The sequence below is a fragment of the Podarcis pityusensis genome (genome assembly GCF_964106645.2).
Source record: "Podarcis pityusensis genome assembly, chromosome: 9".
In the NCBI taxonomy this organism is placed as follows: Eukaryota; Metazoa; Chordata; class Lepidosauria; order Squamata; family Lacertidae; genus Podarcis; species Podarcis pityusensis.
The window spans coordinates 36319247-36463425 of record NC_138034.1 but is presented as its reverse complement, the minus strand read 5'-3'; the positions used below and the strand labels follow the sequence as shown (position 1 = coordinate 36463425).

Below are 144179 nucleotides of genomic sequence, written 5' to 3'. Positions count from 1 at the left end.
AAGGGACCCTTGGGAGCATTGTTCAGGGCATTTAGTGGCTCCCACCATATTATGCCTGCAACTGGGAACTGTAGAAATGGGGCAGTGTTGTGTAAATAAAAGGCATGTGAAGTAGTTACAGCTTAATCCAGGAATGGAAAATACGCTCGCAAAAGGAAGGTAAGAGCAGAAGGGTTGTAACAGCTAACTAACAGCTGTCAAACCCTCGGGTGCTTTTCAGCCTTCAGCAGAGCTCTCACTTCTTAAAGTTATGCCACCCCCAAATTCAAACTCCTTCTGCCCTCCCTCTGGAACCAATGTACATTTGGGGAAACATTTTTGCAGGTGAATTTACCTAGTCCAAATTTGCTTAGGAAATGAAAAATATCAGGTAAGCTAAATTAATAGTTTGAAACGGCTTTTCTCATTACATATGGTGTTAAGTTAGCAATTTTTTTTTGGGGGGGGGGAAGGAACATGCCACAGAATATTGAATGTGGCATGCAAATAACATGCCTGCCTTATGATTGTATCAAGAAGACTGAAAGTTAAGGTTTCTTTTTAAGGCGTACTTGAAATTGGAAAAAGTTCCCATTTTGGAACCAGCAAAAGGGTTCTGTCTGCTACGTGGACCCCAGCAAAGTGTTCTTCTTCTCTTGGGGTTCTGTCTGCCCATTGCAGCATTCTGTGAATTCCACTTCCATCCAGGGTTAACAAGCCTATCAAGTGTCATAGGCAGAAGTGTGGACCCACTCCAAAATATAGTCCTTTCTGTTCGTATTCAAATATCTGGGGAAATGTAAAGGAGTATTCTGAACAAGGGCCCTGACATGGGAGTAAACTTGCTCCTGGGCTCTAATGACTTCACATTATTGGTGGTGAATGGTTTTTGCCCCTTCCCAGCAGTCTTGCCTATCATAGACCATGGACCTTATTCTTTGGGGGAGGACTGAAATTATTCATCAAATGGTAAAGCAGACCTTAGCACCTTTGCCAACACCAAAATAATCAAGATTCAACCTTATAAACAGAATGTTATTATGTAAACTTAAATCTCTTCAGTCTTAAAGCAGGAAGTTATGTAAATATTTTGCTCTTAGCATATATGTAGGGATACAATCTGAATTAATGCAATTAATTTGCAGTGCAAGGTGGGAGCCTCAGTCTAAGTATATTTGTAGAACAGAAATATGTACTGGTAGATGTAATTCCATATTTGAGGGATAACTGTACAAATTGTCAATTCACAGGAGTTTAATAAATGCATCTGACCCAATCAGGCACATTAGGTAGGGGGCGAGCCCAATATGTTCCTGCAATAGAAAATAGACTTCTGTGTGGCTGAAATGTAGCCTACTATACAACGATAGACGGGACATGGGTGGCACTGTGGGTTAATCTACAGAGCCTAGGACTTGCCGATCAGAAGGTTGGCAGTTCGAATCCCCGCAACGGGGTGAGCTCCCGTTGCTCGGTCCCTGCTCCTGCCAACCTAGCAGTTAGAAAGCACGCCAAAGTGCAAGTAGATAAATAGGTACCGCTCCGGCGGGAAGGTAAACAGTGTTTCCGTGCGCTGCTCTGGTTCGCCAGAAGCGGCTTAGTCATGCTGGCCACATGACCCGGAAGCTGTACGCCGGCTCCTTCAGCCAATAAAGCGAGATGAGCGCCGCAACCCCAGAGTCAGCCACGACTGGACCTAATGGTCAGGGGTCCCTTTACCTTTACCTTATACAACGATAAGAACCACTGACCTACTTGTTTTTGCCTCTGCTACCCTTCCCCATTCACTAAGATTTTGTGCCTCTCTATCCCTCTGCAGCCTCTGGAAGATTGTCCATGAGAAAATGCAGTCCTTAGGATGAAAAACATTTGTTCTTCTGCGTTCCATTGACAATGGAGAAATGAAGAAGAGTCCTTATGTTACCAAAGACTCACTTTGATCTTACATGATTCTCCTTAACAGCAGTATCATTGCCTTTGGGATAACTTTTTTTAAAAAAAACAATGCAGCACAAAACTGCTTTGCCAATATCCTCATTTGACTCAAATGAGTCCTTGTAGCATTGAATATATTGAACACAATCCCACAGGAAAATCCAGTTGGAGATTGTTGTCATCTAGGTAAGAGTGCCATAGGGGTAACATCTGTTTGCAATCATCTTCCCTGGAAATTAGGAACAGAATGTGCCAGCTGTTGGGGATCCAGCACAGCGACTAGCTTGGGGCACTACAGATCTCGATGGTGTGGTCCCTTCTCAGCACACCTGCAGCATGTAATAACGGCATCAAATATTATGGATGAAATATGGATTCCTTTGAAATTGTGGTTAAAGCTCTTATCAGCTCCAGCGGAGCCAGGGCTTCACCCCAAGAGTGTTGTGGGAGTGTCAAGCTGAGTTTCAGGATACGCTGATATAATGAGCCTTTTGTTTACAAAGCATGGGGTGAGTTGCCCTGAGCTAGGAACCAGCTTGACAGAAGCTGTGAAATTGTCTACCCACATCAGAGGAAAGGAATTGGCATTAAGCAGGAAGTGCTGCAAGGCTCAAAGCACGGGCATGAAAAATTATACGGCAAACCAAAGATATGCTGCCAACTGCATAAGCCCCTGGAAGAGCTCCCACAGAAACCTCCCTCAGGTTATCAGGAAGCCGAAAACCACAAAACTCTCGGGAATCTAATCTGTCACCAGCCAGATTGCCAAACTGCTGATGCCCTGAAATTTATCTAGGTGAGCAACATTTCCATGGTACTGAATAACCATGAAGAGAAGAAGCAAAAGGAAAGAGGACACAATTGATGGCTGAGGAACGCAAAGGCAAATGTCTAAAAAAACTGGACAAAACCCATGTTTTTCTCCATCAAAGCTATCTGTGCACTTCTTAGGAGCTTGATATTTTAGTACCACAGTGTATCCATTGCATATGGCTGCTCTGGTACACTTTTCCGTGTTAGCCTGATCACCTAACTCTGAAGGTCAACACATCTCATAAAAGCCAGCGCCTGTTCTGCATTCAGATTAGCTCTTTCAATAAATCACAGAGGTGGGCTAAAGGAGACTCGTTAAATAGTCCCAATCTTTAGCTCATATGTCAAAGCTCTGCCTCCCCAATTGCCACATCTCCTCTAGCCCATCTAAATTCCTGATATCCATCACAATACAATAACCCTGCCTATTAAGTTCCAGAACATGAAGGGTTTTTCTCCCCTCACTGGTCTAAAGTACAGTGGCTTTCTTCTAAAAGGCTTTGTGATGTCGTTGCTGGCACAAAGTAGGGGGGTTATAGGGGGGTTTGCTAGGCTGGCTCCAGATGCACGGGTGCTCTTGGAAAAGTGATTTCTGGTGTGCTCCCTTGAACATTCTTGGGCATGCCCTGGCTTAGATAGTACTACCTGTAAACTGGCTGTTACCATTTCAATGCCTCTAAATTAGGATGCCTCTAGGACCATAGTCTTCAGCCCTTTCAGACCTGGGACCCACTGTTATCCAAACCAGCATATGTTTGCATGGTTGAAATGATGCTGTTGCCACCCAACTTGGATCATGCCTTAACCCAGTAATGGCTCTCAAACTACCTGTTGAAGATCAGTGATCCAGGCCATTGTGGGGGAAGTGACAGCCGCTGGACCCAGCCACCTTCAGCAGTGGGACTTGCCTCAACATTGTGGCCTCAACAGCTGCCTGGCAACAAGTCTCTGTTTTAAACTTTGCAATAGCTATAAGCTCACTCGGTGGTCTTGGGCAAACCGCTTTCCTTTGGTGCCATTGATCTCTCCCCAATCTGCACAATGGGACAAAAGTTCTTGCCAACCTTACAGGAATTCTGGAAGCATTATGAGCAGCATGATCCTATGCATGCTTACCCCGAAGTCAGCCCCAATGAATTTAATGGCACTTTCTCTCAAGCAAATGTACACGAGACTGTGCTGTGAGCTCATTAATGTACTGCACTTTGAAGCACTATAGAAATAGTAAATATTATCATTATTACTGGTAGCAGTTGAACCAGACTGACAAACCCCTTCCCATAATCTTTTCCTCTTTCATGTTTTCCTGCTTTACAGTGTAGTTTAATTTGCTTTCTTTAATTCCCAGATAGCAACGTCATGTGGCACCTAACTTAAAGATATCAAAAGGGATTTGCAATCTTAAACTATTAAAATGCTGCAACTGCATTAATTTTTGTTTAAACAATGACTTTCCATAGATATTGCACATACTAGGGAAGATGTTTATTCAGCAAAAGCTATCTCTGCATTAACACAGGAACAAAACCTTGGGCTGCTTATCCCCATAGAAATAAATCACACATTCTTTGCTTTAGAGGGTTTACTCGTATTCATCTTTCAGATTTTGAGTCAGTGGCACAGTTTCATAAATAAAAGGAAAAAGTTGCTTCTGGTATTATGCAATCCAAAACCCTTTAACTCAGAAATGTGACTTATGTGCCAAAACATTTTCTTTTTTTACTTCAGGTAGCTGCTGCTTATTACAAAACCATTTTCTTGCACTCTGAGGTTTTTAAAAAAAAACAAAACAATGTTACCAATATTTGATTGAAGATAACCAGTTGGGCATCTGGAAGACATGAAATCTAAAAAATCCATTCCAATACCCATTTCAGACTGGTCCCAATGATATTCTCCTTCAAAAATAATAAGGCAGGGATGAGGAAACCTGTGGCTGTCCAGAGCTTGCTACGCCATAATTCCCATCTTCCCTGATGACTGGCCATGCTGGATGGGGCTGGTGGGACTGCAGCAGCTTAGGGTTATGGGTTCCCCATCCCTGTTAACACAACTATAAGCAGTTTCAGGCAGCTTCTTAACATGTAGCTGATGTATGGGCATTCTATTTACATCTCAGGACAGTAACTTGAAATATATATAATCACTAGTCTGCATATTTGACTTCTGGTTTTTCCGCCTTCCACTTCGGGTATGCCTTGCGGAGTCTCCGTGGCAAAAGCAGCTGCTGGAGGGTGATTTAGGGGGCAACACGGAGGCTACGTGACCCTCCAAAGGCTCTGGGGGTGACCCAGAACCGAACTTATCCTGCAGCATCAAAAAGGGGACCTCCGGACTCATGTCTTCAACAAGAGGTGAGACAACGGAATATACCCAGACGCAAGGAGGTGAACAACCCTCGGCAGCAAGCTTAAAGAGGCTATCAGAGAGGTTATTCATCCAAATCAGGTTTCTCCCAGGCAGACAAATTTCAGGGAATACTAGAAATATTATTGACATCTTAGAATATTTAGAAGCCAAAAGTGCCAAAAAGGCAGCCTTATTACTACAGCCATACCTCATGTTACGTTTGCTTCATGTTATGTTTTTTCAGGTTGCGTCCCGTGGCCCAGAAGTACCGGAAAGGGTTCCTTCCGGGTTTTGTCAATTGTGCTTTGCGCGTGCGCACAAGCGCCAAATCACACCGCGCACCTGCGCAGATATGGCACTTCAGGTTGCGGGCTTTTCAGGTTGCGAATGGGCCTCCGGAATGGATCCCGTTCGCAACCAGAGGTACCACTGTACTCGATGCTGAAAAGGCATTTGATAATGTCTTGTGGTTCTACATGAAAAAACCAGTTATAAATAATAGAATTAGGAATACAATTTAGGAAGGGGATAGAGGCAATATAGAAACAACAGATAGTGAGACTTTTAATAAATGGCAATCTTACTGATAACATATCCATTACAAAAGGGACTAGACAGGGATGCCCTCTGTCACCCCTGTTATTCATACTAGCTCTACAACCACTCCTACAGAATATCAGAAAGGATGAAAATATAAGGGGATAAAGATTGGGGAGAAATCCTATAAAGCTAGAGCATTTGCCAATGATTTGATTGTAATGCAAGACCCGAAACAAAGTATACCAGCTGCTATAGATTCAATTAGAAAATATGGAAAAATAATGGGGCTGAAAATAAACTATCAAAAACCAAAATTACTGATTAAATATCTAACACAGGAGGAGAAAAAAGAACTGCGAGAAAAAACAGGTCTGGAAATTAAAAATAAGGTCAAATATTTAGGGATTTGGATTTCAAATAAAAGTATAAACTTATATGAGGACAATTACACCAAAGCATGGAAAGACATAAAAATATATATGGAAATTTGGACTAAACTCCACCTCTCCCTTTGGGGATGAGTCTCGGTAATGAAAATGAACATTCTTCCCAAAATGGTTTTCTTATTTCAAACGATAACAATTCTGGGAGGAATGAAATGTTTTAAGGAATGGGAAAACGATATAGCTAGATTTGTGTGGAATGGGAAGAAACTGAGAATCAAGCACCAGTTACTAATAGACAAAAAGGAAAGAGGAGGCTTTGCGTTGCCAGATCTGGAATTATATCACGTGGCTGCAGGATTGGTCTGGATAAAAGAATGGATCACATTAAAAGATACGGATGTACTAGACCTTGAAGCCATGATAATTGGTACGGATGGCACACCTATTTAATATACGAAAAAGTGAAGGTCCATAGGGGGTTCTTGAGCCACATGATAAGAAAATCACTATACAAGAGATGGATTAAATAAAAAGGATTACTCGAACCAAAGATACCCCTGTGAACATCACCTACAGAAGCTATGGCAGTAAAAAAAGAAATATGAAAGGAGAGTGGCCTACGTACTGATTAATTTAAGAAATAGATAAGGACAAGCCAACTCTGAAAAAATATTCTGAAATTAAAAGTCACGTATCGGATTGGTTACAATATTTCCAGGTTAAATCAAAGATTGGCCATAGACATAAAAGAAGGAATTGCAAAAGAAACATCCAAATTTGAAAGAGATTTAATCTTTAACAAAGGAAAACATATTTCATGAATTTATGATTACCTTCTAGAATGGGAGTAAAAGAGGAACAAGTTAAAGCAGTTATGGTAAGATGGGCGCAGGACTTTGGATACAACATATATATGGAACAATGGGAAAGATTGTGGAGCGTAGATATTGTATTTACAGCATGTTATAACCTGAGGGAAAACACCATGAAGATGTTATAGAGATGGCACCACACCCCTTTAAAACTTGCTAAAACGTATAAAGGAAGGTCACCAACTTGTTGGAGATGTAAAAAGGATGTTGGGTCATACTATCACATGTGGTGGACTTGTGCAGTTATTGGTGAATACTGGAATAATATCTACAACAATTGAAGAAATTATTCAAACTTACCTTTAAAAACCCCCAGAGATTTTTCTTTTAGGTATACTACCATTAGAAAATAAAAAATATATAAGACCAATGTTCATGTATGCAATTACAGCAGCGAGAATTCTTGTGGTGAGGAATTGGAAAAGTGAAATACTACCAATGATAACAGATTGGCAGATACTTATGATAGAATATTTACAACTAGCAAAACTGATGGGAAAAGTTAGAGGAGTCTCAAATCAGAAAATACAAGGAGAATGGAGAATATTTAAGGATCACTTAAGGCTATATTGTACTAATCCTACCATATTAGCAGAACTTGAATGATACTTGTAAATGAAAACAGGTAACAATTTTTTTTTCACTAGATGGAAATGATATAAAAGAATATAAAACTGTGCGAAAAAATAATGAAAGTACAAACAGTATAATGAGAATGATAGGAAGTTTTACATCCAGAATTTTTATTTAAGTGTTATTATAGAGGATATGGTTCTTTTCTGCACATAGCATTTTCTTTCTTTCTTTCTTTCTTTATTATTTTCTTTCTTATTTTCTTCTTTTTTGGCTTCTTCTTTCTTTACTTTTCATCACTTCTGTTGTAATGATTTTGTATATTTTTGCATATGTTTGTATTTTAAATCAATAAAGAATATTTAACACAAAAAAATCACTAGTCTGCATATTTTACCAGTTTTCAGTAATGTAAGCAAAACTTATCCTATGGACCTCAACAGAAAAGCATATACAGGCAGAGAGGTAGCAGCTTGGTCTTCAGTTGTCAATCAAGAAGACTCAGGCCAGCCTGTGGCTTTTTATAGAGTCAGACAAAAACCAGTTGGCCTCTTGTGTCACCTGAGAGGGAGCACTGATGCCTACATTTGCCTCCCTCATCCTTCCACACCCTGGTACCCTCCAGAAGTTGTTGGTCTACAGCTCCCATCATCCCTGACCATTATCCATGCTAGCTGGGACTACTACATTTGGAAGGTCATAGGTTTGCCATCCTTCCCCATCTAGCTGACAGGAGCCAAATTTGACAGGTGGATGGGGCAACCCAGCTCTCAATCACTTGATGTCACAATGATGTCAGGTAACCCTTTTTTGCTTGCATGGTTTGAAATCAAACTGAGTGGGGAAATGCACAACCCACAAGGCACCTTTAAAATCTTTCTCTAAGACTGATGGCAAAGAGTTCTAAAAAACTAGCCATGAGATGATATAGGACACCTGCAGTTCATAGTCAAAAATCCCAGAGGGCATGCAAATCTTACACAGCTCTTTAGAACCTAGCCACCTGGTGAATAAATTCAGATGCCATACTGTGCTATCATTTACATGAACCTGAGCATTGGATTTGTATACTCTCTTCACCATTCATCCTACGGTGTGGCCACAACGAGGATCCTGGCAGCATGTTTTAACACCAGCAATGGTGTAATGTTTTGTGCATATATACTGGAGTGGTAAACTATGGTTTATTGACAAGCTAGGATCATAAACCGTAGTTTAGACCAGTGTTTTTCAACCACTGTTCCGCGGCACACTAGTGTGCCGCGAGATATTGCCTGGTGTGCCATGGGAAAAATTGAAAAATTCGAAAGATTAAAAAAAAAATAATTCAAATTTTCACCCACTATGCGGGCGCCGGACTGTGTCCTGGGTATGGGGGGGGTTTACCCCACCCTCGGCCAGCAGGGGCGCCGATTGGCGCTCCTCAGGGGGACACCCTCCACTTTTCTGATGTCCGGGCTGTGATTGGTCCAGACTCCAGCCTGGACCTATCACAGTAGGACATCATCTTCCGACTTCCTTCCCGCCCGAGCACAGTGTGCACAGCAGCGGAGAGAAGAAGACGTCACGACTCGAGTCAACAGGAGGACCGGAGAAGTTGTCATTTTATTTCTCTTCAGTCTCCACTGAATGCCTTGACAGGGTTAGGGACCCTTATAGCTCAGCATCAGTTGATGGAAAGGACATGACTTTACAGGAGCAGGAGGAACTAACTGAACTGAGACAAAATCGTGGTTTCAAGCTAAGATTTGCTGATCTACCTTTGGACAGTTTTTGGTTGGATACTGCCAAGGAGTTCCCCCTTCTGGCAAACAAAGCTATTTTGACATTGCTCCCATTTTCCACTACATATCTGTGTGAGATGAGCTTTTCAAGCATGATTGCTATAAAAACTAAATACAGAGAGAGACTGAGAGCTGTTGACGAAGAGCTACGTGTGTGTCTTTCTTCGATTCCAGCCAGAATATCAGCTTTGTGTTCAGCCAAACAGGCCCAGGTTGCGCACTGAATAAAGTATTTTATAATTTTTCATATTTCTGTTTACTTACTATTTCATAATAAAGTAATTATAAAATACTTTCTTTGTGTTTATTTGATTCCTATTCAAGAGAATTACTTTATATATAGTCAATATAGGCACAGAGTTAAATTTTTTAACATTTTCTAATGGTGGTGTGCCTCGTGATTTTTTTCATGAAACAAGTGTGCCTTTGCCCAAAAAAGGTTGAAAAACACTGGTTTAGACTAACCAAAATGTGTCCTTATTAGACCTAATGATATTACATGATTGATTATTTCATCCACAGCTTATTTTATTTTTGAACATCCCAGAATGACAAAACATCTTGGGCATTCTGAGAAAACAAAATGGTATCTCCTATAAGATGGCTGCTGAAATCCATAGCTATGAGAAAAGGCAAGCTCCCCCCGCCATTCATACTTTTACTCATGGCTTTAGTCTTGTACCATAGTAAAATTGAACTTAATGGGACTCATGTAGTTCAATTTTCCATTTGTTATTAAATTAATACCCTCAATAAATATTTTTTTTATGTGGGAATGGCAGTATAGGCAATGAATGACTTAATATGGAAGAAATGGAAAATTATCATGTCAAAAAAACGTGAGTTTTAAATCGAGTTCTTTCTTTCTTTTGCAAACTGAGTCCTTGGAACCTTCACCACTATGGCTGGTGAGAGCAAAGGATATTGTCTGAACTCTTTGCAGCATCTTTCATTGCTTGCTTGTTTGGAGAGCACAATGGATTCCACAGGAGAACTATTATCCCTACAGTGAAAAGCTGACACCTCTGCTAGACTATGGAAGGAAAAAGAATGCTGTGCATTGGCCATTTTTATCTATGTCGGTAGCAACATACAATTCCAGGGAACCCCATTAAAATCTGCTGACATTATTTTGTTTGTGGGACTGCAGCCAAAGGAAAAGTACAACAGGGTGTGAATATTTTAAAGCAAGAAAAGAAAGAACTATAAGAAACTGCAGACAGACAGCTGTGTTGTGGTCTCCAGCTGCCTGTTAGTGGTCCTTTCCCAGAAACAAACACCTGGTGAGACCCGATAGAAAATCAGTCTAATATTTTGTGTAGCTTAGTAGCAGGAAAACTGCAAGGTGTTTCAAATTGCTACACCCCTCACAAAAAGAGTTTTTCCATTGGTGCTTACCTCCACCATATCGCTTTCTATGGTCTCCAGATTTTCCTATGAAAGAAAGCCAAATGATTTTTCATTTCATTTATTAGCTGGAAAGAATTTGACAGAAAACGAAATACCAGCATAAAATAGATTTCCAGTCAGTTTTCTGGCTGCCTTCTGTAAAAGTGGGAAGCAAAACCATACATGATCTATATGATCTATACTGTATATATTAGATAGACAAAAAACCTTATGCTACAAGTCTCAAATTGGTTGATCAGGTTTTGCATACTACGGTATATTGTTTCACCCCAATTAGCAACAAGGAATGTTCATTTATCGCAGCTTTGTAAAACCATGGAAGACTCAGATTTTGTGATGTTGCATTATCTCATGGTTGGCAGGGGGCGGGGGCTTAGGAATACTCCTACAAAGGGAAAGTCACAACTTTCAGGGTCCAATTTTATGCAACCCCAATGGAAACAGTGAGCACAGACTACAAATTTCTCCAGCACAAGCCTGAAGGAAATGAAGAAGAGCTGTTCAAGAACATGAAGAAGGAAACTGTCCTCCAATGGCAAGAACTGAACAGTGCAATCATGAGAAGTATGCTGGATAGAATTCAGTAGGCCTTATCCCCAGGAAAGCAGGCCAAGACCGCTGCCTAAATCTCCCTGGTTTCAATGGAGCCTGGGAAGTGTTAGGCCACCGTGCTTTGGATTGTGCAAAGTCACCATACAGTCTTCTCAAACACCCAGTCAAAGGTTGCTGCCAAACATTGTCCAATTCACTAGTCGACCCAAAATATTTTAACCATGTAAACAGGGGCGTATATAACAAACAATGTTCAGCAGTTCAAAACCAAGTTAAGTGAATAATGTGCACAGGAAAAATGGTTATGTCTTAGTCACAGGTGGGGAATCTCAGTTCCAGGCACAGACTGTGACCACCCAGGCCTCTCTTTCTAGCTCTACCCCCAGGGCACATGCATCTCAAGCCCTGCTTTGAACAGTGGATGTTTTTGCCTGGCTGGAATGTGTCCTTGAGCTTTGATGGTGCCTCTTGCTCCTCCAATGTGTTTATACACACTAGTCTACTATGCAAATGTAACATTTGCATTCATAGGTGCGCTCACTTTAGCCTCTGGCCCTGCCTGCCGTTGTGAAGTGGCTGCCTAGAAGGGAATGTGGTTCAGGCTGCAAAAGGTTCTCCACTCTGGTCTAAGCTGATTATCTGTTAGTGCTGAAGGCGATGTAAGGAACTTGTGCCACCTTAAAGGCAACCAGCACTGTAAGAGCAGGGACACCAAGCCTGCATTCTTCCATGCAGGATGCAGGGGCTTCCAAATGTAATATGGAAATATGCTTGAGGATGTGGTTTTACAGCACTGGGAGGATCAAGAGAAGGCAGCCAGCATTTTTCAACTTTCACCTATACAAGTCAGACTTCTCTGTTACTCTATTTCCATATCTGCATGAGTCATTTTTAACCTCAAAAGCTGCTGTGAATTCATAAATAGGCCCAGGGACATTAGAGGCAGTCTATTATCAGTGTTTTATTCTTGTCATAGCAATGCAGAAATGGCAAATATGTGGTTCTCTCTCTCTTCCATGTGAGGATCACGGCGTTTGCCTGTTTCTTTCTTGGCTCTGTCTGCTCTGTTGTGTCTTGATATCTGAGGCAAAGGCATAGTCTATATTTCCAGTTACTTAGGGCTCGAAACAACTAGCCACTGTTTTGACTCATCAGGGCTGCAGCAAGACATTTTAAGTAGGCCTCAAAGCTGCTAAACATTTATGTGTGGTTTTCAAAGGAAATGGCCCAACAGCTGCATGGTGAATGATGTACACAGCAGAAACCCAAACCTCAGGAGTCTTTTAGGGGTGTGGTTGGTAAGGCATCCAAGTGCAATTTTTACGCTTACAGATGAGAGACGCATAAAGCCAAAATCTTTATCTAGGCTTCTAATGTATGGGTTGTGCAGATGAAAAGAGACACCACCTGCAACAACTGTTCCTGGTCCCAAAAGGGAATTGACCAGACAGAGCCACGTCCTGGCTCGTTTTTCTAAAGAGGGCAGCAGAGAATTTTCTCATAGTTTGAATACAATTGCTTCAGCAGCAATCCCAGAAGGACAAACACTTTGGCTGTAGAGTAAGGAGCGCGAGAATGAAAGGAGTGAAAGGGCTGGTTTGTACCAAAGCAGCAGCAATGACCGACTGTTGTAAAATCATACCGCATGACTTTCAAGCACCATTTTTATAAGCTGTATCAAAAGCCAATTGTTTAAGCAAAAAGACCTGTTGCATAACCCATCCAGGTGCTAAAAGACTTAGACGTGAGTTTGCCTAAAGCAATCTGTGTTATGCATTTTGAGGTGATGCAAACCCTATTCAGAAAATTCTCATCCACACATAGGACTAATAACAAATAGGCAAAGTGGGGTCATAGCTCCTGGTTCCGGCCCCACACCTTTTGTGCCTCTCTGGGCCCACACCCAATGTCCATGCATGGACAGTGGACATCTGAAGGGGGTGCCTACAAGCATTTATTTGAACTCACACAGATGCTTGCTTGGCATACAGAAAGCCTGGTTGTGACCATGTGGAGCTGAATGCAAGCTATGTCCCTCTATGGACATTCTCAATTCAGCACATGGATACCAGGGAGAAGCTTTCAGGGCCTGGAATAGCAGTTGTGGTGCCAGAAGGTCATGTGGACCAATTTTAGCCCTGGCAATCATCTCACACAACATCTTCCTATCTGATTGGATATCTCAAAGAGAAACAAGTGGGTAGCGGATAACAAAGATGTCCATACTGGTTTCTCTCAGTTTCTGATTTTTCCAGTCTTAAATTTGGTTCTCTACGTGTCCAGTTTGTGACTTTGGGGGGGGGGGATTTCCTCACAAAAAATCATCAGCATTCTAGCATAAATCTCTTCCAATATATACATTTTATATACATTTTCCTAACAGACATATTTTTGCCAAGCAATTTCACTCAACATAATGCATTTTTGTATGCTTTTTCACTACTGTATGCTTTCATACGCACACTTTACCCTAGTATATGGATTTTTTTATTGCTTGGCTGAAGAATTGCATTTCCAAATCTGGGGAAGTGTGGATTTTGAAGAATAGTTTTGTTTTGATCCTTGTATTGTTTCAGAAAGTGCAGATTTGGTAACTTCATCGTTAAATGCAAACTTTATTGAATTTCTCCCCTTGCCCTGTATGGCCCTGAGGCATTTCCTATCTTCAGGTATATCCTTGAACATGCACAGGATGGGGTGGGCACACACACAATTCCCCCCCCCCCAACATCCCTGAGGGCACCAGCTGCTATTGGGATGTTTGTGCAATTAGCACAAAAGTCTGGAGGTAGTTTTAAGTATGTTTGAGTGAGCATGGGTGGGAAGACAGTCAGTTGAATGCACTTAAGAAGACAATCACCTTCCTCAGGTGTCACAATGGGCAAGTGCATCTGGATGTTAACCAGAAGGTTGGTAGTTCGAGCCCACCCAGGGATGAATGTGGGCGGGATTCCTGCATTGCAGGGAGTTGGACTAGATGACCCTTAGGATCCCTTCCAACTCTTTTATTCTATGATCTAAGTAGCCAGTGTACATGGTCATGTTGGAGGTGGAGTTTATGTTTGTTTTATTGCCCAAATACCTGACCACAGCCATTGCTTTAATTGGATCCTGATTAGAACTTCTTCCATGACCTCCTGATAACCAGAAGCTATTCACTCAGAAGAAACGGTTGCCACCATAGTCTCTCCCTCAATCTACCAGGTTCTCTTAGTTCCAGCTGGTTGGGAAGGTTTGGGGAAGAGGATGAGAGGGAACGTGCTCTTCTTCCCATTCTACACAAAACCACCAACAGCTTTCATACATTCTAGAATTGCACATTCCCTGTACCCCGTTTCCTCTATGGAACTTGGGCTCATTTACATAATTTGGAATCTTTAAAGTTAACAAATTCAGTGTCGTCCTAGAGCATTAGCGTTTGACATTTCTCAAATGGAGATGAAAAATATTTTAACTCTATGCCTTGGTTTCTGGTTTGCCGTGGTCATGCCTTTCTCTTGAATGACCATTTATTTTGGTTGGACTCATTGCATGCCTTTGCATTTAAGCAGTCAAGGAATTCCAAACATTTATCATTCAGAGTGGTGCCTGGCTCTCATCTCAGTTGTGTGGCACACAGCTTTTAACCCTATGGTAACTAATTGGACAAGGCTAGAATTGATTTCAAATTTTAGCTCCTTAAGTGATTCTGAGAGTTGGATATTCCCCATTAACCTCCATTGAGGAATAGTTATCACAGAGGCATCACTCATGCCTGGCATATAATTCCACAGAGGTGCTCCTCATTAAACACATTTAAAAAATAATAATAAAAAATACCAATACATGCCTGCCATACCAAACAATATTCACAAGAGTACTGTTAAGGTGTGTGTTTGGGAAAGTATCTAATCTCCCCAGAGCTATTTTTCTAGAAAAAGAGATGCTGGAATTCAACTTAAATACCTCCCTTGTTTTCTTTTAATGGCAATTGTACTCACCTGAGGTGCCAGAACTGAGTTCCAGTGAGTTCCAGCTGAAAAAAGCCCTGAATCTCCCCATGTCAACATCCTTACCACCCACCCAAGGAAGTCAGAGAGAAGACAGTTACACAATAAGAAATCTTCAGGCTTAAACTGCCTGAAATGTCATGAGATTTTGAATTTGCCACAGAGCCACCTGAGCTTTAGAGCAAGAGGTGGGAACAGGAACAATAAAAGGATGTTTTTTCATCTAATCAAGTCAGTTGGGGCAGACTGGAAGTGCAACACACACTCACTTGACCCCTTGGCCATAGGCCACCCCACTTGGTCTATCAGCCACCACTGGAAGGGATCCATGCCTCCGTGTAACAACTGTTTTGCAGAGGCATCAATCCCAGTTCAGATTTCAACTCACAAAATGGCTTTCATCAAGCTACTCTCTTTCAGCCTTGGTCTCCGTTGTCCCTACCACCATCACAACTGACTTAGCTTACAGAGTTGTTTTAAGGATTGCAGGTAGATAACGCATGTGCAGCGTTCTGAACACTTGGGAACACTAATGACTATAACACACTAGTGAAAATGCATGTAGAGCATGTTCTTACAATTAAGCATGGCTTGTTGGATACCAGTCACCACTTTCCACCACTTTCCATCCATCCCTTTTGCAAATCAAAAGTGCAAGCCTAAAGGAAGACTTGAAGACTGTGTATAATTCATACATGCATTAACTGCAATCTAATATTGTGTGGAAAGGACCTGCACTATTCTACCAACATACCCACAAATGCTTAGCTCAAGGTTAATTGCAATTTCATAGTACAATGGATGGTGCATTAATCAGCAATCCTTCACTGGCGCCAGCAGAATTGTTCTAATCTGCATCAACCAAATCTGTTCTTAAAGATCTCATAGCTAATACTCTTTTTGTTTTAAAGCTTGGAGAATTTAAAACCTTCAAGTGGAAGACAACTTGGAACTGCTTCAAAAAGCGAGAGAGAGAGGCGGGGGGAGAGAGAAGCAAATTACAAATGATGGCTAATTTTAATTGGCTGCATAAAGCATTTGAGATCTCTGCCATCAAACACTAAAAACATTCATTTTATATGAAAGCACTCTGTGGGGGCGGTTACATCCCTGTAAAAGTGTGGATTCTAAATATCCATTTACTTGTAGTACACAGAAGGTGCAAAATGAAACTGCTGCTTATGTGAAGTGGCTAATTTGAAATCTAATCCAGCATTTCTTAAATGGTTTGATCTTGCGGCCCTTGCTTAGGAACACCTGCAGTTTATGTCATGCAACCCCCATCCCCATTCAGAACAATCTGTAAAATTGTTATAGTGTAGTCCAGTACCATGTCACATTGTGGCAGTACCTTTGATCTCTGCCCTTGGGAAAGATTTCTTCATGTGGGCAGCAGCAGCAGCAGCTGTAAATACAACAGTTAATACTATTGAGGTATTGAATTTCCCATCTATTTTGCAGGCTGAAGTCAGAAGGCTGAACTGCATTTCCCATACCGCTTGCTTTCAAGTTTCTGAAGTTTGAAGATAATCTAGTAAATGGATGGTTTTAAGATTTTTTTTCTTTTCCTCCAGTGGTGCTACAAAGCAGGGAAAGCCCTCCTGGTTCTTTTTTTAGAGCTAGGGAAATAAACTGAGGCAATAAATCATTATCTTCCTATAGATTTTGACATTTTGATCCTTGTCTTGGTCGACTGAGAATTCACAGCTTTTCATCTTCAGCTTATCTGGAAGCAACCTGTGGTCTAAAGTTTTAAGACCAGTCAGTGTTCTGTGCAAGGCTTATCCAGTCTTATCCCTTCTGTCCAGGACGCTTTGGGCAAACTTGTATACAAGAAACCAGAATCAAATACTCTACATGGTTCTGAATTGGCTATTTCATTCTTAATAGCGCATCCTCACCATACTGAATCTGCCCCGTATTGGATCATTACTACCTACATGTCTCCATCCAATTTGGATTTCCATTCTCATAGCACCCATCAGCAAGTAGTCCCATATTGAAAACACAGTCACTATGCTGCAATGTTTGTGCTGGCCTACTGGGGTCCCTGTTATGTGAGCACAAAGGGTATTGCTTTAGGCTGACCTCTTTTGGGGGGCAATTAGGATCCTGGACTATGGAAGCCTGCTTCAAGTAGGTTGTTTGGAGGATTCCTGTGAGACCTTCCTGTCCATTCAGTAAACCTGAAGGAAGGTGGGATCATGTGGGCTGACAATGTATCCCTCCCTCCCCCCCCCCCCGCTAATAGGCCCACTGATTATGTTACCCATTCTTTATTTATTGTAAAAGGGATCCTGCAAACATACAACTGCTTTATGTAGGGTTTCTCCATGCCACCAGGACTCTGGTTCCAATTGTGTACATGAACCATATATACAAATGGGGACCATTTCACATCCAAGTTGTCTGTGCAAACTGGTGACACAGGTGGTTAAAAATCGATGTAGGTGAGCATAGCCTTCAGGTGCCATTTTGCTTCTCCCTCAGGGCTTTTACTTGTTTGCTGATCACATGGAGAGGGGCCTCCAGTACAGATCTCTATGGTTAATATAAACAGGTAAAAATCAATTACATGGCATTAAATTGACTCCAGATGATGTTCAGAACTTTGTCCTTACACCACTTTGCAAGACTTTACATTTCTTGGAGGGTGTGTGTGGGGAAAACTCCAGGTACTAGAAAAAAGGTTTATTCCAAACCTAATCCATTTCAGGGGAGCAAAACCCTTCAGGAGCACTATCAATATATTATAAATAGGAGGTAGGATAGAGGTCACATCCACACAATACATTTGAAACACTTAGACCACTTTAAGAATAATGGAATTGTAGAGTTGGAAGGGACCAGCAGTAACGTGCATGTTACTCAATTGCATGTTAACCATGTCATAGAGAGATTCATGCTGAAAAAGCTTGCATTTCACAATAGAATTCATCACGTCACACACTGCCATAAACACACTTCTTCTGCACAGAGATCTGTTTGTTCAGAAAATAGTATCATAACCAGCAGACCTTAGCTGCCAGTTAGTTGCTTGAAACATGATGTAGGAAATGGTCATGTTAGAAGCAACTCTAGCACAGCAACACAATAAAGGAAGAAAAAGCAATGCTGTTCTCTTTTGTTAGCAACAGAAAATAGTTTGGGTTTGAATGATGTACAACAATGGTGTGTTAATTATTATAAGTGCCTGTATTGCTTCAGTAGATGCATAGTCAAAAGAAAAGAAAGTTTGACGACAGCGATATTTTTAGAATAGTTTGTGAGCAACTGCCAACTTCTGAGGCATTGTGGCCTCTCAGAACCTGCCTGAATGAATACATGCATAGTTTTGAAGTCTAGACTTTGCATTTTATAAAAAACAACACCAGCAAATTTCAGGCACCCATTTATTATCAGCTTTCTAGTTATAGCTTTTTGTTCTACACGGGCATATTATATGGCATGGCTCCTTTGATATAAAACTGTTTGTTTACAAAGTGCTTCTGCCATCTTTGGCTAAGCAACAAAGAGTGCATTTCTGAGATGAAATCTGCCTTCATCTGAAACATGCCCCTTCAGTTCTTACTGATGCTTTCATCTAAGAACCTCTCTTTTTCCTTCTTTCAATTCTGAAATAAATACAAGCTAATCAAAATTTGCATTACTACCCTGTTTTAACCCCTGAGCGCCTATGAAGTAGAATATTTGTGAGAGTCATGCACATGCATAATTGAGCACCAAACTCAAAAAAAACCCCAACAAAACAGTTTTTGTAAAACTGGAGATAAACCTAGTATCTCATTTCTAAGACCCAGGTTAGCACCAGTGTTGGAAGTAATCCTCTCACTTACTCCTTCCATATGTTCTCAGGTTTCATCCATTACCAGAACAGTGTGGAAAACTAGGTGTCCCCCTTTAAATTTAAATTTTAAAGCTGTATTTTAATTGAGCATCACATTTTAATTAATTTGTTGCAGTTTTTTATTGTTTTATTATGTAAGTTTAATGTTCGTTTGGTTTTGGGAGCTACCAGGGAAGTCTAGTTATGGGGCTGCTATATAAAGACAGTTAAAAATAAACAAATTCTGTAGAAAAGATGCTCTTGTGTCACTGACATAATATAAGAACTGGTCAGCAGCCATAAACTATTCAGGAGAACCCTGGATATCATTGTAATTATGCAACTACTGTAGAGGTTTGACATCAGGTTTGCTGTTTTCAGTGACATGTCCTGTATCAATCGCCTTCCCCGCCTCTTATAATCTTGACATTGCATATTTGAATATTACCTACAGCCCACATTACCGTATTTCTTATCGCCCCACTTCTCCCTGTTTCCATCAGGATTTTATCTGTCATAAAATATGGCAGGGCGCCACACTTCCAACATGTTTCCCGTGAGATTGAGTTATTGGCCATTGATTTGTTTGGCAGGGATGAGTAAATTTCCTGTTCTGCTCATTCCTTGTTCATAGGCATATCCCGACCCACTACAGTGTATGTAGATTTGGCCCCCTGAAGACACAAACATACAAGCACAGCCACTCACAACTCTACTGACCCAGCCAAACCCACCTCACAGGAAGGAAAATGTACACAGCACTGAGCTCAAACCCCCCAAGTGTTCCTATTTTCTGGGGATGTCACTGATTTAGAGAAGCCATCCCGGTTTCTGATTTAATTCTGGTATGTCCCATTTTTCCTTAGGGTGCCTTTATTGTCATTGGAGAAATGTTGGAGGGTATGGAGTTATCTGAGCCCTGAGCTGTTTGAAGGCAATCCTGTATAGGGAAGTTTTTTAAAAAATAAATAAATGTTTTATTATGTTTTTTATATATGTTGGAAGCTGGGGCAACCTGGTAAGATGTGTGGGGTATAAACAGCAAAATTATCATTATGGAATGGGATGTCCCTATTTTCATCAAAGAAATGTTAGAGGATATGTGGGCTCCTAGTTGGAAACATAAGAATCAAATATATGTAACACAGCACATAGTTAAAACAAATATTTTATTTCCACAAGAGGCAGCTATGGCCACCAACTCGGATGGCTTTAAAAGAGGTTTAAACAAATTCATGCAGTGTAAGGCTATCAATGGCTACTAACCATAATGGCTATACTCTGCCTCCACGTTCAGAGGCAGATGCTTCATAACACTAGTTGTTGGAAACAGTAGGAAGGGAAAGTACTGTTGCCCTCAGGTCCTGCTTGTGGGCATCTAACTGGCCACATTGAGAAGAGGATCCTGAAATAGATGGGCCGTGGGCCAGATTCAGCAGGACTTCTTATACAATGTCAATCAGAGATAATGTAAAGCAAAACAGAAAAGCAGCCTCCTTGTTTTAATTGCGGCATTTCAATATATTTACAGCAAAGTAGTGGCTTAGTCCTGCTGGCCACATGACCCGGAAGCTGTACGCCGGCTTCCTCGGCCAATAAAGCGAGATGAGCGCCGCAACCCCAGAGTTGGTCACGACTGGACCTAATGGTCAGGGGTCCCTTTACCTTTATCTATCAAAACCAAACAAAAGGTTTGTCAACTGTGATGAACCACAAGCAAGAAAAAAACCCTCTTAAGTATGTGCAGCTTCACAATGTTGATGTCTGAAATGCAAACTCTTGGCCTAGCCTACTTTAACAGGGTTGTTGTGAAGACAAAAGAGAGAAGGGGAAGACCATGTGCACAGCTTGGGTTCCTGGGATGAAAATTAAGATACAAATATACAACAAAAAGCATCGACTATGTGCATTTTCACAACTCTCAGCAGCAGCACACACACACACACACACATTTGATAAGCAAAAAAAAAAAAAAAAAAAAAAATCCTTATGTTAAAGTAGGTAAAGGGACCCCTGACCATTAGGTGCAGTCATGACCAACTCTGGGGTTGCGGCGCTCATCTCACTTTATTGGCCGAGGGAGCCGGCATATAGCTTCTGGGTCATGTGGCCAGCATGACTAAGCCACTTCTGGCAAACCAGAGCAGTGCACGGAAACGGCGTTTACCTTCTCGCCGGAGTGGCACCTATTTATCTACTTGCACTTTGACGTGCTTTCAAACTGCTAGGTTGGCAGGAGCAGAGACCAGGAAATGGGAGCTCACCCCATCACGGGGATTTGAACCGCCGACCTTCTGATCGGCAAGTCCTAGGCTCTGTGGTTTAACCCACTGCGCCACCCGTGTCCCTGTTAGAGTCAATAGGAATTTTCACTTGCTGCAGCTGAAAGTTGTCTAATTATTTTATGGTTATATTTAATTATTCATCTTGTGTTTCACATTTTGTTTTATAGTTACTGTATATTAATAACATAGCAGCCCGGTGATGACAAGGAGACTAGTAGTGGCTATGCAGGGGACATTTTAAATCAAACCAATCAGATGCCTATGGGAAGCAGGCAAGCTGTATTTGAGTGCCACAGCACTCACCGTACCTGGGTTTCCCAGAAACTGGTATTCAGAGTCATATTGTCTCTGAAAGTAGAGGGAGAATGTAGCCTTTATGGCTAGTGGCCACTGATAGCCCTATCCTCCATGAATTAGCCTAATCTGCTTTTTAAAGTTATCTAATTTGGTGACCATCATTACATTACATGAGAGTAAATCCCACAATTTATAGAATCTTTATAGTGTTTAGTAACTTACCTTATGGAAGGCATCCTTCTTATAGGAGTCGTAGCCCAGGACTTTAGGCCTGCATGATATTTCACTTTAATGTTTATACATTTGTGTGTAGCAGCATTTGGGATTGTTAATCTGAAATGAATGTTTAAAACAACCCTACAGCATAGATTCCACTCACAGTTACCTTGTATTTTTCTCCCCCCCCCCCCCAGTTTCCCGAAGACCTTGCATCATTAGTTGAAGATGTCGCGATCTTCCTGGGTCAATGTTGATTGAATTTATTACCAAAATATATACACCCAAGAATGTCATTTCAGTAAGCTAGCTTTGTTGCCTGTAATTTAGCTTTAGTTAAAAGCAGGGAAGACATTCCAATCATTCCATTTTAAAAAAATAATAATTACTTAAATCTTGCCCAGGAGCAACTTTCAAGTGGAAGTAGCTGTTGTTTTATAATTGATGTGTAAAATTCAAAGGGAGAAGTAAACTGTACCTTCCTTCTGCTGAGATCAGCTTACTATCACTTTCTATGAGAACTGCCTTCAAAACATTATATTATCCCTCCAAGAACTCTAGCATACAGACGGTCAACTGGAAAACAGAACTGATTTTAATATTGTACTTTTATATTAGAGGGACGTGGGTGGTGCTGTGGTCTAAACCACAGAGCCTAGCACTTGCTGATCAGAAGGTCCGTGGTTCGAATCCCCGCAACAGGGTGAGCTCCCTTTGTTCAGTCCCAGCTCCTGCCCACCTAGCAGTTTGAAAGCACGTCAAAGTGCAAGTAGATAAATAGGTACCGCTCCGGCAGGAAGGTAAACAGCATTTCCATGTGCTGCTCCGGTTTGCCAGAAGTGGCTTAGTCATGCTGGCCACATGACCCAGAAGCTTTCTGCGGACAAACACCAGCTCCCTCGGCCTATAGAGCGAGATGAGTGCGCAACTCCAGAGTCGTCCGCAACTGGACCTAACGGCCAGGGGTACCTTTTCCTTTTCCTTTTATATTGTTGCAACCTACTCAGGGACCTTATGATGTGGGTAAGACATCTAATAAACAGCAAACAGGGGGAATTCTACCCAAGGTGGGTGCACCCTATGAAAAAAGGCAATGCATCCTAGATCCATGTAAAGTTGCAGAAAATTCTGGGGCACAACCTCCATTTGTGGCAAAAGCTGAAAAAATGCACTGAAGTGACCAGCAAGAACCAACATGCACAAACATTTCTAGGAAAGTCATTCAACCAGCAGTCTATCATTCCCTCTAGCACATTTCTGGTAAGTAATTCACAAGGAGAAGATGCAGGGGAATATTTGTAATGCCAGTAGTTTCAGATTCTCTTTTGCTTCTAGTGATTTGAGAGTCTATAAAAAGTTTCAGTTCATTATATGATTCCAGTGTGTAATCGGACTTGCACACATTGAGTACATGACATTTATCCAATTCTGTTTCTTCATGAGTATGATCATGATCATCATCACATCTTTATGCTTTGTTGAAACACCACACAAAAAGAATACTCTTATTGCTGATAGTACAATCATATCAAAAACTGCTGCTTTTTGCCATTTTCTTAAGGTAATTGCCCAACCCTGGAATGAAAATTTGAACCATGGAGAATTCCTAATGGATTAATTTTCCTTCAGAAATACAGTCATAGAGATGGAGGGGAGCTCAAAGACCATCTAGTCCTATTTCCAAAAAACTGACTGCTACTATATTGCCAACAAGCAGCCATCCAGCCTTCTTCTAAAAACCTGCAATGAAAGTGAATTTGCCACCTCTTGTTCCAAAGTTGAATAGCTCATACTATTAGGATGTTCTCCCTAAGGCTTAGATGAAACCACCTCATAATTTAAACCCATGTGGTTCAGGTCTTATTCTCTGGAACTACATGAAGTAAACCTAATCCTATATCTAATCCCTTCCATCACATATAGTGTTTAAATATGGCTATTTGAATTAATTTAAGGTGACTAATATTTTGTTCAAGAAGAACCCCGCAAAACTCCTTCAACATTTCCTCCTATGACCTGGCTAGCAGACCCCTCATCATTGCTGACACTACCCTCCGCCCATGTTACAGTTTGTTCAGATCTGGGGGGAGATATTCCAGATGAGATCTGACCAGGTAAATAAAGCCAGAATTGTTAACATTTTAACAATCAATCAATCAATCAATCAATCAATCAATCAATCTTTATTTTGGTCAAAGACCAGACAGCAAAGTTAACAACATATGCCCTATCCACATGAAGAAGCAGATGCAAGTACAGTCGTACCTTGGTTTTAGTTCTGGACATTTTGGCTCCCAAATGCTGCAAACCCGGAAGTAACTGTTCTGGTTTGAGAACTATTTTTGGAAGCCACACGTCCGACGGGGCTTCTGCAGCTTCCGATTGGCTGCAGGAGCTTCCTGTAGCCAATCAGAAGTTGTGCTTTGATTTCCGAACGTTTTGGAAGTCAAATGGACTTCCGGAATGGATTCTGTTCATCTTCCAAGGTATGACTGTACTCTAAAATCTGGAGAGAAATGCAAACATGCTCTCCCTTCTGCTTACGTAACTTGATACAGTATACACTGCTAGAGATAAGTGCATTTCTAAACAAGGCGAAATATCTTTAGCGGATATTTTAACATGCCTTTCAGAACTTTTGTTGAAGCATGAATGCTATTCGAATGGAATGAGGATGAAACACATTAGAAGAGATGGCTGGCCACAGCCGTTGACCATCCATCATGGCTTTACAGTAATTTCTCCCCCTCCCTTTTGTTTCACAAGCTATTTTACTTTTCACAATATATATTTTGTTATAAAGAGAAGCAACATAGGTGGGGTTTGACAGATCAAAGCCATGCCCAAACCTTGAGTTAATGCTTGTTGGATTTATGGATTTGCTTTGGTAATCTTTACTTTCTAGGCCAAAAAAAGCGACCAGGTGTTGTAAGAACTATATCGTTTATAGCAATTAGATTACAGGTGGTTTTTCATTGTTCATTCTTCACTAATAATCACCAAGAGATATAATACATTGAAAGACAGAATGACTTTCTTTGACTGTGATCTTAAGCACACGTACTTAAAAGTCAATTCCATGGAAACAAATGGGATTTACTGCCAATTAAGAATCAAGGTAGCAGCTGTAATCTTCAAACCATTTACCCAAGGTAGCCCCATTAAATTAACCCAGAGTAAATGGTTTCAGGACAACAGCTCTGAGCAAGTCCCAAATTAATGGGCTCTTAGCTGAGACTACAGGCTAGGAAATATTTTTGAGACAACCAGTGTTTGTAGTGTTTGTAACAAAATATAATATTACTTTAGTTCATGTTATATGTTAGATATAGCCATGTACTCTGGCTTAATTTAATGGGGCCACGTTGAAGTTTACAGCTGTTATCTTGAAGCATCCCTGTTTTTCCAATACTCTTGTAGAGTGTACATATTATTGTACCTAATAATACAGCACGCTCTACAGCTTTCTCACACTCATGACATTTGCAGGTGATGAACCTGAAGAGACTATTTAGTCTTTCTTCAGGGAATGGAACTGAAATTGCTTCAGGCACTAAGAATGCAGTGGTGGCAGCAAGGCAAATGGTGGTGGCCTTCCAGATGTTGTTGAACTTCCATCATCCCCAATCATTGGCCATGCAGCCTGGGGCTGGTGGGAGTTGACAACATCTAGAGTGCCACAGATTTCCCATCCTGACAGCTGAAAGTTGCCCATCGTACCCTTTTTGCACACTGTGGACCTTTACGCTCATCACCTGCAGTGATCAACTTTCATCTTAACAGTATACCCAAGCGTGGTGTTTCAGTGTCCTTCTTTCCCTCCAAGGTAAATTCCTGATACAAATAACACCTTAGTCTTCATGGGATCTTTTCTAGCCTGGTTTGTGTTAATCCTAATTAGCTCTTCTGCCCTTCCAGCCTTCTCTTCCCCTGGTAATCCACACCTCCCTTCTGTCTCTGTTATTTTTAATTTTTATTATGTTTCACTTAAGGGAATGTACAGCCTTGTAGCCTCCCCAAAGCCTCTACTTAGGAAAGCATTTTATGGCATAAGGTTCCAGCGATGTGCAGCATTCCACAGGTCCCCGTGTAACTATCACAAACAACTAAGCCAATCTATCAGCATATTCCCTTGAAGAATCATTTCCCCCTCTTTTCTTTAGGAGAAGTAATATCTGCAGTTTGGTTTTCTCTTTCGTACTCTGTTTTTGTCTCTCTAATTCCCCGAGTAAGGTAGCCATATGTGATGAAGGGGCGGGTGAAATGAGCTCCTGGGTTCCCTTAGTGTTCAAAAAATCAATTTAATAAGCGGCTTTCTAAGTAGAAAATGCACCAAATATTAAACTGATAAGAACAGTTCAATTAAGAAAAGTGTTTCATGTTACAAGTTTACAAAACGCCCATGCAGCAGTAGCTACAATTACATATAAAGCAACAATTGCAGACTTTGATCATTATAGATCAGAGTCTTAGTTCCATGTACAGATACACCATAAACTACAAGCATGAATTTGTAAGCCCAAGTCCAGGCTCGGAGAAGAAGAAAACCAGCAGGACCCGAAGCTCAAGTATTCTAACATACTGTAAAATATGAATGTAGACAAATAATATTCAACCAGAACGCTAGGCATGCTCATTTTAGGTTAAAAAGAAAATGCTCCCTAATTCTATTACAATGTCAACAGTAGTAATATTAGGAAAACAGAAAGGCTTTTTACTCCACACAACTCTGGCCTAGTTTATCATGGGTGCTTTGGGACTGGACCCTTGACGTGAACTTTTACATCACTCCAAAAGTCAAGCAGCCCAAGCTAATCCATGTAGGCTTCAGTTAAGCTCTGTTACAAAACCGATATCCATTGGCCCAGAAAACTCATACGCTATCTTATCTCCAGTGCTGATTAATATCTACATGAAGCCACTGGGAGCAGTCATTAAGAGTTTGGAGGCAAGCTGCCATCAGGATTCTGATGACACTCAGTTCTCTTTCTCCATAACTTCTGAATCAGGAGAGGCTGTGCAGTCCCTGGGCCATAGCTTGGATGCAGTGGTGAGATGGATGAGGAAAAACAAGCTGAGCTTGAATCCTGGAAAGACAGCGACACTGTGGGTGAGTAATTCCCCTGTCCAAGAAATTGGTCAACTGCCTACCCTGAAAGGGGCTGCACTCCCCCTAAGGGACAAGGTTTGCAGTGTGCTGGTGTTTCTGTATCCAGCTCTGACACTGGAGCCTTAGATAACCTCAGTGGCTAGACATGCTTTTGACCAACAGCAATTGGTTTGACAGGTATGGCAATTACTGAACCAGGAAAGCTTGGCCGCAGTAGTTCATGCATTGGTTTCCTCAAGACTGGATTAGTACAATGTGCTCTATGTGGAGCTTCCCTTGCATTGGATCTGGAAGTTGCAGTTAGTACTGAAGGCTGCAGCATGATTGCTGACAGGACTGAGGCCTGTGCTCAAGAGATATGCACTGGCTGCCGATCGCCGATCTTTACCATGCCAAGTCCAAGGCATTACTATTAGTATATAAAGTCCTTAACAACGGGGCCAGTTTACCTACAAGATTTCCCACATATATGCCCACTTGACTGCTTTGATTGGCAAAGTGGATGCAGGTGCCACAAAATACCCATTCTGCATTTGTAAGAACTCAATCTTTTAGCATGGCAGCACCTTCACTTTGGAACTCCCCAACTATTGAAATTATACAGACACCTTTGCTACACTCTTTGCAATGCAAGTGTTTAGACATACCTACACAGATGTCATTGGGTTGTTGTTTTTATTTTGGTTATATATATTGTAGTTTTTATGTTGATCTTTTCTGTGAACCACCCTGAGACTTCCTGGTATAGGGTGGTATATAAATTCAATGATGATGATGATGATTTTAAAAAATAATGGAAATGTTTAATGTTCTTAGTCTATTGTTATTTTAACTTTTTCAAAATCTCATTGTTGTTAATATTTATTATTTCTTATTTGATTGCTTTATTGTTTTTGTAAAACGCTTGAGGATTTTTGCAATCAAGTGGTGTATTTCATGAAATAAATGAATAAAACATACATTGATAAATACTGTTTTTATGACGCATTAATGGTCGGGGTCCCTTTACCTTTACTTAAAGGTACATTAAATCAATGCAATTGTGTCATTGATCTTCATGAACCATAGATTTTGCTCATGACAAACTGGATTATCCTACTGTACATCAAATCATTCTTCCAATGATCATTTCTGTGAGTAGCATGTTGATAATTATGAAAATTCAGCTAACTGGTTACCATTTCCCAAACCATCATAAGCTCCAACTCCTGACTTCTGAATGAAAACCAAAAGACTAAGTGTGCAATCCTTACCCTTTAAAGTAAATAAAAATCCAATTGATTAACACTGTTTTGAATTGCACCCTATATTTTCTTTGTTTTCTGTGTTCTCATTTTCCATTTCGGAGCAGAATTGCATGGAAGTCATTGGCAACAGTTCAAATACTATCTTTCCTTCTAGAAACCTGAGCCAGGTTGAAAAATAAAGGTGTGATTTCACAAAGGATTATTTTTCTAGGCACAGGTCTTTTACTATCATGTGGCCGCCCTGTAATCTCACATTCTTATCTTTAAGTTTTAACTCTAGAGTAATGATTAACAAAGCAGATACACAGAACAGAAGGATATTGCAAGCAAAACTGAAGAAAACCCTTCTGCAGCTATCAGATCACAAATATTACCAGGTAACTGAATACTCAAATTCTGTCGTCGCCCCCCTCCCCAGTTAAGGAACAAAAAAGAAAGAAAATAATTTCCAGTACTAATTCATAACCCCTTTAAAGTTTATTTATTTCATGGCATACAGCTGCAAATTCATTTTAGGCAAGTAAATAATATTCAAGAGTGTGCAGATCATTTGCAACATTGTTGACCGATTCAAAAAGTTGTTCTTACCTGATAACTGTTCTAAGAGCTTTCTCTTGCAATTCTGCATTCACTGGCTGTTAAGCTTATGTATTGCTAATGTAGATAATTGATTTACATTTGAGCAATTCCCCCCACCCCCCAAAAAAAATTTCAAATAAAGCTAAGTACTATGATGCTAAATATGTTGTGTCATGAACTGGCAGCACAACAGGGAGGAGGAAGAGGTTCCCGGTGAGGGGTGTAGCTAGGACTGGGAAACACCAGAGCAAGCAGGGGATGGCAAAGGAAAGACTCATGGGGTGATGGATGTTGGCAAGGGGATGGAGGTCAGTGCACAGGAACCAGAGAAGCAGGACCCATCAGCAGAACCAGTGGCATCCCTGTCCCCACAGCGGACTCTGAGGTGTAGGGAGCAGCGAGAGTGGCACTCTAGGAGCCTGAGGCAGGCATAGGTCCACAGTCCAGCTCTCTAGCTAGCCAGGTGGACCTCGCTAGCTCTAGGAGGAGAGGTGTGATTCCTCAGCTGGAGGAGGCTTGGAACAGGTGAGGGTCACATATCTCATCAAGCCCAGATGCTGGAATCCCCAAGGCAAGGTACAAAAGGGAAGCAGAGCTGAAGTGTTGTGTTAATGGACTTTGGCTTGGATGCTCCTGGACCTCTAAGGGATTAGGTTTGGCTCTATACTGTATCTGCTGAACTTCTGACTTGGCTACTTGGATTGACCATGGACTGTGTTTCCTGACCTCTGGACTTTGCTTGTGTGGCTTGACCCAAACACTTGGACTTTTGTCTTGACATACTGACTTGCTGCTAGGTAGGCCAGGGAATCAGGACATGCTGCTTTACACCGTACCATGTTTTGCACACATGCTGATACTCAATCCTGAATACGTAATTGGCAAGTTTTTGAAATCTGCTTCCTAAAAAAGTGGAATAAGCAGCATTTAATTACTGGACTGCTTTAACTACTCTCCTGAGAAATGCAGTATGGAATATTTTGATACAGTTAAGTTTTACTGCCTTTCATAAACAACAGATACAGTGCAAGAATAATTGTTTCTTTCTCATTTTTGTAGTTTTCTCAAACCATGGGAAAAGCTGTATGCTGTGGCCTTCATGATTATGGAACGAAAGGGAGGGCACAAGTACAAGGACAATAAGAGATGAGACCTCAAAGATAAGCTAAAAATGTAGATGTTCTCAAGGGAAAAATGTTTAATCCATTCAAAGGGTATATAAAGTTGTCTTCTATGCTATCTTGGAGATCACAAAGTAGCATTTTTAGAAGAAATAATCTCATTTTAGAACTCCACTCTTCTTTTCACAATGACATTCCCAAAGAAGTCTATCAACTTTACTAAATAGATAGGGCACTTGAATAAATTGTTAATTACCAAATGTGAAATTGTGATGATGCTGCAGAAATGTTTCACTGTATTGCAGGCGGTTATATCAGTGCAGGTCTTCAAAACTGCAGACAAATCTTTTGCAGATCCTGTAGAATTGGTACATTTGCATGCATCACTTCTTAGCAGCATTTAATACCTAAAGATCATTTTTAAAAGAATCTTTAATACTTAACTGCCATTCACTTTTTAAAATATATATTCAAAATGAATGGGTACAAGTCTAGCTCCAGTGAAGAAAGTAAAACTGAACTGCTCCCTTCATTTTAATGCCTTTAAGCAAGGTGTGGATTTAAGTTCTCTGAATCCTATACAAGTCTACTCAGAAGTAAAACTCATTAAATTACATGGAATTTACCCTTAGGTAAACGTGTGCTCAGGATTTTAACCAAGTATTTAACCAATATAAATATCACTGTAGCTTAATGTTTTGGGAATGAAAGCAGTAAACCTTCCTGAACACATTGGTACTTGCTTTCACGTAAACATGCAATTGATTGTACTGTAATTGTGCCTTCATATAATCTGTCTATGATGGTTTGCACAATCATATTTTGATAATTGGCATAGGTTTTGAAGATAGGAATGCTGAAATCCCACTGTGATGGCCATGCATTCATCTTGGTGCAGAAAACAGAGCAACAAAAATCTCCTACACATATTTCAAAACATTTCAGTATCATATTTCTCCATATCAGCTGGTTTGTTACTCATCAATTCTGGGAATAGTTTCCCATGATATTTTAAAGCTAAATCATATATATTACTTGCATATTGACACTGGGATGATTTAAATTATCAAACAATTCATCACAGGCCACTGGAACAATGAAAGCACAACTCGTCAATCCTAAACAACACATCATTAATGGGAACAGCATCTGGACCACATCTTTCTTTTTTCTTTAAAATAACCCTCCAAACTCCACTGGCATTACTAACATGTGCTCCAGATTTCTGATTTGGGTGAATTCTACGTTTTGACAAAGGCACCTTATAGCTGCATGGAGATGTAAATATATTGAACCAAAAGCCCAATGTTGATCAGCATTCATCCTTTTTTTGGACAAATGTTCAGCCCTCCTAAAATAATGAGTACAGAACGAAAAAGAGTGAAAATACTGAGGTCTCCAGAACATATCAAGAAAAGAATGACTACCAGATTCTAGCTAATTCTAATACAAAACATCACTCAGAGAGGAAGGCTAGATATGTGATTACCACAAAGACCAAATAACCTGCACTCCACACAGTTAGCATCTGAACACAGGAACTCTTTTCACTTCTTGGGTTGCATTTCAATATGGGCAACTTTCTAGGGGTAATAAGCCAGGAGTGTGGGTGAATACTTCGTATAAGTATAGGGAATGGCTAAAATTTACTGCATGAAACCCTTTTATTCCATCAGCTTTGGGGGGAAACTTTTTTTTTTTTTTATTAAGCTGAAGCCCATGGAGCAAAGGGCCAAAGTCCATGCCTCTTTCCAAGCCAGATATATTTTGTCACCAGCAAAAAGGTAAGCAGGAAAATAGAACTCATTACACAACAATATCATGCATGGAGACTGGGGGGAGGTGGCTTTGTATGCACCCTAAAAAGTCAAACATTTAAGGGCCCAAAACTGTAGAATACTAAAGATTTCTACTTGATGTTTTGTCTTCTTGAAAAGTTTTAATTTCACAGAGGCTAAAATTAAGCTGCAACAATAAACTATAGAAGCAGCAGCAGCAACAACAACAACAACCTTCTGTATGTTTCCATTTAGGAATTTGTACCATTGGTAAATATCTAAATGAGTACTTTGTATAAGTACAGGGAATGGGTGAAATCTGTGGCATAAACTCCTTTGCATTCAATCAACTTTGGAAACAACATTATTTTAAGCTGAAGGCTCACCTAGCACATGGAGCAAAAGCAAATGTTTGTGCAGTTATGAAGATTCTAAGAGTACCATGCTATGTCTTAATTTTGTAATGCTAATCTGATACCCATTTATTAGTACAGCATTAGCCAATGTGATGCCCTTCATATCTTGTTGGACTACAACTCCCATCAGACTCTGCTAGCATGGCCAATGATCAGGAAAGATGGAGGTAGCACACTGGGGCTGCCACTGTATTAGGCCACACTTCCATGAGAACCATACAATGCTGTTCTGTTCCTACAATGTTACTCCGATATCCATTTTTATTCTTTAACAAGCATATGGAAGTTCAGAAGATTGGACTGTTAGATAGTTTTTAAATGCCATATAGGGATATGAGAAGTATTTCTTCTGTCTCCCAATGAGCACCATTACTTTGTAGAATCATTAAATACATAAAACAATACACAAAAACACAGAACACTGGACGGTATTAAAGCATTTTACAAGCAAAATATTTTACTGCTTTTTCCTAGTTGGGCAAAGGGTGGGATAAATGTGCTGGTTTACATAAAGACTGTACATCAGCAAAACCACATTTTATCAAAACTGTACTTTACATCATTAAGATATTGGAAGCCCACTGCCCTTTACAAGGAAATAACTGGCATTCTTAACATAAAAAAACCCTTACACCTGCAGCAATAAATATGTGCGACTTGTTCATGACCCCATTTTATTATGTATGCAAGAACACACTGAAATGACAGCAGTGGTGGTGCTCTTGTCAAGATCTTTCACCTTCTAATTTAACAGTGAAGTGTTTACTAAGAAGTAAGTGGTCCCATTGAACTGGACATCACTCTGAATATATCTGTTTAGGGCCTCTCAGTTTTGGATTTATGACTGTTTTGAAGAAACCCACATTGTGATCCATCACTAGTACGTGTAAAAAGGATATTTATGCATAAATTATTGCATCAGAATGCGTGTTCGAATGCACAAAAATATCCAATCCATTGAAAATAATGCAGTATGGACAGGGAACATCTGCCTTATGATGCTTATCAGAATTATGCCACTTGCCCCTGATGCAAAATGTGATATGTATGTATGTGCAACCTTGTTTCTGTGCACATACCTCCTTATTTGGATTGAGGCACTAGGTTATGATGAAGAGAGTTTTAACAGCTAATATATTTACTTTTTTTATCCCAGCATCATGGCGCTAGTAACACACACCTGTAAATTCAGACTAACCTGTCTTGTTTATCTTTTTACGTGCAAATGCACCTTTTAGCTCCTTGCTCTGCAGAAACAGAATTCTATCTTCCTTCCCCCTTTCTATAACTCTGATTCCAAAGCCTTACAAAATGAAAAAGCAGTTTATCTAGGCTGCAATAATAATAAAAAAAGAATATTAAATACCTTTGGCAAAAAATAGATATATTTAACAAGATTAGAAAAGCAAATAGTTATGCTGTCAAAAAGAGTATAAAAATGTACACAATAAAAAATATAAACAAACGCAATACTTGCAGGTCATAGTGAGAAGGATAAAGGCACTTCTTGGTTTCTGACCCTTTCCTCTTTTCTCACATATACTGACCATTCAGGTTTTCTAAACAACAGACACTTTACTGGAAGAAACCAAGAGAATGTGTCCAGTCTTTTCGACTTGCATCAGTGAAAAATTGAGTTTAACTCAGAGTAAGACAGTCTGTAGGACAATTAACACTTTGATTTGAAATGTACAGGAGTTGCTGAGCCGAGTTAAGAGAGATTCCAGATGTTCTGAACTGTAAGCCAGAAGTAAGAGACTTGCAGAAGCAAGACCACCAGGAGAGTCCAGGCCTTGCCTAAGCACTGTCTTTTCCTATACTTCTAAAACTTAAACGTTTTAAATTCAATACGAGTAAGAGAGATGATATTATATCTATATATCTATATCTCTATATAGATATAAATATAGCTATAGACATAGGTATAGAATTGGGGTAGGAGAGAAATCCCTCAATGAAGCCTTCTGTTCATCCTTAGTAGTGGGCCTTCAGGTAACTGCTGTTATATGGCATACATCTCAGTTTGATTTCTTCTTCTTTTTTCTCCCCCAGAACTGTCAGTCCTGAACACTGAAGATTCTCAAAAGCAGACAACTGAGATTACAGAAGGAGATTAATGCACAAGCCCCAGAAGAGAATCAGCCACTGAGTGAACGTGCTGTAAAAGAAGCACACTAAGTTCCTTTTATCCTTCTGTATTCCCTTTACATACACAGTCACACTCCTCGTGATGGTCCAAAGGTACATCTGTCAAAGATTTATGCAATCCTTTTACGCCGCTCCTGGGCTTCAGCTGCAGGACCTGCAAAAGGAGGGTTCAATATAATCTTTTAAAAATCCATCAAGTTCCTTCATTGTCAGAAAGAATCTATTCCTTATTAGTAAACTGGAAGCCATCAGTGCATAACTGACAAACTCATGCTGCCTGCACAAACTCATGCTGCAACCATTACATGGTGTGTCACCTATGGGTGTTTAACAGGCTGCTTCTAAAGGTGAGAATGTCTCTTGTTCACAGAAACGGGTCTGCTGAATGCTTCTGGTATATGTCACATTCCCCAAACAGTGAGGCTTCTTCACTGCTTCTTGCAGTTCTCTATCAAAGCCAAAAATTACAATACAGTGGCACCTCCGGTTACGAACTTAATTCATTCCGGAGGTCTGTTCTTAAGCCGAAACCATTCTTAATATGAGGCACACTTTCGCTAATGGGGCCTCCTGCTGATGCCACGCCACCAGCGCGTGACTTCCGCTTGGATCCCGGGGCAAAGTTCGCAACTAGGGGCAACTACTTCTGGGTTAGCGGAGGTCGTTACCCGAAACATTCGTAAGGAGGAAGGTATGTAACCCGAGGTTCCACTGGAGCTGTGTAAGGCACAGTTCTTATCCACACAAGTCTGCAAAAGCTTCATCGATGCCATCTTAATATGGAAACAACCTACAAGCTTAAGCTTAACCTGAAGTTAAGCACGATGCGACCATGCGATATCCACCAAGGCCCATGGCCCAGCAGGAGGTGTTAGGTGTTACCACTGCTGCTGTTTGCTGTTGCCACATGTTTACACATCCACCCTCTGCACACCTAGAAGGAATGTGCAAATGAGCAGTGACAACAGCAAGGATGAACAGCAACAGTAGTCACCACCACTTACTTTCTGGCTATCTTCCTAGCAAGCAAACAGCATCAAATGAGATGAGGAGTATGAAAGCGCACTAAAGTAGAAGGGTACATGTTGACAATATCTTGCCTAAAGGTCATGAAAAAATGGAGATGACACTGGCTTAATACCACAGCTGTGCTGAGAGGTCTTTTTTTATAACCTCTCGGAAGAGTTGTTTGTGGCTTGAAATCTCAGCTGCTGCAATGTAAACATTTGTCCTAATAAAATTATTCTGCTAGTGTGTGTGTGTGTGTGTGTGAAATTTTAAACATTTTAAAATAAGAAATAACACTATACCTCATGGTATTTTTTGGTAACCTTGGTAGGGACACACTGGCACTCACTGCAAGCATGCTGACAGCAGCCACAGTTTCCACCGCAACGTTTAACCAGCAAGCAAAGTGGCCAAAAGATGGTGTCTGTTCGCTTCAGCTCTTCCCGTAGTGACACTGAGTAGTTGCGTGGAGTACAGCTGTACATTCGTACCTCCTCCTTCAGAAGATTCAGATCTACAACTGAAGCATTTAAAAAGGCAGAGATTTTTGTCACTTATTCATCAAGTTTCAACAATAAAAATACCTGCTGCAAGTGAAGAACATCAAGCTGTTTTTAGGAGACAACAACCTGTCCTCAATGCCGCCAAACCTTTCATTGAGTTACTGGACTAGTGGATTTACATTGCAGAGTTCATAAAGTCTAAATTCTGGTAACACAAATGTTTTTCTAAGTTAAGCTCTATAGTTCTTAAGGTCTATAAAGTCACAATACACAGTATTGAGTATATGTTCACCTGCCTAAGTAGTTAAGCCTTTTACTGGGATGAATGGAAACCTCCAAATTACTAAGGGCCAACTGCAACTTTTAGAATTAGGAAACAACTTTCCTTCCATTTAAAAATGGTTAGACACTCTCATTGAGTGTTTCAAGATTTTACTTGAATCATGCAGCTTTGAGGCCAGTGTTAGAAACTGAGATACAAAAGCTAGGAGCTAAATGGCACCTTCAACCTAGGTTATGGGCGCAACAATGGAATGTCTAGGCACTTTTTTTTATAACAAGAATACAAAGCTGAAAATGAATGAACTGCAGCTAAAATATTATGTTCATTTTCTCCATGGTCTAGTCTTTCCCCTGCCTACCCCCCTAACATTCTTAAGAGGGTCTCTTCTCCAGTCTTCAGAGAGTAGATGGAAGTGGGGAGGCAGAAAAAGGTCCTCCTTTCCTTCCACTTTGCACTTTTAATCTAGCTGACAGTTGTCTGTCTGACTCTAATTATTCAGCATGACTTTGATTAGATCGCTAGTCATATTCTAAACGTTAAACTAAGCTTTTTCGGCTATGCATTTTATCAAAATTGTAATAACCTTAACAGAGCTTAAACCAATATACAGACTGCATTATACTATTTATATTTGGAAAACCAGATGTCATCACCTTGTCAAAGCACATTATTATAATACAATATGCACCTTTCTATGATACTACACTTTACATGAATAGGTTACCAGCAGTTTCACATTGTGAATGTATAATCAAGTCTTTGAAGTGAAAAAATTCCTGCATCCCTCTTTTCCTTTCCCATATCTGTCTTACTCAAACTATGCTCTAACACATTGTAGGGCATAAGGCTAGTTGAAAAAGTGTGTGTGTGTGTGTGTGTGTGTGTGTGTGTGTGTGTATTCCTTTACAATGTTTACTTAACCAAAAGAAAAGGTTATATGGATCTATTAAGTGAACTGAGCTACAAAACCTATTATAATTTGGAAATTTAAACACCCTTTGAACTGGGCTTCCATTCATTCATCAACTTTGACACAGTAGTCAAAAGAACGTTTCAGAAAAACCTCAGAAAGAACACAGGGTTGTTTGCAATGGCAAAGTAACTTCATGAATCAAAGCTATTACCTGAAAAACAAATCCAACCCAAACAGGGAAATGCTTAGACTGGGTGGCTTCAAATAAAAATGTTTGTCACTAACGCTAATTACTAAAAACAAATTTCTGCAAGTGGAATACATAAAAGCTTTGGCACACAGAAAAAGCTTTAGTAAGAATAAACTAGTAAGATTTGCAATAAGGTTTATTTTTTTTGCAATGCCCTTAAAATGGGAAAAAATGAAAAATGAAAAGTTAATTGTAACTAACAGTTGGTATCCACAAGAGAGCTTCTATATGATGGTGCTTTTATTGCCATGCAGGATTCTAGCCTACTGCATATTGTATTTCATTACAAGTGTGGGAAGGAAACAGTTGCATGTTTGTTTGTATTAGAACTTTCTGATTATCCAGTTATTTTCCAATGAAGCATGGGAATTTGCCTTTAAACTTCCTCCTTGCATAATGGGTCAAGGACTGCCTCCCTCATTAAACATGGTAGCTAAATGAAAAACAAGTTACTAATCTACTTCTAAAAGTCATAGATCTTTAAGAGCTCCGCAACTCCCAGAATAATAGAAACAGGAAAAATAAAAACGTATGCATCATGATGACTTCTTAAGAATATGCTATTCTTACCATGAAATATACCCCAAGGGGTGATATTCTCACTGGGCAGAGAAAAACTATAATTCAAGGTACAGGAACCACTAAATCCAAAACTCTGTCAGGCTTCTGCTACCAGGGCAGAAGATGGGAAGAGAAGGAAGCAGTTGTTCCTTTGCCTCATTTCCCTTGATGTTTTTTTTTAAAGATCCCCACTTGGAACAACCTTCTTTTTGCCCCCTATGCTGTTGGAACATTGGCAGTGTAAGAGCCATAGTTGCAGACCCTCCTGGGGCAATTGGAGGAGGCTTCCAAAAGCAGGTATCCTGGATTGTGCTCTTAGTGCAGCTTGACCATGGCATTCTTCCAGATATAAAGAGGTAACAACTGATCTGTGGCTGGGCACAGGACTTTCCACCTTGATAGGATTTAAAGGATGTAAAGAGTCTGAATCCATGGGCATCTATCTTACAAGTTCCATGGAGTATTGCTGACTTTTGAATTAGACAAAGCATGCAATATCTGAAAGAAAACCATCCCTCCTGTCCCTATCCTAATTCCATTCAAACTGAAAGAGAAAGGAGTTTTCTATTAAGGATAGAATTAAGGTATTTTGATATTAGTATTTGTGTGAACTTATATAAATCGTGTCCTCCCTAAAAGAGGGCATGTGTTGCAGTGAGACCTGGAGACCAGACTCCTGTGTTGTGGGTGGGTAAGATTGGATAGCCACAACACCTGATTGGTAGGTCCCTTGATGTTGGGTTCAATCTGGCCAATGGGGTGCAGTCCAAATGGATCGAGGGACCTATATATACCCATGCACGTGCCCAGAGCTTCCTCTTTCGGCTTGTGCATTCAGAACAGCTAAACAGTGTGTCCTCTGTGCAACCGAGAGAGAGACTTACCCTCGATGGATCGTCTTGGTGATATTTTTTCATCATCTTTCTTTTCTTTAACTTTCTATAATTTGCCTTTCTATTATTTATTTCATTCTTTATTGTTCCCCCCTTTTTAAGTTGGCCCCTTCCCCTTCCTTTCCCTTTCCCTCTTGCTAGCAGGGCTTGCCCCACAGGGCTTCAGTCCCTGAGAGCTCCCGGTTGCAGAGCCTGCCGCTGCCCTCCTTTTCACAGTGGCTTCTGTCCCCTTTCTCCCGACAGTGCAGGCGAAGGTGTCTGTGGAAGGCACGCCTGCGGCGATGGTAGTGCAGCTGGGAGAGAACGATTTGCCGGAAGCTCCCGGCCTGACCCTGCAGACCCGCACATAGGAGGACTTGGAAGAGTTGAAGACAGCTCTTCCTGGACTCAAAATATTTTGGTTGCAGCTGTTGCAGCGACGTGTGTGGTGAGGTAGCCAATGCCCAGCTGCCACCGAGAGGGCCAGGAGGTGCGTGCAGAGCGCAGTGGCCAACAAGGTTCTGGCCTTGGGTGATCCGTCACCTGGGCATTACCTTCCATGATGCGTCCCTTTACAGGCTTGATGGGGTTCATCTGTCTGTGATTGGGAATGATTTGTGGCTGACCTCAGTGTCAGTGGGGTTAAGGGATTGGTTACAGGTGTGAGTGGTTGGCGGCGAGCGTGGTGCTTGTGTGGCGGATAGACACTGGTTCAGGTGATAGGGTTGGGAGAATGGTCTCGCCATCCCTATGTGAAGGGTATTCTGTCAAAGGAATCCAAGGACTCAACTGGTTTGGTCAACCCCCAGGGGGGCATCTGGGTGGTGAACATAGTCTGTTCCCGGCTGTTTGCCTACCCAGGTGTTCACCCTTGGCTGACCTATGCTGGTGCCCTGGGTCAGCGCTGCCTGCAAGGGTGCAGGGAGCTAGTCGAACCAGAGCCTATGCAACCACTCACCTTCTGTAATCAAGAAAGTTGTGGCCTAAATTCTGCCAAAAACGAAAACTAAAATTTGAGTCAAGTGTGACTTTATTTAGCGGGGAGGTCTCTGGGTCTGAACACGCAACTAGGGAAACACAATGTTGTATGGACCTGAACTTGTTATGGTTTCTGCCAGAAGCATCATAATATAATCCGTTGCTTGGATAATAGCAACTAATGAAATCTACAGCATTTGCAAGAAAGATGGGTGCACACACCCAGTATAATTCATCCAGGTTTATTTTCACTGCTGCCAACAATAGTTGCTATGAAATTATTTACTATATCAAACAATAATGTTTAAAGCTGAAGTTGTATTTTCTGTTAAATAACATTTTCCACTCTAGTGAGATTTTTTAAAAAGGCATCACATGGTATTAAAAACCAAACACTGCATTTCTGCAACAATTATGAATGTCTACAGCAAATACCACGTCATCTCAATAGGACACATTTTCTGCCTTAGGCTGTTGCATACTCTCGTAATGCAATCTGAGGGTGGTCCTTTTAAGAGGGATATGACTATACTCAGTATGTCTTTATTTAACAGCAATTCTAATTTAGTGTCCAATTAAAACTCTTTAAAAAGTTTTATGCTGATGGTGTTTTCTTTGTTGGGGTGGGGTGTTCACAGTTTTCCTGGATTTGGTTTTGTGTAGATGCCATCCAATGATGGGATTTTGATTTATCTAAGGTTTTAAAATATATATATATTGGGGGGAAACTAGAAAGATGAAAATGAATATTCTAATCCTAATAAATAAATAAACAGAAAATGAATATTCTAATCTTAATAAAACCTATCGCGTGTCCACACATAGGATACTGTAGTTACATTTTACATTTTGCAAGCAAAAAAGGACAGAGGCAGACATCTATGCTGTGTTCTAGGGATCAAATCAAACAAATGAAATAGGTTCTTGAAAGATTCTGCTTAGATCCAGTCTTAGCATATCCTTGCAATTATCAAAACCCTATATTTAACTCTATTCAAGCAGTCATAGTTATGCTTGACTATCCTCCATGATCATGCATGAGAAGGTCAGGAATATTGTCTATTCCCTATCATTAAATATCAAATGCATGTAAATTATAGCAGTTAGTGCCTAACAGCTAAATCAGATTTAGTCTGAAACTAAATTGAAAGGGAAGTGAAAGGAAACTCTTTTTCAGTACCACTCTCATGTAAGAAAACAGGTTCTAACACGAAAATTCAACTCTACTGGTTAAACAATTTAATTGCCCACTATTGTTTTGATAAGATAGAAGAGCAGCACTAAATAAATCTGCCCATGAGGTTTAATGCAGCTGTTATTTTACCTTTCTCCCTTTCTACCCCCAGAAAGGTTAATTGCTTCACTAGTCAACAGAGCTTTAATTGGCATTTAGGAGCATAAGAGTTGCCTAGCTGGATCACAGTACAGGGGTTTTTAGTCCATTCACAGCACAATCACAGTATATGTGGAAGTAAGTGCCACTGAATTCAATGAAGCTTATGCCACAATGTGGGTACAGGATTGCAGTCTACTAGATCTCAACCACAAAATGGTTTTCAACAAGCCATGCAAAGCAGTGACCATCACCTACTACAGATTACATAGGAAAGGGCAAGAATGCAAATACATTCACTGGCATTCTGAATGAGCCAGAACTATGTTCATTAAAGGACCACTCCTGTTGTTTTCCAAAATACTCACTTTTTAATCTTATTTTCTACTTGCTACAGCAATCACACTAGAAGCTATGAGTGATCATCACAACTAGTCTCTGCTGTGCCTATACAAAACATATTTTAGCTCGTACACCGGTATTTGATATGAGGATAGCCCAGTTTCCCAATCACATTGAGCTGATTTGTTTAACCTCCACTCTAGTAAATGTTGGTGAATCAAGAACACTCAGTTAAAAGAGTAAAAGAAACGTAGTTCCAGAAAGTCCACAAAGCAATTTAATACTTGCATGCAATTTAATACTTGCATCAGCTGCTGGGTAAGGACTGTGCAACTGTAATCAACGCAAATAAAGAATACTTGATGCAAATTCCAACGAAAGATTAACATTAGCATGCCAAAACAAAGCACAAGAGATAAATCCGCTGGTTACCTCTAGATTTTCTTCCATGAATGTATGCTTTTCCAAGGAGCTGCCAGGTTGGTCTGTACAGGTCTTCCAAATCTAATTGCCATCTGTCTGGTTCAAGGTACTTGATAAGTTCCTCCACAGTACTAAATCCAGCAACAGCATTGTTTAGCAACTCTAATGGTAAAGCTGAAGGTGGTAATATTGTTGGGCTGGCAGATTCTGTCTGATGTTGTAAGGAGAAAAACAAGCATCTTAGGTGCATATAATGATAGAGGTTAAATCTCTCTCTCTCACACACACACCATGATATCTGTTGAGACCAATATACCTTTAATCTCTGGAAAAGCCTTCCTAGAGAAGTTTGCCTAGAACCATATTTATGATCTTTTTTGTCCCCAGGTGAAGCCTTATAATTCACCAACACCTTAAAAACTCCTGGGCTTTTCATTCTATGGCTTGTGTTTTGTTATATATCTGCCAGAAATAACATTTGTTATGCTTTTTTTATTGTTCTATGTTGTATTTTGGTCTTGAAATTTCTACAAGGCAATCAGACAACATATATTGGGGGGGTGTTTCATACAAATACTGTCAATAAATGCAAAGTCAAGTGAAAAATAGTGATAATCTAGGACTAGTCTGATCATATCCACGTTTTCTCGGGCATTTTACTGTTCTCAATGGGGCTTACTCCTAGATAAATGTGCATAAGATTGCAACATATTTATTTTGCTTATTACATACAGTTTCCTCTTATTTTCATCACACAGTTCACTCTTACCAAAGCTGGGTTATAAAACAAACTATTGTACAACTTTGGCAAATATACTCAATAGACTGACACAAAGTGATAAATGGTATGTCAGTAAACAATTAGAGTTAATGGCACTCTGAGGCTTTGAAGGAAAAACATAATTCCATTACATGCAATTAATCCCTGCAAAAATGCCAACACATACATTTCTCATGTATTTAGCATTAGTAAAAGCTGTTTTGATGAGTGAGCAGAATTGGTCTACATATTTTGTTGAGCAATTATATGAAAATACCAGCAGTAAGAGAGACAATATTCTCAGTAATAGAAACCTAGATTGCAATATGCCAACAATTGAAAGCAACCGTGGCTCATGGCTCCTACAGTTATGAATGATATGCATTCAAGATTCCCCATTCCAGTTTCAAAAGGGCTGTTCAAAATCTCTTACTGCCAACAGAAGTAACCATCGGTACATGCATGGTTCTGGATCACAAGAACTGCTACTTCTACCATTAGAGCCTGACATCCATTTTTGCCTGGTCAATGGCAGTTTGATTTCTGTACTTCCAGCTCCAACTCAAGCCCAACTAAAGGACAAATCTCAATCCCTAGCTCCAGGTTGAAGAATACACATGTCATGTCTGAATTCTGGTAGGATTCACCTACACTAAGCCTTGGAAAAAATCCAGTGTTTCTGCGTTCAGGATTCTTAAATATAGAATATTGCTTTGTAAGGATTTTCACATAACTCTATGAAGATATTAAGGGACACGGGTGGCGCTGTGGGTTAAACCACAGAGCCTAGGACTTGCCGATCAGAAGGTCGGCAGTTCGAATCCCTGCAATGGGGTGAGCTCCCGTTGCTCGGTCCCTGCTCCTGCCAACCTAGCAGTTCGAAAGCACGTCAAAGTGCAAGTAGATAAATAGGTACTGCTCCGGTAGGAAGGTAAACGGCATTTCTGTGTGCTGCTCTGGTTCTCCAGAAGCAGCTTAGTCATGCTGGCCACATGACCCAGAAGCTGTACGCCGGCTCCCTCCGCCAGTAAAGTGAGATGAGCGCCGCAACCCCAGAGTCGGTCACGACTGGACCTAATGGTCAGGGGTCCCTTTATGAAGATATTGAATATTTGTTTACACACAAACATGCATGCCTTATGTGGGCACCCCTAAATTTCAATGATCCAGCCTTGCCCAGGAAGGAGACCGATTTCTTTCTTTAAGTTTCACTTTACAGTTTGGGAAATATCTGACCACAATTCTCTGTTATTGTCATCACTGAGAAGAAAGATAGTGGAGATCATAGTGAGAAGAAGCTCACTGGATGAGTCAATTCAGTATGTTGTGGGGGCAAAAGAGGCAAAGCCTGTGATAGAAAAGTCTACAGGAGAGCAACTGAAAATAAAGCAGTAGTCAAGTGGGCATCCTGATTTTGCCAATTAGGGCAGGATGCAATAAAAATATATACCCATAAATCTATTTACATTCATTTAAAACATCTTTAAATACTAGATAGTTCTGAATATTTTATCTCTGTCATAGTACTGTATGGGAATAGGAGAGCAAACTATAACTCATGTATAAATACTTTAGGTCTGCCGCTGCCTTATAGTGAAGCCAAAAATGACAATTAGTATTGGATCAAGTGGAATTTCCTGTTCTGCTATTTATACGGCATTTTCCTGCACACATTTGAAGCTATCAAAATATAGTTGGCTTCAATGCAGAGAAAACCTTTTCCTGCAAGACCTTTGTGCTTTCATTGAGGGCAATAAAAACTATGCTCTGAAAACCTAAACGGAGCAAAAATATTAAAATAAAGATTGTCTTGATTATTTGTACAGGAAAACCCTTCAGAGCAAATAAAGATTCTGCCATTAGCAGCTTTTAATGAAACAGTCAAAGGACAAGGACATAATTCATTACTCCACCAATTCTGTAAGTCATATTGAAGACACCACCACTATGCTAGAAGACATTATTAGGACAAGGCAACTATGTATCTTGGAAACTTAGTTTTTTATTTCAAAGAGATGCAAGCATGATAATATTCCTGTATTGCAGGAGCCTGGACTCAATGACATTCATAGTCCCATCCAACTCTACAATTCTATGATTAAATGACTCGTTTTGTAACACCTCTAAGACCCACTCCTCTGCCTTTATTGCATACTCAAGTAGCTGTCTAGCTGAACTTTTTGTATTGCTCGGGTTTTAACATTTAGTCCAGAAAATGGAGTTTTAGATCTCCCTGCGACTCATTTACAAGGCACTTTGAGGGTAAAGTTGCTTGCCTCCCTAACAATCTTGATGCCATATTTACATTCACTGCAGTCTCCAGTGAGGACTAGCACAGCATCACATTGGAGTAGATCAATGTACTCCACTGTTGGGCTGCCCTCAGGGTTGACCTAGAAGCTGCAGCTAGTGCAAAATACAGTGGCACAATTGCTCACTGGGACAGACAATTACCCCTATGTTATACCACTGCCGAAAGAAGTGTACTGGCTGCCAACTAGCTGCTGAGTTAAGTTCAAGGTGTAGGTGCACAAAGCCCTACAAAGCTTGGGACTAGGATAGCTAAAAGATGGAAAGCCCCATATACACCCAGCTGATCAGTACACTCTGCAGGAGTCAGCCTTCTACAGATGACATCTCAACAGTAGGTCAGCTCCTTATGATATATGAACTGAGCCTTTATTGTGGCAGCACCTGCTCTTTGGAACTCCTTGCTATATATTAAGGAGGTGACTCTATTGCTTTTTGGTACCTAATGAAGACCCTCCTTGTTCAACAAGTGTTAAGTGGAGAACTTTATCTCAGCCTGTATCTGTACTGGATTTCATTTCATTTATTTTTACATATTATTTTTAAAAAGGTTTTATGGTTGATATTTTTACTGTGAAATCATGCCAATATATTTTATCTGCAGCAAATAATAAATGAATTTAATATATTTATAATGGTAAAAATTGGCTTTTCAATCTGGAAAGAACCACTCAGTAGCATACCTAGATGTTGGCAAAGTGCGTACAAAAAGAGTTTCTCAGCATATAATCCTGCAAGCTGAGAATTTGATCAATGTGATCCCGGCTGCTATCCTCACCTGGAAGCAAGTCCCATTGAATTCAATGAAGCTCACTTCTCAATAGGCATGTATTTAATGTCTCTGTAAGGTGGTAATATGCAGTTCTTAAACTGACAAACTGGTGTAAAAAAGATAAAAATAGGAAGCAGTGCTGCCTAAGGTCAAATTTCAGTGGCTTCATTGAAGAGAGATCGATGCGATCATGGCCGAAAATAGACTTGAAGAAATATATCAGTGTTGTAGGACTGAATTAACAAAGATGCTTCCTGCCATTTTTCATTTAAGCTTTTTATCACCCAGAGGTTCTTCAACAGTAAATTGCTAAAATTAATTACTTAATAAATATATCTTGATTCTTTAATGAAAGAGCCCAATTTTCTATTTGCAGCTAATAATATCTGAATTATTACTGCTTTCAAAACAGTTTTGCTTATCTTCTGGTAAGTACATGGCCATATATTAGCTATTTTCTTGCCAATATAAATTCAAATATTTCTCATTTACAGTGAGTCGTTCTTTCCTGCTCCAGACGTACACATACTCTCCTTAGAGAATGTAAGTTTACCTTGTGTGTCCTAGCAACACATGCAAAATATTTTAGTCTCTGAACTTCAAAAAGAAAAAAGCCTCAACTTTCCTAAGCCAAATATATACAGCAAGTTAAAAACTGATAAGATGCCTTTTCACCCAGCACATAACTCCAGCATGGTTAGTTAGGAATGTTTATATTAGCGCTTACTGTACTTTTATACAGTAAGAAATATTAATGCAGCATGTGGGAGGGGGAGTGTCTTCCAAGTTCATCTTAATGAGATATATATATATATATATATATATATATATCCCTATTTAGCTATGCCAAAGCTTTATGCATTAATCTGTATGTTAAATAATTTAAGAAGATGGAGAACTGGCATTTCTGGCAGGAACAACATTGCTGGACACACTAATGCCCTGGAATAATTTATTTAAAATGGGTTTTTTTATACTCACAACTCAATGAAACATTTCATTTAGAAAAGCTTACAATAAGGAGTTGCTTCATGCTATTCCTTTTAAGTAAGAGTGATGGGAGGAGGGAGGACTGGATACATGCTCTGCTTTTATAATGGAATATGGAGGACCTTTACAGAAAATGCACACTTATTCTAAGTAACAAAGTGAAAGGATAACCTTGAAATAAAATCTGTGACAAGGTTGAAACTGCAGGAATTCTATGCTTATAAAATGCATCCTAACAAGCCTTGGCACTGTCAAGTACAGTTCACTCAAAGTTCTAAAGAGGTTCCAGTAAATTGTGATCTCATAAACCAAGCCAGATACCCTCTTTTTCATTAGAAATCATTATATGTCTATGCATACAAGAATTAACATGCAATTTGAGCACAAAATTCTTACTTCACTTGGAATGGGGGTAAACAGGCTGTTATAGCCATGTAAATCACATCCCATTAAGATGGTGGAGTCAACCTCATAAATAGATTTTAAACAAATTCTGGGCTGGTGTCTAAGCAGAAAGCTCCAGCTGTCTATGCTCAGGCAATGAAACATATCTAGACAATCACCTCTTAGTCCAAAGCCATGCAGGAGAATTTTGTTACCCGTGTTGTTGGTAAGAAGGCTAACAACCCAAGGAGCTAAGGTATACTAAAATTAAGTACTTTCTTAAAGTATCTGTAAAGCCATCAACTACTTGCTCAAATAAGAACAATTATAAAGAAGCAAAGTATGGATGGAATAAAAAACAGGATTAATGCCAAATCATCGGGATAAAATGTGCAGCAACTGCACTCAGGAAACATGCCATTTATACACACACATCTCAGGTCCAGAACATATCTTTAGATACCAGCCCCATCTCTATTACCATTAACACATAAATTCTTTTCCCAACATAAACAAGCCATTCAATGCTTCCCTTTCACTTTCATAGCAGAAAACATTTTTTTTTCCTTTCACAGCTGCCCCTCCTTCTTGCTATAGCAAAAGTTCTCCATCCCAAACATTTCCTAGACTTAATTTATGCTAAGGCTCAATAAACCTCAGCTCAGAAATCTGTTTTCAACATCAGCACTGAGTTCTGGAATGGGGGGCAGTACTTATGAGCATGTGCAAAGTGCTTTCCACTTTCCTCCAAACTACTGTCTATTGACCCATTTGGTATTTAATAGTCAGTTGTCGTCAAGCTTGTTCTTAGCAGCAGTTTTCAGGAAAAGGGGGTGAAGCCACAATTATTCTCCTCAATAATGTAGCACACACTTCAACATCCCAATTCATAAAATAAAGATGCATTTTTCTCTCTTTTTAAACATATTTTATTAACACAGTGGAAGGAAGAACTTTTTCATTTTAAAATGTTCATCGACTAGTAAATTAAGAGAGGTCAAGCAAGGACTTCCCTTTTCTAGACTCCTCTTCCTTCTATGTCCCAGCCCTACAAGTGTCTGCTGCAACTTCCTTCCTTCCCTTTAACCAATTAACAAATCAGTTATCTCTTATCACCTGCCTCTTCCACCCCCTCTTTTTTTTAACAAACTTTGTAAATTTTGAAGAAATAAAGACAATTAACCAATACTCAATGCATCTATTTTGCATTAAGTACTTTGGGAAGCTTTGAAATGAAAAGTTCAAAGGAGAATTTGACATTTGCTTTTAAAATAACACATTTTATACCAGTCTCAGGGAAGTATATTAAGAATGCAGAGGTTTGTATAGAACTTTTGTAGACGGTGTCTTCATGATGCTAATTCCTGGGCTACAGCTTTAGCTAACATAGGTATGTATTATGGGGGGGGGGGGACATACAGTTGAGGCAGAAAAGCTTATAAATATAAATATTTATCTCTATTTCACAGAGAACATTTAAAAGCTTACCAGAACAAACAATCCAAGATACTACTTTATTATCCTAGAAGGCTATAAATGAGCTGTACCCAGTAGTAACAAAGTCTTTGCGTACTTATATGATGGGGATGTGGTCAGCCACAATTAAAGGATGCTTTCCTTTCAAGAGCTTTAAAAAAACTACTCATATGAATCAAAATATGGGAAACTTTATCAAAGCTAAACCAAAAGTAAGTGGCTAGCTGCAATGTGCTTGGAGTCTGAGAACGTGTTTGTCTTTCTCAGATTTCACATAGCAGCCTGCTTGTGAACTGATTACTTTGCAGTGCCACTGGGAGAGAGTGATCAATGTATCATATACCACAGGAAGGATGCAGTCATCTCTGAACACTCATCTCAACATAAAATTGAAAATTAATTGCACTTGGCACATCCTTCTAAGACAGCCACTATATGTCGAGTTAGGCATTAATCAGCTCTAACCGTAAATCTATTTGTGAAATCCACTTCACAGAACTGTATCAGGGAGCAGGCGACAAATAGTTTATGAACTATATGTGATCTTTGGTGTACTTTCTAGAACTACTGAGATTCTTGAAATCACACTTTTATTTGTTTTTGTTTTTTAAATAATGATTGGTTTTCAAGTACTGTATTGTGTGTTACTGTTGCTTTAGGAATGGAATATGTTTGTTGGAAACAACCCTGAGGTAACTCTGTGTTATGAATGGCGGTCTGTTATTTGGTAAATAAATAAATAAATAAATAAATAAAAGTATAGTGCAGCAGTGCAGGGGGGGAAAGCCCTGAAACATTAAAGAGCATCAGCTGATTACATCCAAAGGCCCAGGATAAAAGGTATGTATTTACTTGGTGGTAGAAGTTAGTCAAAGGGAATTCCATAGCCAGTGGAACTCTCTTCAAGACTTTCATTTCCAGGACAGATAACCATATATATGCCTATTGTACATAACACATGAAAGGAAGAACAGCCTCCATTTGTTTCAACATCTGCTACTGTGCATTGAGGTTTCACCAAAATGGTTCATAGCCACTGTTAGATCTATCTTCCACAAGTTTGCCTGATGTTTTCCCCCCAAAAGCAATCTAAATTACAATTAATTCCATGTGTTAAATTCTCCCTCTCTTCTCCTCCTACCAATTCCATTGGCTGATCACAAGTTCCCAGAGTTACATATGATTTAGGAGCATTTCTCTGTATCCACTCTTTCAATTATCCACTATTAATTTGTCTAATATTTTTTCAGAGCCATATTGGAACTGAAATCAGAGCACGCAGTGGAAATGAATTTTGTAAGTTAATTCTTCACTCAAGCCTCTCTTTTTCCCTCCCTTGAACCTACTACCAATACATGGATAACCTGGATTTCTAGTATCATAAAAAGCATATATGTAAATCATATGTAATCAAAACATTTAGCTATCTCCTGTGTCAACTTGCTCCATTTCACACTTATTTTGAACTTTAGCTGCTATTTTTGTTGGCCATATCTTTTTGGAGCTCAACAAAGTCTATTAGAATTTTACAGTCCTGAGTTATCTTGTCTTCTGTAAAGATCCTTTATATAGCAGTAATAAATATTAAAGCTTTTATTCACAAATTTTTAAAATTGGCCATTTCTTCCATTTTGCTAATCTAAACTAGCAAAGTGTGGTGTAGTGGTTAAGAGTGGCAGTCTCGTAAACTGGGGAACCGGGTTCACGTCTCCGCTCCTCCACATGCAGCTGCTGGGTGACCTTGGGCCAGTCACACTTCTTTGAAGTCTCTCAGCCCCACTCACCTCACAGAGTGTTTGTTGTGGGGGAGGAAGGGAAAGGAGAATGTTAGCAGCTTTGAGACTCCTTAAAGGGAGTGAAAGGCGGGATATCAAATCCAAACTCTTCTTCTTCTTCTTCTTCTTCTTCTTCTTCTTCTTCTTCTTCTTCTTCTTCTTATACTAACAAAATTGAAAGACTAACTGGAACACAATAAAAAACCAGCTCAGAATTAATGTTCTGGATGATGTAACATAGTGCAGATTAACACTAATATTCAGGAACTCTTAGGCAAGGATAAGAGACTTCAGATCAGCCACTGTGTAAAAGCAGGAGAAAAGGTGCAAAGCCCAAGTCTCCTACCCTTCTCCAGCTATCTTTACAGCATGAAAGGACAAGAAGTTTAAAAGGATCTGGGGACTACTGAAAAAGTTTGAAAGGAAACACACGAAGGACTTTGTTTAAAAGATCAATTTGAATGTCATTGTGTTTGCCTTCCTAGGCGGGAAAAGAAAAACGATTTATGAAGTCTTGAGCAATAAGGGTCTGGGTCATGACATATTTTCATTCAGAAACTATTCTTGATCATTGTTCATGGAAGACTTTTTCTGTGTCCCCCCCCCCCCCCAATTTGGCTGTAAAAGCCGAATGTTTCTAGTGGTTTGGCACTTAATTCTAAGTATAGTAGTACACCCCTAGTGATATGGCTTCCTATGGTCTTGTTGTTTAGTCGTTTAGTCGTGTCCGACTCTTCATGACCCGATGGACCAGAGCACGCCAGGCACTCCTGTCTTTCACTGCCTCCCGCAGTTTGGTCAGACTCATGTTTGTAGCTTCAAAAACACTGTCCAACCATCTCGTCCTCTGTCGTCCCCTTCTCCTTGTGCCCTCAATATTTCCCAACATCAGGGTCTTTTCCAGGGAGTCTTCTCTTCTCATGAGGTGGCCAAAGTATTGGAGCCTCAGCTTCACGATCTGTCCTTCCAATGAGCACTCAGGGCTAATTTCCTTAAGAATGGATGCGTTTGATCTTCTTGCAGTCCATGAGACTCTCAAGAGTTTCCTCCAGCACCATAATTCAAAAGCATCAATTCTTCAGCGATCAGCCTTCTTTATGGTCCAGCTTTCACTTCCATACATCACTACTGGGAACACCATGGCTTTCACTATACGGACCTTTGTTGGCAAGGTGATGTCTCTGCTTTTTAAGATGCTGTCTAGGTTTGCCATCGCCTTTCTCCCAAGGAGCAGGCGTCTTTTAATTTCGTGGCTGCTGTCACCATCTGCAGTGATCATGGAGCCCAAGAAGGTAAAATCTCTCACTGCCTCCATTTCTTCCCCTTCTATTTGCCAGGAGGTGATGGGCCCAGTGGCCATGATCTTCGTTTTTTTTATGTTGAGCTTCAGACCATATTTTGCGCTCTCCTCTTTCACCCTCATTAAAAGGTTCTTTAATTCCTCCTCACTCTCTGCTATCAAGGTTGTGTCATCTGCATATCTGAGGTTGTTGATATTTCTTCTCCTATGGTCTACTTCCATGCAACCCAGTATGCGACTCTCTCCTACACTGAGGCACGTTAAAACACTGCTTCTAAAAACATACATGTATTTTTAAGATAGTTTAAAACAGTTTTGGATCCTCAGTAGACTAGATGTGTTAATTCACATTTTGGTGTGATTGTCCATTGGCCCTTCACTGTCTCACACATCCCTGCTTATGCATTCACTATACATGTAATTATGGATATGCAGTACTCACACGTCTTTCACATACCACAGTTGGCCAACACAGCAATACGGTTACCTACTCCCTTCTCTACTGAATCACTCTCCATTGTACATGGTCACATTTGCTTCCTAGGCTTCTGTTCTCACAGTTGTTTTTTGAGGTTCTGAGAAGCAAGCTCAAATGTTTGTTTCTCCCTACATATTCTCAGACTGGTAGCTGTACTGCTACCCCTGGCAGGAAAAAGATGCTTCATCAAGGCCTAGAGAGTGCCTGCCGCCACATACCCCTGTATTGTTCCAATAAAAATTACTTGTTCTTGGGGCAAAGCAAGCCAGTAGGAGACTCTTTGGATTTTTGAAAGCATCTGTATCTAACCACTATTGGGACAGGCCTTGCATGACATTTGAGCCAAAGTTCTCATGACCTAAGTGAGAATGAGACCCCTAAACCAACAATTCAGTTGGTTTTATAGACTATTTACTATATACTGCTCTGAGGTTTTAATGAACTATCCATGCTGGTTCTTATTTTTGCCAGTAAAGTTGAACAGTGATTGGCCTGGAATAGAAACGAATTATTACCACATCTTTTCTGAACAAACTTAGCATTATTATGACCAAAATGAGAAACAAATAACCTGGGTGAGGGCTTAAAAAAACCCTCAAAAACAAATGGCAACTGCTTTACAAAATTAACTGATCTACTTCTGGTTATCCTTCTGTCTCAACTTTCAAGTTAAAACTTTTTTTTCCACCACAAAAATACTTATACATTCAGTATACCCACAGACTTATTCCTAATGACCTTTAAGGCATATGCTCCAAGAGAGTTGGAGATTTTAATGCTAGTGCCATTTCCCCCTATTCAGGTCATAACATGTTCTGTAATGTGTAAAATTTTATAAAGCAATGAGTCGCCTAGTAAAACTTTCTCCTTCACTGAATACCTCAAGGCATACTCCTTCCCTCATCAGTCCCAATATCTGGTCTTGTTGTGTTAGCTGAACCCATTTATTTCTTTAAGGTATTTTTTCTTTTAATTTTATGCAAACCACCTACTGATTTTTTTTTTATTAAAGGGGCTTATAAAAGTATTTTAAATAAATAAGTATTTCAACTTCAGAAGTGCCTTAAAGACTTTAAAAAATAAGTGTATAATTAAATTAATCATAAAATGAATGGTCTAGCAGTATATACAGAACTTGATCAAGGACAAGAAGTAAAAAAGCAAATGTACATAAAATAAAATAAAATTATAAAACTCACACAAAATACACTGAGGAACTGAGCATCTTTACGTGTAACACTAAAGATACAACAATACAGTTTACCTTGCAGACCCAGGCCAAGGGAAGAAATAAGAGACAGGACATCAGTATTGGATGAAATAGGTCACAACTATTATTGATTACGGGACGCGGGTGGTGCTGTGGGTTAAACCACAGAGCCTAGGACTTGCTGATCAGAAGGTCGACGGTTCGAATCCCCTCAACGGGGTGAGCTCCCATTGCTCAGTCCCTGCTCCTGCCAACCTAGCAGTTTGAAAGCACATCAAAGTGCAAGTAGATAAATAGGTACCACTCCAGCGGGAAGGTAAACGGCGTTTCTGTGTGCTGCTCTGGTTCACCAGAAGCGGCTTAGTCATGCTGGCCACATGACCTGGAAGCTGTATGCTGGCTTCCTCGGCTAATAAAGCGAGATGAGCGCCGCAACCCCAGAGTCGGCCACAACTAGACCTAATAGTCAGGGGTCCCTTTACCTTTACCTTATATTCATTACAGATTTAAGTAGGCTTTGGCAAAGACACTAGGAACGTATGTGGCATCAATGTATCTGGCTGATTGATAAAAAAAAAAGGCTGGGTCAATCCTGGACTGACACTTGCTCTATGACATACATCAAATTGGGGCAATCCCATCGGGATCCCATTTGGAAGGGTACTATGGCCCATCAGTCCTCATGTGGATTCCTAGAAAGAGACACCCCTTTCTGGACCCCTTTAGTGGGGTAACCAAGAGGCTAAGGATTCAACTCAATGCTTTATCCCCCCCCCCCCAAGTTGTGACAATTGCTACGAGGTGGGCTAAGACTGACTAATTTTGATCCTGTTGATCACAGCAGGTAGCACAAAAGCTCAGTAGATTTAATATTATCTAGAGAAGTAGTTACTAACCTGCAGCCTTCCAGGTATTGTTGGGCTCCAAATTCCATCAGCCCCAGCTACCATGACCAATGGTATAGCATTATGGCAGATGTAACCCAGGAACAGCTGGTGGGGGCATAGGTTAGCCACCCCCTTTTTTCTAGGAAGAAAACAATTTTGTTACTACAACTTTTACAAATACCTCTCAATATATTGTAGTAACACAATTGTTTTCTTCCTAAAAAAATGACAGATTTTCATGCCAACAAAGTACTACATTTCAAAAATGAATTGTGTAAATTAAGCAATTAAAATAATTTCTACTGATTCATATTTCATGAAGAATAATCAGGGAATTACTGAAACAAACAGAAGAGACATTCTTGGCTGAGAAATCTCCTTGGAGTTTAAACACGTTTTTTGCTTTTTCAAAACACCCTAGTATTCCATAAGAAGAAATATCTATAATGTGATATAAAAACATGTTATGAAATATTAATCTATTTTCATAGACAAGTCTGCAAGAGCTACATAAAAAATATCAATGTTCAGAGCCATTTTAACAAATATTTAACATGTTCTATTATGCTTACATCCCTGCTCTCAGAGCACTGAACACATAACTCTAAAGTACATCAGGGATGCTTTTTAAAATTCCTAGTAGCCCATCCCCCAATTTTCATTGGGATTACAGTAGTGAGGGATGGTTTAATGCTTTGCTTGTGAACCATAATCCCAACAAATTTATTCCTTCCTTGTTTATTATTAGTCATGGAAAGGGATGCTCCCTTTGGCACTAATTAGAGCTTTTGCCCTTGGGTAATAGCCGTGTGTGTGTGAATTGGACTAGAAATATTATATAATATCAGACTGATACATCTAATCAACTTTTTAAAAAACATGAGGAAAATGCATATACCATGTCTGTGTTTATTGGACTTGGCAAATCACATGAATTCACAAAGAATTCACAATGGCATATGGCATATAAACTGATAAAAATGCAAATAAAAGTTGTTTAATGAAGAAGTGTATATCTTTAAGGCAAATATTTTCTTTTTAGAAAGAAGACAGTTCCACTGCCTTAAGTTCTAGTAGTAAGGAGTGACTAATTAGCTTTATACTGAATATCTGCATTAAACTACAGCTCCTGTTGCCTCAGGCTGAGAAATGTTTCTTAAGCCAATAATAACAACCCAGCGCAAATTGCTATCTTTCTAAGTGAATGTCTGGTACATATACAAAGCTCAAAACATTTCAGAAAATACATTTCAAACTAGGGTGGTCATTCAGAAGCTTCTTGGATTTCCATCTTCCATCTCAGCTTCCATGCAAGAGGGGTAAAGTGAGTTTCTTGTAAAGAAAATTTGGCATGATCTTGAATGACAAATGACATACTACCAGGTGCCAAGATAGACTGGGGGGGGGGATCTAGCCGCCCCCCCAACTTCAGCTTCAACTGGAGCTGCTTTGTTCTCAGCGCCCCGAATAATTAATAACTCCTTTGGCAATCAGTCATGCATTCCTTAATGGCACTTCAGGCATCAAGTGTCCCATTCACCCGCTCCCCCCCACCCAAGTAACAATAGACTTTACTACACTGGGTGTTCTATGCCAAGCTTGTAACTGACATAATTTAAACTAAACAAGTCGCTAGAAGGAATATTACCCAGACCCAAATTGGAATTTTTTATCACGTCTGTTTACATAGCACACTGTTGCTATGTAAATCATATCAGTATCGAATAGACTTGGGCTAGACTTTCTTAATGTAATTTTTTGGCAAGTCACTTCCTTTATTGCATACCGAGGGAACCTATGTACACTAATGCTATTATGTACCCCAAGACTTAAAATGATTGCGTGGATCCAAAGATGAGTGATATGTCACCATATTTTTTGTCAATATATAAAATACTGTTTCCAAAGACCTTTATATTCGAAGTGATGTTTTCAGGAATGCATAACCAATGAAATGCTAGGATGAGCTTGTGGTAGAAAATAAAATGTTTCTATTTCTCATTTATTCACAATATTATTATTAATGTCAATGTTATTAGATCGGGTGGGTTTCCGTATAAGTGTAAATGCTTAGAGGAGAAAGCAGTGAAATATTGTTGCAAAATAATGACCAAAATTTAGTGACCTCTGCTCTGCTCATTTTCCTTTTGTCTTCACTAAGTTGGCTGATTTACCATTTATCCTTCAGATGCTTAATGGACTTAGAAGTTGTTCTTCAAGAACAGTTTACTAAAATTAAAAATATTATAGCAGATACTTTTCTTTTTTAAAAAACCCACACATTCCAGTTCTGAAAGTGGTGGTAGATGTTCTTTTCACTGTGTGTGGTCTCCAATAACAAATAAAAATGCACACTGTTCAATTTCATTTTTCTTAGTTTGTCTTTAGTCTATTTTCTCTCAATCTATTCTGTCTTTTCATCTTCAAGAATTTAAGCAGGAAGTGATGTTTTACCAGTTCAGGACAATTCATTAAAATATGTTTCTTTTTTTAAAAAAAAAAAATGTTATTGACTTCAGTTTAACATTTCAAAATAAACATTTTACATAATACCATATATTCAATGACTTCCCTCATTCCCCTTCCACGGTTCATTTTGTTTGTCTATTACACCTGCATATTTTAATATAACCATTTTAGTCAATTCGCCAATTGTACAACACTCAAATATTAATTAAACAGTAAGATTTATCTTAATGCTGCCAGCATTTTCAACTGTGTACAGTTGTTTTCCACATACTCAACAAAAGATTCCCACTCCTCTTTAAATACATGTTCTTCTTGCTCTCTTATTCTGTACATTAGACCTGCTAGTTCTGTATATTCTATCATCTTAAGTGGTCAGTCCTCCTTACAAGGGACCTTCCTCACTTTCCATTTTTGGGCTAACAAAACTAGAGCTACTATTGTTGCATACATAAATAAGTTTTTCTAACACTTGGGAACTTCTGACTGAACTAATCCTGACAAGAATGCCTCTGGGCTTTTTGGGGAAGTTATTTTAAACATTTTTTTCATCTCATCATAAATCATTTCCCAGTACTCTTTAACTTTTTTACACGCCCACCACAAAATATGTTTCAAACACTTTATAATGAGTTGAAGAAAATGTTAAAGATTCATTTTGTGAGAAAACCAAAAACTTTTCTTTTAGGTAGGTATAATGGGTGGGGATGTACCTATTGAACAGCGGGGGGGGGGGGGGGGATTGTTTATGTATGCTACCACAGCTGCTCAAATGATTTATGCCCAAAGATGGAAGGAATAAACAGTTCCGACTAAGGAAGATTGGCAACTAAAATTAATGGAATATGCAGAAATGGCAAAACTCACTGGAAGAATAAGAAATCAAGAAGACTTTTAAAAATAGAATGGGGAAAGTTTATTGATTATTTAAGGACATATTGTAAACAAATTAAAACATTAGCAGGATTGATATAAACATGTGCAGTAAAGAATAATTAAGGGGATAAAGGAAAATGTATAAATATATTTGAATTGGATATGCAGCAATAAAAAGATGTGAAATAAATAAACGCTGAAGGGATAGGAGGAAAGTCAAATTAAATTTGAAATAATTTTGTTCCTTTTGTCTAAAATGTTTGTAAAAATTTAAAATGAAAAAAATGTTTCAAACACACTTCAGCTCTCTTTAATCATAATTCTGTGGTTCCTGTGTGGGGTGCATATCCCAGAGGCCATAGGATTCATCAGATCCTCTCAGAGAGAGATGGGTCTGCCCTCTGAAACAGAGATCCAGTGTAAGATGCCTGCTATGTGAAGCTATAGAAAGGTCCACCACCAGTTCCCCTCTACTGTTGGAGGTCTGACTTTGGACAGGGTGGAGAGAACAAAGAGGATGCGTTCCAGAGCCATGCCTAGAGAAAGATTCATAGCTCTCCCTGGAATGGGGAGCATAGTATGACAGGCTGGAGATACTGTAGTTTACAGCCTTTCAGTGAAACTGGCTCTCAAAAAATTAAAAACCTAGACTGCAGAGCATCACACGCACACAACCTAATTTTTTGCTCTGCTAACATGAGTCCAGTGGCGGATAGGAAAAGGTAGTTTGCCTGCCATTCATTTTCCCTCCTCCTGCCATTTTTTGATTGCTCTGTTCTTAACAATTTTATCTTTACAGCAGTTCTCAAATGTTGTTGTTCTTTCATTCAAGTCCCTCCTTGTAAAGTTACTCCAGCTTCTGCCCCATTCCTGAGGCAGAAGCACTTCTAAGCGGATTACAAGAAACATTATACAGCATATAATGTTGTATTGTTACACTTATTATTATTTTTCTTTATCATTACATCTTGGAAGTCTAAGAGCTAGAAATACAAGAGGGGGGCGGGAAATACTTACTGGTACGAGGAGAGTATAATGGATACAGAATCCAGGTTCAGAAGGAAAATATTCATCAGAAACGAATCGTATTCTGATCTGGTTTCCTTTGGAAATCTGTTTTCCTGGAACAGTAGTGGAGCCGCACCACCGTCCTAAAATAGTGCCATCACTGGGCTCTTCAACTTCTACAAAGTCATATCTACAATGAAAAAATATACACTGTTCACTCGGTGATTTACTTTCTATAGAATCTTTATACAACAGAATTACATAAGAAGAAATACATAAGCTAACAATAAAACACACTACTCCATTTTCCTGGGAAAGTTGGATCTTATCTCACCAGAGTCATACAGAAGAAAAGAAGAGTTTGGATTTGATATCCCGCTTTATCACTACCCTAAGGAGTCTCAAAGTGGCCAACATTCTCCTTTCCCTTCCTCCCCCACAACAAACACTCTGTGAGGTGAGTGGGGCTGAGAGACTTCAAAGAAGTGTGACTGGCCCAAGGTCACCCAGCAGCTGCATGTGGAGGAGTGGAGACGCGAACCTGGTTCCCCAGATTACGAGACTATCGCTCTTAACCACTACACCACACTGGCTTTAATCACCATACAGACTGTAATCACCTCCATGCTTTATTACTGTGTGGTCCTAGCTACTGTGGGGTTCACTACTGAAAAGTGCCCATAAACTTGGAACTTGTACACATTTCTGCTGCCAAGTCGTTGGCTAGAGCTGCTTGGTTGGGTTAGAGCACATCAGCCCATTTGTTGTTGTTGTTGTTCTACATTAGCTACCTGCTTGTTTCAGGTTTCCATTAAAGGGCCTTAGATGGCTTGGGACACCTCATTGCGTCACCTCATGCCCTGCTTTCAACACTAGAAATCTTGCTACATGTGCATCCTCCAGATGTGCAATGCTGTCCACAGGATTTGTGCTCAACTGCTACACAGTTTTAGTACCAGATGAAATGCTGACACTTTTGGGTGACTCTGTTAAACTGAATTTGCTTCTGTCTTTAGTTTAGCCTTGTTTTTGTTATGGCTAGCATTATGGATATTTACCCTGTTATTTATTCTTGCTTTTTTGTTTTGTTTTTGCTTATGTTTGTAGTTTATCTTTTCCTCTGCTGATTGTAGCTTAGATTCTTTTAATTGATTTGTTCTTGGTTGTTTTAATATTTGTGTTTTGTAAACTGCCTTGAGTTATTTTTAAAAACTTAGTAAGCAAAGCTGTAATTTTGTTTTTAAACAATTCTGAATAAATCAAATGCAACTAAACTGAGGATTCCATTTTTGTGTTTTCTGTCTTCCAAAGAGAGGGAAAAGACTTGCAGAACAGTTCTCCTGTCCACTCGGATGGGGCTGGGAATAATATTAGATAAGACAAAGGAATTCTGCCACAGCATGTGGGGATGGTCGAGTAGATGCTTTGCATACTCAAAGTCCAAGGCTCAATTTACACAACTCCACCTGGAAAAGGATCTCAGGTAGTAGGACTGGAAATTCCTCCACCTGAATTAGAGTAGTTGACTACATAGACAATAGTCTGACTTGGTATAAAGCAGTTTCCTGTGTTCCTAGTTCCATTGCAATTAACGTGGAATGAAGAGCAATAGCAATCAGCAATTATTAGTTGTGCCTCACACCCTGCAATTTCAAGAGACTTGCCCTTCTCACCCTTTGCATTTTGCAAAGGATGCAATGTGGAGAAGGCACAAGAGCTGCGTCCCAGAGTTCTAGGAAGCAGAAATACTTAGTAAATCTTTTAAACTCCATTTTTTAAATAGTATTATTTTTGTTTTAATAAACGACACCAGTGTTTTCAAAATAGTGGTAGTTCTGAGGGCTAAAGAAGGTGGGGTACAATGACTTGAAAACACACCTTTGTTCCCTATATACATAGGACACAGTAGCTTTGGTCCTCACGTTTATTCCACAAATGGAATAGGGTTCACATTTGTGCCTTCTACATATGCCAAAAATCTACTCCTGAATATTGGAACATCCTTGGGAATCATTTTAGCTATGAAGAGGGGGTACAGCTGGTGGAAATCACCCCTACCCTTTATGTGAACAAAGGAGAACTCTGAATCCTAGCAAGTTAATGTAATATTTCTTCAAAGATTACAGATGTCTGGCAAAAGTTTTCTTTTGAAAATTGCAAGAAAATGAATGTATTGATTTGAAAATAGTGATTAACTAAAATATTGTAAATATAGATTAATGTTATGCCTGACAAATGTGCCTCTCAGTATACTATTAACACTATTAATTTCAACAATACAGATTACAGGACATAAAACATGAATAACTCAAATAAGAAAAGATAGCAAAGTATATTGTCAAGCAAAATGAAAGTTGAGAACTGTTAAATATGCAAAACTGGCTCACCAGCTAGTCTTTGCCTGACTTACAACACTACTGGCAAAAATAGTTTTTGATTATCCATGTAAATTATTGTTCTTTATTCATTGCAAATCTGCTTTTCAAAGTAGCATGTAGAGATCAAACACACATTGAATCAATAAAAGTCCAGGGAAATGGAAAAGTGATATGACAGAACACCTGACACACGAAGTGAAATGAACTATCACTGACAAGGGAACCCCACATGTCCCCAGGTGATCATTTCAGAGACTTTGTAATCCCTGTAATATACCCACTGGTATTGTATTGCACAGTCCAAATCAGCATTTAAAGGATTTACTAAACCTGCTTTATTGGCTAATCAAATGTGAGTTTCTCACAGCAACATGATACAGTACATGTATAACTAAGTGGCTTATAATGACTACTTCTCAGACTTATTCTCGGGAACTTACAAAGGATTTATTTTTCTTTCATATTTTACAAACAAGTCTGTTTTTTTAAATTATAAACACAGTGTTTTTTGTCATTAAGCACATTTATGCTTCTGGTTTTGCCTTAATAAAGCTCTAAAAAAGATACTGGGTCTACCCTGTCAAAAGTGCCTCCCAGAGTGTCCATCAGTTAAGAACAATGAAACCAAAGCATGCTAAGCAGCTGCTTTTGAACTCTTGATAGTTTTTCATCCTGGGGGTACACTACTATGAACTGCAGAATTTTGCAGGGGGAGGGATCATGTTTTTAATGGCCTAGTAAATTTGTAAATTTTGGGTTCCTTCAGTTTCTCATTTTCCCAAACTTAAGTTCAGTTCTCAATATTTCATCATGAGTTTGTGTGTGTGTGCGTATATTCCTCATGAAAGTAGTTCATCAGTATTTTAGTGCATTTTCCCCTAATTTACACATTTTAATATTTTAAATGCAACTGTTTTCTAATAAGTGCATGCTATTTTTGCCAATTATATGCACTTTAATGCATACTTTACCCTAACATATACCTTATAGTACATGTTACGTGGCAGGAGAACTACACTGCAAAATTCAGAGAAGTACAAAGTTTGAAGAATGGCTGTGTTTTGATTCTCATTGTTTTGGAAAGTGTGAATCAGGTAGATTTGTATTTAAATGCAAACCAAATCAGGTCTCTAACTCATTCCTACAGATGACCAAGCCATACAGCTGAATATTTCTATTTTAAACTCTGTGGTACATAAATTAAAGTGACTGTTGTGCTCTCTGTAACTAACAGTGAGAATGAAAATAAAATTAAAAGAAAAAAACTTTTACTTGTGGTAGCTGGCACCTCCAAAAATTAGGATACTACAAGTATCCATCGCACCCTTCCATCAGCTCCACCCATTCAAGCCTGATTGGTCCTCAAGACTCAAATGGAGGAGCAGACAAGGAATAATTCCTACAAAACCCACATTGCACAACCTTACTAAAACTCTGGTCCATATGTATGTCCTTAGTAACAACTGAAGGGCAAAAATCTCACAGTAAGGTTTTCAAGATTTTTGCCCTTCAATGTGGTTAGTGTGCTGCACACACTGAATGATATGATGTAAGACATGAACTGTCTATTTCACAAGAAAATGCATTTACAGTATTAAGTGGCACTTTGCCCATTCGCTAAATGTATTTTGACAGCCTGCCAACTGAATCAGATGTCCACCACAACTCTCCTTGTACTGCACATGCTGACTGAAATCTAAGCTGCTGTGAAAGATCATGAATCAGGTGAAATTGCAAAGGTGCTCAGGTGTTTACAGAAACCCTGTGATGCTGGTTAAAGCACAGCATAGAAGCTAGATATGACTGGTCAGAACAACAGACGTAGTCAAAAAATACATAGTAATCAAGAGACAGAGACTTGTCAATCAGCAGTAAGTGGTAAATTCTTTATTGCATTATCCTGTAGCTTATTTTATATAATGAAAATGTATAGTGAATGCAGGGTTGAGTGCATCAATAAATATATGTTATTGTCTAGTACATATTTCGGAAAGTTGTTTCTTTGTACGTTCACTATGCATTTAGACACAACACATTGTAGCCAAATTTTGAATGAATTTTCCTGAGTTCAAAGAGCAGGTTTTGTCTATGTTTGGATTTAATTTGATATCATTTTTAATCAAGATGGTGGACCGAACCTTTCAAAGCTGCACTGATTTTTTTGGTTTCTTAGAATTCCCAAACAATGTTAGGTATGAGGTTGCTAATATGTTATAGAATAATTTCAAGTTCATCACTTTATTTCCCCTTCTGCTAAGAGAGACAATATAAAGAGAGCTTCTTATATTGTATTTGTTGCTGCTGCCGAGGAATAGGTTTGCTTGACTGATCACCTGAGAAGAAACTATTTCTCCATAGCATGGAAATTATCAAAAATGCCTCAATGTCTCTCAAGAACCTTCCTCTGTCTCATAAAACTTAAATCAAATGATGAACCATTAAAAGTACTTTCCTAAGATATAAACTTTCCTCCAACCTTGAATTTTATTTATTTCATTTTTAAAAACATGGTTTTCATTTGTTAAATCTGTTGGGACAGACTGCTTACCTTGGCTTGCAGTTCAATACGCATTGTGTAACATTAACCTTCTATGAACTTAAAAAGAAGCTAATGGATATAAAACACAGGAACTCACATATAATAGAATTGTTTACATCCAAAGCTATGTTCAGATAGAACAGAAACTATATTTAGGTTCATCCCAGTTTAATAATTTGAAAACTCTGCCTCAAAGAACAGAGTTGGTGTAATAAAAGGCCATATAACTACTTCATCTAGGTTGCTGTTCCTGGCACACTTCACTAGGACTTCAATGGAATTTAGTTCTGAGTAGACATATTTAGCTAAAAAGACATTATGGTCCAACCTATACTTTGTGTAGGACTGTACTATCAGAACTGCCTTGTATATAGTAATATAGAAAGGCAGCATGAAAATTAAAAGTGAAATAAAATGAAATACAGAGCCAATCATTTAGCAGTTGTTGTTGGCATCTCTCTGTATCAAGAAATAATGGTGTGCACCTCTGGGGATGAAGTCAAACTGCTGCATTAGCAGCACCAAAGTAACTTCCCTGAAATGCAAGACTGGGCAGAGTGTATGGAGGTCCTGGGCTGCCCAGATGACAAGGCCTCGCTGATGTGGTCCAAACAGAGCATTACCTCTGGCACCAGCTTGGCTACAATAGTTGCCAAAAGGATGCATAGAAGGCACCACAGTTGCTTTGTTCCTCCCCAGTACTTTTAGTTCTGTGCAATGTAGCAACCAAACCAAGGTTTAGCCTAGCACATTGTTTGATCCAGGATTGCAGTTAAGCATTCACTTCCTTAACCATAAGCTGTAACCAAGCACAAAACATTAGCTACAACTTATGGTTAGTGAGGAACAAGCTTAACAACAAACCCATCATCCTTGACTAAGCTAGTTACAGTTGGTGGGAGTTGAGTTCAACCATAGATGGAGGGCCACAGGTTCCCCACTATTAAATTAAATGACACATGTCAGGTGGGTCTTCTTGCTAGTGACATCAATTATGGCAGTTAGAATCAGTTAGCTTCCTAACTCTACTATACACCAGTGATGTTTTAAAGGTAAGATATCCCAATTTACTATTAAAAATCAAATATTCAGATCTTTTAAAAACACCCTGCTTCATTATCTACAATCTCTGAGGACTTCATATCAGATTCATACTAATAAAATTTACCTTAATTAAATTCACTTTCACATAGTTCAAGTCTGGGTAATTTGCCTTAATATCTAATTTACTCAGTTCACGTAATTTGTTTCCTCTGTCTTTGTATAAATGAAATTAAAATGAAACCCAAACTAATTTAGCAGAAACTATTATGTTAGTCATTCATGCAAATAATCTGCCCTTCAGAATGTGATTCATTATCAACCAATCATAAGTATGTAAATACATTATGTAACACCAAATATGAACTCAAAATTCCACTTCATTTTGTCATCTCAAATTGAAATGTTTCAGCACATTCTCTATTCATATTAAAAGAGCTTGGTTTGCACCATTTCAATCTGCTAACTTACCAGTGAGTCTTTCACGGTCCAACAACTGTTAAATTATTGCACTCCCCCTCTCCTCTGGATCCACATGTTTTCTCAGAATTAAGTCCTACTGATTTCAAAGCAATTTACTTCCCAGTAAATATACTTAAAATTATAGCCTTAAGCAACTGTTTGACATTTCAGCTTTTTAAAAAAAAAAAAAAAAAAATCTGTGCAGTGTTAGTGTATTATTTGTTATTTCTGTCTAGTTGCCAAGTAGAGAATTGCCCTCAATACCAATGACACCATCATAATATCCTCCCCCCCCCCCCCGTTTTTAAAGTAGCCTTCCAGTTAGCCAGTCACCTGAGGCAAATAATTCCTTTTGAATGAGCATCCTTGGCAGACCCAGCAATCAAAGTGCACTGCAATAAACAGGAACAAGGAAGTAGGCAGGTATAAGGTAAATGTGATTTAGGGTTTGGGAAGCTTCAAGTTATGTCCTGCATTACTGCATTAAAAGGAAGATTAAATCTTAACAAGCCATGAGAGAGACCAACACCAGTACAAACAAGGAATGAAAGTGGGAAACTGAATGCTTGAGAGGATCAGGATTAAGTAAAATGAACAAACATGGATGATTTATACGAAGGCGAAGGGTAGGGAATCTGTGGCCCTCAAGGTATTGGATTCAAACTCCCATCATCCTCAGTCAACACTGCCTGGTTAGGAATTATGAGAGCAGCAGTCCAACAATATATGGAGGGCCACAGTTTCTTCATCCCCACCTATTTAAAGTTGAGGGATACTCATAAATACAATACAGTGGTACCTCTGGTTACATACTTAATTTGTTCTGGAGGTTCGTTCTTAACCTGAAACTGTTCTTAACCTGAAGCACCACTTTAGCTAATGGGGCCTCCCGCTGCCACCGCTACACAATTTCTGTTCTCATCCTGAAGCAAAGTTCTTAACCCGAGGTACTATTTCTGGGGTAGCGGAGTCTGTAACCTGAAGCGTCTGTAACCTGAAGCGTATGTAACCCGATGTACCACTGTACCAGATAGTGAGGATAGAATCGGCTCCAAATGACAAATTCCTTCACTCTATTACACCAAAGGCAAAAAGGTACTATCCATGAAAGCTTGGGGCAATAATGTCACCCTTATTCTGGGTTGCTAGTGTACAACACCTCTGTCTCTCATCTGGATTAAAGTTCAGCTTCTTTGCCCTCATCAGCTCCAAAACTGCCCAGACACCCATTCAGAAGAGAAGAAGAGTTTGGATGTGATATCCCGCTTTATCACTACCCGAAGGAGTCTCAAAGTGGCTAACATTCTCCTTTCCCTTCCTCCCCCACAACAAACACTCTGTGAGGTGAGTGGGGCTGAGAGGCTTCAGAGAAGTGTGACCGGCCCAAGGTCACCCAGCAGCTGCATGAGGAGGAGCGGAGATGTGAACCCGGTTCCCCAGATTACGAGTCTTAACCACTACACCACACTGGCTCTCAGGGAGCAGCCATCTAAAGGTATCCTGCCTCTCTATGGCTGTCTTTAATGGAAAGGAACTGCCACCCAGAAACCACAAATCTTACTTCCTTCAAATCCCTGAACCCCAGAAACTCTTTTGAACAACCACATATACCCAACTCCATTGTAACTAAGCCAAAGTCAGTTTAAAAAGTCACATATTTTTCTTCTGTTTACTGTAGTTTCCTTGTACGTATATGCTTTTAGACTGTATTCCCCTCAGAGCAAGAACACTGCACCATGTAAAACAACATGTCCCTTGCAAAGCACCAGGTACATAAACAGCAACATCCAACCACCACCACCAACATCTTGCTTTTACAGATGCAGAGACAACCTGAAGGACATGTTTGGAGTTTAGACATTCTAAATATTATTTTATTATGTGCATAAATTCATACAGACTCCTCTGTGAAATAAAATAAAAATGATTCGACAGCACCAAACCCTTACTCCATATTGAACAGATTTTCTATTTACACAATATTCTGCCCCCATGGCACGGTGTAGCATAGCAGCCTTAGAAAATATTTTAAAATCAAATAAACCTAGCTACTGTTATTTTCTTAGATTACTTAACCTGAGTTTAAGAGGAAAAATAACACAGAAGTCTAATATGCCACTGCATCTTCTTAGCTCCCTATGGTGTACTCTTGAACCCACAAGTACCAAAAATGACCACAAAATAAGCTGGCCTAAACATTCCATATATTAAATCAATATTTAATTAATCGTGCAATGGGGGTTAAGAGCATAAAAGGGCTCTGCTGAATCACATTGATAGTCAAATCCATCATCTTTCTGACATAGGCCAAGAACTTTCATGTCCAAAGTGAGAATTGTGCCTAGTCTTCTTCAATCTCATGCCTTCCAAATGTTTTGGATTATAATTTATCCCTGCTGTTGGCCATGCTACTTGGGGCTGATGGGAGTTGGGCCCAAAACATCCAGAAAGCACCAGGTTGGGGGGAAGGCTGTTACTGAAATCTGATGTTGAATATATCGTAATATTTGGTGCAAAATTTAACATTCCAGACTGGAACTTTTTTTATGACTAAACTAGTTCCTGGCTTTATGCCATGCAGACACATATTAAATAAACCTTTAAAAGACATTCATATGGGGGAAATTTCCAGTGCAAACAGGGGCCCTGAAAAGCAAACAACTCCACATTAACTTTTAGTTAAGGATATCTCCATGTTTCATTATGAAAGATTATCATTACTAGCATCCAAATTATTTTAGTCCTGCCCCAGTATAGTCACTATATTAAGAAGACAGCAATGATAGTTCTATGCAACTAGATAAGCAGTGCTGAATATTGGAAAAAAGAGAAGTGTTTGTAAGAAATGAAAAGTAAGGGGGGGACCTGGGAATGGGACAGGAAACAACTGTCTCTAGGACTAGGTGCCTGCTGTTTATGCTAATTAAACAGCAGAACAAACTTACTTCTAGAGGTAAATCTGCTATTGGTAGGATATTTATACTATAATGAAAATATAGTGCCCAATATATGCATAAATTGTGCCTAGAGCCCATACATAGGTAAAGGTAAAGGTACCCCTGCCCGTATGCCCATTCGTGTCCGACTCTAGAGTTGTGCGCCCACCTCACTTAAGAGGCCGGGGGCCAGCGCTGTCCGGAGACACTTCCGGGTCACGTGGCCAGCGTGACGAAGCTGCTGTGGCGAGCCAGCACCAGCGCAGCACACGGAAACGCCGTTTACCTTCCCGCTATAAAGCGGTACCTATTTATCTACTTGCACTTAAGAGTGCTTTCGAACTGCTAGGTGGGCAGGAGCTGGGACCGAATGATGGGAGTTCACCCCGCCGCGGGGATTCGAACCGCCGACCATACGATCGGCAAGTCCTAGGCGCTGAGGTTTTACCCCTAGAGCCCATACATAGTGTGCTTTTATTATGGCTCTTTCTAGGAAACTGCTTGCTTTTAACTCTTTTCTTCACCATTTATGAATTCACCTGAATTCTTGGTTACAGACCTACGTGTTCGGGTTTGCAGTGTACAACTAAAATACATAACCCAGAATAGAGTGTGGGTTTTTGTCCCTTTGCTGCACTCATGCTACTTTTAGTAACCAAGAAGGAAAATGCTCTATCAACATTAATTTTCCCCAGAATCCTCTTGACAGAAACAAGATCTGAGAGTGCACCAGTCATTTCAAAGGGAAAATAACCCTATTAAAAACAAAGTCAGCAAAAGTAACATGAAACAATTTTAGAAGCAATACAGTTTGGATTAGGTTCATTTAGCAAAATATTTTGATACTGAAAACTAGTTTACTTCATTTGAATGGGCTGTTCAACAGAGAACACCCGAGTGATGTGTTTTAAGAAATATAAAACATTATCCAAACCAGATCTGCAGATACAGATCCTGCAGATACTGTAAAAAAAAATAAAACACTAACAGTACAATCCTATTCATGTCTACTCAGAAGTACACTGCTTCCAAACCTACACAGTGAAGAGCAGGATACAATTTTAAAAAATAAGAAATAAGGGGGGGGGACGCTATTAAGTTCAGGTAAATAAGTACAGAACTGCAGCCTATCACAGTATAACCCTTGCTGACCTAGATGCTAACCTTACATTGGCTGTCAGAACAGTTGTTCAAATAAATAAGGCACAGCTGTGAGCAGCAAGCTTTTAAATATTGACAGTGACGTAAGCGGGTCACAAAAATGTTTCTCTAAAATTAACCTTTCTGAAAATGTAAGTGATCTTTTCTTTAAGTTTCAATTCTGTTTATAGACATTTTTAATTTTGCTTGTCTGTTTATGGATTGGGAAGTTGATTACGTTATGAAGACTGCATTACAAATCAGCACAAAATTGACTGGACTAAAAATTAACTAATGACAAAGGTTGGGGCCTGGATACTTAGGAAATATTTTCTGTCTCCTCCCCAGAACCCCATTAGGGCTCACCATCAAGAATCCCAAGAATCCCAATCTCCAATCTATCAGGGAGTGCCGAACTCACGGCCACCTGAGAGGTGATGGAACTGAGTTCCAGGGAGTTCCAGATGCAAAAAAGCCCTGCTCAGGGTTTCCAAACTTGAGTCTCCAGCTGTTTTTGGACTACAACCCCTATCTTCCCTAGCTAGCAGAACCAATGGTAGGGGATGATGGGAAAACAGCTGGAGATCCAAGTTTGGGAAACTGCATGATCTTCCACTTTTTATACGTATGTTACCACTTCAAACCTGGTACACAGCTTGCAAAGTATGAAACCTCTGTGTACAACTTGATTCATAGGACCTACCAAATAAATCTAACCCCGAAACTAAACATCTTCATCCAGAAGATTCTAAAAACATCAAAGGGACTCTTTTGAAATTTGAACACTGATTAGGTAAAGGTAAAAGATAAAGGACCCCTGGACAGTTAAATCCAGTCAAAGGTGACGATCGGGTGTGGCGTTCATGTTGCTTCAGGCTGAGGGAGCCGGCCTTTGCCCACAGACAGCTTTCCAAGTCATGTGGCCAACATGACTAAACCGTTTCTGGCACAACGGAACACCGTGATGGAAGCCAGAGCACATGGAAATGCCGTTTACCTTCCCACCACAGTGGTACCTAACCCTTTGCTGCAGATACTATACAAATCTAATCTTACTTTTATCTGCATATGACTAGGAGAATCATACAAGGGGGTGGGGGAGAACCACCACTTTGAAGCAGACACATGGTATTCTCCAAATCCCAGGATAGTTGGTCCCTAAATCTAATAAAATTTCTTGGTAGCTGCTGGTATAAAACATCAATCAAGACAGCATATGCTGTAAGTGGCTAATAAATGTTATAACCCTACATGGAGCACTGCCACATGAAAGCAGTTTTTGGCAGACTTCATATGGAGAATATAATACATGAAACAGCCCTTTTTCCATTTTAAAAATCCAGATAAAAATCAAAATTAAAGAATTAGAGCTGGATGGGTCTAGGAGACAATCAAACAGAGACCCATGACAGGATACATTGAGAAATACCTTCCTAACTTTTTGGGAATCTTCAAAGAAGTGAATTCCATAATCTCCTTGAGCATCTTATTGTATTACTAAACTACTATTGTAATCAGGACACATTCTTTAATCCTTAATATATGTCTACATCCTGCACTCTAAATATCATTGCTTTATTTTCTTTTATCCATGGATAAAGGCACTCACTCTCTGGAATCCTTTTCAGTAACTGAAAGCTGGCAGTATGCTAACACTTAATCTTTTCTTCAGGCAAAGAATATTCACCTTCATCACTCTTGGCTATGAGCATCTCCTATTATGACTTTTATACATTTTATCAGATGTGTAATTAGCTCTTCACCTACACACCTGGGACATACAGCAGTTGCCATAGATGAGATGTAGACAACGGAGCCCATAGTTGAAAAGGCTACCACAGCATATGGGTTTGATAGTTTTACTGGGATTATTTATTCACAGCAATGGAGAGTTGTATGTCTGGTAGGGATGTACAATTTCGATCAAGAAACCTGAATTTCCCAATCCAGAGGATTGGCTTTAGAAAAACAGAAGCACTTGGGATTCAACTAAACATGTACACACACACACACATTATGATATGCAATATATTGCCAGGTCAAAAATCATGAAACCAATATTACGATATGTACTTCAAACCAGTTTTGGATGATATATCAATATATCACCCAGCCCTAGTACTTGCACCGATGGAATGATTATAATAGTGTTGTGCTGAATATTCCTCCCTAGAAAAGCCAATCATGGATCTACTCCTTCAAAATACAGGAAACAAAAAAGTGTGCTAAGGGAGAAATCAGAGATTGCAGAAGCCTAACTTAACTTTCTCAAGAAGGGATTTGAGGAACTGAGGCAAATAATGATGACGAGTGACAAATTATAAAAAATAACAAATCACTGGGTCCAGATAGCACCCAAGAGTTCTTAAAGATAGTTGTCAAATTTGAACTTTCTGTACTTCTAAGGGCTGTTCCACATGAACTGTTTATTCTGCTTTCACCCTGATTTTCTTGCACAAAGCTAACATAGGGTTTTTACTGAAATTTCTCCTGATTTTTTTTTTATTTATTTTTTTACAGGGCAGTAGTATGACAACGAGAATTCATCCTGATTTGCTTGTGGTGCGTTTACATGTTTTCTGGTTATTCATCTGTTTCAATGCATTTCACTTTCACTTTCTAAACTGCCCAAAGTCATCTCCTCCTTTTTTATAATGGGTTTGTTGTGCTATGGTAACAGTGCTTGCATCCACTTTAATTGTTTAAATCTAAAGTTTTCGTATGTGCATGAATATTGACAGTCTGGAGATACATCCCCCCCCCCAAAAAAATTGCCCCTAAAATCAGTCTCCATATCTCAGGACTGGAAAGTACCGTATTTTTCGCTCTATAAGACACACCAGACCATAAGACGCACCTAGTTTTTGAAGAAGGAAAACAAGAAAAAAATATTCTGAATGTCAGAAGCCAGAACAGCAAGAGGGATCGCTGCGCAGTGAAAGCAGCAATCCCTCTTGCTGTTCTGGCTTCTGGGATAGCTGCGCAGGCTGCATTTGCTCCATAAGACGCACACACATTTCCCCTTACTTTTTAGGAGGGAAAAAGTGAGTCTTATAGAGCAAAAAAATACGGTAGCTAATGCAACACCATTTTTTTAATTAAAAAAACTGATCTAAGGGTGAGCCAGGAAATCCCAAGTTGGTTGGCTTAACATCTGTTCAGGGAAAATAATAGAATTCTGAAGCACGTAGAATAACCGGTCTTGTTGCAGCACAGCTAGGATGCCTCCTGCAAGGGTAAGTCTTATCTTACTAACCTATTAAAATTATTTGAGAGTATAAACAAGCATATATAGAGAGATTATCCAGTTGATATTGCATACTTAAGGGACATGGGTGGCGCTGTGGCCTAAACCACTGGGCCTAGGGATTGCCGATCAGAAGGTTGGCAGCTCGAATCCCCGCGACAGGGTGAGCTCCTGTTGCTCGGTCCCTGCGCCTGCCAACCTAGCAGTTCAAAAGCACATCAAGTGCAAGTAGATAAATGGGTACCGCTCCAGCGGGAAGGTAAACGGCATTTCCGTGCGCTGCTCTGGTTTGCCAGAAGCGGCTTAGTCATACTGGCCACATGACCTGGAAAAACTGTCTGCGGACAAACATTGGCTCCCTTGGCCAATTAAGCGAGATGAGCGCTGCAATCCCAGAGTCATTTGCGACTGAACTTAACTGTCAGGGGTCCTTTACCTTTACCTTTACTGAAGACTTTCAAAAAGCTTGATGACGTAGCTCACCAAAGGCTTTTCCTTTACAGCCATTTTTCTTCTTTCAAGTAACAGAGAGGAGGTGCAAATATGACTTCATTGTTCAGTAACGACGAATGCCTCCTAACAAATTGTTAAGAGGGTTGTTTTTTTTGGGGGGGGGGGAGTAGGCTATATGCCTTGGCCTCTTCTAATTCCTGAATTCCCACAGATTTGATTCCTGCAATAGCCAGACTAGCTTCCTGGTTAGGTATGGGTTGTTAAGTGGGTCTGTGCCACAGTGGGCCCACCTTCCTCAACCACCTGGTACTTAGAAAGCCAAAGCCAGAGCTGAGTTGTGTGAGCTATAAGGTGAGCTGGCAGGCAGCAGGCTATGCAGCTGGGAGACAGAACCATGCCTGATTCCTGTTTGAAGGCTGGGCTATGGGAGAAGCAAGACCCACTTGCGGTGTTAATGCTGTGAATCCCTCCGCTGTAGGCTCAGGTTGTAAATATGTGTAAATAAACTATATATCATAAAGATACCACAGTCTCCACTGCATCTGATTCCAAATGAAACACATACCCTATGTAAGTGCCTGGAACCCCTGGTGTCTCGCACCACTCAGAGGTTGAGATGGCTTATACTTAGCAAAACACCAAGTAGACTCCAGTTACCTCATCCTTCCTTATTCCTGCTTGTGGTGCAACCGTAAGAGAGATAACTTAAGAGGGACTCCAGAAAGCTGTGTCTCACAAGCATGTAAAAGATGCCACACCCTGGAAAATAGGTGGGAAATAATAGATAGGGGTTACTAACTTTGCTCAATCAACAAGAAGAGAGTACTCTGGCTTTCCAATTTAAGATCTTGTTAAGATTCTCAGATATACACTGATGTATTCAGCATGAAAGGCTTAGCTCATATGTTTTTTATAATCCTTTGCTACAGTGAGCCCTCAGATATCCCAATGTTTAGTCTATTTATTATGTTTATCATAACTCACAACTTCATAGTACTCATTCAATGAACTCCATAGCTAAGCAAATAACTTTCCACTGTGTAAGTACATACTTCAAAGGAAAGTAACGTAGTTGCTATTGTTTCTGTCTGAAATATTTGTGTCACTATTCAAGGATGAGAAGCAGCTCCAGAAGCACTCTTGATCCATTTTATAAACCAATTATTAAAATGAATTGGTAATAAGGTGACGTAATTTCTAAAATGACCATTTCATGACTGCCAGAAACAGGAATAAATGGCTCTCCCTTTCCCAACGACAGGTTATTCAGAATGCTCAATGCAAATATTTTTCCTGCAGCTCTTTTCCATCATCTGAATTTTCTACATTAGTGCTTTCTAATTTCCTTTATGCTGCAATTTCTCATTTTTTTAAAGTCAAGACTCTCTACACATCTTAGACCCCATTATTATATAGCTCTGGTAGCTGCAATGGCATCCTCTGCTGGGCAAACAGGCAAAACCATCAGACAACATGCACTATTATTGCAACGGCCAGTGCAGTAGTGCTGAATGCAACATTGCACAAGCAAAATAAGCATAAGGCACAGAGCATTTGAGCCACTGGTCTACTCCAATACTACTCTTAGCTGCTAGCCATTCACATGACCTCCTGACATTGAACTTATTCCTTGTGCTCAGTGATTTTTTTTCAGCGGGTACTCAAGGGTATGCAGTACTGGCACCTCTTTTTTGTTGTTAAAAAGTGTGGTACGTACTGTAACAACTTCATGGTGAATACCGGCACCTATTTTTATAGTGGAAAAAAGCACTGCTTGTACTATTGTTAAACAAGCTAAACTCTCTCTCTCTCTCTTTTTACTGGTAGAAAAACCTTTATAAGCCAGTCCACCTGCATCATTTTCTATCAGCCATCTTCTCCTATATATTGATTCGGTTACCCAATGATTCTAACATATTTCTTTCGCTGAGGTTATCTTTTCCAGGTATCACTTGTTTTCAGTGGAACACACAAATCAATAATCAATTCCAAACTATATCATGTTTTTCTTGTCAATTATCCAAATATCTTGTACTTTTAATTGCATTCAGTCTCATTTTCCTCACATGGAGAGTTACGGAAAAAGAAAACTGAAGACAGTGAATACTGCGATGAATGAGTTTCAGGCATGCTCCTGGAACTAGAAGGGGAAAATTCAAGCCTACAAAAAGAATGTGATGATTACAGTGACTACAATATGACTGATTTTATATTGTGATTCTATAAAGTGACCAACGTAATCTATGGGAGAGGTTTATCAGCATTTTAAATTTTAAAAAGGGAAAAAAACTTAATAAAATGGAATCTTCCATACTGTACAGACATCAAAGATATTATTGTGGATACTGATGTCATTCACTGGACCAATCTTCCAACTTTGGTTTTATTACATGTCTTTACAAAAATTGGCTAAGGACCACAAAACACTCTTTGAAGTAGCATCAAAGAGGGGAATTTTCCTAGACTCAAAGTCTGAAATAATTTCCTTGACTCTCATGTGCTCTGTGTCTTACTGAATGTGGCTCAGTGGGAAGAAAGAAGTGCTGTGCACCTGCTTCAAGCCCATCTTGACTCATGGTGACAAGTGATCAAGAACCTATACAATTTTTATATTAACCAAGAACTTTCATTCACAGTTGATAGGAATATATTTTCACTAAATTCCAAGAAGCATATGGGAATGCTGCCTTGGGCAGCCAACGGGGACCCCCAGGTTGAAATGTCCACTCAAACAAGAGGCTCACTGTGTGATCTTGGGCTCGTCAACAGAGTTTAATTAGGATTGTTGTGAAGATAAAGAGCACTTTGAACTCATTAGAGTAAATGTGGACTATAAATGTAAATAAAATGAATAAACCACTTCTGATCTATCAAGGGCATCTATATTTGTCCTTTTTTCAGTTTTTCCATTCCTTTTCTGGCCTACCCTATTATGAGAACACACTTTTGCAATTTGATTGGGAAAGGAAGCATTAATGACCACTTTTTCCACTCTAGCTAACTAATGAATGATACAGAAATGAAGTGGAGCAAGAAGACCATTTTGCAGAATTTTCACTTGATATTCTGTACCATCTGTGTTTGTGGCCACCACATTATGTCCCATCAACTCACAAGCAATGCCTCCAGAACAAAATCGAGGTCTGTAGCATAGCAGTGAATGCAAAATGGCAGTTAGACTGCTAACCCAGTTGCTATTACTGTCACTTGCAGCAGAAGCACAACAGAAAAAGAAGACACTTAAATAAAAAAGAAAGAACACTTCTAAGGAAGAAAGAAAGAAAAAACAGTGGGCCCCATTCACAAGAAACCGTTGAATTACACCCCTCTCCCCCAAAATTAAGTGAAATGGTCCTCCCAATTTTTCTGTGCAGTATTAGGGTGGAGATTTTGTGCACAGGTGTCCTTTGAGATGAATTCATGATATGTACTACCAATGTCCCATATTAAATGGATTTTGAATTATGCCAGATCTATATAAGTGCAGCCCATAACTCCAGCTGCAAACTGTCAAATTATTCATAAGGTGCTTTCCCTATGAAACAGATGCCTCTCACAAGGGGCCTCAGTACCCTCTGTTTTTATACTTATGCACATTGTAAATATGAGCAGTGACTGACTTTCGGGGTGGAGAATTAAAGGTGTAATCAGATTACTATTATTTTTAAGCTTTTCCCCCATTACATTAGGCATGCAGAGTCTTAGATTGCAGTGCATTTGTACAGCGTATTTCAGTCCTAACCACTGGTTTACTCATTTAAACCTAAGACAGTGTGTGTGAAAGAAAGAAAACACTAACCCATATTTATCTGCATCCTTTTCTGTTTAAATGATTCAGGTACAATATGCACAAATCCATTAAAGGTGGTGCATGATTTAGTAACCTTGATATAAATGGAATTGATATGTATATAATTCTTTTTGAATTGCACCCAGTTGCAAGTCTCTTTCATATATAAGCTGTGGATATTTCATCAAAGGGCATTTAGCAATTTATAGATTTACTTATAAGCAGGTGTGTAAACAATACAGGAGAACCCATTTTCTCGCATCAGAGATAATCTGAAAATATGGATGATGTGAATTCATTGTGTCTGTAGCACACAGTCATTTGAATTATATATCAGTCACTCTTCCAGTTATCTAAATTTTTAACTATTCAGAGGTTTTATGTACCTACTGTGTAATGTGATGCACTACAGAACTTTTTCAAAGGTGTTAATCATTTCCTCAGCAATAATTTAATTTTAATGATACACAGCTATCTGAAATAACACTGATGAGTAATCTCATTAAACCAGTAGGTCTGCTGAATAATCAGGTTATTCCCCAAAGTACTTAACAACATATTTAACTCTTTGACTTCACACGTTCTGCAAGAAAGGATAATTGTATACGTAAGCAATTTTAACCCCACTGTGAAGGTTATATCAGTGCTCTGTAGAATCGAAAGTTACCCACAAATACCAACAGATATTATTGTGTTGGGTTTTTTTAAAAAAAATATGGCCCTGGGTTTATATACATGAAGGTTTGTAGACGCTATGCAGGGTGCAGAGGTCTAATTAAAAATTTGAAATGGCAGACCATTGTTGAGGGCAAAGTTTGTAGTACGCCATCCATCACCACTTCTAATAGGCTTATATGAACTCAGCAATAGTAACTTACTTGCATATGTCATCTTCTGGGTCCTCAAGCCCAAACCTTTCATCAAAAGTGAGCTGTATCAACACATTCTCCTCAACTGCTACTAATCGCCACACCAGTACTGTGTTACGGGGATAAGTATATGGGAACTTTGGGCTGTGAATACTTCCATTAGCAGACACTGTAATAATCTTCTCATGTTGTGGTTCTTGTACTCCTATAACAAAAAGAAATACACAAAAAATAGAAGCATCAATGATTTGTAAAATGAAGAATACACTGAACAAGATGATCCAGAAAACTACTTTAGATGCACTTAATGGGATTTTGAATTTTTCTTTTCACTTGTAGACACCAAACCATATCAATTTCCCACTTTCAAAATAGGTTTAAGATGCTGCTTGAGAATTAAGTCCAAATTTCTCCTGGATGCTCAGAACAAGTCCCACTGTTTTTAGAATTAAAGATGGCATTACCACGTATAAAATAGACAGAAATAGAAAACTTCTCCCTTTGTTTCTTAAAAGATGGGGATATATTACCGAAAACATAAATGCAAATACTAATATTTACATGGTAAAGAAACTATAATATTCAGATAACAGTGCTGATCATCAAATAAATTATGTTTTCTGTCTCTACTCAGTTAATTTAGTAGTACGAAGAAATTCTAAGCAATTTAGGTTTTTTGGGTTATTTGAGAGAACATTTGTTTCCATGTCAACCTGCTGTTCTGTTCCATGGAGATGCCCACCACTACAGATGGGTGATGGCCAAAGCAGCAAGGAGGTCAACAGTCCTAAGGATCCAGGCAGTCAGGGTGGTGAGGCAAAGCAGGATCAGCACTTTGGAGAGAGACCAAGGTAAGGGTTTCAGGACCACGGTTAGTGATCTTGCAGCTGAGACAGAACATGCAAGTTGTCTCAGTGGTGTCTCAGTGGTATCCTTTCTTATCACAGCTCTACATGGGACAGATTAGGGAATGGATCCATCTCCAGCTGCCTTAATTGTTGGACTTTGCACCTGAGGATTCCTGGTCTGTGGCCATGATACTGCAGCTATTTTAATTTCCTATGTATGGCCTACACAGCAAGACACAGTAATGTTAGGGTTCCTTAGGATATGAAATCAGGATCAGATGACATAGCTTCTTCCTGGCCAACAAGATATATCAGAATGGGATTGTTACATCTGAGCTGATCCAGTGATACTTGGTGTCAGGAACAGTAATTATTTGTTTCAGTGGTTATTGGTATCAGGAATAGTCAATTTAAGAATTCTTAACTCTGGCATTTAGTTATAACATTGTCAACCTCCAATCTCTAATCACAGCACTCTCTCAAAAAGGGTTATCATACTCTCACTTGACAATATCAGAATGCAGAGTTTTACTTACCTTTCATTATTTTATTCTTTTAGTTAACATGAAGCATAAAATTACAATGAGAGAAATAAAAAGCAACATCTCTACTGCTTCATATATCTGCCTCAGCTGACATAACATGTCAGCATATTTATGTTACTTGGTTACAGATAATCTATAACAAAAAGGCAGTCATTCCTAGGTCAGAAATCCAAGGAGCTACTTTACCTCTTGGTCAGAAAAATGCAGCATCAAATTCATCTTTTGCCAGCTCAATGATTGAACAGTCTTACAATAGCTTTGATGGCATACTTATGGCTGTGAATTAGCCCCAGGCCACAACTTGATCCAGGATGATAGAATAATAGGTCAGGCTTGTCATCACAGGTAATACACATCTGGGTGTTTTGAAACCATCTGGGGTTATCAGAAATAATTGTGAGGAGTGTAGCCTGACCATTAGAACTTGTATGGCACAGAACACATTTACAGAGGATTATATGCAACTTAAGTATATTAGTAATGCTAAAACCTTAAAGTGAAACTCAGGAAAACTAATAAAGCTAAACTTGTTTCTGTATTAAGTACTAATTTAGTATTAATTTTTCCAGAAATGAAACATTAATTGAGAAAAGGCATATAGGATTTGTTGACCCCTGCACAAACTACCTGCAATATTTCTTGAAACACATCATACGAAAATTGTCTGATGCAAATTAAGAATGCTGCTGAGTTTTGTAATTCCTTGTTCAGAATACAGACTTGGTAACTAATGCAATGAAAAGATATTAAGCCTCTAAGTGGACTCCAATACAAGAATTATTTCTCCCACCTTGTAGCTGCTTTGCAGCAACTCCTGTGATAATGTGTGCAAGGAAAGAGGAAAAACTCCTCTGCGTACACCAAGTACCCTGGAAAAGCTACATTTCCTAGACCTTCTGGTGCCAGGAATGTTTTCTTACAGGATTCCAGGTGCCAGGAAGAAGGAAAGAGGGAGACATACACACATGAACACCTCCCTCTTGTATGAACAACCATCACCAGTTAAAGATAATATAGGGGCTCATCAACTATAAAACCAATTTACAAGTCTCAATGAAAATGAGAACTTCTTCCTAAGCATTCTCTGCTTTTAGTTGTAATTATTCATGTCAATCTCAACTAATCCTGGGGCAGTTCACCTGTCACTATTGCATATATATCCTTGGTTAACCTAAGTAGTATCAAGGTCCTGTTCATACAGGCATGCCATCAAATGGTGATGAATTTACATCCACATGTGAAGGAGCCTTTAGAAAGAAAGCTCAGTGAGCAGCAATTCATTGTGTTGAGTAAGCCAACACAAGGTTTCCCTTTAAGATACGCTGGTATAATTACAACTAGGGCAAAATGTGGGGGCCACAGAGGTTATGGGAGTTATAGACAAAACACATACATGTTCCATTTTAACAGAATTTCACTGGTTGCCAGTTTTCTGTGCCCATTGAAGATCCTTACATTGATGCTTAGAGCTCTGGTACCAACCTCCCCCATGCCTTAAGGTCTGTGGAGAAGCCCAACTAAGCGTCCTTGAGTAGGATGAAAAGTATAGGTGCCCTTTTTAGTGGTGGTTCTAGTTCTATGTAATGTTCTCCCTACTGTGGTGTACCTAGCCACATCATTGTTTTGTTTTGTTTTGGCACCAGGTGAAGATTCATGTCTTCCAGCAGGCTGCTGGAAGAAGGAAACTGTGACTGAGTAATTTATGGATAGTTTGATGCTGCTGCTTTTATTATGAGCTGTACTAAAATGTTTTTGTTTTGTTTTTTAAGTTCTTGTGTTCTGCCCTTTGCTGTTTATTATGTTGTAATCCAACTTTGTGGTCTTTTGGTGAAGGGGGCATATAAGTTCTTAATAAATAAATAGAAATTAAATAAATAAATAAGAGATCATATTTGCATGTGTGATCCAACCTCAGTTTCACTGAAGTAGTGTGGATATATGAAAAAGAAAATAAACCACTAAGGCCCCTGTGGAAATAAATTACTTCAGGATTGTAGCGCAAGGCTGGTATTAAGTGTGTTGTTCAGCATGTCATCATCAATTCCATTAGGAACAAGTCTGAGACACAGGTAAACACAAATCCATCAAGAGTTTTCCAGAATGCTCATATAATCTGTTATTCTATTGCAATTGGAGCCAGTATTTAATGTGGAAATATTAGCTTAAATATCTTCTGAAGAAATGTTTGACAAATTTGACAGGTACAAAGCAAATGAGGTACCTAAATTAAGAATCTGCTCCTTGTACTCTGTTTTTGCTTCATAGGCAATATTATTTTAGTTGTTTAGCTTAAGGCCATCTGTGTGCATGCTGAGAAAACCGATTCTTTAGGTAGAAAACACTTCTCAACCTGAAAGCAGCACAAAAAATTAGGGTTGCCATATGTCCTCTTTTTCCAGGACACATCCTCTTTTTCATGGGTATGTAAAATGAGAGTCATCATAGTGATCCATTGTTAAAAGTATAACGGCAAATGTGTCCTCTTTTTTGCTCTTCAAAATATGACAACCCTGTAAAAATGATCCTTAGAGTTCTAGCAGATATCTTAGTGACCTATTTTAACATAATTAAGGTATCTGGTTTCGGCATTTCAACACTTGTCCTGTACGTGTATATACTGGTAAACAAGCACACAAACCCAACACACTTGTGAGCACCAAGTAGGCTTGGGAAAGGGCCTTAGAGCAGTGGTGGCACATCTGATTTGCATGCAGAATGTCACAAGTCCAATCACCAGCAGCTCCAGGTAGGGAAACACACTACAGTGGTGCCTCGCAAGACGAAATTAATCCGTTCCGTGAGTCTCTTCGTCTTGCGGTTTTTTCGTCTTGCGAAGCACGGCTATTAGCGGCTTAGCGGCTATTAACGGCTTAGCGGCTATTAACGGCTTAGCGGCTATTAACGGCTTAGCGGCTATTAACGGCTTAGCGGCTTAGCGGCTTTAAGAAAAAAGAAACAAACTCGCAAGAACTCCCAAGACGTTTCGTCTTGCGAAGCAAGCCCATAGGGAAATTCGTCTTGCGGAACGACTCAAAAAACGCAAAACCCTTTCGTCTAGCGAGTTTTTCGTCTTGCGAGGCATTCGTCTTGCGGGGCACCACTGTATGTCTGAAACCCTAGAGAGCCACTAGCAGTCAGTGTGGACAATTCAGAGCTAGCTAGACAAATAGTATAACTCAGTCTGAGATACTCTGAAGATTAATGATGCAATCTTATGCATACTTCTCTGACAATAAGCCCGGCTGAAAACAGTGGGCCTTACTTTAAAAGAGCATGCATAAAATTATACTGCTAAGAAAGGACTGAAATATTTGAAAGGCAGATATATTATGCCAATATAAATCCTGTGATGGAGGGGGGGAATGCAGTGATGTCATTTCTACTGGTTACAAGACTGAAAGAAAACCTACTTTCCATTCAAATAGCAGCTTTTCTTTTCAGAACAAGTGACAACGGAACTTTTGTAGGTACAGCATATATCACTGAAACCACTTTGGAATTTCTTTAAAGCACTATTACACATTGGCTCCATAACCAAGCAAAGAAAACTGAAATCATGTCAGGTAACAGAATTAGATAAGCCTTGCTATCGTAAACAAAAGCTGAAAACCTTAACTGGGCAAGTATAGTCATGTCAATCTCAAAGTAGGTCTCTTACCCCTTAGGCACCATTTATTTCAGAAAGAACAGGCCTCATATTTGGAAAGACAAACAGCCATTGTCATCCTATATAATCATTATAATCCTCATTATAATTCTATGAGGATTATGGTGACAACTCCTGAAAGTATATCAACCTTGGTATGAAGCCAAGGTTGAATTTGTGAGAATAAAAGATGAAAAAGATACTTCACAGTATGGAAGTGGATATATTAATGAATATGCATTTTAAAGTATTTTAGAGCATTTCTGAACTGGAATTTTTTTAAAAAATGGCAAAACACAGGCTAATATTTATGTTTTGTGGTATAAAAGTGACGATTTGGATTTTTACATCGTACAATAACTCCTACAAGGCATGGTCAGGAATTACAAGAATGTTCCTTATCTTATCTTAATTCAAAGAAAAGTATTTGTACACTGTTCCTAAGAAACAGTTCATGTGGATGTGGCAAACCATTTCTATGTCATGACCTGCAGTTTTACCACCACACTGCACTGCTCTGTGTGTGCGTTGATAAACTGTGGCACAGTTACAGATTCAGCGACCACATGAGAGATCTTCACACATTACAATCAGTGTGCAATGCTGTACAATTAAACTTTATCTGATGTGTTGGGCTGCCAAGCCAAACATAGATACAACATGTGTAGAGTATTTATCCCACATCCACCAGCAAACAACAGATTTTCTCCCTTATTTCCAAAATAGAAACTGTTTGTATAATTTGTTGAGAAATCTATCCCTAGAAGAATTCTATATGGAAGAATGCAGTCCATAATGAACAAGAATTTTAACATCACCCTAGCCACGGATACAGACATGTTATGCCATATACCCTATCCAAATATGATGTGGGCATAATTTCAAATCTCAGCGCTATAAATGTTTTCCTCAGTGCACCAACTTAATTTTAAAAAGTAATATGGAAGACCAGAATCAGATTTCATTCTAAGTAGATACGCATGCACACATTGGCTGAGTCACATTGGCTGTCATTCCATCCACTTTTAATGAAATAGTGGAAAGATGATCCTGGTTGCCCCCTATGCGGACAGATCATCTGCTGTGACTTCCCTTTCTCAAATGTGTGACTTCCTAAGCCAATGATAAGATTGTCTCCATTTCCTATTCTGAATCTGAAGCAAACTCTGGACAATACATGGAAGGGAAACACTTTTTTAAAAATATCCTTAACTAAAAAGTGTGTTTTTACTTGCTACAGAGGCTCACCTTTGACAACCCCTTGATTTAGATCATGTTTATTACTAGAAAAACAAACAACTTGCCTTTTGATTCCAGGTAGTAAAATTAACCAAAATGAGCTTAAAATGTGTAACTTTTAAATGTGTTGCCAACTCTCACCTTATTTTCTGGCTTTCCCTCAAAGAAAAGGAGGGCAATCAAAACAGGGTTTCATAACAGTCCTCCAATAAAGTAACAGCTCAAGGTGATTCCAAACCAAATTCTATTGAAAAACTATTCTTTTGAAAAACTATTTCAGCCCAAAGCTCCCCAACAATCTTTCCCCTTAGATAATACATAATATTTGCTACATTTAGGCATTTTGTGTGCATGTGATGTGGCACATTATACACAACTAGAGCAACCATGCCTTAGCAATGAAAAAGCAAACATGAAAGCTATCAGAGGAAAACACAGCCACTTTGCTCCTCCGCTCTAAGGCGTCAAACCACACACCCCAGCCAGCCGGGTTGACTGGCTGTAGGTGTGACGCGGGCCGGGACTCCCAAAGACACCGGGGGCTCGTCACGCCCCCACTACACGCGGGAGAGTGCGGGGCCAGTCCACAACCCCACTGTCCTGTGAAGGAGAGCAGCTTTCTTTCATGCTCCCCCTAGGCTAGTGATTTCTCAAGACTGATTTTAGGTTAATCACTTGCCCACATCTGTAAAATGGGACCAATGTCCTCCAGGTTATACAAATGCAATATACTCCATACATGTTTTGTATGTATTTTAGTACAGACTACACTGACTTTATCTGCTGTGCCCCTCTTCATCTTTATTTTTTTACATTTTGTTTTTAATGTTGTGTTTTTGACCTACTGGAAGCTATCCTGAGTATTGTATTCATACAGGCAGGCAGGCAGGCAGGCATTTTCCTTGCACCTTTCCTCATATTGAGTCATCTGCTTTTGTCATATTGAGTCATATTGAGAAAGCCATTTTTATCAGTCACTTTCTGCTTGTTGGCTCCATTACTGTTTGCCAAGACAAACTGCTCACAAACAGGGCAGTCTCTCTCAGTTTTCATTTGTGTAGTGTTAGAGAGAGTGCTGCAATAAGCATGCCATAGAAACAAGACAATCCATACAATAATTCTAGACGGGTTTGCATATGACTGGCATCATTTTAGTGTACTTAGTTCTCAATGCAACAGCTGTTTATTAATGTTGCTTATTATTTAACAACTGTAATGCATTTTCTGCAAGAAAAACATTATTAGTATATAAGTTATAACAATTTTGTTTAACTGACTAGTAATTCATTTTATTGTATCAATGGAAGGAGGGAATCCACCATCTTTCCTGCATTACAGCTGACATCTCTTTAGGCCAGCTGCTTTAATCTCAATTAGTTTTTAATGACAGATCTGTCAAACGGGATTACGGTAACAGGACACACAAATTCTGAAATCAATGACTGCTTCATTGTTTCTCTCTAGAGAGCTGTACAAATATAAAACAATTGCCTGAAATTTCAACAATGTGTGTTCCAAATCAGCTATGGGTTGTCACTTTAAATATGAATGTGGAAAAGCTGGAAAGGCCTCATTTGTCCATATTAAAAGTGGCCATCTACATATATACAGCAACAGTGCAAGCTTCACAAGCTGCCTCTGCCATTTCCAGACAATGATTGGTTACCAATTAGTTGATGCTGACATATTCTAGACTAGAGCTGCAAATAAATCCTCAGAAAATACTAGCCCACAGTTTTCCCTAGCCTGCTGGTATATTATATAGAAGTGTTAGGTCTTTTATAGTCCTCATGTAACAACAATTTGAGTGAATGCTAAATAAGATGCTAGATCAAAATAACTGAGCACCACTAAATTTAGAAGTTTTTAAGAAAATAAGTAAGACTGTGAAATTTAGCTCCTTCTGAGAATTATAAGATTATGAAATATAGAAGGGATATAAGAATTTAAATAAGATGATAAATTGCTGACAAAATGTTACAACGATGAAAGTGGGAGCGGGAGATGTGAGGAAGTCCAAAGAAAATGTGAAAATATGTTAAGATCAATGTTATATTGCTTATTATGTTTATTTTTATTGTAAAACCTAATAAATTGCTTTAAAAAAAAAAAATATAGTCCTCATGTAACAACAACTGCTGCTGCTACTACTTTTGGAAAGTTTAACTTGTTTTCTGGAAGCAACTTGTTATTACTGTCAGTGACCAGAAATGTGGCTGTTTACAAGCTTACTTAGAATATAATGAACTGAACACAGTTTAGCTCTACATTCAACCAGAAGTGGATTGTTTTGGTCCTCTCTTTCATGTGTACTGGCTGTGTTGATATAACAATAAGTTAAGAGCACTGGCATAATAAATTGTGCAATAAACTTTGCCAGTGCTTGCAGCCCCATTGTTCCTCCTTCTGCATGAATTGCTAAACAAGCCAGAAAGTGGATAGCTTAAAATGATGTTTGCACCCAGGATCACAAAATGAAACACACACTCCTCTTTATCCTGGCTTTTGACAGGTGAGATGTGTATCTTTAGGATTCATCTGATTCCTGCGATTGTAAGTTGTTTGACGCTGTTTTCAATGTAAGAGTTTTAATAGTTGTAATCCACTCCGCAACATTAAGATCAGGCTTCCTCAACCTTGGCCCTCCAGATGTTTTTGAGACTACAATTCCCATCATCCCTGACCACTGGTCCTGCTAGCTAGGGATCATGGGAGTTGTAGGCCAAAAACATCTGGAAGGCCGAGGTTGAGGAAGCCTGATTAAGATGAAGCGAGATTAAAGAATGATGATGATGATGATGATGATGATGAGTCTATCTTAAACTAAGAATCCGTTTTGTCTTATGAATCCTGCCCTGTTAGGGAGAAACATACCATAATCCCAAGTACTTGGCTTGTGTGACTGCAGCCAGTGGCAACCATAAAGCACAGAACAAGAAGTAGCATTTATAGAAAGAGAGCAAGCAAGGTAGCTGCACATCATTCTTGTATTTGATTACCAACCTTCTGCAGCAGAATGCAACCCTTTTATCATTATGGGAGAGGATGTGGGTGAGGAAGGAGGGACTGAATCACCCTTAGAACACAAGCATCTAATAAACTTTTATACCTAACTTTTGTTTACACAATCCACCATGGCACTGCATGAAAGAATCCCGAGCATTTCCAAACATTTAAGAGCAGATCTGAAACAATTATTAGGTTGCGTACATAACTGAACCAAACATTTTATTTCCAGAATACCACAAAGTCAGTTTTATTTTAAAAAATAAAATGAAAATCAGAGAGCATAAAGCTATAACAGCTGTTTAAAGTAGGAGGCTTCAAGAAGGGATTGTAATATGCCACATTAAAGCAAGGTATTATCTATACATCAAAGCACTGCTGTCAAGAAAGAAATATGAAGTGTTGGATGCCAAATCTACTCTGTCTGAATCATAAATTGGGGGCAGGAACTAGGCTGCCCAAGCAAAAGGTTTGTTAATGGCAGTTTTTTTAAAAAATAAAACAATGTATTTGCATTAAAACCAAATGAAAATACACATAACCTCCTGGGCTCTAATATAAGGGGAAAGCTCTAGTAAACATAGTTGTAAACTTTATTTTTGCCCCCATTTGCTTTTACTCTCTTTCACAATCATTTCAGAGAAAGGTTTTTATCGTTGCTGCTTATTGTATTTCTTTTGTAAAATAGAATACAGAAAATATAAATCATTTCTAACATATACGTTTGTAAACAAATAAGTACACTGTATATTTATGAACACGGGTGGCGCTATGGGTTAAACCACAGAGCCCAGGGCTCGCCAATCAAAAGGTCGGCGATTTGAATCCCTGCGATGGGGTGAGCTCCCGTTGTTCGGTCCCAGCTCCTGCCAACCTAGCAGTTCAAAAGCATGAAGTGCAAGTAGATAAATAGGTACCGCTCTGGCGGAAGGTAAACGGCGTTTCCATGTGCTGCTCTGGCTCGCCAGAAGTGGCTTAGTCATGCTGGCCACATGACCCGGAAGCTGTATGCCAACTCCCTCGGCCAGTAAAGCGAGATGAGCGCCACAACCCCAAAGTTGGCCACAACTGGACTTAACTGTCAGGGGGTACTTTACGTATATTTATGAGTATCCTAGGATATTTGAAAAATGACATTTTATTGAAGCAACAATTTTTCCCACAACAATCAATTGCAAACTTTCAAATCAGTACCCATATTTTTGTACTTGTCAATTTAGCCATGAGAGTCAAAGCCCACATATTGCCTATCCATTCTCTTCCTGGTGATACTTTTGGACTCTTTTTGATAAAGTGTTACTTTGTTTCACTTACATGAGATTTAGAAAGATTGCATATTAGACATTTATATACACAAATCCATATTTTATAGCCATCTACCGAGATATGGAGATACACACATGGTATTCTGAGCCCTATCTGATTTGATTTCCTTGCTACAGTTAAAGGGATAAACACGGATATTTTAATAATTATTAATCTTTTCCTACAAAAAGTATGGCTCCTTTATTTATTTATTGCATCAACATCACTGCTTATTCAGGCAGTTCACCCTTCCATTTTTATATATATATTTGGGGTTTTTTGAGGACTGTGTGTGTGTGTGTGTGTGTGTGTGTGTAAGTTCAAAGTGTTGCTTTTTTTTAAAGCAAACCCAACCCTTATCCCTAGTACCTACCAGGCCAACAGCTCTTAGGGTCTCTTGACGCATATATTAATGCTCAGACAGGCTCATAGGTTTGTAGGCCTACATGTTAATATAAGTCGTAGCAGCAGGCTGCCTTGCTCTCTACTCTGCCTGACTCTTGGGTGGCTACAGTAAAGCATTGATAATTTAATCAACATTTGCCCCTTCCAAAGTGCTATTTCCTCTTGGCAAAGACAGATAATCCACCTATATTTGCACCTAGACAAGTAAAGCAATGCATATTAGGAAACCAGGAACTGGCAAACTAACACACTTCCTGAGGCATGGATTAATCTCCACCCCAATCATGAAAGAAAATCTTATTTGAGGAAACCACCCAGTTCCTAATAGGAAACTGACTAGTATAGAGTAAACCCCAGCCCACCTTCTAGATGACTGGAGAAAAAGCCTCGTCCTACTGCACCATACAGAGACTTTGGCCAAACACACTTCTTCTCCACTGGAGAAGGCCACCCTCCTTGCAAGCTGTATTCCTAACTTGGAGCAACTGCACGGCACAGTTGAGGATCACACAAAAACCTTAAAAACAAAATTCCTCGCTCACACTGTTGGTTCTTCCCAACATGCACACAACACTGCTTCAAAAGCATTTCCAAACACAGGATAGGAAATGTTATACTCTATTCTATCTCCTCCTAAACATCTGCTCAGGGTTTTAGCAGCTTAGCTCTACCTACCTTTTCTACTATCTAGAAAATTGGTATCTAAAATGCCACCTACATAGTGATCAGACCATACATTATTACATTTCTCTCTCACACACACAGACCAAACACCCTTCCCCTCCCCCTTTAGAACATCTACCCTCTCAGTCATTCATTTTCACAGACCGACACACATACCTTTCTCACACAGACCACACACAGAGACCTCTCCCCCCCCCACACACTCTGCCCAAGTGCATCTCTCTCCCACCCCTTTCACATAGGCACACACCTCCCTCCTCTCTTTCTCTAAGTACCCCAACTTTACATGGAAACCAGTTTGGTGGAATCACAAACAAAAAGAGTCTCCTTCTTTGGAGGTCTTTAAGCAGAGGCTTGACAACCATATGTCAGGAGTGCTCTGATGGTGTTTCCTGCTTGGCAGGGGGTTGGACCCGATGGCCCTTGTGGTCTCTTCCAACTCTATGATTCTATGATTCTATGAAAAAGCAGTAGATGCAAGACAAAAGAAAGAAAGAAAGAAAGAAAGAAAGAAAGAAAGAAAGAAAGAAAGAAATCTAATGATGCATTGACCACTGCCAATATTCATACTGCAAATCCAGCCCTGAGTGATTTCATTGCCAGGAAAGACAAGCATCTAGGGGAGAAGATGGTAGGCCTCAGTCCTCCAGGAAGCATTTCATTTTGTGCAACCTGAGGAGGCTGACAAGTATCTAGAACAAGACCAGAAGGTGTCATGGCTACATTCATCTCTAGCTCTATTTGCCAAGTAACAGCAGATATGAACAATTACAAAACACAATACAAATTTGTCAGAGCAGGTCTTTGGGGCTAAGCCTCTCCCCCCTCCCCAATTCTCTTAATGACGAAGCATAAAATTGGTCTTTCATTCCTACAGAGGGTAGAGACAATTTGTAACTCAAACTTTAGTACACAGTGATATCTTCATAACAAGAGAGTCATGACCAGCCCCAAATCATGTTTCCCAGTTTTAGTACAGAAGACTTTTGCTAAGCAGGGAACTACTATATAATCTGTACATCTGAGAATGATGGTTACAGCGGGTAGAAGTGTGTATGTATGTAGAAATGAAATATGTTTAATAAGATGTTCTCAGGATCTGGGAGAAAGGAACAAGATTGTGAACAAATGCCTGCCCTCAGCTTTTCTGAATGAAAGCAAACATGCACCACATCCTTTTGTTGATTGTGTGTGATGCCATTACTATGTTTTAAATAACACATAATTGAAATGGGGGGGAATGAAGGGAAACATGAACAAGATCTTATTAGAGTGTGCTGGCTGAAGTCTCTGAAACACATTACTCACTAACTGCTTATGATTATCATCCACATTTTGTACAAGAGGTCTAGATAGGGAGGGAATTGTACAACTACAAGATAACCATTGTACAGTTAAAACATTACCAATTAACGGTGGAGCAGATGCAAACCTGAACTCTTTAGAGTGGCATTTTCCCACCAGAAACTCCCATCACAACAAGAGGAAAACACCACTGTAGCCTTCATAATACTACATATTTATTTTGTTGTAGTTTAGTTGGCTTTGAAATTGTTCTGTGGGCTGCTATGGGAGCCTTTGGCAAGGAAGCATCTCAAAAATAGTGTCAGGTAAACTGTTGTAGTCACAGATAAAGCAAGTGTCCACAGAGATTCCTTTCAACTCTGTGAGTTTAATGGTTATTTACCTCTGAAGAAAGGAAAGCTTGAAAAATTAATTGAAGATTGAAACTATCACTCACTCTTCTGAAATTCCTATGTACACTGCCCATGAGTTCACAATCTGCCTGGGCTTGAAGATATTTATTAAAACAATAAATAATTAGCAAAATAATAGTTCCAGCCTACAGAGCTATTTCCCTATCAATACCTGAATGTTTAGGCTAGCCTCATAAGTTTGATGACACAACTTACTGGAATCCCTCTCATCTGCCATTGTTTTCTTTTATTCCATTTACACTACAGCTGGTACTGTGGATGCATTCCAGATGTCACATAAAACACAGCTGCAAAAACTGGCCTGTGTCTGTTCAAAGTCTCAAAGCATACTCCTCAGCAAAGGAGTGTATTAATTCTATATATGGTAAATTAAAAGAAAACTGATAACAAGGGTCAATTTTAAAAGGACACACAGGTTGTATGTAATGTGATATTAAGGCAGTAACCTAACTCAAGATTTAATTTCAATTGCATACATTGAACGCAAGGAGAAAAGTAAACACAGGATCCAAACTTGTGTCCACAGTTTGCAAAATGATGAAAAATACCCTTTAAGAGCTAATTACTGCTATAGCTCTGGCTCCAGTTAGTAAACCCAGCTGAATTAAATCCAAGTGTTCAAATTTTATGGAGAGAATATAGTAGTCTGTAGGGATGCTGACAGTTAAGGAGCTCAGGTGGTTTCAGTGACAAGAAAGGGAATCCTACAAAGGGTAGGTAGGATTTTTCCCACCCAAATATAAATCTAGATGACTGCCCGAGTTGGTGATAAGGCCCCCAGTATTATCTTGGGGCAAAGGAATGCCAAGACACTTGGATGACCTTAAAGGTTTACATGAAAGTTGCATAGTTACCAGCATCTGAGATGCCTATGAACAAAATCTACATATTGCACAACACAGAAAAACGTAGACCTATCTTTTTTGTATTGGGGAAGGGGACAAACAGCAATACATTCTTACATCATATGAAATAAATGCTTATTACACGCATCCAACTTTAGGTTAGGAAAAATTAAGACATTTTTCATTAGACCTGCTCAACACCCACCATTCATCTTTACATGAATCAAACTTCAAATTTTGGACACTGCTGCATAATCCCATAGCTGCCCATACCACATATTGTCCTCCTTGCAGTATTTTACAAAATTCTAGCTGCTACAATCCCAGCAGTCAGCAAAAAGCTGACAGTGTAATTCAATACATGTCTGATTTAATGGAACCTACTCCTAGATAAGTATAGGCTGCAGCCTAACATAACATCCTGATCATCCTATAGAGATACAAATAAGTTATTAGTAGTATTAATGGCAGAACAATCCTATGATAATGGTGGGAGCAAAACCATAGTGGAGACACGACCACTTGCTAGCTCTTTGCAGCTGAATGTGTGACTGTTTCCCCCTCTCCCTTCTCCATATTTTTATTTTTAAATTCATCCCATTGACATGGCTGGAGGAACTATACTAGTCCCAGGACTGGTGTAGTTAGTAGCCATTTTGAGGTGTATGGATGCAAGACTGCCTCTGACATTACCTTTTCCCTCCCTTCTGGTTCTTGAAGGGTTTGTGATAGTGGTGGGGTGCTCCTCAGCGATGTATGTGAACCTCATCAGCAAAGTCTTGTGTCTTCCAAGTTCTTTAACATCTTTATGAAGCCATTTTGCAAGGCCATCAGGAGGCTTGGAGTAAAACATCACCAATATGCTGATGACGTGCAACTCTGTTTCTCTTTGCTATGTGAATCAGCCTGCTCAGGAGCTAGGCTAATGCTTAAATCTGGTAATTCGCTAGATGAGAGACAATAAGCTGAAGTGAATCCTGTCAAGACAGAAGCATCAATCCTATGACATTCCTTAGAAACAATCATACATGGAACGCTCTTGGGACTGTATCTTGGTTCCAAAATGCACAACTATTTTAACTATGTGGGTGTGCTTGTACATTAATTCCTGCTTCTCAACAAAATATTTTTTTTTAATCTTGAAAGAGATCAAAGAGAATAGAAAACGAAAGAACAGATGTGTAAACCCTGAATTATTTTTTCTGTATTCAATGTTTTTATAAGTGCCGTGCAGAAAAGGTCTACATTTCTCACATTCTCCATCAATAACTGAGAGAAGTTGTTGCATCTGAAAATATCACAAGTTTCTGAGGTTCTGCATCATGTCTGTGTGCGAACACAGGTGTACAAATGGGTTTCCTCCTTGTATACCCCTTGCCGACGTCAACAGTGACCAATAATGTAGACATGGTAAGGCTAAAGGAAGACTTTAAATTCCTGAATGAATTTAAATGCTGAATGAACAGCAGGCACAATTAATATATTTTAAATATTTCATCTTTCACCCTGTGGGGAAAAAGAGAGGCAATTATCCCTCAAACCTCTGACTCAACCATTCTGTTGGTAAATATCAACAGAATTACTTATTCTGTCTTACTTATCATGGTTTTTTCCCCCTCCACAGCAGATATTGAGGATGCACAATGTCTGGCTTTGATTGTGTGTAATTTGTATTCAGATCCAGAGAATAGACAAGCGATCCTGCAGGTGTGATATCTTCCAACTGCCCAAGTGATTTCCTGTTTGAGCTGATAGGGATAAATTTGGACGTTGTGTTACAGGGTGGCTAGGTTGATCATTCTGTATAAGTTCAATATTTATCTCTAGATACCTTGCATGGCACAGCTCAGAACTTTATAGGAGTCTCCCATCCAAGGTTGAATTGGGCTCTGCACGTGTTAAAAGGATATGCTCTGGTCTTGCTTTTTTGTACAGGTTGGATTCTGGAATTCCAGTAGTTGGTGAATATTGATACAGGTAAATCAATGTCATGGTTACATCAGCCAAACTCCTTACAGCTTCTGAAAATGGTTTTCATGTCTCTGTTATCTCTCTCCCTATCCTTGAGTTTTTTAACTTTTTATGACGCTCTGCATTAAATGAAATTGTGTTGTCTAGACCTTAGAAAATACCTCTTTGGGGTCATTTGCTAGCTCCCTCTGAGCTTTGCCCGAGGATTAAACAAAAACAGTATTAAACTAAAAACACATTCTGCACATGTGCAGGATCTCATTTTTCATTCCAAGCTGTGGAAGAACTAAGAGCAATTATATGTTATTAATTATACATGCAGACATTACAAGCCAGACAGATCTGTATTCCCAGTGCAGGCAATTGCCAGGTTTGACAGAATGATCTTCCTCTCTAAAAACTAACAGTCCTCTGCTAAAATGCCATGGCTTGCCATGCTCTGAATTACACCTCCATCCAAATTACCCACATTTTCAGAGTTAAGTATAGATTCTGATGCAGACTACAATCTGGGAGACCAGGGTTCAAATCCTCACTCTGCCAGAAAGCTCACTGCCTGACCTTGACCAGTCACTACCACTCAGCCTAACCTACCTCACAGGGTTGTTGTGAGGGTCAAATGAGGAGGAGGAAACATGTATGCCGTCTTAAGCTCCTTGGAGGAAAAGCTGGATATGGGTCTTGACCAATCTATGCAATTAACTATTTTTGACATAGATTGATATAGTTCCGATAGCATCCTTTTACTAGTTGATTAATAATCATTTCAAATTTCTTCTCATTTCCTAAAATGCTTTTTATTTATCAGATACCTTTATTTCCATAATGAAAATGATGTTTCATGCCGTTAGATATTTCTGAGATCAGTACAGTGGTACCTTGGGTTACAGACGCTTCAGTTACAGCTCCGCTAACCCAGAAATAGTACCTCGGGTTAAGAACTTTGCTTCAGGATAAGAACAGAAATCGTGTGGCAGCGGCACAGTGGCAGCGGGAGGCCCCATTAGCTAAAGTGGTGCTTCAGGTTAAGAACAGTTTCAGGTTAAGAACGGACCTCCAGAACGAATTAAGTACTTAACCCGAGGTACCACTGTACTTTTAAGCGGATGTAGAACAGTATGTCACCTTTTTCCTGTGTATCTAATCAAGACTTACCTAATTTGAACTGACACCGACCTACTCTGAGCACTATCTGTAATTCTATAAAATTAATGGCCCCGTTAACCTATGCCTTTTTAGAGCCTAATACTATGCATGTCTAACTAGAAGGAAGTCCCATTGAGTTCAATAAGGGACTCCCATCTAAGTACATAAATGACTGAAATCTTTAAAAAGTGGCAGGTTGCAGTTTTAAAATCTATTTGTCTTATGGGGGGAGGTGAACTTTATCTTTAAACTTAAAAGCAAAGCAACACTTTCTACTAGCTCCACTATTCTATGCTGAGTTTATGAACACCTTTAAATAAGGTAAAAGTGAAAGCTGAAAAGAAAACCTATTGCTATTTTCTAACACTCAATATTTATATCATTGGGAAGCTGTTAACTGCAATATAAGGTCTGCATATTGGCCTGTGGCCTACAACTGCCAGAGTGCAGACATTTTGATACCCATTTTGGGAGCTTAAACTCGGTTTGACTTTTCCCCTGTATAATGTAGTTCACAGAACAAGCAATTACTTTGAAGAGAGACTCAAATAAGCAGCAGAAAAACACACCTAACTGTGCTGAAGAAATGGGGGTGGTAATAAAAGGCTTTGTTCTCCGAAGCAAAATTGTACTGTGAAACAAACACATGAACCAACTTGCTCATCAACAGACCTTTAAATTATATTGACATAAACAATGCAATTCATCAAATGGAGCTTTATATGAGGAACAGAAGAAAAATTCTCAAATAAAACATTGCTTAAATCTCTATTTATTTTTTCTCTCTCACAGACACACCCCTCAAGAGTTTAAAACGTTCAAGTTCTTAATCTGTCCTCTTCTCCAAATATACAACCAAATAATGAGCTTAAGATCTAACACTATAGGACAGTTAAGAGAATCACAATGGCATATAACTAATACTGTGCTAATAACTGCTTTCCTCTCTCTCTCGTACTAAAAAAAAAAATCTAGAGTAGGAGCTGTGTTAGTTTTCTGCTGCAAAATCACAGCGTCTTGTGGCATGTCTTAAAAGGTGTTTTTAAGGTTCCAGAGGACTCTGTGTTGTGTTACTTCTTGTTCAGTGCTATGATGTAATAAGTCACCCAAGGCAATTTGCTCCTGAATGGCAGACTATAATTTTAACACTTGGGAGTGCCACCTTCTTCTTCTTTCCATTTCCTACACCATCCGATTCCCACCCCCAAAATATAACCAAAACACACTTCTGCCACCATCCATCATATTAAATCTACACTCACTCACAAATGGGGGAAAAAATTTTGATGACAGAATTGTACCGTCTGAGAAAATGATAGACATGTTGCATATTGTCGGTCTCTGGTAAGAAAGGGTAGTTTGCAGCTGTTGTGATCAAAAAGCCATAGTCACTGAAACTACTGTAAACACATTCACCAGATGCTGACAGCTGGAAGATGAGTTCCATGTTAAAATGTTCCATTCACTGCAAAGGCTGTGCAAATATTTCATTATAAGACCAAGTTACCATAAGTGCAACATTTATGTTGGAAAGTCAAATCACCCTTCTACGTGCAAATGTCCAAGCTCTATTCAAGACAACATCATTATATCAACTGGCGCAGTGGGGTTTTTTTAAAAAAAAACAACACAACAACAACAACTGCAAGCATATTTGCAAAGCTAAGCAGGGTCTGAAATGGTTTGAAACTGAATGGGGCACCGTGTGTTGAGATTCCAACTCTACAATTCTGGATTCTATGATTTCTACCATTGTCTTGCTACTACAGTGGTACCTTGGGTTACATACGCTTCAGGTTACATACACTTCAGGTTACAGACTCCGCTAACCCAGAAATATTACCTCGGGTTAAGAACTTTGCTTCAGGATAAGAATAGAAATCGTGCTCCAGCGGCGCGGCAGCGGGAGGCCCCATTAGCTAAAGTGGTGCTTCAGGTTAAGAACAGTTTCAGGTTAAGAACGGACCTCCAGAATGAATTAAATACGTAACCAGAGGTACCACTGTACTTCAGTTTGGCAAAATGATCCAGTAATGAAACTAAGTGCATTTATTTACATAAATTTTTAATTGCACATTTATAGCAAGTTCTTATAGTGAAACCTAGCAAGACACTCTTTGTGAGGTTAGCTACCAGCATTGGTTTCAGTGTCACAGTCATTGATGCGGACTAAAGTCAAACACTCCACTAATAAGCATCCATAATTACCCTGGCTGTATGGATGAACAGGTAAGCAGAATGCGTTAGCATCTACATGTCATTCTGAACATTTTCAACTACATTAAAAAAATAAAACAGTGCTGACCCTTTTGTCACATCTTTTTGTCGCACTATGCTTGACAATCCTACAACAACAAAGTTGTTGAATATTAAAAAGTACACTATTTTTCCTATCTCTTATCATGCTCAAATTCATATGCTAATACTTTGTAATGGAGCCAAATGTAAATTTGCTGCTACAAAGCTAAACAAAATGAACAACAGGAAATTACAAAGTCTGAGGTTACTTTATAATGAACCACTGACCACTCTGCAAAGTAGACAAAACAAAACTTCTTAGACCTGTAGTCGCTGCAACCATGCCCCATTAAACATGGGAGAACAGAAATGTTCTTCAATCAGCTTCACTTAGATTTTATTTCCCTGAAATCCAATTAGTGGTTAAATACACACACATTTGAAGGTCACTGTGTCAGAATGTATGCATAACAGCTATGAGTGTGAACTACAGTTCTACTTTGTGTTAAGAACTTTGTTATGCTGCTCAGTTTGTATCATTTTATTGAAATTGTTTTTTGTTTTTTCTATTTGTAATGTTTATGATATTTGTAAACTACCGTATTTTTTGCACCATAACACTCACTTTTTTCCTCCTAGAAAGTAAGGGGAAATGTCTGTGCGTGTTATGGAGGGAATGCCTACGGGTGGCAGGGTGGATCTGCTGCAGTCGTGAGCAGAGGATCCATGGTTCCCCTTCCTTCCCTCCTCCGTGGCTCACTTTGAAACAGCAAAGCGGGAGAAGAGCCGCTGAGTGGGGAGGAGAGAGGGACAGAGAGCCTGCTTCTTTAAAGGAGCAAAGCAGGAGAGGAGAGGAGCCGCTTACACGAGTGTAAGTGGCTCCTGTCCGGTTGGTTCCTTTAAAGCAAGCAGGCTCTCTGTCCCTCTCTCCTCCCCACTCAGCTCGCTAAATAGCAGCAAAGTTTTTCAGCTCGCTAAGCCAGGGATGAGCAGGGAGGAGGGAGAAAAGCAGAGCCTGCTTGCTTTAAAGGAGCAAAGTGTGAGAGGAGAGGAGCCTTCTTCCCTTATACCCCTCCTCTTCATTATTAGCAGCATCCTTCTCCACACACCCCACGCGTGCTTCTTCTCCCCTTAAACCCCTCTTCTGCATTATTAGCAGCATCCTTCTCCACACACCCCACGCGTGCTCCTTCTCCCCTTAAACCCCTCTTCTGCATTATTAGCAGCATCCTTCTCCACACACCCCACACGTGCTCCTTGTCCCTTGAGTGCTTTTCCTTCCCTCCCCACTTAAAACGTGGTTACAAAGCACAGATCCACATGGATCCTCAGGATTTTTGCACTGGGTCACCCCAAATTCACCATCAGATCACATAGCATGTCCATGGCTATCTTGCACCAAAAAAATCACACACCCACTGTTGCCTGGGGCTGCAGTGGTACAAAAATGTGGTTACAAAGCATGGATCCACATGGATCCTCAGGATTTTTGCATTGGGCTACTCCAAACTCACTGTCAGATCACATGTCTGTGGCCAGAGCATGAACCACAAAAATCATACATCCACTGTTTCGTTTAGAATATTTTTTTTCTTGTTTTCCTCCTCTAAAAACTATGTGCGTGTTATGGTTGGGTGCGTGTTATAGAGCGAAAAATACGGGTACTTTGAGAGTTGCCAAAAGATAAAGTGGTATGCAAATTAAATAAATAAAATAGCCAAATTCAAAGAAGTGTGTCACCCCACTGATAGCTGCATTCTGAACATAAATTTAAGACTGGCATATAAGGCCAGTTGACTTTAAAATGTGGACTAAACAAATTTCTCCTATGTCCCTGTTTATAACTCTTCCTATTGAGATGTACAGGGAGACTAGCATAGACAGACCATTGGCAGAATATACCCTTACACAACTCTTCACACACCTCTCACTCTGAAAGCAATATATTTAGCTGAAATGAGCATGAAAGAAGAGTAAGTAAAGGTAAAGGGACCCCTGACCATTAGGTCCAGTCATGACCGACTGTGGGGTTGCGGCGCTCATCTCGCTTTATTGGCCGAGGGAGCCGGCGTACAGCTTCCGGGTCATATGGCCAGCATGACTAACCTGCTTCTGGCAAACCAGACCAGTGCACAGAAACGCCATTTACCTTCCCACCAGCTATTTATCTACTTGCACTTTGACGTGCTTTCAAACTGCTAGGTTGGCAGGAGCAGGGACCGAGCAACAGGAGCTCACCCCGCCATGGGGATTCGAAGTGCCAACCTTCTGATCGGCAAGCCCTAGGCTCTGTGGTTTAACCCACAGCGCCACCCGCATCCCAGAAAGAAGAGTAGATACGTTTAAATAGATTCGTCTTCTACTTAAATGATGATAATGACGACAGCACATATATAAATTTCTAGAGAATCATGTACATAATTTAACACTGATCAATATACATAAACTGCTTAATGTGCCTAGCATCAAATATTTGTAAACCACAATATTTGGAGATTTAAAAAATCATCAGCACAGCTTTGCTACCATGCTACTTTTTCAAAGTTTCAGTGTATGAATATAGCCTCTCATTTTCCAGTGTCAGTTTAGATTATGTAGTGTGTCATTTTACACTTTCAGAAGATTAATTACATGACAGTTGCTGGAATGGGACCTTTTCCTACATTAAACTAATTATGTATTTGATCTGTAAATGAAAGCATATTTTTCTCACAGATGTACTTCATTCTTTGTAAGCCTGACTATTTCTTAATATTTTGCTATTCTTAGTACTTTCCCAACAAATCTGTGAAATACTCATCATGCAACTCTGATTACTAAAAGGTCATAATAAGCATGCATTAATCTGATCAATCTTTCCATAGAGATTAGTCCTGATAATTCAGTGTTCCTTCTCTCTTCTCCCTTCATGCACTATGGGCAACCCCAAAATGAGCAACTCAGGCAGAAAATGTTTCTATATGGCTTACAATGCCAATATAACAAAACTACATGCAAGCAAAGATGTTAAGTTTTGACATATTGATATCCATTTTGAAAACTTTATGGTATGCATGTGTTTGAAATCATACATTTTTATTCTTGTGTTTGGAGATAAAATACTTAAAAATATATCTGAACATCCCTTGTGGGCCAATTGTCAATTAGGTACATCTGAATAAATCCCTGTCTCTTTCACTAAGTTACTAGGTATACTTTTCCACATAGGCCACAAGCCAGATAACTTCTTTTTAAGGTGTTGTACAAGACTGATGCTTTTGGCATTTCTTGGGAAATGTTCCGACCATATTAGTATTAATGACCAGCTTATGGAGCTGCTTTGTATGGTGCTTTCAGGGCCTGGCAGGTGCCACCTGCTAAACGCTGAGCAGTGATGGTAGATGCTCACATGCCTACAGCTTCTCTTCATGGGAAGATGGTTTTGCCTCTCTTCAGGACAACTTGGGTGAGGGAATTGGGTGAGGTGGCCTATAAGCAGGAAGTTGATTTTCTGCCTGCTAGCACAAGGCTACGCCTGCCCACATTTCCATTTGGTTTGGTTCAAGTCTTCCTTGTTATGTTTTAATATATGTATCATTTATATGTATCCCTGCCTCAATTCTTCTTTCTTGGTATGGGGCAAGAGACTGCCTAGAAAATGAAATAAACCAAAATAGTTTTTAAAAACCAGCATCTGCTATGGAAAGCAGGTTTAACAAGGTCATATCATGAGAGCTTATCTTGTTTATAGCAGGGGTGAGGAAACATACTGTGGCTCTAAAAGTGAACCACAGTTTCCAAGTGGTGCAAATTGTTTATAACAAGGGTTGGCAACCTTTTTAGGTTAAAGGCTATATTCAATGGTAGCATTCCAAGGGCTGCAGTCCACACACATTCTACACACATACAAGAACGCTACATTCATCCCCTTCACAGTGCTAGGCTGAGAGCCCAGTGCTACAACGTAGAGGAAAATAGACACCTCTCAAGAGCAGAGGCCAGTATGTCACTGGGAGGAAAAAGATGGTGGCTGGTGGGCTGCCCTGACCTAGCTTTCGTGGTCGGCCCGTTCCTGTTTGTATACAACAGTCATCTGTTCCCAAGCTTGAAGCAAATTCATATTGTTTGAGGGGATGCTGGTACAGTGGTACCTCGGGTTACATACGCTTCAGGTTACATACGCTTCAGGTTACAGACTCCGCTAACTCAGAAATCGTGCTTCAGGTTAAGAACTTTGCTTCAGGATGAGAACAGAAACCGTGCTCCAGCGGCGCAGCGGCAGCGAGAGGCCCCATTAGCTAAAGTGGTGCTTCAGGTTAAGAACAGTTTCAGGTTAAGTACGGACCTCCGGAACGAATTAAGTACTTAACCCGAGGTACCACTGTATAGATAGCTAGCTTCAACAGTATGGTGTCAGGCTTAAAATGTTTCTCACATGTCCAAAAACATCCAACATGTGAATCAACCCCCAAATAATCCAGTATTGAAGCATAATCCTCAATCATAGAAAACATACTTTAGGAAGGACTTGGAAAGGAGTCAGAGAACAAGTCATTTGGAACAGTCCCGGGTCATCATGGTGTGCTACTTTACTCCTTTCCTGTATGTAAAAATGATCAGTCCAAAAATATGTGAAATTGGTAAAAAGCCGACAACCACCAAGTAACACTGGTACTTGAATAAACATGTCCAATTACACCAAGTCCAACAAGACATATGACAAAGTTTCTGTTAATATGGATGAGCACAGCCAATGCATAAAACAGGGAGTGGGTGTCTCCAGAGGTACGTGTGATTTAACACTTACCTCACTCAAACATGTCTCTAGCATAATTAAAACAACGTTTTTAGAATCACAAAAATGTCTTCAAGCATAAAGAAAATAACTTCCAAATGCAATCTAAATTCAAACCAGTCATCAGTCATATTAGCACATGAAAGTGTAACTACAAGCCCACGTTGGAAGAGAATAATTTGGAATATGTGTTACACTACAGGGGAAACAAGCTATGTTTGGTATACATTTTATAAACTGCATGTTGCCCTTGATACTCAACATTTACAGAACAGCATTTAGACAAACTAAAGTGATACATTTGTTGAAAATTGGAACAAAAAATTACTATAGGACGAAGAAACAAATAATTGGATCTGTGAATACTAACATCCACAATTACTCAGCATTTAGTTGAACGTATTACTACTCAAGACATTCTGCTCTAAACTAGGTTGTAATTTCAGTTTCGGCCAATATGATTTATACCCAAGTCCGGCAGCTCTTGACCTGCACATTTTTCAGTTCGCTCTATAACCTGAAACTACATTTTTAGAAAGAGATTTTGCTCAGTAATTTCAACTGCAGGACACATTTAGTATACTACTCATTAACATATGCCCTAGACCACAAAAAGCAGAGGAAAACCATCACTTTCTAATTAGATACCACATTTATATGCCATTTTGTGAACCATGCCATTAGCTTTGCCCGGTGCAGCTTATCCTTCTCATCAAGTCAAACACATCAAGTGGAATCTTTTCATTCCCCTCTAGCACATTTTATTGGGTACAGCTATAACATGGCTGGCCTGTTTGGATGGGGAAAGAAGCCTAACATTTCAGTAACCCTTTATAAGACCAGAAGAGCTTTATGTTCAAGTAATTAATGCTTATAGACAAGTTATACAACTGCATCTCACTCTCTCACACATCTTGCTGCGTGAACACAAAGGTCATTCAGGGAGCCTCCTGATCCCAGATCGCACCAGCCTCAGTCTGTCACAACACCCTAACAGCCATATTGCCCTGCCTTTATTACTACTGTCACCCAGTAAGCTCAGTGGTTGAATGGGAATTTAAACTAAGGTCTCCCCAGTCCTAGTCTGACACTCAAACCACTATACAACACTGGTTCTTGAAACTGCATCACCAGTAGCACTTTAGGTGCTTCTTTGCTACAGAAAGATGCTTCACTAAAGTGCCTAAATCAGGGAACAAGGATAAGGCCAGTCAGCAGTGGAGCAAGCCGATTGGGAGCCTGGGGTGGCACTCATGCCCTGCACCCAGGGGCTGGGCCAGCTGCCTGCGGGGTGGGGCAAGCCAGAGCAGGATGTTCCGCGGGGCCTCCGAGGAGTCTGCCTGCCTCCTCCCACTCCTACAGCTGAGGGGGAGGCAGCGGGAGGACCGTTTGGGGCAGCGGGGAGCCTGCGGGTGCACAAGCCACCACATCACTCCGAGAGATGTGTGGCTTGGGCACGCTGCAGGCCCTGCGGTGAGTGCTGCCCGCCATTTTGTCACCCCCCTCAGTGGTGACACCCGGGGTGGCTTGCACCCACCACACACCCCTTCCTCTGCCCCTGGGGCCAGTCCTGTCATTAGGCAGACTTAGCCAGTTTCCTTAGGCAACACATTATGGAAACAGTGATAGCACCCTCAAAAAAATGGGGGAGAGGTCTAAAAGAATATCGTAGTGGCTTTTTTCCGTTACAAAAATGCTGAGTCAGTGTTTTTCACTAATAAAGTACTCACTGGCACACAGCAAATTAATTACTATTAGCATGCTGGTGGTTATTTGGCTGTGTTTCCTCTGTTTAAAAGAAGTTTCAGAATCAGCCAGGTAACCCCCGGCATGGATACACAAATTGATTCATTTTATGTGATAAAGGAACACTACTAGCTAAAAAAGAACTACAGAAGGAGGTCATAATACAATAGCAAACGATTTGAATTGGTGGAGAGAGCAGAGATTTAAATGAGAATATAATCTAGTTTAAGATTTAGAACACCAACTGTGCTCAGCAGTAATGTTTATCTGGAGAATTTCTGATTTATTGCTGAGATTAAATAAGTCACTTAAGGAACTTTTAGTCACTGTTACTTTGGGGGAGATCAGAAACTGAACAGAATGTGGTGGGTCTCTGGTGGGGAATGTGGGGGAGGAGAAAAAATATAGTTGATATGTTGGGGTCAGTGCAGATTAGTAAGGGAGCAACCAGAATACCCTGCCATTCTTCACTACTCTATTCCTCTTTAAAAAGCTAACAAAAATTCAGCAAGGCTTTAAACCAAGATGAGCTGTGCAATTATTATGCAAGTTTACTCAAGCAAGTCTCACAGTGCACGAGGTTCAATGAGGCTTAGTGTCAGACAAGTGGGCCTGTGATAGGAGGCTCAGCACTGTTCCAGAAGAATTTAATTAAGTATACTGTATATAGGAGGGGTAGGCAACCTAAGGCCCGTGGGCCAGATGTGGCCCAATCACCTTCTCAATCCAGCCCACGGACGGTCCAGGAATCAGCATGTTTTTACATGAGTAGAATATGTCCTTTTATTTAAAATGCATCTCTGGGTTATTTGTGGAGCATAGGAATTCGTTCATTCCCCCCCCCCCAAAAAAATATAGTCCAGCCCACTACATGGGCTGAGGGATGGTGGACTGGCCCATGGCTGAAAAAGGTTGCTGACCCCTGGTATATAGTTTTTCATCAGTTCAAATTATCTTGAAAATAAAAGGGAATAAGAGTAGGTTTCACACAAAAAATAGCCAGCAAAAGTCACGCAAAACAATGTGCAAGGGATATTATGAATGAGAACTTTTGAGTTTCACAAAGAACTCACTAAGTTATAGTACACAGAGTACAAAAATACAATATTAATATTGTATCATTGTAGCTTTATAAGAAGTTTGGGTAGTTACCCAGGCCTTGACATGTTCAGGCTATAAAAGAGAGTAGCTTTGTTTCAGTTTCAGGGCTGCCTTGTTCTATAAGAAGAATGAATTAAGAATGAACAGTAAGACCAATACCAGCAGTTGGAATATCTAGGAGGCTGGGAAAGAGGACTTATTACTGCCCTCCCCAGCACTTTTTTTTTTTTTTTTTTTTGGTCTCTGTTCATCATGCTTTGGAGGTGAGATGAAGGAGCCAGTTGTGAATCATCTAACATGGCAATAAAACTCTTGAATTGTATTTATAGCACCTTGGAGTGCAGCAAGACTAAGAATTAGGAGTATAAATTTGTTTTTATTTAATCATTGACCAAATTTAGCTCTGGTATTTGTGTATATGTGTGTGTGCGTCATTGTAATACTAACATGTCCTATGTTTATTGAATTGCTGATTTTTTCTTATTTGAGTTTATGGATATGTTTTGTTACAATTTTGTTTTCAGACATTAGGTATTTTGATGTTCCTTAGGGCCATCTCCGGCATAATGCACTGCAAGAAAATTTCCAAAAGAGAAAACCCAAGTTAAGAAGAAGTGGTGTTGCAATAACCAATGGGGTGAATTACAACTGGCAAATGTTTGCTTTCACATTCAACCTTGATTAGATAGCTTTGATCGTATTCTCCATTTCAAAAGGCCATGCAGGTGTTAGAAAATCTATTGTGACACACACTGTCATTATTCAACAAGGAGCTTTCTACCACTCCACACCAAAGGCCAAGCTTTTCATGACTGATCAGAAAGTTAAGCAATGTTCAAAAACATTATCTTCAAAATATATAACAGCTGTCCTGTGCAACTGAACTGGTTTGTTTCATAGAATCTTAAAAATGTAAGGCATTAAAAGTCCATAGCCCAGTTTCTTGGTGGGAAACGGGTCATACAACCTCTAATCTAATATTACACTAACAACAGAAATACACCAACATCAGCGGATTACCTAAATCATTCCAAAAAATTGAGAGAACTTATGTTTCATGCTGCTGCCAATGCTTTCACTTAAATGGGAAGAGACACCCGATGATAATACAAACCCTTTAACTTTGAAATCCAATCTTCTGACTTTTCCTTTGTCACTGTGGCCAGTTTCATTTTCACAGATATTTCCTAAACAAGACCTAATCTGTCTGAATCAAAGCAAAAGCACTTCAACGACTAAGTTTGATCCTTTGCAATTTGATCTAGGCAAGCCTACCATCGCATTGAGCACAAACATTGGTGATCCTAATCACTTCCTGGCGAACTTCAGTCACACCCATTAAAAAGGGGATTCTAGAATTATTTAACAGACATCAGACTCTAAAGATTACATAAACAAAGAAGTTGTTTTGTTTTGTTTTTTTAAAAAAAACAATATAGAGTGGGTGGGTGTTTCTGGGAGGGGGGTTGTGGGGAAGGATAAAAAAGTGAGAATTTTGGAAAACCAGGAATTTGCTTATCACATTTTGAAATGGATAGCAAGCAGTTTAAAGGGAATGAGCAACTGCATAAGTTTCTTAATGTGTAACTAATGCACTAATTATTTAAATGGCACGAACTATATCATATGAGACAGTTCATGTTTCTGGACCCTTGTTCCAAACCATTAGCTTGAGGTGGGGCTGTTCCACCCCGATGAAAAAGAAAGTCCTGTGCAGCTTTCATCTGAGGGGAGGGGGCATTTGGTTCCTGACCACATGGTAGGTTTTGGCTAATGGGCTTGGAGGAGGCTTGCTCCTCCTGAGTTTTCCTCCTGATTCGCAGCAACATCTCTTGGAATGCTGTGTTATTGCTGAGTGCAACCACTGGAAAGCATTGCATCACATTTCAGTAGCTTTGGCCTGTGCCTTGGCCTGTGCTTCCTCACTTTCCTTCACTGATGCTTTGTGTATTTAGAGAAGCCCAGCATTGAGGTGTGGCAGCACACTGGTTTCTGGCTTTTGTGCTCCCCGCATTGCTGATTCTTACACAGCACAGTGTTCTTGAGATCCTTATTTTGTGAACCAGTGGTTTGGCTTTTGCCTTCTCCATGTAGCTGCAGGTCTGCAGAGGAATGTTGAGCCTGGAATCTTCTTGTTTTATGTTCTTCCCACCAAGCTCATTGGGGAGGTAGGATACATACTGTGGCCATTTTGAGGCCCTTAGTGGGCTCTGCACTGTGGACCTTGGTGCAACTGCTGGAAAATGCAGGAACATAGTTGGAGCTGCATGGACCTGCATCTTCCATGCTTCCCTTCCTTTCTTCCCCTCATCACTAGATTGCATTCAAGAGAATGGATTTATGATTATAAGGGGGGAAATTCATATTTCATTCCTTTTTGACTTGATTGCTTGAGTTGATCAGTGGGTATGCTGGGGAAATAAATGAATTTATATTTATAAACCAATCAATGCATATTTATAAATGAATAAATTTCTATTTGATATCTTTTGAATTAATTAATTGAATTGATCAATGGGTATATTGGGAAAATAAATAAATGATGCATTATTTATACATAGATTCCTGTTTCACAGCTTTTGAAATAAATTACTTCAGTTGTTGATTAGTGGGGATACTTTGGGGAAATAATTAAATGAATTTTTGCTGCTTGATTTTAGCACATTTGTTCTGCTGTATGAGTCCTGCATTGCAGTAGCTTGCCTGAAGCAGTGCTGCAGTGTAGAGAGATTGCGCTTTAATAATTTGTTTTTCTCTCAACTTTCTCCCAGACTTCTGGGTATGCCTAGTTTTGCAATGCTCCCCCCCCCCAAAAAAAAGTCAAGCAAAGGGCAGGAGAAGATTTTACATCCACCTGCTAAGAAGCTACCCCCTACTGTTCTTTCTTCAGACAAAGAAAATGATGTTCCTGGTGTTAGAGCTTTTGTTTCAAGGCTCAAGGAGATTGAAAAAGATTGGAATGGATCCTGAGATCCAGGGAAAAGATAGTGGGCAGGGTTCTCATTCAAAGGCTGAATTTTTACATTCCTTCTTAGCGCAGATCCTGGTATAGGAGATGGCCCCGCCCATCATGTCTCCCATTGCTCCACCACTGGGGGTGGCTGAAAGACCCACCACTGCCAATCCCAGTGCCATAGGTTCTTGCTCCATCAGTGGAGACATCTCCTGTGGCATCAGATGGTGAGTCTCTTTCTCTTAGGGTCTTGGGATTCTCAGGGGGTACCTGGGTCATAACTGGGTGTTTTGATTCAGCTGCCTGAGGCTGCCTAACAGGGAATGTGCTCTCTGCTGCTGGCCCTGCAGGTTCCTGAAGTGTCTGCCACTCCCCATCTGGCATCACTTGCCCATCTGCCACCTCAACCTTGGTTGTTTTTGCCCCTCCAGTGCAGCATTCCTGCAGCTGCAGCCTTAGTAGCACCAGTGACTTGCCAAATATCTCCAGCCTGAAGGTAGTGTAAATAAAGCTCAAGAGCTGCCCATCCCACTGACCACTTGGAGACAATCTGCTCCCAGTGATTAAGGATAAGACATGGAGTGAAGAATTTATAGATTTATTCTCCTTGTTATTTTGTGAATCTAAGGTGAAGCCAAAGGAGAAAGGGCAGGAAGACTCGTAGGGGGAGAACAATTTATGGTGTATGGCCCAATTGGCTCAATGCTTATGCAATCAATATGGTAGTGATGTTGGAAATGTACCCTAGTAGGACTGCATCTATGACAAAGTACCCTGTTCTCAGTCTTCGTTTTGTTTCAGGGGCGGAGCAACTTTCCATGTTTCTTGCAGAAATTCCGGCTTTTTCAAGTTTATATATCAGCTACAACATATTAACATGTCATAAATGGTTCTGAAAAGTCTCAGACGCTGAAGTATGTAAGCTGAGGATGCAGATCATCAAAATATTACTCAGCATTAAAATCTACAAAAATGCTTTTCTATTTCAAGTGCAAAGCACTGGGCAATCAAAACACTAAGCAATCTAACATTCCAAATGTAGGAATGTGACCTGGCCACAACAGTAATACAAAAAAACACCTTTCAAGGCTCTTCGTTACACAATAGAGTACAGTAATTGTTGGAAAGAAAATTTCCCTGTGCAGAGAGATCTAAAAATCATATCATGCTACCAAGGTTATTATACTCCACCAATGTCACCTCCAAAAATTGACACATTCAGAGTTTTCTTGACAACCTCAGAGACTTTGGGAGTTTCATGTCTGAAAAGAGCCATTTCCCCAGCTCCCTAAGTACACCAAAGTGATCAAAATAAGTTAGTAGCTGAAAGGGTAGGCTCTTCATTTGTTTTTAATTCCATGCTTAAGACAAAAACATTCAGTTTTCAGAGGCCTTTCCTATTTCCAGCTCCAGAAAAAAACCAATAATAGTTTCAAGCCAAAAACTGATTTCTCTCTTTCTCCCCCCAATAAGCAAGTATTTTGCAGACTTATCTGAAAAATATGGGTGGCTTCTTTTACTCATTTTGTAAAATACTCAGAAGAAATATTGTTAGAGTAAATTGGACTAGTGAATGCTCTTAAGAACAAACCCAGTTATGAAATAAAATACAGCTACATATAACTTCATATTGTAATTTATGCTGTAAAGATTATGTACTATACGGCATTTCACTGGTGTATTCTCATCCAAGCAACAACACTGTTAGGACCATTAAAAAGACAGATATTGAAACTGAGCAATAAATAGGGAGAACTGAAGTCAATTGAGAAATGAAAACATAATCACCATTACCTTAAATACACTATAATCACACCTCTGTTAAACAAGATACATTATTCAAAAGCAAAACTACATACTTATTATTAATGAAGAATTACCACTGTCAATTCCTATTGTTTCATTACTATCAGAGCAATTATTTTGATTTAAAAAGTTACATACATTATCTGCAAACTGAGAACTCAGTTCCTTCAGGGGTTGATATAAGCTTTATTTATTTATTTAAAAAATCAGTTTCATATTTGTTTTTGTGTAACATTTAACATACAAAGATATACCACACATGCCAACTATAAACAAAAAAAGCAGAATTTATGTATCACAAGTTTTAAGGTAGTGCTAAAATAATTATAAAAACCTACTGGCAATTGTTACAGACACAAACATAGCTGCTGTTCTTGCAATTGGTGTTCAATTGTATCGTGTTTTTAACCATGACACTAATAGCCTTTGAGCCTCTTGTAAGCTATTTGTGTGCATCTTTGAACATTAATAAAACACAGAAAGAGAATGAATCATTTGTAAAACCAGTATTGCCAATGTAGGTTTTATACTTGAATTACAGGTGCACAACGTCTGCATTCATTGCTGCAGTTCCGTTTGCACAACAGACTTGCAGACTCTTTTAGCACTTACTTACTTTCTGGGCCTGCCATTACCTACCACCCAAAATTCTGTGAAGGAGTCTGGACATCTTAAAATTTCTAGTTTATTTAATTCTATTACTTCTTTGACAACCAAAGCTACTCTCAGCATACAGATCTCTGTCCTATCTTTAAGGACTGTATCCAGAATATCCAGATCTCCCATCTTAGCACAAAAGATTTCAAGCATTATCATTTGAACTAACAATTGCTCTCTCTCCAAATATCTTTGTCACATGCATTTCTCTGGCTATAGCTCTTTGGGCCCTTTGACCCAATATCATGCCATTTCACCACAGTTGCATTTGAATGAAGTAAAGTATGTTACATCCACGGTGCAAGATTTTTTTTTCTTTGCACAAATGTACCAGCAACTTGGTTCACCACCAACAGTGTTAATTAGCTGCTGCTGCACAGAGGTAGGCCAGCTTGACCCTACCTGGTGTGCTTCAGGATGGGGAGAAATAAAGCCAGGTAAGCTGTAAGCGACAACAATGAACAAACCTGGGAGCAAGGGGAAGGGTGTGTTAGCTGGGTTATCAAGCAAAACAAATGCCAGACACCTTGCTCCCTGTCCTTTATAACTGAAGCTATTTTCTATGACCACTTAACTTTCTATTCTAATCCATGCTAGTAATCTGGTGCATGGGACAGTATTAAATAGTTGCTCCTACATAAGGGTAAAGGTAAAGGGACCCCTGACCATTAGGTCCAGTTGTGGCCAACTCTGGGGTTGCAGCGCTCATCTCACTTTATTGGCCAAGGGAGCCGGCGTACAGCTTCCAGGTCATGTGGCCAGCAGGACTAAGCCGCTTCTGGCAAACCAGAGCAGTGCACGGAAACGCCGTTTACCTTCCTGCTGGAGCGGTACCTATTTATCTACTTGCACTTTGACATGCTTTTGAACTGCTAGGTTGGCAGGAGTGCTCCTACATAGAGGCAAGCAAACTGGTCTCTACCCACACTCAGGGTGTTTCAGGATGGAAAGGGAGAAGCTGGGCAAGCTGCAGGCAGTGATAGGTCAATGCCGGGGATGGGTCACCTTGAGGGGGAGTCATCACAGGGAATTGCTACTTCAGTGCCTCTCCTTCTGGGATGCCATTAGGGGGCCTATAAGAAAGTGACAGATAGATGGTAGAAAGACATTGTGAGGTGGGGAAGGGGACATCTTTCAGGGTGTGAACCCTCCCAAGTGAAAGATGGGAGGGCCTGTCATTTCCAGGGTGACGGGTGTTAATAGCTAGCTTTGTATACTATAAAGGAAAGTACTCTGCTTCTGTATTTTATGTATCCCCTTGCTGATTTTCCCTCCCTTATTTTCAGGACATTGCTGTAGTTAAATATGCATCATGTTTTAATCTTGCACCCAAGAAAAGTAGGTAATAAATTATGACTTTGTATTTTACAAGCATTATGGAACTTATTTGTGGAATGACATTGTGTATAATGTTGATATTGCAGCATCATATGCATTCATTATGTTCATTATGTATTGCATATTATTTATTACTACATATTACTTATTATTATGACTTGTATTTAAATAATTATTTTGTTTGTTCCATATTGTCAGGGAACTGCCATCGGAAGGAAGGGAGGTGAAGGGGCTCACACAGGTTGGGAGAGACTCAGCAGCTGAAGAGGGAACCAGTAGGGGGAGAGGAGGTGAGCTGAGGGAAAGTGAGCTGGAGGGATGGCTCAGAGACACTTCCAGCGAAAACAGTGGGGAGGTTTCAGGACCTCCTGTAGGGACACCCACTCCTCGCCGGAAACTGTCACGCAGAGAGTCCAGAAGACGTGTTTCCGTTAAGGAGCTTTTATGTTGGAAGCGATTCCGAAAGCAACCACTGTCGGAATCTGCTAGTGACTAGAGGAGCCATGTCTGAGGGGCTCCGTCACAGACAGAGGTTTGTGGACTTGAACAAACTCTGAGGGGATACGATTTTACGCACAAGCAGCTCATCATCCCATCACAGCATTCCGACAGTCTTTGAAAGCAGCTTGTGCAGGAGAAGGCATCATGAGCAACCCAGCCGGAACCGGAGAAGCAGGAGCTGGAGCGGGTCCAAGCCTGGAAGAAAGGTACCGGGTGTTGGAGGTCCAGCTAGCACTGCAGACGGCGAGGCTTGAGGAGAGGAGGGCTCAGGATGCAGACAAAAAGGGGAAAGCCACCCAGCTCGCCAGAAAGGTACCAGGATTGGTGCAGAAGTTTGGGGGGGAGCCCAAAGACTATCATGGCTTTCGGACAGAGATGCAATATGCCCTCAATCTGCAGTTTGATGAATTCCCTGACGAGGAATCACGAGTGGCTTTCGTGATTGGGCATCTTGAAAAGGGGGCGAGAGACTGGGTTAGGCCCCTGATGGCAGAGAATAGTGACGTCCTAAAGGACACAATGAAGTTCTTTCGCGCCATGGATCTGATGTTTTCCAGCGATATTGAACAGGGAGTGGTGCGCAGACAGTTAATGGCTTGCAAACAGGGGAGCCGATCTGTCCGTGAGTACTGGACTGAGTTCACCATGCTGGTTCACAGATTGGGGTGGGACTTATCGGCGGAACCCATTCAAATGCTATTTGAAGAAGGGCTTTCTTCGGCTGTGAAAGACGAACTTTCCGGGGGCCCCAGGGCGGATTCTATGGACCAGCTGACCAAATCTGCGCTGACCATAGGAGCGCGCCAGGAGGCAAGAGCATTGGAGAGGCGGGAAGGGAAGGGGGAACGTTGGAAGGAGTTCCGCATTCCAGACATTGCAGAGCCAACTTTCCCGCCGGCAGAGCCGATGGAAATCGGAACAGCGCGCGCGCGCGCAGTTTCAAAGCCCAGTGAGGGGGGAAAGAAGGAGGGAAAAGGCGCCCGGAAATGCTATCTCTGCCAACAGCCAGGTCACTTTGCCAGAGTCTGCCCCCAGAGGAAGGAATGGCAAGGGATGGTGGGAGCTGTGGAGGGAAGGGAGGAAGAAATACCGGAGCAAGTAAAAGCCAACGCCTGGCTGCCACCATCGGGGCACAGCAGCCAGGCCAAAGAGCAGTGAAAGTGCCCACGCCAGAACCTCCTAAACCCGCCCTAGTGATAGAAGTGGCGCTAGAGCTGCCAAACGGACACCCTCTAAAGATAAAGGCGCTGTTGGACTCAGGCAGCTCCTGCAATTTCATGAGCAAAGAGTTTGCAGCTGAACACCAGATACAGACGATCCCTTTAAGCAACCCCCTGCAGGTGACCACGATCGATGGCAGGGAGCTGTTGGGAGGAGAAGTCAGCTTGCAGACCGTCCCAATGATAATGAAGGTGGCAAGGCACACCGAACTGATAGCGTTTAATGTGGCCACCTTGGGAGGAGCTCCCATTATATTGGGGATGAGCTGGCTAGCGTTACATGATCCGCTGGTGGGCTGGCATCAGAGAGTGGTTTCTTTTGGTTCAGCACATTGCTTAGAACACTGCAAAGAGGGAAAGGGTTTGGCAGGGGCCCAAGCCACCCTAGCAGGGACTGAAGTAACGGAGAACGTGAAGGTACCACGACAATACGCAGATCTCCGCGACGTCTTCAGCGAAAGGGAAGCTGACCAACTACCCCCGCATAGACCCTTTGACTGTCAAATCAATTTACTCCCTGGGGCACAGCTCCCTGTAGGCAAGCTGTACGCCATGTCAGACAGAGAGATGCAGGAGCTAAGAGAGTTCATTGACAAGAACCTGAAGAGAGGGTTCATCAGAGAGTCCAGGGCGGTGGGGGGCAGCCCAGTGTTTTTTGTGGATAAAAAAAACACGAACAAGCCGAGGCTGGTGTGTGACTTCAGGGCCTTAAATGCAGTGTCAGAACCAGTGGCCTTCCCTATGCCCAGGATTGTCGACATTTTGACAAGGGTGCGGAAGGGAAAGATTTTCACAAAGCTGGACCTAAGGGGGGCGTACAACCTGATACGAATAAGGAAGGGGGATGAATGGAAAACCACCATGTTCACCCCTTTAGGGGCATTTGAATATTTAGTTATGCCCTTCGGCCTACAAGCAGGCTCCGCATGCTTTCAATCGTTTATGAACCACGTCCTGGGGCCTTTGCTTTACAAGAATTGTGTGGCCTTCTTAGACGACGTGTTGGTGTATTCTGAGAATGAGGAGCAGCATGTGAGAGACGTCAGAGAAGTGTTGAGCAGGCTGCAAGCCAACCAGCTGTGGGTGAAACTGGAGAAGTGTCAGTTTCATACCAAGGAGGTGGAATTCCTGGGGTATCGCCTGTCAGACAAGGGATTGGCCATGGATCCCGGCAAGGTCCAGGCGGTGCTGGAATGGAAAACACCCAAAACAAGGAAGGATGTGCAGAGGTTCCTAGGATTTGGGAACTTCTATCGTAAGTTCATCCGAAACTTTGCCCACCTGACGGCGCCCATTACGGACTGTCTCAGCAGTAAGAAGAAGTTCGTTTGGACTGAGGAGGCGGAGCATTTGAGGAACTAAAAAGGGCCTTCGCCTCGGAACAACAACTCCTGCATGTGGATTTACAAAAACCGATGAGAGTGGAAACTGACGCATCAGACAGAGCTATTGGGGCGGTGCTTCTGCAGCCAGGGAAGGAGGAGTCAGAGTGGAGACCGTGTGCCTTTTTTTCGCGAAAGCTGAACAAATCCGAGAGGAACTACACGGTGTATGACCGAGAACTACTAGCCATTCATGAGGCGTTCCGGAGATGGAGGCACCTGCTAATTGGCGCACAACATAAGGTGCAAGTGTGCACTGACCACAAGAACCTAGAGTATTGGAGGACGGCACGAGTGCTCAACCAACGGCAAGTGAGATGGGCCCAGGAGTTCTCCAAATTTAACTTTGAGATTTGTTACGTGCCAGGCCCAGAGAACATTAGGGCGGACGCTCTCTCATGCAAACCTGAATATTTGGAGGGGGAGGGAGCACCCGAAGAGAGACATGTCATTCCAGAGGACCGCTGGGTGTGTGGGGCGGCATTGGTGGGACAAATAGAACTGGTAGAGGAAACAGAGAATGATGAATACGCCCAGAATAAGCTCAGAGGTCTTAGGGGTGAGGGAGAGGAACCAGGGGGTTTCGAGGAAAGAAATGGAGCTTTGTATTACAAAGGGGCACTGTATATCCCTGAAGGAGACTTAAGGGGGAGGGTACTCAAGCAGTTGCACGACAGCCCCACGGCGGGGCATTTTGGACAACACAAAACCATGTGGTTGGTCACCAGGGAATTTTGGTGGCCTAAGGTGAGGGAAGATGTACGGGAGTATGTAAGAGGGTGCGAGCAATGCCAGCGAGCCAAAGGGGAGAGGCGGTCGCCGGCGGGGCTATTAGAACCCTTACCAACCCCAGAACGACCTTGGGAGGCAGTGTCGATAGATTTTATGACTGATCTGCCGAAGTCCAAGGGGAAAACAGCCATCATGGTGGTGGTAGACCTACTAACAAAGATGTGCCACTTTGTAGCCTGCTCGCATGCAGTCACGGCGGAAGAGACAGCGAAGTTATTTGTAGAACACATTTTTAGGTTGCACGGGGTGCCATTGAGGGTGGTCTCAGACCGAGGAAAACAATTTACTTCCAGGTTCTGGAGGAAGCTCATGAGCTTACTGCAAGTGGAGGTCAACTTTTCGACTGCCCGGCACCCTGAAACCAACGGGCAGGCGGAAAGAGCAAACGGTGTCCTCCAGCAATACCTGAGGTGTTATGTCAATGACAGAGAGAATGACTGGGTAGAAAAGTTGGCGCTGGCGGAATTTGCCTACAACAATGCCGAGAATGTGTCCACAGGGATGAGCCCCTTCTTGGCTAATTATGGGTGTCATCCCAGGGCTTTCCCAGGGGGAGAAGGGGAGAGATGGAGCGTCCCGGCAGCCGAGCATTTTGTAGAAGAAATGGAAGCAATCCATCGTCAGCTCCAACTCAACTTAGAAAGGGCGAAGGAAGAATACAAGAGGCAGGCAGACAAGAACCGAAGGGAAGGTGAAACCATAAGGGTGGGAGATAGGGTGTGGCTGTCAACCTAAGGGTTGCCGTTCAAAGGAGGTTGTAAGAAATTAAGACCCAGGAGATTGGGTCCCTTTGAGGTCATTCAACAGGTCAACCCAGTGGCTTTCAGGCTCCGGTTACCCAACCACATGAAACTGCACCCAGTATTTCACAGGTCGTTACTGTCACCGTATGAGGGGGGACGAGAAGGGATGGCCACTCGGGGACCGGTCATAGAAGAAAGAGAATGCAGCAGCCACATGGCAGAAATCCTCGACGCCAGGTGGAAGGGGGATCAGGTGGAGTATTTGGTAGCGTGGGAAGGAGAACCGGAGTCAGAAAACACTTGGGTAATGGCAGAAGATATCAATGACGAGGTATTGATAGAAACGTTCCATCAAAGGTTCCCAAGGAAACCTCAGCCTGTGGAGAGGTTCCGGAGGGAATACTTTGGGACCACCGATGAGGAGGAGGAGTTGGAAGGATTCCCGGACTCGGAAGGGGAAGGGGAGATGGACTCTGAGGAGGAGGAGTACTTCGAGACCAGGAACCGCAACAGGTGGAGAGAAGTGTTCGAGACATCGGAAGATGAAGGAAGTTCATTCCGGGGTTTTGCCTCCTCACCGCCCGTAGAGGAGGGGGCGAGAGGAGGTGAAGGGGGCCCTGGAGGGGAGGTGGATGTCAGGGAACTGCCATCGGAAGGAAGGGAGGTGAAGGGGCTCACACAGGTTGGGAGAGACTCAGCAGCTGAAGAGGGAACCAGTAGGGGGAGAGGAGGTGAGCTGAGGGAAAGTGAGCTGGAGGGATGGCTCAGAGACACTTCCAGCGAAAACAGTGGGGAGGTTTCAGGACCTCCTGTAGGGACACCCACTCCTCGCCGGAAACTGTCACGCAGAGAGTCCAGAAGACGTGTTTCCGTTAAGGAGCTTTTATGTTGGAAGCGATTCCGAAAGCAACCACTGTCGGAATCTGCTAGTGACTAGAGGAGCCATGTCTGAGGGGCTCCGTCACAGACAGAGGTTTGTGGACTTGAACAAACTCTGAGGGGATACGATTTTACGCACAAGCAGCTCATCATCCCATCACACATATGGATACTATGTTTTGAATTGACATATATTGTTTATTATGTTCTGTGTTGTAAACAGCCTTGTGGTCTTTTGATGAAGACCACATATATTCATTTTATTTAACAAAGGTTAAGTAGAACTTAATGGTAAGAAAACATCTAAGCGGTTTAAATTAAATATTAGAATTATCAATCAAAACAGCTAAAACAATTGCAAGCATCTAAAATGCCATTAAAAACAGCAGTAAAAGGAATTAAAGCAGGTCAGTGTCTATGAGTGTGAATAGGCTTGTCTAAACAAAAATGTTTTAGGCAGGTGCCAAAAAGAACATAGCAAAGGTATCTGCCTGATATAAACTGGCACGTGTTTTTGAAAGTGCAGGTGCTGCCACACTAAAATAATGTTGTCTTACAAGTGTGGAAAGAGTTTGGTGTTGCTCCTTTAACAGGCAATTTATCAGTTTCTCTGACATACATATAAATGTTATAAATAAATCTTCATCCTTAGGGATGATTCATACCAAACTGGATGCTTCCCAGCTCCTTTTCTTCAAAGGTCAAGCTGCTCTACAACTCTTGCTAACATTAAGGCATCAACGGTCTAAATGCATTTCAGTTAATGTTGAGCCTACCCCTTTTATATAGGCTCAGCTTATGCCAAAATATTCCATTTTACCCAACAAATCTAAAACTATTCTCCCTGACACAAGTCTCACCACCTGCCTTGCTGATCCTGTACATGGAAAAAGCTCATGCTGCTGAGAATGCTTGTGTAGCCTAGATTTTAACATCTAGCAACTCAATGTTTCTTTGAGGTCTTCGCATGTGCATTTCTTGTTATTGCTGCCCAAATGCATATGATTGTCGTTTCCTAGCTAATGTGACCTGCCCGTCTGCCCAAAGGATTTGCAGTGTCTGAAACCTGAATGGCACGCAGGAACATCATCAACATGAGCACAGTCCCAGTAGCACTTGTCATTGACAAATTATAAGTTATTTTTATGGGATGAACCATATGCTCTGTCACATTTTGACATTTGGTGAATGAACTCTGGGCTTTGTACTTACTTCTCCCTCACCTCTTCCCTGGAAAAACCTTTGGTGTCCATGCTTACATGGAGCAGTTTCACTGACACAGTAGGACCTTCCTCTTCTCCCCCATGTAGCCACCTGTGTGCTCCCAACATTTGGTCTGGAGGGTTGGGGATGCTCCAGAAGAGATCTGAGCTTTTTTCTTCCAAGCAAAGCACAGGGGATGCAGATGGGAGGAGAGGAAGAGGAAGTCCCATTGAGAAATCAGAACGCTTATGCAACGTTGGCTTCAATCCAATATGTTTCATAAAGAATATTGCTGTAAGAGAAGTGGAAGTATTACCAAATTACTAAGGGTATTTTCCATCAATAAGTGTCTGGTACCTGAATCAATCAGTCCTTCACATAGCAAAACATTTTTTTAAGGCTGCAAATATTCATACTATGTATATATTTAATACCTTCCAAATTCCACCCCTCCAGGGCTTTTGGGGCTTATGAAGGGTTCAAGATGAGCTCAAGTTACCTTCCATTGTATGTATATGCACACACCACCATCACCAGGCCAGATTTAGAGATTGTTACAGGGAGAATGCTGGCGAAGAACCGTAATGAAGCAGTTACAGGATACATCATGTTTCCTCCAGCTAATGCTGCATTTGTCTCTCTATTGCCATATTTTGTGAATATAACTGAACCACAGAAAATACCCAGAGTCACTTCTTTGAACTTGTATAAACTAAGCATGGCTGTCTGTTTTGTATCCGATTTTAATATCCCACATTGTTTTATTACCGTTGCAGAGGAAAAGCAGCCATTAGTAAATTAAAGGATTATCATATGTTCTCTGTAACACTGCATATCTGCGAAGTCTTTCCTTTTATACAAATTGCAGCTAGCCACCCACTAATCCTTTATCTTTTTGAAGCCTTTAAGATCCCTGCTGCCTTCTCACCTAGTTAACTGTCTTTTCAAGCAGGCTCTGTAACTGATTTATTAACAGACAGATACAAATGCATTTTCTCAGCAGGATTAGTTATATAATTAGCTAGTTTTGCAGTTGGCACATACACAATATGCTATATTTTTCCTTCATCCATTTTCCCTTCCATATAGGTCGCCAAAGCACACATATATTAAAATGCTTCAAGAAAAGTTTATCTTGGTATCATATCATATCCATAGATAACCTAACAGAAAAAAGAAAAGTCTTGACCTGAGAGCAAACTGTGCATCCACCAACTACAAAATTAATTTTAGAATTTTAAAAAATTATTCTGGAAGACAGGCAAGAGCAGAATTCTGGATGGAGCAAAGCTACAGAACACTAATTGAATGGATTGGGAAATATCAGTTTATCCCTAGCTATATGCCCTGGAAACAGGTATTTCACAACTTTAATCAAGTGCTCTCTTTATAATACTATTACTCCTAGCTACTGCAAAAATACTGCCAGACTATCAAATCTATGTAAACAAATGGGGGGGGGCATTTGTTTTATATCCTTTGATATAAAAGCAACTGAACTTATTCCTGCTACAACAGCAACTTAAGAATCCTGCTAGAAATGTAAGATTCAGCCAAACACATGTTTAGTTGGCTTGGCTTGCAATTAGCCCGGGTCACGTTGCCTGCTTCATGTGTTTAATACATACCTCACTTCTTGACCCAAACCCACAAAATTATATTCTTTGAAATATTTGCTGTGTTGTTTTATTTTTTATCTATTCACAAATGCAAAGAGGCTGATCTAAATGCATGACAGACTTTACTTTTGAGAGTTGCCTAAAGCTGCAGAACAAATGTGTTGGCATGCCTTCCTCTTCCTCTTCTACAATTAAGGAGAATTAACATTTTCCCGAAACATTCCTGCTAGCCTAATACATATACAATAGTACCTCGAGTTACAAACACCTCAGGTTACAAACGCTTCACGTTACAAACTCCGCTAACCTGGAAGAGTTACCTCGAGTTGAGAACTTTGCCCCAGGATGAGAACAGAAATCATGTGCTGGCAGCGCAGCGGCAGCAAGAGGCCCCATGAGCGAAAGCACGCCTCTAGTTAAGAACAGTTTCAGGTTGAGAACAGACCTCCGGAATGAATTAGGTTCGTAACTAGAGGTACCACTGTATTTAACCATTTCAATTAATGAGATACAGTCTACCTTTTAGAATAACTTTGTACAAAATAAAGGCCAATACAAGAAGGAAATAGATATAAATGAATACATATTCACTGAGTCATTAAATTATCTACAGGTTATTTGCAACTTATCCACATTCAGCTTTATGCACTTGGCAAAAACATAAATAAATAAAAAGGGAGCAGGCATCTTGTGGGGGGGGGGGTCTTTGGCAATCCTACCCACCCTTGGAACTAATGTGTTTTGACTTTACATGATTTTTGCTTTAAGCGCTACCCCTGGAATGTATCTCCAGCCTAAGCTGACAGTTGCCTGTATATCCCATCTTCCCAATGAATGATTCTCAAGGAAGCTAAAACCATCTGCTGATAAACCAATTCTAATTAAACTATTCAAAATAATAATAATACAACCTACAGAAGATCAAAACTAGACAGCTAAACAAATCAGTAAAACAGCAATGATAAAGGAAAACAACTTTCTTGAAAAGCTGCATTGTTGTCACTCATTAAAACACAAGCAGCATAATGGAAAGAGAACTTTCCATAGGGAAGATGTTGTGCAGCAATCAGAAAACAATGCTGAAATTACAAAGGACCAGCATGGGTTTCTCAAGAACGTGTTATGCCAAACCAACTTTATCTTCTTTTTTAACAGTTAGTAGCTGGGTAGAGCAGGGGAATGCTGCAGACATAGTATATCTTGATTTCAGCCGAGATTTCATCCATGTTCTCTGCTGAACTTCAGCTGCAGTACTGCAGATTTTAAGATAATGGTACTGCAGCTACCAGCTCACTTAGAGTCAGCTGACACAAGATGTCAAAAGGATTCCAATGTGGTTTGTTAAACCCAAAACTTAATGTACGGTAGCTTAGCATGAGCAATTCAATACTATGGCAAAATGTCAGTCCCTGCATATAAGAACATATTAGCTACCCCCTGAGCTCAGAACGGGGATCATGCTGAGGGGAGATTATGGTGTCAGTCTGTCAGTCAAGTGATGACTGGGTGTGTTGCTGCTTCTCCCTCATCAGTTGTGGGCTGCAGGCAGTATGGGCTTCAGCTGTGTTGTTCCTTGGGAAGGCTAAAAAGGAATCGTCAAGCTCCTGATTAGCTACCAGGGGTCCCATTTTTCTGCCTCCTGCATTATATGGTGACATTTGTTAATCTGGTCTTTTGGATCATAGGTAGCAGGACATGCAGTTAGGTGACAAAAGGTTGATTGGAATGCCATGGCAGGCACCCAAGAAACAGGTAGTTGGTGAAGGACTGTCACCAACCTGTACCACTGCTAGCCAGCTTAAGGAAAGTGGGAGGGTACTAACCCTTGGGAACCACCTAATTCCCTTCATTAAACATCAGGCAGCACAAGCAGGATGGGCCAGCAGTGCCTTCCCAGTTCACACTTGTGAAGAGGCAGTTCCCAATTTGGCTGCATGAGCCAGGTGGGTTTCTTCAGAAATGTTGATGGCTGAGGTAAGAGGCCTCCAGAGCTAACAGCCCATGTTTTTATGCATGAGTTGCAGTTATGGTATTAATAAAGCTTTGAGCTCTTCACTCAACTTAAGTGTCTCATGTTCTTATTCTGGGGTAGGATGGGAGACAAACTGGGTTCTTGAACTTACCGTCTTGGCATACTGTTTGACATATTGCCAGCTTCCCATTTCACCACCAGGCTGCCAGTTCTTACATAGCCATATATAGAGGTCAGCACAGAGGACTGTTTTTAGCAGCCTTCATATGTATGCATTAGTGTGAAAATTAGCCCTAAAACCACTAATTAGACCTAATTCTTATCTTTATCATAAGTTAGTAATGCTCCTAATACAGCTATTTTTTAAATATTGCTTTACAGATACACACAACATAATAAACCAAAAGTTGTACATGTGAAAAGTATCCATGCAATTTGTAAAGGAGAAGAAATATAGTCAAGTTCTGTCTAGATCCTATTTTTAGAAATAGAAACAATGATTCAACTCAAATAAGCAGCAACAAAGAACCAGAGCCTTATTTTTAGAATATGCTCGTTGTTAGAGCAAAGTCTATTCAAACAGGAAGGAAGATAACAGGAGAAATTTTAATACTGCTCCTAGTCTTTTTTACATTTTATGTTACATTCATGAAAAAATACCAATTAAATTAAATTAAACAGCATACTTGATCTGGTTTCATCAGTAACCACCACAAATCTAGAGGGGAACACTCCAATACTGACCATAAAAGGTCAATGTGCATGTTTCACAAGTGGAGAGAAAGGGAGAATTTACAAATGTATAAATACATGCCATTCTTTTGTGCTCATATGCCCTCTTGAAAATGAGCCAGAAAAAGCAAGGGAAAGCAGACAAGGTCAAAAACAATAAATTTATAACGTATCCACGCAGATTAGTATTTTATCAACTTTTGTTTTCATATCATGCCACTTTCATTCTAACAAAATGTAAGCATACTGTTTAAAACATGTTGATCAGAAATTATAATACTTGAGTTGCAGTAAATTATTATGTGGGAGTACAGCTTTGCCCACTAGAGATATATCTTTCCTTCACTGGCCATATTTGTATGCAATGATAAACTATGGTTTAATGCTACATGCCTCAGACTTCTTTGCTCTCTACCATGGTCTTCTCCTCCCACATATGCAATACAAGTGAAACTGCAGCGGAGTTTAGTTTCACTTTCTATAAAAATTGTTATTATGCACAATCCAGAGGCCATGATTTAAAACAAACTGATTGGCTAAACAAGCCAGCTTCATAGCCTACACAGAAGAAGGGAGAAGCATGTGACTCACAGTGGCTCTATCCTGTTTATGCCCATAGCGCTAAACAATGGTTTAGCATGGATGTGCTAAGTAAACCACTGTACATTACAAGAGAATGATACAAGCCATAATCTAGAGAGAGTGTGCAGATCTATTTTTGTAATGAATGCCTGATGTTTCCATAGAACCAAATTTTTTTGTTAAAGTCTTGTGCATTCAAAAAGCAATTTAAGAAATTTGTGCCAGAGCTTTTAAAAAGGAAAAGTGAAACTGATACAAAGATATTATCTCTCCACAATTACTAGGGATGAAGAATGGAAATGGAGGAATGGAAATGAACTATTCTGGTTTGGTATTCCTTGAATTATTAGGAGCCAAGTCAAGACCAATAAAATATTTTGCCACAGTTTAGAATGGCTCATTATCAAACTTCTCATATACCAGTTGCCCTGCCCTGCTGCTACCACCTTTTCCACTTTCAGACACGTACCAAGTTGGAGTGGGGATGAGCAGGGAGAGAGAAAACAGCAGCTTAGGCTAAAGCTGGGGGATGACATCAACTCTGGTAAATGTTGAAAGACCAAAAAATAACCCCAACCTCTGGTAAATGTCGGGTTTTTTCCCTCCTGACTCAGTGACTCAGAAACATCAGCGTGTGCCACAGTTAAGCAGAGCATTGTTTTCTAAGCAGTTTCTCACTCTGCAATTAAGTTTTTTGAGCATGCTCAAAGCCTGCATTGCAAACTCTGGGAAACACAGTTTCTATTCTATTTCCTGACTCATTTACTAATAAAAACTACAATTTCTAGAATTCCTGTTGACATTCAACCACACACAAAAAAAGTCCTCACTGTAAACTTTAAGACACAACCCTTGGCTTCTGCAGTTTCCCCTTGCTACACCTTCTCCAGCTGCAAGTTTGAAAAGTTTGGGAAAGTAAAGGGAGGGAGGGAGGGAAAAGAAGGAAGATGGCAGACAAGAAGGTGAGCAATGGAAGAGGAGCTACCTAGGCTAAATCCAAGTTTGGAATATGTTCATTAAAGCCAGCGCATTTTCCTAAAGCATTTTCCAAAAACGCTCAGAGAAAGCTACCAAACTCCTTCAACCATTCCTCATAAGTCTTGGTTTCCAGACTGTTCATAATCTCCTTTGCACATGTTCCAGCTTGCCAATATCATTCAAAGCAGAATAGAGTGATACTATTACTTCTCTTTATCTGGACACTAATGTTGATGCAACCTAGAACTCCATTAGCTTCTCTCTCTTTTTGCTACTGCAAGTCTGTGAAGGAGTCAGTGGACTTTCAAGTCCTGAAAAGGTAGGGTCCATCCCATTAGGAAGGCATAAGTTGAACGCAAGGCTTATGAAAGTTGAATAGAAGCTGCCTTATAAGCTCTGCTTATCTTGAGGTAAGATGGGGAACTACATCAAGGTCATAAGGCAGCTCCCCCTTGTCTGTTGATAATGCCTCCTAAGGAACATAAATCTGCCCCATTAGCATCCTGTCTGATTCCACTGAACCCTTGAAAACATATCGAAAAACTTTGAAGCCAGCTTCTTTCATGGCAAACCAGAATCAACAAAATTGCCTATTCCTATTGGAGACACAGCAGGAGGACTAAAAATCATGTTCCATCTCCTAACGGGCTGGCTACAATATCATCAATTAAATGAAGTTTTTAAGATAGACAGGGAAAAGGGTTTTGCAACAGAAGAATCAAAAATAGACAAAGAATTAATACAAAATAAGAAAAGAGTAATATCCAGAATGTACAGACTTCTTTTAGAGTGGGAGGTGAAAGATGAAGAGGTGAAAGAAGTAATGATTAAGTGGGTGAAATATTTTGGTAAAAAATATCCAATTATTGGCATGGGAAAGATTATGGAATAAAGAATGGAAATTTACGGCCTGTTATACAGTAAAGGAAAAATTAGTGAAGATAGTTCTATAGGTGGTATATAACTCCCAGCAAAATGTCCAATATATATAAAATGAGATCTAACATTTGCTGGAGGTGTAAACAGGCAAAAGGGACACTGTATCATGTGTGGTGGGGCTACAAAAAATTTAAGAGTTTCTGGGATGTTGTTTATGAGGAACTGAAAAAAATGTTCAAGCAAACCTTCAAAAAGAAACCAGAAGCCTTCCTCTTGGGCATCTTAGACTCAGATATCCCAAATGAAAAAAGGTGAATATTCTTATATGCCTCAACTGCAGAAAGAATATTAATTGCTAGAAAATGGAAAGGAGAATTAGGACCAACAAAAGAGGAATGGCAGGATAAATTATTTGAATATCTTGAACTGGCAAAAATGACAGAGACAATTAGGAGACAGCCAAACTAAAAATTCAAAAAAGAGTGGGAAACCTATAAAGAATATCTAAAAAAAACTGTGTCCTCAAGTCAAAACCTGGAGATGCTTCAATTAAGTTTTCACAAATTACAAGAAAGATTGTAAGTATAGCATTCGGAAAATAAAAGAAATGAGAAAACGGTCAAAGAAGCAATATAACAAAATGACAAAATAGACCCACTTTGAGGAAGATGGAAGTCTATTGAGAAAGATAAGTAAATGGGAACTAAGACTATGGTAGTTTAAGTTTTCTTGTAAGAACTTATGGATTTATGGAATTATGAATGTTTTTCTTGATGCTATCACTTCATCATTTTTGTTATTTTTGTGTGTGTGTTTGTTAAGTAAGAAAACTAAGAAAAATCATACTAAAAATCATGTTCCGTCAATAAAGCTAATGTGTTGGTTTTTTAAAATCCATCCTACCACACCATTTGCAAATAGCCCAATTCACTGCATGCTGGAACCAGATGGCCTGAGCATAACAGAGCATGGGCCAAAGGAACATGATAAAAAGTCAATGTACCAGAAATGAGATTTCTCATTTAATTGTTGGTTACTACTGTCCTAGAGACTAAATGTTTGATTCCTCCTTCCCTGCTTCCTGATAATTACTCTCTAGATGTGGTTGGGTGTTACAAGACAAAACTTTAAAAAAAACCCAAAACATATTGCATAACACTTTTTCCGAGCATTTGAGATTTTGCTTCGCTTTCTCAGAAAGTGTAACTCTGTATGTCAGCTTTCTGATATTACTAAGCCATCAGTCATAAATGGCTTATTTTCCAACTTTGTGCAGGCACAATAAATTCCTCACTTTGCTTGTTGTCAAGGCCTTGTTTTCCCCTCTTGACTAATTTACAGGGTTACAACACACCAACCTAGAAACTAAACACTGAATTCAAATACATTTATCATTATACTCTCTTTATCCTTGAATACTTTTAATGCATGTTGTGGCCAGATAAAGTAGGAGACCTAGGATGCTACAAATGACAATGTTCTTTCAGTCATTTTCAGCCACAATTCTGCTTAACTTTACAGAACTCTCCACTCCCCACCAACCGTGCTCTTTAAGGCTTCCCAGGAAGGCTCCATTTTACTCGATTTTCAGTTTACTTTTCCATCAACTAACATCCTTATTTACTCCTGATGATGTCAAGGGGATATGTTTTCAGACACTTTTAATGACTCTTTCAGTTAGTGTTCATTAAGCAAACAAATTGCTTCAGTTTAACTAGTTCACCAGTTTAGCAAATACTTATGCATCCTACTTTTTTCAGGTCAATAATTTCAGGAGAATAAAGTTCCCACAGAAGGAGAATCATTCTGTTACAAAGTCAAGGAAGGGTACTAAAATAGTCTTTATGACAGTGATGGCAAACCTGTGGAAGACTGCAGCTGGAACTGGAGCCCAGAACATCTGGAGGACTCCAGGTGTACCTTCCCTGCTTTATAAACTGGGACATGAATAGAAAGCAAGGCAGCCAAATTGCCATAGTATTAAAAGAAGACTGTTCAGAAATGACAACAGCGTTAAAGTAAAAAACAAGGGAAGAACACGGAGAGAAATCATTTAACTCTAGGTCAATCAACTGCTATTATCAAATATCCAATAGCTTATTGATGCAATTTGTCTACTAACCATTGCAAGTCTGAGTGCTTGAATGCCAGGGCCCTGTGACCCACAGTCCCCTAGTGGATAATAAACACACAGACATGAGTATTAGGTTTATGGGTTCAAATAGGCCATAAATTTATTGGTTACAGATGTGAGTGGTTTGGTTTAGGCATTGGGTGAAGCCAGGCTATGTCTCGACTCCCATCTGTCTGCAGGGAGTCCATCTAAAGGTAAACCACCAATAGAGGGAGCCCAATGACTTACATCAAATAGGGGCACTGTGAGGGGTCCCTGTTGAGGTTGTGGCATGGCCCTAGCCCACGTTTGGGCATCAGACAGAGCCCACACCCCCGGATCCCTTTAACACGATACCCTTAATGAGGAGGGGCAGGCGGAGGCTACAACCTCCCCTCCATTCAAACAAAGACTTACCAAATGCCTAACCTCACAAAGTTGTGATGATTGTTACAAGGTAAGTGAAAACCAAATGGATGGTGCCAATTTGCCAAGTGGAATTAATTCCTACCTGGCCCCAGCAATGATGCAGCTGACATTTGTCCATAGCAAAGTCGTGTCATAGCAAAGCATAAAAAAGAGGGTGGGTGGGTTTAAGAGATACAGTGAAAGGCAAGAGAGGAGGGGGGCCCAGCCATGCCGTGGTTTAAATTCCCCATGGCCAGGCCCCTACTGTCACTGATTAGTCAGCAGGGCCACCCCTGGCCGTGGTCCTGCCCAGCGCTGGTGATGCAGCCAGGATAGCACGAGAGGCGCATCAATCTCCCCGCCCCCATCACTGCAAGGGCCCGGGTGCCTGGCTGCAATGCCGCTCACTGGAAAAGTTGAACAGACTTCTAGAACATGACTGTGTATGTGCTATATTTGGTCTTCCAATTCTAAGAAATTTCAAAGGTGATTCTCATTCCAAAGAGAATCCCATGAACTGAATGGCTACTGTCTACTTGATCATAATCCACATCTCAAAACCAAGGCTTTAGTTTAAGTTCCCCCTCCCCTTTCTTCCTGGAATTCATAATCCTCCCATAATTTCCCTCTTTAGAACTGTAAAGAAAACCTCAAGAAAATGACTAATATGTTTGCCACAATAGTTAAGTTTTAGCACAGTGGGAAATGAAATATTACCACAATTTCATAATAATGCAGTTTGTCACTCTTCATCTAAATAAAACGACTAAAAGAAAATTATGTCATGCCTCATTTTACAGGTGAAATATAATCAAGATAGCTGTAAAATAACCCAGACTCTTGAGTTTGGATTTCATATCCATCACTTAAACGTCTAGTAAATGACCCAATTTGTTTACACAACCCTGCAACTTTTTATAGTTTTTCCATAAAGAAGTTATTGCATCCATTCCTTTTATTTTGTTTTAGAGTGTTTGAATGAGGTCCATAACCACAAGCAAGTTGAACAAGCTCTTTCCTGATGGAAGTGGCCTCATATAAATTCACCACCACTGGTGAAATGTTTGGAACAATGCTTGCACATGGTTTTTGGTATTTTGTAGATGAAAACACTATATAGAAACACACACAAAACATTTCCTGTGCTTTGTCATTCAGAGAACGCATCATATCTACTGAGGGCTACTTTCTGTTGAAATCCTATGTCTGGTATTCAAATGCCCATGTTAGGTGGGAAGGGGGATTCAGCTCTCCTTTTAATGGCAATCCCTGTTAAAGCCACCCAAAGGTCAGAGAAGCCTCCAGAGCAGCATTTCATTAGACTTGTTAGGCTGCCAGGAAGCGAAAATCAGTACACTCCTTCCCGGCTCATATCCCAGACTTCACTGGATTGAAGCCATTGAGAATGCAATCCATACTAATTTAGGAAACAATACACTCACATTAAAACTTCTCTCTTTTGACTTCAATGAAATTACATCAGTGTAAGAGATCACCCAAGAGCTGTCTCGTTAGGTGTGCCAAGAAACTGGTAGAATGCATTGTTTCTTAGGAGAGAGTTAAGAAAAGCAATTTCTATGAATGATTTGATTCTAAACATGATCTTACTGAATATGGGTGTAAGCAAAACTATTTTAGTACATCCGATTAATTGTACCTAACCAAAGTACACACTTAGAACTAGTGATGACCAAGAAACAAAAGATGCATTTCAAATGAGATAGGCACCATCCCTTCTTGCATTTGTCACATTTTAATCCCAAGAAACTATGTGGTCCTCCATGTCCTCTGTCCATAAACAGAGCTGCCAGAGAGATGTAACCACAAAGGATCATTTGGGGAAGTGTTGTACAAATGTATCTAGAGACTGCACATTGCACATTCATGAACATGCTTTGCAATAAGAGGGATTATTGGGCTAATGTTAAATGTGGCTGTAGTACAACATATAGTCTGGCTCTTCATTGTCCACAAATGATGATATTGAAAGCATTTGCAATGATGAAAGATTAGCATTTTTATTGCCCTTGTTTATTAATGGTGTCTCAATGTGATGGTTATGATCAGTCTTCAACAAAACTTCCCCTAGAATAATCATGACAATGATTTTACCTGTTCTGGGAAGTAAACACAATGGAAAATGAAGGTTTACTTTTGCTTGTGAAATGTCAACACTAATTCCAAAGGTGAGGAGACAGATGAAGCAGAGCAAGTTACTTTGCTGGTAAATGCTTTCTCAGGATCTATACCTCCAGGTATAGGGCGGTATATAAATTCAAGAAATAATAATAATAATATATACACTTAGTATCTGGAGCAAGCAAATAAACCCAATTAAAAGCAAAGCTGGGGGAATGAAAGATGGAGCCTGATGCTCTGCAACCATTATGATATAATCAGATTATAAGACTAGGATTCACTCTACCCTTTCCCAGAGTTCCTCCCTCTCTCTCTCTACTCTAAAAATGCCACCCTATTCCCCCCTAGAAAATGGAGTAATAACAACCCCAAGGTATCAATTTACTTCTTCCTTGTGAAAAATGCATTTTGTGGTGTGGCTACTGAATTATTTCTGAATAATATCATACCCTTCATTAACTGTAGAATTACAACTTCCACCACCACCAGAAATATGTCAGGGATATGAGCTGTAGTCTAACAACATCTGGAGTGTGCCACACTAGTTACTGGTCCTAGAGGCTCCCTGCCCCTTTTCTTGTAAGACCATTGACTCACTATAGTAATAATACTGACCGGACTTCCAAATTAATAAAGAATTTAACATTTGCCTTGTATAACAATATACTGCATTGCTAAGCATTTTCTGTAGATTTAGCCAAGTAAAATCACGCCCTCCTGTAAAATATTTTATAGATGGTGCAACAAAATGTATTGAGCTGGTCAGAAAAGCAAGAATGAAGAGAACTATACGGCTGCATACAAACTGTACCTTTGAAGCACATTCAAAGCAGATTTCCCCTCCTGAGCACTGTGGTTTGTTAGGGGTCACGCTCTAAAAGTGTGGTGTGTATGCAGCCTAAGTTTTGCACTATTTATTCTTCTTTTGACACGCCATATTCCAATCTCTTTATGAACATAGAATGAAGAGCATGCCACCCACTATGAATCACTGACGTTGTTGGCAAGATGTGGATTTACAGTGCTTATAGTGCTCTTAGTTAGCATTCAACTTTCAACAACTACATTCCTTACATTTTTATTCCATTACGTTTCTTTGAATGGATATGATAAACAAAGAATGCATTGCTCTTTCCCTGCTTTGAAGTTTTTGATGATATACTAGAGTCAGTGACCATTCACCAACTAACCTCAATGTAGGTATAAAAGTTATCATTAAACGGAGAGACACTTTCATTCTTACTCTCCAAGTTCACTAGCTCTATTCAACAACATTTCTACTCTATCCAGAAGGAACAGCTAGCTAGTAATTGCTGATATACATACTTTAATGTATTAATTAGGGATCAGCTGAAATGGCCTCCACTCTCAATTTTATCAACCAACTTGTGAGTTACAAAAAAAGTAATACGCTTTTTGATTTATTTATTTTTTGTAAGGAGAGAGCACTGAAAACAGGGCTAAAGTGTTTGCTACACTTAGGCTGTGTGTACACCATACATTAAAACACATTGAAAGCACGTTTCCCTACCCCCACTACCCAAGAATCTGGGGAACTGTAGCTTAAAGGTGCTGGAAATTGTAGTTCTCAAAGAGGTAAAATACAATTTCAGGAGTTTTGAGGGTGGGGAATGCTTTCCAAGTGCTATAAATTATGTTGTGTGGCCTTGTTGTCATGCCAATAGTTCTCCCTGCTGCTGGTTGACACCATTTTCTCTTGATGACTCAAGAAGATGCAACAGAAAAAAGTAACGACTTTGGGCTACAAATGATGGTGTTTGCAATCATTATCAGTGATGCAACAATGTTTCCTGCTTTCACTGGCATTTGAGAAAAAATGTAGAAAAAAACCAGCATAGCACACAATGTTAGAATCATGCCAGGATCACAAACAGGCAACAAAAGGCAGCGAAAATATGAGCAATGAGGATTTTCATGAAAAAGAAAACTTTTGCCCAATAACTTTTGGTTCAGTTCTAGGAAACAAAGTGTTCCACTGAACACTTTCCATGTACAGATTATTAACCATTGTTAATTTAGTTTTAAATTTCTTCTAGAAAAGAAAAGGAATGCGTAAAAACTTGACTGGATGATACAAAATACCTGTGTACTTTCCTACCGGGCAGAAATTGTTAGGTATTTTTTTCATAACTCAGTGAAAAGAAAATGGCTACGTTCACACATAATGTTGAATCATGGTTTAGCAATACATGGGCAAGCAAGAATGACCCAAGTAAAGCAGGACCTTGACAGTAGTTAGTTTCATTTTTACAAATCCACGGTTGCTGTTTCAAACCAGGGACCCCAGTTTAAAAAAATACTCTTGCAAGTTTCATAACAAGCCAGCTTCAAAGCATGGGTTATGAAGTAGTCTTGTTAAACTAACCAATTTGTTGTAAACCAGGATTGCTGGTTTACATTAACCATAACCCAGGAACCTGTAAAAGTGAAACAAATCTCTTCTGAAGTCCTCCTCCTAGTCGTGTGGGTGGAAACAGAAGGCAGAGTGTGCAAGCATAATGCTTCATTCTGACTTGTCCACACAACACTAAACCATGGTTTAGCATTATGTGTATGTGTGACCTCTAGGCTATAGTCATGATTTTTCTGCCCAGTATGAGGACAAAGATAAGAAGTGGCAGTGAAAATATCAAATAAACTGCTTTAAGTAATTCAGTCTCTCTTCTTAACACATTTATCCATTCATTCATTCTAACCTAGAGAGAGTCCCTTAGTGACCAAGGACATGTTCCATTCCAAGGTACCCACTTGTAAGCCTTATTGATTTCTATGGAAGATAGTTGGAAGTGTTAATATTCTGTTTAGCGATCTTCTATTGGAATCAATGGAACTTACAACTGCTCAATTTAGTTTGAATTATAGCCTCACACTTGAATCTCTCATGATGGATATGATTTAAACAGTAGCAGCAGAAACAGCACAATGGTTATAAACCTGATGACCTGCTCAGGCAGACTTCTCTTTTAAGATATTTAAGGAATAACTTACTTCAGATATTTTAAATTTGTATTTCAAAATCATGAAGTCTCCTATCAATATTGTGATACTTTAAGCAGAAACTGAATGATCAAAATGTTTGAGCTGAAAGCAATAAAAGTTCTGACATGTAAAATTTCACATAAATGTTTTCTTCTTGTTTGTGGCTCCCAATTAGTGCATCATTTGTTGCAAAAGATAAAGTTCCCACAATAAAGCTATACTGTATTACTTTTATAAGGAAACCCAGCTTTACTGACCTCAAAACACCTATCAGTTTGAATTCCTGGGAGGCAATGGAAAATGCATGCTTCTCATAACACAGCTAATTATATGGAGGGAGAAGGGGAAGAACACCAGACTTGGAAGTTGCTATGAAAAATATTTTTCTTTATGTGTAATGCAAGGCTTTGAAAGTAGTATTACAGTAATGATTTAGATACTTGAAGCAAGGACCTGATTCCTCAAAGGCACTCAAATGCCCTTATTTAATATACAGGTAGAAAGTTTAGAACAAAAAAAGAATTTGAAAATCTGGAGCAACATTTACTGCAGCCATTTCACTGGTTTAAAGTCAGAGGGACTTGTAGCAGTTGACATGATGTAATGGCTAGTCTAAAGAACCATATAAAATATCGTTATGTAATAGACCAGGGGTCCCCAAACTAAGGCTCGTGGGCTGGATAAGGCCCAAGGGACTCGTTTATCCGGCCTGCGGCGACCCCCACTGCCCACTACTGCCACCCGCTCTTACCGGCGCTACGCTGCACGGCTGCCCACTTCCAGGTCGAAGGAGCACTGGAAATAGCTTGTGTGCATGCGCAAGCGTTATTTCTGGTACACATCCGGGTCAGAGGAGGCCCATGCACATGCGCACAAGCTATTTCCGGTGCTCCTCCAACCCAGAAGTGCGCCGGAAATAGTGTGTGTGCATGCATATGGGCACATGCTCCCCCGCCCTCCGGCCTGCCACGTGATCAGTGCTGGAGACACCGGCCAGAGGCACAGTAAGTTTGCTGACCCCTGTAATAGACAGTGGTCACAATTTAGGAGGCAGTGGTAGAACATATGCATTGCATTCAGAAGCCCCCAGGGCAATTTCTGGCATCTCCAATTAAAAGTATCTGATAGCAGGTGATGTGAAAGACTTGAAACCCTAAACCATAAAATTCAATGTCAGTCCACATACTAGGCTGGATAGGCAAATATCTGACCAGATACAATGCAACATCCTATTTTCCCTTAGAGAACAAATGTATAGAATTAGGATCAGACTGTGACACTGCAATCCTATGTGCACTTCCTTGGAAATGAATCTCATTGAACTCAGTAGAACATGCTTTGAAGTAAAACATGCTATCAAGCTAGCAGACACCCCGCCCCCCCAAAAAACACCCTTGATAGTACTGTTATTATGATGGTATATGTAATAATGCCATGAGAACAGCTACATTACAATGGCAACTTCAAGTAGTTTTACTTGCTTCAGGTAGCTTAATCTAAGAGGCACAAAGCGTTTTAAGTCGAAGGGTGCAAAAATCACTCTAATTATGGTAAGTTAAAATAGTCCAACTATAATTAATGGGTTAATAAATAATAAATAATGTGATACAAATGTTAAGCAGAGGTTTAGGCTAATTTTTACATTACAATCCATGCTGCACTACCAAAGTAGAGACTATAAATCAACGTAACCTGCAGTTCAGATATATAAACAGACCTAAGACAGTATAATTACAAAAAGGGGTGTTTTTTGTGGTTCATTTATTTACTTAAGGTTCACTTAAGACCCAGTGATGCCACTAGTATACCTCATTCCATGCCAGGTGGAACTTGGGTACTGAAGTAAAAAATACAACTATCAAAACTCTATGAAGTGTACTATAGAAAGTGCTACTATTCTAGTAATTTCTCTACTCTATTATTTTGCTTACAAGTTTACATATGAACCAACCCAGACCCTTCAATTGTCATCTGAGGCCTTTCTTCATGTGCCTCGTCCGAGAGCAGCAACATGAGATTGGGCCTTTTCTGTGGCAGCTCCATGCTTGTGGAATGCTCTCCCCAGAGAAGCTCACCTCTCACCTTTGTTACATATCTTTATGGAGGTGTCAGGCAAAAACAGCCCTCTTCTTCTAGGCCTTTGGTTAATTAAACAATAAAGTAAAAGTAAAGGGACCCCTGACCATTAGGTCCAGTTGTGGCCAACTCTGGGGTTGTGGCACTCATCTCGCTTTATTGGCCGAGGTAGCCGGCTTACAGCTTCCGGGTCATGTGGCCAGCATGACTAAGCCGCTTCTGGCGAACCAGAGCAGCACACGGAAACACATTTCTTTTAAAGGGGGTATTGTATTTGTTTGTTACTATGTTATGCATTTTTGTGTTTTAATATTGTAAACCACCCTGTGATCCCCAAATAAATGTCCTGTGAGAGTTTCTGAAGGCGGTTGGAGGATGGATGGTGGCTAATGGATTGAGGTTGAATCCTGACAAGACAAATACTGTTTTTTTGGGGGGGGATAGGGGGCAGGTGGGTGTCGGGGACTCCCTGGTCCCGAATGGGGAAACTGTGCTCCTGAAGGACCAGGTGAGCAGCCTCGGAGTCATTTTGTACTCACAGCTGTCCATAGAGGCACAGGTCATTTCTGTGTCCTGGGCATCTATCTACCAGCTCCAACTGATATGCTGGCTGAGACCCTACCTGCCTGCAGACTGTCTCACCAGAGTGGTGCATGTTCTGGTTATCTGCTGCTTGGACTCCTGCAATGCACTCTACATGGGGCTACCTTTTAAGTTGATTTAGAAACTACAACTAATCCAGTATGTGGTAGCTAGACTGGTGACTGGGAGCAGCCACTGGGATCATATAACACTGGTCCTAAAGGATCTCCACTGGCTCCCAGTATGTTTCCGAGCACAATTCAAAGTGTTGGCTAGTTGGGCTGGGGAGACTCCTGAGACGGCAAATAGTGATATCATATAACACTGGTCCTGAAAGACCTACATTGGCTCGCAGTACGTTTCTGAGCACAATTCAAAGTGTTGGTGCTGACCTTTAAAGCACTAAACGGCCTTGACCCAGTATACCTGAAGAAGCATTTCCACACCCATCACTCAGTCCAGACTCTGAGGTCCTGCTCTGAGGGTCTTCTGGCAGTTTTGTCACTGCGAGAATTTACAGGGTACTAGGCAGAGGGTCTTCTCAGTAGTGGTACCCTCCCTGTAGAATGCCCTCCCATCAGATGTCAAGGTGATAAAGAACTACACAACTTTTGGAAGACAACTGAAGACAGGCCTGGAATGGGAATTTTTTAATGTTTAACATTTTACTATGTTCTTATATGTGCTTTAAGCAGCCCAGAGTGGCTGGGGAAACCCAGCCAGATGGGTGGGGTATAAATTATAAAAGTATTGTTATTATTATTATTAAACTCAGGCATATTGTCATACAAATATATCTTTAAGGGACCTTATTGAAATTGCCTCCTTCAGCAGAAAAGACAAGATGTGGAGGTATTCATCGCCAAACTCCTTGGGGAAATACAGTTTACACATTTAACCACTAAACAGGGGGCCCTGTTTTGTCTCAACTAAGGATGAAAGGGTAACTTTAATCTCTTCAGCCCACATCCCATGTGATTACAGAGGCAGTGCAATCCACAAGCAACATCAGCCACCATGTTCATTCTCCCACAAAGCTAAACCTGTTCAAGAGGAAATGTTCCCACTGGAATGGTTAGCAGAATCACAGCATAATACAGGTTTTCTGTTCATTGGTTATCACAGAATCCTGTGAAACCCTGAAACCTCCATCCCACAGAGGAACTGGAGGGCAATGAAGGTGAAGAAATCTCTACTGTCGTGAAAGGTAGATGCTTTCCTTAGCTTCAAATACAAAGGTTGGTGTGATTCGTTTCCTGTGGATGTAAAGTTGGGCTTCTGACTCTTTTGATCATATTCCCATGGCCCTCTGCAGTCACTCTGATCCCTGGGCTGTTCTTTGATCAGTAGCTCTAGCACTATGCAGGTGCCATATGTCATCACATTAGAAACCAACAGCAATACGAATCCCTCTTGCTGAATTTAATAGCACAAGGCACATTCTACAAATTCATATAATAGTGGGGGACTATTTGGTTCTCTGTTAACTTTGTAACAAAAAATCCCTCACGCAATATATATGGAGGAAGACCAATTTTCAAGGAACACAAGGGATTTTCACTGGTCTGCACTGACATCTTCAAAGCTGATATGTCATTCAATACTACATTCACTTTTTCCTACTGCAAGTTTAAGATCTCCCCCCCACCCTTCTTACTGATGCCTGTTTGGCTAGTTTGCATCCTGATGAAATCACATCTTTCTAGCTAGCAAGGAAACTACTAAAACATTTTCCCCTTACATTAGCACACACCACTGGAAAACAGGGTGTTTAATAGCCTAAATTTAGGCAGCCTACATTCGTGGTGTGGTTTCATATGGCATATAACATTTCTGTTTGCAAAGTATTCCTTTAAATGGCTTTGTAATAGAAGATCAAGGGGGGGAAAGGCCTTCAAAAATCTGAATAATGTAAATCATATGGAGTTCGGAGGCTAAGCAAATTACACACACTGAAGCTGCCCCTCTCTATGAAAGGAGCCTTTCTCCGGGTCTGCTCAACCCCAGCCCAAAGGAACTTGCATTTGAGAGTTTTCTAAACATTTCAGGTACACTTGAAAGCTTAAAAAAGTTACTCTCATTTCCTATGCAGCAGATTAGCTTGTTTCCAGCACGTGCAAAGGAAGAGGTCATTCTCCAGGAACCCACACTATACAGAGGCATATTGGGGGGGGGGGGGTGCAAAAAAAAGGTAATTAGAACAGGCACACCAACCAATTCACAGAGAGCACTTTCAAGGAGGGAGGGAGGGAGGAATAGTTAATAAGTTCCCTATCTTCTCGAGCGCTTAATTGGTGCCCTTTTTACCTATCCTGCTCTAGTTAACGAGGTTGACAAGTTTCCTGGAGTGACAAACACGCCGTGAAGTCAGACCTGCCAAGTCTCATTCATTTTGGCTTCAGTCTTTCCAGGCTCACTCTGGCATAGGGCGATGTTTTCCCTCCCAGTGTGCGAGTTTCAAAGGAGATCTTTACAGCCTCGCTGGAAACAGTAGGGAGGGCTTCTTGTTTCCAGCGTGAAAACACAGGCGCCCTTTAAAAAGTTGTCACCCAGCCGCTCCACGACAGCCCAACCCCTGAGGCTCTTTTTTTCTTTTTTGCAGAAGCAGCAAGAAGAAGGGAATGCAAAAAAACCCAACAAAAACCTGCCCCGGCGACTCCTCCTTCTCCCCCCGCGTGTGTTGCTCGCTGCAACTACACTTTTATTATGCCTTCTCTCTAGACACAACAAAAACACGCACGCAAAAGAGAGAGATCTCGGGTGATGTGGGGGTTTTCCTTACCGTTTTGCTCCTTGACGCTGGAGAACTGGAACTTGCTGCTGAGGTTCGACTCGCCTTGGGCTCCCTGTCTTGGGCTGACCAGGGCAGATGTCAGCAAGAAGAACCCGAAGAGGAGCATTTGGCAGGCTGGGGGGGTTGAAGCTCTTCGCAGGCACACAACGCAAGCCAGGCACTTGCCGAGAGATCAGGTCCTTTTCACCACCTCCACCAGCCCGCGAAGCCTGCAGCGCTGGCGAGAAAGGAGCAGCAGCAGCAGCAGCACTGAGCCTGCTCGAGCAGCCGAGAAGAGCGGGGTAGTTTCCACATAATCCCATCCAAAACTTTTCTCTCCCTCGGCAGCCTTTTCCCCTCCGCGTCTCCAGGGTTCAACCCCCACCCTCCTTCTTCTTTTCCTCCTTCTTCTAAGGTTCACAAATCAGCTTCCCAAGGAGGACGCAACAATCCTGGAAAATAGTTGTTGGGGGAAGCAGAAGAAGAAGAAGAAAAGGGGGCGCCAGAAGGCACTGCTGGATCGGAGGAGCACCTGTCAGCTTCGGGAACAAGAAACTACCCAACAAACCGAGGGAAAGGGGTGGGGAAAAGAGCTCCCTTTGGGAGGAAAGGAAGCGGGGAGGGGGACACCACACACACCACCTTCTCGGCTGCTCTTTCTCTCTCCCCGCGACTAAGCAGCCACGACGCTGCCAGGCGAGCCAGCTTCTTTCACCCCCTGGCTGGGAGTCCCGGGTTTTTTTCTCTCCTCGCCTTCACGTGTTTCTGCCATTCCCCCTCATCGCTCCTGAGGAGAAGGAGGGAGGGGGCGGAGGCTCGGAATGGGTGGGAAAGGAAAATAAAAGTGAGCAGCAAGCCACGACCCAGGCAGGCAGGGAAGGGGGGAGGGAGGAGAGAAGGAGGATAAGCGAGGAAGCGAGCGAGCAAACTCACTCCAGGCTCCCCGCTCGCCTTTCCCAAGGAGCAGCACCTGGTTTCAGTTTTGCGCCCCAGAAGTTTTGCTTGGAAGGAGTTGAAGAACACCAACGTAACGCGACAGTCCCCTGAAAAGCAACCTTTTCCTTTCTTTCTTTTAACCTCAGAGCTACTTTCTGTCACACACACACGCGCGCGCGCACACACACACAGAGACACGAGCGCGCGCGCGGCGTCTTGGTCTGCTCCACCCCGAATTCTTGCGCGCCCTCCCTTCTCGCGCCAACTCTCCTCCTCACAGAGCCTTCTATGGTCTTATCCCAGGCCAGTTCTGGAGTCTCCTTCGAGCTACCCAAAGATCCTCCTTTCTTCCCCTCCACTCGCAGTTGGCGGCCCCAACCTGCCCCGCTGTCGCCTCCTCCTTCTCCTCCTCCTCCTCCAGGTCTGGCGGGAAAAGGTGGTTGTGGTGAGAAGGAATCCTCCCCCCGCCTCCCGCCGCCACTGCAGGAAGGGCCGCCGCCGCCGCAACAGCAGCAGCAGGAGCGCGCAGGAAGCCCAGGCAGGAGCGGCCAGTCAGTCAGGCGTGCCCGGCTGCGGCGCAGGGTGACGTTCGCTCTTGTTCAGCAGGCGGCGGCGGCGGCGGCGGCACCAGCAACCGAAAAGTCGTGCAAAGTTCAAGCGAGCTGCTGGACTCCTGTGCGCGCTCCCTCTTTCTCGACGGCTGCCAACTGGCCGCGTAAGAACAGGTGCTGTAAAGGAGGAAAGAGCAGCGGATGATAAGGCTCTTGCCAGCGCGTTGTTGGGCCAAGGGTTCCACCGCTGACTGCTGCTGCTGCGGTTTCTGAAGGAGCGTTGTGTCTCTGTGCGTACGCAGAGTGTATTTTCTCCCGCCGCGATCCCACCCTCCCACCCACATCGGAGGTTAGGACCTTCCATGTACCCTCGCATCTTCCTTTTTAGAAATCAGCTGTTAGAATGGCCACTCGGTTTAGCTTCCTTATCCAAACAGGGGGAATGTTTCGAAGCAAAGGAAAAAGGAGGGAGGCATGGTAGAAGTCCCCCCCCCCTCAAGTTCAGATCAGTGGGCTGTCTTGCACTTAACAAAGCTGACTTGGTAAACTATGGTTTGGTGTGAGCTTTTCCACCAACACACACTGTTCTCACCCCTCTTTGCTCCTCCCCAGCTCTTTTCACATACTAGGATTGGTGTGTGTGTGTGTGTGTGTGTGTGTGTAGCCTGCTCTCCTTTGGGTCCTGAAGTTCCCTGGGTGACCTTGGGCCAGTTACTATCTGTCAGACTAATCTACCTCACAGAGTTGTTGTGAGGTTAGGGAAACCAGGTAAACCACCGTAACCTCCCTGGTGAAAAGGTAGGATGTAAAACAAGTAAATAATTAAGCTTTTGCAATTCTAGTTCTGGTTTGTTCAATCCAGAGTTCCCTGTTAATGTCTGAAGTGAGAAACTCTGGGTTTGCTATGGATTTGCTAAAACGTATTTAAACCAGTGCTATTTTTCTAGAAAAAGAGATGCCGGAACTCACCATGAACACCTCCCTCGTTCAATGGTGCTCACCTGAGAGGTCCCATAACCCACTTGAGAAGAGCCGGAAGTGAGTTCCTGTGAGTTCCCCCTGGGGGGAAGCCCTGATTTAAGCCGAGATCAAATCTCAGACTATGTAGTACAGTTTGGCCGTTTGTATGAAATCTTGCCCCACTGCTCTGTTGGCCATCATTGCCCCTTAAGATTGCTGAGGTGACAATAGAAGTCACAGATTGTGGAATTGCTCTTTTCGGGGACACTGGCAACTGCAGTTCTTGGATTGGCCAGCAAGACCAGTGAAAAATTGTTGACTAGTAAGGCTAGTTAGCTCCTGCCAACCTAGCAGTTCGAAAGCACATCAAAGTGCAAGTAGATAAATAGGTACCGCTCCGGCGGGAAGGTAAACGGCGTTTCCTTGCGCTGCTCTGGTTCGCCAGAAGTGGCTTAGTCATGCTGGCCACATGACCCGGAAGCTGTACGCCGGCTCCCTCGGCCAATAAAGCAAGATGAGCGCCACAACCCCAGAATCAGTCATGACTGGACCTAATGGTCAGGGGTCCCTTTACCTTTACCTTAAGGCTACTTAGAGGAAGGGGAAGATGCTGCTCCAAAGCCTCATAGAAAACTTCCAGAGGCCTGCTATGCTTTGCCCATCTCTGTTCCAGGGTCTAATGGAGCCCCCTACCTGCCACCAGGTAATTTTGGGTAAGAAAGGAGAAGTAAAGGATTGAGTGCCAGGCTGAATCATTTCATTTGAGTGCCCTCTGAATCAAGTGTCTGAAGCTCCACTGGTATGAGTCCAGCCTCTACCAACCTGGTACCCTCCAGATGTTTTGGACTGGAACTGTCGTCACATGCTGATGAGAGTTGTCATTCCAAAACATCCAGATGACACCAGGTTGGTGAGCACAAAAATAAGGAACCCACTGTATAGGAACATACACAAATGGGGGGGGGGGCAGGGGTGGAAGCCAGCATACAAAGACACAATATATGGCAAGCAGAGTGCAACAAATGTGTTCGTCACAATATACTCGCTATTACAAGGCATACAGTACATGCAAGCAGTACTCCAGAACCATCAAAATAAATACAATATTGCAATGAATATTTTCATTATCTCGGACACAAGGAAATTATTGGGAGCAGTGGAGCAGCTGTAGCAAACAGGACTGGAGCCCGGGGACCCCAGTTACAGAGAGAAACTCCTTCAGCCTGTGAAGGTAACAAGGTCCGATGTTGGGTATGAGTAGCGGCAACTGCTGTGTGCTGGCCAGAGCACAATAAGTTAAAACCAAAACGGCAACATTTTGATACTTGCAATCCAACAGCCACCCTCTCTGCTTCTGTTATACCAATGTGAATTGCATTAATATATTATTACAGTTTTATTATTTGATATACAGTTGTGAAATAATCACAGTTAAAGACTAATGAAAACAAAAGTATGTTCATACATGTGGGCCATTATAAATATATCCTACACAGAGTTTAAATATTCAACCTATAATAAATAAATAAACCTTAACTGTGATCTAAAGAGTTTGTAAATCAGGTATAGATGCTTTTTAGCAAAGGCAATAAAATTTAATTATACATTCCTGCCAAGTATGTTCCAACAGCAATTCGTTTCAGTCTAATACTAGTGTATAATTTATATAGTAGACAAGCCCAGGTCCTAGGTATTATATAGGATACTAGCTGTCACTCCCAGAGTCAGAAATAAAAAAGGAATGCGCTGTTCCTAAGTAAAAAATGTATATGATCATAAATTATTAGTAAATGTAAGCTGCCAGACTATTTTAGGACAGTATGGTTTCAATAAGTTTATCTTCATTTTTTAAAAAAAGAATAATAATCTACAATAGAAAGCTCGTTCTGTTTTAGAATGTGCATTTTCAGTAGAACAATCCCACTAAGGATTATACCATTTTACATCATTTGATAATTTGAACCATCTGGATTAGCTTCTATAAAGTATGTGAAGATTCAAAAGCCTGCTGCTTTTCCCTGCTTTTTCCATTCTTAATATATAAAGTTTTAAATACGATCAGTTTCAGTTTGTGGTGCTGGAAGGTAAAGTCACTCCGCTATGGCTTTGAAAGAAACAAGCCACAAAGAAACTGTAAGAGACTTCTGGAGAAGAAGCAATGTCTCAACATCATCTTTAGCACGGAGGGAAGTTCTAAAATTAAGCTGTATTACCTAAGGTTGTTTATTTAATATGTACTTCACATTAAATCCTTATGTAGTCATGTCCTGCAGATTAAAGAAACTAACTTAGCTTTAACTCTTTCTTCTACAATATTGCATCAAGAGAGGCTGCTTCTAATATGTATTTGGAGGCCTGTCATGTAGAGTTAGGAATATATTAAGTTGTCAGAGTTACATAAAATCCTCTATAAATTTGTTCCTTTCAGTGGCCAAAGTTGCTTCAGTTTCTAATAGGTCAAGATGCATGTGACTAACTACTGCTTACTTCTGGTTTATGTTTCTCATAACCCCAGACAGTATCAGTGCCTCCAGATGTTTATTGGCAAGTTGATTCAGTGAATGTGTATTACCACTAGGACAAGTCTGAACTTGCCTGGTCTATTAATCTATCAGGGAAGGATCTTGTAGTTCCCTGAGCCTGTTAATAGCACAATCTTCCTATAAAGATAGCACCAAATTAATTGTTAAAGGCTTGGAATTAGTTCTTCAGTCAGGTGAGGGAGAAGTTGGATTCCAAGAAGTGGCCCCTTTCAGGACACTTTTTTTAAACAAGCAAAGGATGCGAGAGATTCTCCTCAGCTTCTCATGAATTCTCCCCACCCTGTGAACTTGCACTGCCCTCCACTTATACCCTTTTAATTTTGCTTCATCCAATTTCCCTTGCTTCCCACTAGACTCTGTGATTTAGGATTTGCCATCCTTTCTGAAGCAAAACCTGTACCTATGCAACCCATAAGGCTTCATTAGGTCTGTTACCTCTACCTCAATTTCACTCCCATCTCCAAGCCCTCTGCTAGCTGTTTTCCCTCCCCAAGAGGAAGAACTCTCCTTAGCAAAGGTAACAGTGGCACCAGTTCGCATGAGGCTACAACGAAGACAAGAGAGGCCTAATTGGTCTCCATGACCGCCTGCTTTCCTGCTGGCAGAGGTGGATTTAGGGGAGCACGACTGGTTCGGTCACACTCGATGCGGAGCCTCGAGGATGCCACAACAATGATTTACAATGGAGCATGAAAGGCAGAGGGGGTGCCAAATTTTGGTGTTGCACAGGACACCACTTAAATTTTGACACCCCAAGATCCACCACTGCTGCTGGAAATTGCTGAGTTTTTAGTTCAGTCCCATGATTCTTGGGTCTAAATAAGACTAGCAATATCAGTTACCTAAACGGTGAGGGGCTCTCTCATCCTTTTTTAAAATACAAATTTTCAGTTTGCTGCTACCAAATTTGCTCTAACCACAGGAGCACACAAACATAGAGAGAGGAGAGAGCGAGAGAAAGAGATGTGCAAAAGGTAGTATGCAGCTGACAGCTTGAATGTTCAAAGGGCCCCATTGATTTTGGAGGGGAGGGAAAGTTACAGACTGCTTTCCCATTCCTAATGGTTGCAGTTGTGACTGTTATCCCACATTTCTCACATGGGACTCAAACACATCTGCATAGGTTTCCTCAGGCAATATCCCAATCAGGTGCAGACCTGCTTAGCTTCAGCAAGCTTACATTGTGATGAACCTTCAGACCAAAGGCTAGGATACCATAGTTGTGCCACCTTTTAAAATTTTCCAGTTCTTCATTTTAGCTATTCTGTTACCTTTATGCAAAAGAATGCTGCCGGTATGGAGTGGTATAAACAAAATGCTGGCAGGATTTATATCCATGTCTATTTGCCAGTCAGACTTGGAATATCAACAAGCCAGAAAGAATGTCTGACTTGCAAATAGACATTTTTTTTTTCATCAAAGAAATT

At 40.5% G+C, this 144179-nt stretch overlaps 1 protein-coding gene and 3 long non-coding RNA genes across 5 annotated transcripts in view; 3 read left to right on the top strand and 1 right to left on the bottom strand.

The window, feature by feature from the left end:
* LOC308485553 overlaps window positions 1–5296 on the top strand; it is an 11829-nt gene extending 6533 nt beyond the window's left edge. Inside the window, exon 4 of the long non-coding RNA XR_013990606.1 lies at window positions 1799–5296. This is a non-coding gene — a long non-coding RNA (uncharacterized lncRNA). The remainder of the gene's footprint in view (window positions 1–1798) is intronic.
* Window positions 5297–23995: 18699 nt separating this feature from the next.
* On the top strand, window positions 23996–31561 carry LOC308485558. Its single transcript, XR_013990611.1, has 2 exons — window positions 23996–26916; window positions 28432–31561. It is a non-coding gene; the product is annotated as an uncharacterized lncRNA (long non-coding RNA).
* Window positions 31562–32488: 927 nt separating this feature from the next.
* Window positions 32489–139170, bottom strand: PDGFC (platelet derived growth factor C). The gene is made up of 6 exons (XM_081021415.1): window positions 137772–139170; window positions 77228–77423; window positions 58373–58553; window positions 41681–41882; window positions 35516–35733; window positions 32489–34359 (listed from the first exon to the last, which is right to left on the bottom strand). Exons 1-6 carry the CDS (start codon window positions 137887–137889, stop codon window positions 34243–34245), a joined length of 1032 nt encoding a protein of 343 aa, XP_080877541.1. The 5' UTR covers window positions 137890–139170; the 3' UTR covers window positions 32489–34242.
* LOC308485549 lies at window positions 64146–80443 on the top strand. Of its 2 annotated transcripts, none has more exons than XR_013990601.1 (3): window positions 64146–64332; window positions 77853–78069; window positions 80255–80443. It is a non-coding gene; the product is annotated as an uncharacterized lncRNA (long non-coding RNA). The 2 variants fall into 2 exon arrangements; XR_013990602.1 differs by lacking the exon at window positions 80255–80443 and adding an exon at window positions 79181–80247.
* Window positions 139171–144179: the final 5009 nt, after the last annotated feature.

What these genes read in the sequence shown, in the direction of transcription:
- PDGFC (XM_081021415.1), bottom strand. Translation starts at nt 137,889, where the DNA reads ATGCTCCTCTTCGGGTTCTTCTTGCTGACATCTGCCCTGGTCAGCCCA. An exon ending in CCAGAAGATGACATATGCAA is followed by an intron (nt 58,554 to 77,227) that starts GTAAGTTACTAT and finishes TTTTCATTGTAG; the next exon opens with ATATGACTTTGTAGAAGTTG. An exon ending in TCATGGAAGAAAATCTAGAG is followed by an intron (nt 35,734 to 41,680) that starts GTAACCAGCGGA and finishes TAAATGCTTCAG; the next exon opens with TTGTAGATCTGAATCTTCTG.